This window comes from Pongo pygmaeus, chromosome 9 (assembly GCF_028885625.2).
Source record: "Pongo pygmaeus isolate AG05252 chromosome 9, NHGRI_mPonPyg2-v2.0_pri, whole genome shotgun sequence".
NCBI lineage: Eukaryota > Metazoa > Chordata > Mammalia > Primates > Hominidae > Pongo > Pongo pygmaeus.
The window spans coordinates 3,256,601-3,376,909 of NC_072382.2; the positions used below are offsets into that span (position 1 = coordinate 3,256,601).

The window sequence follows — 120,309 nt, forward strand, 5'->3', positions numbered from 1 at the left end:
CTCTCTGGAGGTGGCTTCCAGACTGCAACACAGGCCAGAAGAGGCAAAGGGGCTCAGCAGGTTAAATGCCACATCAGGAGAAGGTTGAAAACAATACAGATAAGACTGGCAATCAAGACAACAGCAAACGGACAAGGCGTAGAGAAAAGCAATGACATCAAAGGTGTTTTATTTAAGATGATTAATAATATTGAATAACCTCGGCTGGACTCATTAAGAAAACAAAAAGTGCTTGAGCTCAGGAGTTTGAGACCAGCCTGGGTGACATAGCACAATCCCGACTCTACAAAAAATACAAAAAAAAAAAAAGTCTAGGTATGGTGGTGCATGCCTGTGGTCCCAGCTACTCAAGACAGGGAGGCTGAGGCAGGAGAATGGCGTGAACCCAGGAGGCGGAGCTGGCAGTGAGCCAAGTTCACGCCACTGCACTCTAGACTGGGCGACAGAGTGAGACTCCGCCTCAAAAAGAAAAAAAAAAAAGAGCAAGACCCTGTCTCAAGAAAAGAAAAGGAAAAAAAAAAGACAAGAAAAGAAAAGAAAAAATGCAAATCACCAAATCACCTATATATTGGTAACAAAAGAGGGGATACCACTACCCGTCCCAGATACTTAAATGGTAAAGGTGGAATATAAAAATAAACTGTGTGCCAATAAGCTTGACAATTTGGATGAAATGATCAAATTCTTTGAAAGACACAATGAAAACATGAATAGTTCTCAGTATGAAAACAATGAGTTCGTAATTTAACACTTTCTCTCAAATAAGTCTCTAGTTCCAAATTGCTTCACTAGCAAATCTATAAGATAGACAAAAAATAAATCATCCCAACCCTGCAAAACTCTTTTAGAAAATAGGAGTAAGGAACACGCCAATTCATTTTAGGAGGCCAGCATTAATCTAATAATCTAATATACAAACTGGACAAAGACATTCTAAGAACAAAAAACTACAGACCAATATTGTCATGAACATAGGCTCAAAACACTTCATATAATATAAGGAAGAATTGTAAGCCATTTGAGTTTATCTTAGAATGATAAAGGATTTATAAGGTGCAGCTGGGGTTTTGCTTTTTTTAAATGGGAGGGAATTTATATCAGTTGAATTGTTTGGACTTTTTCCTGCTTTTTCTTCCAGAACTTTTGTATAGATGAAGACTATGTCTCTGCATTTTTGTGTGTAAGGATGGCAAGACAGAGTGGTTTAAAAGATGCCAGTTTATGAGCTGCTTTTTTGGTCAGTCTTGGAAAACATGATTTTTTTTTTAGAGCAGGGTGGGGGGGCGCACAGTGAGAGAAGAGACTTTTTTGTCCTGCAAACTTTTGATTTTTTTGTCTTGCAAAATACTAGCCCCCCCACTTTCCTCTACTGTATTGTTTCCAAAGAAGACTTCTCTCTTCCTCTTGAGCCTTTTCAAAAGCTTCCTAGAGTTCCCCCTCATTATTTAGCCATTGCGCTGATCTACCAATTATTGAGAAAAAGAGTCAAACTCTAAAATATTTGAAGGGATTTATTCTGAATCAATTATGAATAACCAATGGCCTGTGACAGCCCCAGGGGATCCTGAGAACATGTGCCCAGGTATTTGGGGTGCAGCTTGGTTTTACACATTTTAGAGGGACATAAGACATCAGTCAATACATGGAAGATGTACATTGGTTCAATCTGGAAAGGCGGGACAACTCCAACAGGGGCTTCCAGATCATAGGTGGATTCAAAGATTTTCTGATTGGCAACTGGTTAAAAGAGTTATTATCTAAAAGACCTGGAATCAATAGCAAGGGATGCCTGGGTTAAGATAAGGGGTAAAATACTTTGATTTCTATCAGGGCCTGCTATCTGACATTGCATTGGTATCTTATGGCTATGAAGGGTCTGTTTTGTCAGCCTTAAGTTCTCGTTTTAATGTGAATGCTGGTCAGCTGTGCCTGAATTCTAAAGGGAGGAAGGTATGAGGCATGTCTGACCACCCATTCTCATCATGGCTGGAACTAATGTTTCAAGTTTACTTTAGAATGAATGCCCTTCCATTCAGTTGGTTGGGGAACTTGGAATTTTATTTTTGGTTTATATTCTCCTCCTCTGGCCAAGACTTGCCAGAGGCAACATCAATGGCCACCAAACTTTTATTTTGTCCCATAGCATTACTGGGGTGTTTTGCCTGCCTGTCCTGGGTCCATTGTGATCCTCAGCGGGACCCCTATGGCCAAGGGGCTTAGAGTCAAAAGACTTACAGCCAATTTAAATATTCTAGGCCAGAAGGGAATGGAGGTAGATAGGAACTCATCAACCCTTAAAATTCCACCAAACTTTTTTTGTATGTATAAATATGTACACACACACACACACACAAATACATATATATGTATATATATAAATTTATGCAGATATATCTAACTGCATAAATCTCATAACTGGGAGTATTATACCCAAGAGGCTTTGTCATGAGGTGTCTTTATATCTTCTCAGTAATTTTCTTTGAATTCTATGGAAAACAGTAAATTCTTTATGGTTGAGATGGATGAAAACAGGCCACATAATAACTCAGGAGGCAAAGTCCCTTTTTTTGCCACTGACTCAGGCATCTCTGTGCCCATCCTTGATTTGGAGGATCTGAACGAATTCTATCTCCCCAAATTGGCCCTTACAATCTCACATGCCTGCCTCATCTGTGACAGTTGTGGGCCTAGAGGAAGAGGGCTGGTATAATTTTAGCAGCAGGTATTTGCAGTGAAAAACAGCTCGGGCCCAGTGAGATGCCAATGAGGGAGAGTTGCATCTCTGTTTTTCAGAATACCATATTCTGGTTTCCTCGGAAGTAAAACAAAGAGAGATAAACAACATTAATAATTTGACAATCAAAAGAGAATGTGTGTGTGTCAGAAGAGAAAAAGGAATCTATTCCATTAGGGCACCGACTAAAAGTATCATGAAGAAAATGATAACCTGGCTCATCTTTAGAGGATTATTATAGCCAAGAAATAATTCATGATTCAATCCACACTAACAAACAAAAGTCAGGGCTGGAATCTGTTAACGGGTGTATTATAGTTTTCCTTTGAAAAAATTTCCCTCTCTCTAGCCTTCCTTTTCTACTAAAGAGAAATTATAGTAAGACCAATTTGTGTGCAAAACAAGTTTTGGCTTATTATACTTCCCTGATTATAAAGTGCAGCAAGAACCAATTGGCCATACTGGCCCCTTTCAAGTTGACTTTGCTGGAACTTTACCTAAAAATATATTATTCTAGTCAAAGCCTTGGTAAAATAACCAGGGTCTCCAATTGTGTCCCATTTCAAAAGAAAACATTCTTACTAAACCTATATAAACAACTAAATGCCATAAAATCAGAATATTCACTAATAGTGTCTGAATTTTGAAGAATTCAGATAGAGAGAAAGGTACATTTACTCACAAAAACTTACTTTACCCGATTGCTCTAAACTATAAATAACTCAAAAGAAAAAGCTTTCTGGCCGGGTGTGGTGGCTCACGCCTGTAATCCCAGCACTTTGGGAGGCTGAGGTGGGTGGATCACGAGGTTAGGAGTTCGAGACCTGCCTGGCCAATATGGTGAAACTCCGTCTCTACTGAAAATGCAAAAATTAGCTGGGCATGGTGGTGTGTGCCTGTAGTCCCAGCTGCTCGGGAGGCTGAGGCAGAAGAATCGCTTGAACCTGGGAGGCGGAGGTTGCCGTGAGCCGAGATTGTGCCACTGCACTCCAGCCTGGGCGACAGAGTGAGACTCCATCTCAAAAAACAATAAAAATAAAAATAAATTAAAAAAATAAAAAATTAAAAAAAAAAAAAAGAAAATAAAAAGCTTTCCTTGAGTCTTCCTGAACCAGAGCAGCAGCTTCCAAACAAGATGTGGTGTGTTCGCCTTGGAGCTGTCATACGCTAAGCAGCTCTTGTCAGTCAGATGAGAGCTGTCAGGCATTGTAGAACCCAGCAGCTCCTCACATTGAGTCATTTCTAGGGGAAAAACAGGCTCCCTGCTCCTGAATATCTCCTCCTTGCATTCCCCAGCCAGCCAGATCCTATATAAACCATTTTTGTTTTACCATAGAACTCTTTTGGGCACCATTAATTCCATTAGCATGGGGTTAGCTTCACTTAACATCCCATAGCAAGCCAGAAAATGCCCCTCAGGTGGAAATTCTCGAGTCCAAAGTCCCAGCAGTTCATCGGGAAGTGCTCACAGCCTTTTGCCATTAGCCCCAATGAACACTCCACGGAAGACTATGAAGTGGAGGTTTTGTTCTGGCTCGCACTCCAGCTTCTACTTTATATTCTGTGGGCTCAGGCAATCTTACCAGTTCCCATTTAGCATGTCCAGTTAACATTTCTCCAAGGGCAGATTTACATACCTTCAGTTTTATAGTACTAGGTGGGAGAAACATTCCCCAGTCAGATATATAAATCAAAAAGTATCTGGAACAAATCTCAGTCAATTTAGAAGTTTATTTTGCCAAGGTTAAGGACATGCCCATGACAGCCTCAGGAGGTCTTGATGACATTTGGCCAAGGTGGTTGGGCTACAGCTTGGTTTCATACATTTTAGGGAGACAAAGACATCAATCAATACATGTAAGATATACATTTGGTCTGGAAAGGCGGCACAACTCAAAGTGGGGACTTACAGGTGATAGGCAGATGCAAAGATTGTCATATTGTCTATTGGTTGAAAGAGTTTATCTAAAGATCTGGATTCAATAGAAGGGACTGTCTGGGATAAGATAAGGGTTGTGGAGACCAGTGTTCTTTTTTTTCTTTCTTTCTTTTTTTTTTTTTTTGAGACAGAGTCTCACTCTGTCACCCAGGCTAGAGTACAATGGTGTGATCTTGGCTCACTGCAACTTCCACCTTCCAGGTTCAAGTGATTCTCCTGCCTCAGCCTCCCCAGTAGCTGGGATTACAGGGGCCTGCCACCACACCCAGCTAATTTTTTGTATTTTTAGTAGAGATGGGATTTCGCCATTTTGGTCAGGCTGGTCTCGAACTCCTGACCTCAGGCGATCTGCCTGCCTCAGCCTCCCAAAGTGCTGGGATTACAGGTGTGAGCCATCTCGCCAGGCCAAGACCAAGGTTCTTATTATGCAGCTGAAGCCTCCAGGTAGCAGGCTTCAGAGAGAATAGATTGTAAGTGTTTCTTATCAGCCTTAAAGGGTCTGTTTTTTCAATGTTAAGGTCTCTGGTTTTTTTTCTTTTTTTTTTTGGAGATAAGATCTCACTCTGCCACCCAGGCTGGAGTGCAGTGGCATGATCTTAGCTCACTGCAGCCTCAACCTCCCAGGCCCAAGTGATCCTCCCACCTCAGCCTCTTTAGTAGTTGGGACTACAGGCATGTGCCATCACAACTGGGTAATTTTTGTATTTTTTGTAGAGATGGAGTTTCACTATATTGCCCAGGCTGGTCTCGAACTCCTGAGCTCACGTAATATACCCACCTTGGCCTCCCAAAGTGCTGGGATTACAGACATGAGCCATCGTGGCTGGCCTAGAATTTTATTTTTTGTTTACAGAACAATACCCATTTTCATAAGACATTTAGGTAAAGGAGTCACAACTACTTTACATAAACCTGTTTAAACATCTCAAAATTCATAATTCTATCATCCCTCACATTCTTATGTTCTGGTCCCAGGAATTTTTTCTTGTCTACCAACAGACTATTTTACCTTTTCTGGTGAAAAAAGATTTGGGTTCCCAGCAGGGGATTGAGCCAAGGGACTCAGGCCCTTTTGTGAATCTTTATCTCATTTTTCCTCAGCATTGCTCCAGGCAATGTCAGCTTTCTCATTATCACCTTTGCCTTTTGATTTTTCTTAAATTTCTCTAATCTGGGGCAAATGCCGAACAATTGGTATGGGGACCTTTAATGTTGAGAGAGTGGCAGGAGCTCCCTTTGGTCCACTCAAGCTTTGATAGTGTTGTAAAGATCTTTGTTTTAACTCCATCAATTTTCATTTTGTTTATTTCATTTTTTAATAAACATTGGAAGATTTCCACTCTTCTGGGATAAGTCCCCTGACTCCCTTTTGCATTTTCCATTTTTTTTGTTAATTATCTTAATGTTTTTATTAGCATCTGTGAGGCCCATGAAGGATAGCAAATTTAAGAAGGCTTCTCAAGCCATTGTTCGATTCTGCAGAAGTAATGTCACCTGGGGTGCCCATGGAGAAGGGGTCCCCTTAACCACAGCATCTACTGTGACCTGAGTAATAGGCACATTCAGTGGGTGAATATCTGGTCATCACAAAGTCAGTCCCACATGACTTGTTTATGAAGCATATCAACTGCTTCCTCTGGGGTGATCCACTTGGTATTTTATAGGGAAAGTTGGGCAGTCCTCTCTGGGTAAACAGCCCTTACAGTGGCGTTTATCAGGTCCACTAGGCTGGTCATTCTCTGAGGAACAACCCCCTGTGCATTTGGATCACATATACTCTTCAGCAATTATTTAATAGTGAGCTGTGGGTCTACATCAACTCAAACATGCTCTTTCATTCTGTAGCATTTGAAATTAAGGGTACTATCCTTAAAGCAGTTACTCTTACAGTCCATTTTAGTAAAGGTTTCTTAGGAAGCTGATGATACCAATCTACAAAATGGAACAATTCCTTCACATTATACCATCTAGTTTTGTTACTTGATTTTGCCCTTCTCCAATGTTGACTCTCTTCTAGGTAACCACAGGTTCCAGAAGCACATTTTTCTGCCTGTAATTTTTCCTTTTGTGGGTAGCTTTGAGGCTAGTGGCCTGAGCTGAGACAAACCCACATCTGAGCTTGGTCCAGCCTTAAGGCCAAACCCAATACTCATTCACTGTCATTTTACCTATCACAGATAACAATAGCCATGGGATTGAATATTTTGCTTTTGCCTTATTAGTTTGCATTTCCTTATGCATCCATCCAGTGAACCAACTTCCTGGAATATGATCTATCTCTAAATTCCACTGGTGGCTTTCACCTTTAGTAACCGAATGCAGTCCAGCTGTAGCTCCTTAAGATGGGTAACCATGTGGCCACCCAGGAGTCAAAGGTTTCTCATTCCCCATCCTTTCCTTTTCTTTTCATCCATTCAGTTTTGTCTATATAATTTCTCCTTTTTAGGCAGAATGTGGGACTTGACTCTGGAGGTGGGCTTGGGCACCAGATCAAACTGAGGACTAGCTAAAACAGGGACAAGGCAAAAGCTGGTTTCCATAAGACATGCCTGCCACTGTGCCATGTCAGTTTACCATTGCAATGGGAACACCTGATGTTACCACCCCTTTTCATGGCAATGACCTGATGACCCAGAAGTTACCACCCTTTTCCTAGAAATTTCTACATAACTACTGCTTAACTCACATGTAATTAAAAGTGGGTATAAATGTGAGTTCAGAACTCTGAGCTCTGCTCTGGGCACACAGCCTATGGGTTGTCCCTGCTCTGCAAGGAGCAGCACCTTTTCTGCTGCTGTGCACTGCTGCTTCAATCAAAGTTGCTGTCTAACACCACCAGCTTGTCCTTGAATTCTTTCTAGGGTGAAGCCAAGAATGCTTCACCCTAGAAAGCCCCAGAACTGGGGCTCACCTGCCATGCATCACTTTATTTAAGGCAACCCTTAAATAGCCTCTAAACTAGGAAAAATTACATTTTCTTTAGGAAAAACTCTATCCTCATGTTTATATAAACCTCACCAAAAACACATCTTAGTCTTCTGCTGTTATACCTCTTGATAACCCAAATTCCCAGTGAAAAACCTAAGATTACTTAATTTAATGTAATATGACTACTGGAGAGAATTTTGAGATTAAATTTATCAAATTAATCTTACCAAAGACTACTAAAGTTATGTGAACTAAAAGGCATCTGAGCTAGTTTCTGTTAGTCTGATAAATACTTTTCTTTAATCCAACTGATTAGAGCTCTTTCGTATAAGTTGGTAGTGAAATATCACTTTCACATGTCACATATACACATATAGGCACACCAGGCACATAAACAGAGGCAGATCCTTTGTAATCACCCCTTAAGATTTTTTATTTACCTATTTTCAAAATTTCTCTCTAAATTTATGTAAATTACTTTAGACTACTACTAAAAAAAAAGTTACAGGAGCCAACAAAAGTTGAAGGAGAGTTACCAACCTAGGCATTCTCAAAGGGAGAAAGAGCTGAAGCAGCGGGATACAGGGATACAGTGGAAGTTGAACTTCTGAGACATCAATCTGAAGAAATTCAAAAAGACAGTTTATAGAATGTAAAAATGAAAAACTTGCAGTCTCATTAGGAGTAAATCAATGTTTTAAGAAAACCTTGTTCTAACCAATTCTTTAGTTTTATTATTAGTGTATTTTTAATATCAAAATCCAATTTCTAGAAAGACTATAATAATTTCCTTTTAATTATGGCCAACTCAATAACAGAACATTTAAAAAAATAAATTCATTTTTTTATGAGCCTTATTATGACTTATACAAACGCTTCATGACACGCTTGAACTTTCTGGTTTGTACTACACATCGCTCTTTCTTAAGCAATCACTCATTTTATTTCAGGACAAAAATTTACCATACAAGATTTTTTCTCATACAAAATTATTCTTCTTTAAATCTTTCTTAACAAAAAATACTTCTTTATATTTATAACTTTTTTCTTTTGAGACAGAATCTCACTCTGTCACCCAGGCTGTAGTGCAGTGGCACAATCTCGGCTCACTGCAACCTCCACCTCCCAGATTAAAGTGATTTTCATGCCTCACTCAGCCTCCCAAGTAGCTGGGATTACAGGTGCCCACCACCATGCCTGGCTAATTTTTTTTGTATTATTATTATTATTATTTTTTAGTAGAGAGGGGTTCTACCATGTTGGCCAGGCTGGTCTAAAACTCCTGGATTTAAGCCATCCACCCACCTACAAAGATAATTACACAAAGATAATTATGTTTGGGGCAGGGTTTATAGTTTTATAACCTTCATGCCCAATCTTGACACCTTATAATACCTAGCAGAAATAAATATAGGACTACTAGACCAATAAATCTAAATGATAATGTATATCAGTAATTCTGAAGACATTTCTAATTTTATTTTACCAATAATGTCAAAGTCGGCTTATTTATTAAATATTTTACTTAAGTCATGTGAACTTGAAAAGCATTTGCATTTATTTACTTAATTTATGAGTACTCCTTAACTTTAAGCCAATTTGTTACCTTATGGCCACAACACATAACAAAATACATGTACATACATATAAACACACACATACACACTCATACAAAGATCCTTTAACTTTTGCTTCAGAACTCTAACCAAGAGATATCAATACAAACTTATCAGTTTACCAAACAAAAACAAAAACAAAAAACAAACATGATTGGATCCAAACAGTGGTTTTTATCTTAGTAGAAAAGTAACAGTAGATTTAAAGCAGGCAGAAAATAAAACAGAGAAATAGAGACCTTAGGAACTCTTAGTTGCAGCTCAACCTTTGGGGTCTGAATTTTTCCTTGATGTACTTGTCCATCAGTTTAAAATGTGCATAACAGACCATAATATGTAACCAGTGGGAGTACTAGAAAACCTGGCATGCTCTCAAAATTTCCATTTACACAAACATTTGCAAGTAAAAGCAAGCACCATAAAACCAAAAGGAATGCCCAAAAGGGGGTTGTTTTCCTTGTCTTTCCTCATTCTTAGATGAGAAGACCCTTTAGAACAGGGGTCCCCAAACCCCGGGCCACAGACCATGGCCTGTTAGGAACCAGGCCATACCACAGAAGGTAAGTAGTGGGCAAGTGAGTGGAGCTTCATCTGTATTTACAACCACTCCCCATTGCTCACGTTACTGCCTGAGCACTGCCTCCTGTCAGATCAGCAATGACATTAAATTCTCATAGGAGCTCAAACCCTATTGTGAACTGTGCGTATGAGGGATCTAGGTTGCATGTTCCTTATGAGAATCTAATGCCTGATGATCTGTCACTGTCTCCCACCACTCCCAGATAGGACCATCTAGTTGCAGGAAAACAAGCTCAGGGCTCCCACTGAGTCTACATTATGGGTGAGTTGTATAATTATTTCATCATATATTACAATGTAATAATACTAGAAATAAAGTACACAATAAATGTAATGCACTTGAATCATCCTGAAACCATCCCCTTCCCCTGGTCCATGGAAAAATCGTCTTCCATGAAACCAGTCCCTGGGGACAAAAAAGTTGGGGACCACTGCTTTAGAATGCGCCTCTGAACTAGAATTAGGATCCTAAACAAAACCAAAATGTGGTGCCTGAAAGGGGGTTGTTCCCCTTGTCTTTAGAAGAAGGCAATGGAGAATACTCTTTAGAATGTACCTCTGAACCAAAATTAGGATCCTAAACAACAACTTCCTTGGATAATATAACAAAAATAAAAATAAAAAAACGCTAGCTCAGAATAAACCAAGGACCATCAAGCAAATGGGAGGTCTAGGGCTCAGGAGGACTAACCAGTTCCACTGGAGGAGAAGTTCAAGATTGGGGGAGATTTCAATGGGCCCCTGCTGGTACCTTAGCTCTGGGTTCGGACAACTCCTCTGGGATTCTGAGTAGTCTCTGAGACCCCACGGGTAGGGTGCCAATTACTGTCAATGAGAAGAGTCAAACTCTGTAAAATATTTTAACAGATTTATTCTGAGTCAAATATAAGTGACCAATGGCCCATGACACAGCCTCAGGAGATCCCATGAACATGTGCCTAGGGTGGCTGGGCTACAGCTTGATTTTATACATTTTAGGGAGACAGAAGACATCAATCAGTACATGTAAGATGTACATTGGTTCAATCCAGAAAGGCAGGACACCTTGAAGAAGGGGCTTCCAGGTCATAGGTGGATTCAAAGATTTTCTGATTGGCAATTGCTTAAAAGAGTTATTATCTAAAGACCTGGAATCAGTAGACAGGGATGCCTGGGTTAAGATAAGAGGTAAAATATTTTGATTTCTATCAGGGTCTGCTATCTTATGTTGGTATCTTATGGCTACAGAATCTGTTTTGTGGGCTGTAAGGTCTCTGTTTTAATGTGAATGCTGGTCAGCTGTGCCTGAATTCCAAAGGGAGGAAGGCATGAGGTATGTCTCACTATCCACTGTCATTATGGCCTCAACCTATGTTTCAGGTTTACTTTAGAATGAATGGCTTTGGCTGAGAGCAGGAGGTCTTAAGTTTTTATTTTGTTTTACACAGTGTATATTTTTTCAGCATTTTCATACTTACAATGGAAGTGCTAGTGGTGGTTTTAGATAAAGCTTAGGCTCATCGCTAGCTTGCTGTTTTCTTCCACACAGATTTTCCTGTCATGCCTTGCTGTTGACAAAGGCCAGGAACCCAGAGGAGAGAGTGCTCCAGGACTCAGTGCTTGTCCTTCTACTCACATATACTTTGAAGTCTGGATGTTTGCCGTCTTCTAGTTACAGTGGGTGGGGTGGGCTCAGTAAGGTTTTATTTGTTCTCTATTCTTTATTTTTTTGGAGGATTTGTTAAGAATTTCAGGTTTGTGCTGCCTCCATGACCTCAGCTACCCCAAATTCTTTCTGATGTAATATTTATTATTTTCTTTTTCTGGGTGTTTTCCTTTGTTATTACTTTGTTATTCTTTTTCAGTTTTTTAGTTGAAAATGTGGTTCATTGGTTTTATTCTTTCTTTTTTTGCTTTTTAAAAACTGATGTAAATAGTAAAAGTGATAGAGTTTGAGTTATGTTAAACACACTCCATACGTTCTCACATGAAGTGCTTTCATTACCATTACTTTTTAGAAATTCTGAAATTTTGGTTTGCATTTACCCTTTCGCCCAAGAGTTGTTTAATAGAGTCTTAAATTTTCCATGGGAAGAACCCTGCTCTGTTTCCATTTATTACATTTATTATTAATTTCTAGCTCTATTGCCTCACAACTATGTATAAGGCTGTTTAGCTATAATTTTATAGGATCATCAGCAGAGTTTTGATGATATGCTGTTTTCACTTCATGTCTTGACTTTAAAATCTACCATACCCAGGCCGGGCATGGTGGCTCACGCCTGTAATCCCAGCACTTTGGGAGGCCGAGGTGGGTGGATCACGAGGTCAGGAGATAAGAGACCATCCTGGTTAACACGGTGAAACCCCGTCTCTACAAAAATACAAAAAATTAGCCGGGCGCGGTGGCAGGCGCCTGTAGTCCCAGCTACTTGGGAGGCTGAGGCAGGAGAATGGGGTGAACCCAGGAGGCCGAGCTTGCAGTGAGCCGAGATCACACCACTGCACTCTGGCCTGGGTGAAAGAGCGAGACTCCGTCTCAAAAAAAAAAAAAAAAAAAAGAAAAATCTACCTTACCCATGTAAGATGTGATTTCACTGGGTAATACAGCCTCACAGCACTCTACAGTTTCTAATGAGCTTTAGTTTATTTCCTGTTCATTATTTCAATGGTCCTAATAGCATTATCTTTCTCTTTGGATGACGAAGCTCAGAAAGGGGAAGCAACTCACTCAAAGTCACACAGGTTTGAGTGGCACAGCTACAGTTTGATCCAGGCTTGGCTCCCTCCAAGCCGGTGCTCCTTCAACTTGGTAAGACTCGTGCCTGGAGCCCACGACATGCATCCTACTTGTTGGTGAAATACTAAATCTTATCCCCTTAAGATTGGGAACAAAACAAGAATGTCTCCTTTAGCCACTTCTACTTAGCATGGTACCAGGGGTCCTAGCCAATGCAATAAGGCAAGAAAAATAAGTAAATGGCATACATATCAGAAAGGAAGAAAGAAAAGTGAATTTACTCACAGAGAATGTGATGGTCCATATAAAAAATCTCAGAAAACTGCAAAAAAGCTATGAGACCAGGATAAATGTCAACACACAAAATCAATCATATTTATACTAGCAATGAACAGGTAGAAATTGAAATAAAAATGTTCTTTACAAACATACTAAAACCACGAAATACTTAAGGATAAATTTCACAAAATGTGTACAACTTCTATCCATTGAAGACTGCAAAATATTGCTGAGGAAAATTAAAGATGAAATAAATATAGAGAGGTAGTATTTTATTTACAAGGCACTTTAAATGAAAATTCCACCAGGCTGTTTTTTTGGCACAAACTGTCAAACTGATTATAAATGCATATGGCAAAGCATATACAATGAGTTGTGGAGCCCTGCTAACCACAGTGTAATCCAGCCTATCCTGCCTGATATGGCATTAATTGCTTATGATTGATGACAGCTGCTGTTTTGTAAGCACTGTTTGTAAACCAAGGACTTGTGTTTTTACAAAATTATTAAGAGATAGATGTTCATTTCTCCACTTTACAGGTGAGGAAACAAGACCTATAGGGCTTCTATCAGCAATCCCCAACCTTCTTGGTACCAGTGACTGGTTTCATGGAAGACAATTTTTCCACCAACAGGGTCAGGGGGGACAGGGGGGATGGTTTCAGGATGAAACTGTTTCATCTCAGATTATCAGGCATTAGATTCTCATAAGGAGTATGCAGCATAGATCCCTCCCATGCATAGTTCACAAGAGGGTTTGCACTTCTATGAGAATGTAATGCTGCCACTGATCTGACAGGAGACAGAACTCAGGTGGTAATTCTCGCCTTCTGCTGTGTGGCCCAGTTCCTAACAGGCCATGGACTGCTACCAGTCCACAGCCTGGCGGTTGAATACCTCTGGGTTATATAACTTGACATCTGATGAGACCCAGCTATGAGACCTGGACCTGAGTCAGTTTAAGGCCTGAGGATGTTGCTCTTAAAACCATGACCACTTTAGAACACCCCTGAAGACACAGCCTAACTCCTGAGTATCCTCCAAAGCATTTATGTATCTTCCCTGAGTTCACAGAAGCGCTCAGCAAATGCTTATGACCACCTAACTGAAGGGCAGTGGCTGAAGGGCTGTGGCTGATGTGTGAATAGATAAAGGAATACAGCGGGTTCCTAACTTACAATGGTTCCACTTATTATTTTTTGACTTTATAATGGTGTGAAAGCAATATGCATTCAGTACAATCCTTGGCTTATGAAGATACGTCAGCTAAATCCATCAGAAGTTGAAAATATCATAACTTTTGACTTATGATATTTTCAGCTGATGGTGGGCTTATCCAGACATAAACTCATTGTAAATAAAGACGCATCTGTATTTATTGAATACTAATTAAAAACTGCATTACGTAAAGCTGTTTAGGATCTCTCACATAACACAAAAGAGACACAGAACACATCTTTAAAAACTAGATAATGAAGAAACAAAATGGACCAAATGTAAGGCTTAGAACTGGGGTTGGAAGCAGGCTGCACACTGAACAGGGCACTAGCCCAGGAGTCCAGAACCTGCCTTCGAGTCTCTCTTCCAGTGCGATGTTAGTAAGTGTTTTCACCTCTCTGAGTCTGTTTCATCATATACCAATATACTAATAAAACCAGTCCTGAATGTCAAATAAAATAATACCTGTGCCATGGTGTGAATGTCTCTGCAAAATTTGTGCACTGAAAGCTTAATCTCCAATGCAACAGTGTTGGGAGGTGGGGACTTTGGGAGGTGCTCAGGTCCCAAGGTCTCCACCCTCATGAGTGAATTAATGCCCTTATAAAATGGGCTTTTGGCAGTGGGTTCATTCTCTTTGGCTCTTCTGCCATGTGAGGACACAGCATTTCTATGCTTTGGAGGACACAGTGCAGATGCCATCTTGGAAGCAGAGCGCAGCCCCCACCAGAGGTTGCATCTTGATCTTGAATTTCCTAGCCTCCAGAACGGTGAGAAATATATTTATTTATGTTTTTAAATAGAGAGAGGATCTTGCTATCTTGCCTAGACTGGAGTGCAGTGGCTATTCACAGGCATAGTCCCACTACTGATCAGTATGGAAGTTTTGACCTGCTTCACTTCCGACACCTGGGCCAGTTCATCCCACCTTAGGCACCTGGTGGACCCCCACTCCTGGGAGGTCCCCATTTGATGCTGAACTTAGTGTGACACCCAATCGGTATAGCACATTACATCAATCCCCCCTCCTGGACTCAAGTGATCCTCCTGCCTCAGCCTTCCAAGTGGCTGAGACTACAGGTGTGTACCATTGCACCCAGCAAATTTCTGTTTTTTTATGGAGTACCCAGTCTCAGATGTTTTGTTACAGCAATGCAAAATGCCCTATGACAACGTGAAAATCACTTTAAATTCTACAGTGGGTTGAAACATACCAGAATGGGGCCTGTCTGGACAGGAAAGTGGGTAAGTGCAGAAGGGGACTGAAAAGATGCTTCATCTAGGGGTGTAACCCCCAGACTTTTGTGGCAGGACGCTTGGAGAAAATAGGAGTTTTGAGTTACTGAAGTGTTTCTTTTACAGGATATATAATACATATAATTTTTAAAAATTTGATGGAAACCTCCTGATTCAAAAAATATACCATAGCTCATGCCTGTAATCTCAGCACTTTGGGAGGCCAAGGCAGGTGGATCAGTAGTTCAAGACCAGCCTGACCAATATGGTGAAACCCCATCTCTACTAAAAATACAATAATTAGCTGATGTGGTAGCGCATTCCTATAGTCCCAGCTACTCAGGAGGCTGAGGCAGGAGAATCACTTGAACTTGGAAGGTGGAAGTTGCAGTGAGCAGAGATCACACCACTGCACTCCAGCCTGGGCAACACAGTGACACTTTGTCTCAAAAAAAAAAAAAACCATAAAGTGCTGTGAAGTGGACATTTGCAATCAGGGCAAAGTATATGCTAAGTTTGCTGAAACCAGTATATATATAATACACCTCTCAGTCTCTTCTTCAACCTCAAAGACTTCACTACAGAAAGGGACTCTGTGCTCTAGGTTACTGAATTCTGCTTCTGGAAATACCCTCAGGCAAAAAGAAAAGGAACTCGTGTTTATTGATTGCCCTCTGCATGTCAGACACTTTACCCAAGTTACTTCTAATAGCAGCTCTTCAAGATCTGAAGTTTAAGAGTGGTATATAACCTACCCTAAGTCACACAAGGTAGCAAGTGACAAAAGCAATTCAAATCTTCCTTTATCTGACCCCAAAATCCAGCCTTCTTCTACCAGACCAGGGGTTGGTAAACCACAGCCTGGTGGCTAAGTGCTGTCCGCCACCTTTATTTTGGGACCACCTGTGAGTCAAGAATGTTTTTTGCATTTTTTAAAAGTTGGGAAAAAAATAATAATTTGTAACATGTGAAAACAATATGAAATTCAAATTTCAGTGTCCATAAATAAAGCTTTATTGGAACACAGCCCTATTTATTTACATATCATCTATGGCTACTCTTGTGCAACAATGGTAGAGCTAAGTGACTGCATCAAAAACTATATGGCCGGCAAAGTCTAAAGTATTTACTTCCCTAGAATTTTTTTTTTTAAGATAGCTATAGGGGTCTCACTATATTGCCCAGGCTGATCTTGGACTCCTGGCTTCAAACAATCCATCTTCCACCTGAGCCTCCGAAGTAGCTGGAATTACAGGCATGAGCCACCATGCCTGACTACTTCTCTGGACCTTCACAGAAAAAGTTTGCCCCCTCCTACGCTAGACCCTGTAGTGCTAGAGGTGATCCTTTTACATGTGAGAAAACAGAAGCCAAAAGAGATGTAATAACCATGCCCCAAATTAAACAATATTGGAAGAGACAACGATCTGAAGAATGAGAACTCCTAAGTGGTAAACATGGCAGGTTTTGAAGGAGATCACAGATTGGTCAGCAAACCTGGCTGACCAGGATGGAGAGGGTGAGTGGGGTGGGGGATGGAGAGGGTGAGTGGGGTGGGTGGGCCCACCCAGAAGCTACAGAGGTCACATGAGAAATTCAGATCCTGGTAGAGAATGCTGGAGTCATTTTGGGAAAATGGAACGACAAAGAGTCAGAGTATCTCACTGGGAAGACACTCTCATCTGCAGCATGGAGGCTGGATTCAAGCTGGAAGTGTCACCTCCTAGGGCAGAGAAAATCTCTCTCAGAACTTAATCTTTGGTCTGGGCATGGTGGCTCATGCCTGTAATCCCAACACTTCAGGAGGCCATGGTGGGCAGATCACTTGAGATCAGGAGTTTGAGACCAGCCTGGCCAACATGGTGAAACCCTGTGTCTACAAAAATACAAAAATTAGCCGGGCATGGTGGCAGGCACCTGTACTCCCAGCTACTTGGGAGGCTGAGGCAGGAGAATCACTTGAACCCGGGAGGCAGAGATTACAGTGAGCCAAGCACCACTGCACTCCAGCCTGGGCAACAGAGCGAGGCTCTGACAAAAACAAACAAACAAACAAACAAACAAAACTGAATCCTTCACTCAGCGAAACAAAAATCAAATATTAATTAATGAAAACTGTGGTAATTAATGAAAACTGAGCAACAATTAAAATGTTCAAAACATACTAGTGAGAAAAAGGTTATAAAATATGATTGTTTTGTAAAAGAAATGACGTGTAACTCTCTATATATGTATACACAGGAGAAGGTAAAGAGATATTTACATCAAATTTTCAACAACAGCTACTTCCACAGCATGAGAGAGAAGAGTAAGGGAACTTTTTTCTTTTATTTCGTACACAATTATATCAATTGAATTTTTTATCTTGAGAATATAATATTTGCAAAAACTTAAAAATAAAATGAATGATCTCTTATCTGTTAAATAAATGCACCTTAAAAGATTGTTAAATGTGTCAGTGTGGAAGTAACTAGGAGGTAGCTCCCAAAAGCTGTTAGGTTGGTAACATCCAAGCAAGGCCTGTTTTTTAATTACTATACCATATTACATCAGATGCCACCATTGGGGGAAGCTGGGTAATGGGTACATGGACCTCTGTGTACTGTTTTTGCCACTTTTTGCTGGCCTAATTAATTTAAAATAGAAACTCCAAAAAAAAGCGATTAGGTTGAACTACATAAAATTGTCAATATTGGGCTGTTTGGGACCCACAATTATGGCAACTTCTTATAGTTAAGTATACAGTTAATCTAGAGGAAGGCTGTAACTGAATTGTATTTGACCTATCTGAAAGAGCTTTGCAATTAATTGAAGTGGTCTGCATGGAGTTCAACAACTGTAATTCAGCAAGTGTTCTGAGGACTTAATGGCTTTGAGAGACAGATGTGATCATGACATTCTCAGGGGTACGAGCTCCCTTGGTTCTAATTCCACCCTTACTAAGCCTGAGCAGCACCGTGCTAGGAACATGGGGACCCTGTTCCCTGGAAAGATACGCGTCTCTTGACGTGCAGCCTTACTATCCTTCTCTGAAGACGTTTGTTAGCAAGACACAACTGGAAGAGTTCTGGGTGAGTAGACAGCATTATGCTTCAGGCCCTACAAAGCCACAGATAACCCTTAAGTATGTGACGTCACATGCTAGCACTGCCTCTGTGGGGGCCTGAGGGGCAGCCAGGCTCTCCGTGACATGGTTCCTGAGTGGTCAGCACCAACTAAAGGCACAGTGAGGAGAGTGGACCTCAGAAAGACTCGCAACATGAAGTAGGACCCCTCAGCAGCAGCTGCACAGAACCAGCCAGCCTGGTGCTACAGGAGCCCTTCTGATGTGCTTAGGAAGTAGGGAATATTTAGGCAGAAGAAAAAGAGCATGTTCCCTGTGAGGTAGAGTTTGACACAAATCTAGAGGCAATAACAACTTCAGGACTGCATTGGGGAGTAAATAACCCTAGGTTATTCACCTCAATAGTAGAATGCCAATAAAGGCCCTGAGAAAAATTGTCCAACGCATTGCTTTGGAGAGAGTTTTTGTGTTTTCAGCATCTAAAAAAAATCCCGCTAAAATAAAACTAAAAGTCTGAAAATTAAATGGGGTGTTTACTTTTTCTTTCTTTCTTTCTTTTTTTTGCATTTTAGCAAGCTCTTTTCAGTATAAAAAAAATTAGAGAACATTAACTATTTGGATGAGAAAATAGCTGAAGAAAACAATATGGTAAACAACCAGTGAGGGGCGCCCCTGAGAAAAGCATGGAATAAGGGGAGTGCATTAGTTTGCCAGGGCCACTGTTACAAAGTACCAGAGTGCGAAGGCTTAAACAACAGACATTTATGGACTCACAGTTTTGGAGGCTGGAAGTCCAAAATATAAGTGTTGGTAGGGTTTCTTCTGTTAAAAGATAAACTTCAATTGCATTAAATTTAGCAGTTTGCTTGTGCAAAGAATGACTCACGAGTCCGGACATAGTAGCTCATGCCTGTAATCCCAGCACTTTGGGAGGCCGAGGCGGGTGGATCACGAGGTCAGGAGATTGAGACCATCCCGGCTAACACAGTGAAACCCTGTCTCTACTAAAATTACAATAAATTAGCTGGGCATGGTGGTGGGCGCCTGTAATCCCAGCTACTCGGGAGGCTGAGGCAGGCGAATGGTGTGAATCCAGGAGGTGGAGCCTGCAGTGAGCCAAGATCACGCCACTGCACTCCAGCCTGGGCAACAGAGTGAGACACTGTCTCAAAAAAAAAAAAAAAAAAAAAAAGGAATGACTCATGAATAGGGCAGCCATCAGAATGAGGTCAGACAGTCCCACCCAGTAGTGTGAACAGAGAGCTTTTATAGGCCAAAGAAAGTAAAGTAGAGAAATCAACTGATTGGCTGTAGCTAGGCATTTGCCTTATTTGGGCACAGTGTAATCCATTGGCTGCTTTTGATTGGCTGAAATGTGGCTCTTTTTTTTTTTTTTTTAACAAATATAATATACTCAAGTTAGGCTGTGTCTGTCTGCCTAGGAACCCTAAGTATGGAGAAAGCCTCAGGCCAACAGCCTCCTGCTATTTAAGTCAACACTTTCTTCTGAGGGCTGTGAGGGAGAATCTGTTCATGCTTTTCTCCCAGCATCTGGCGGTTTGCTGGCAATCTCTGAAGTCCTGTGGCTTGTGGAAGCATTATCCCAACCTCTGAATCTCTGCCTTAGTCTTCACATGGTCATCTTTCTGTGTGTGTGTGTTCTGTGTCCAAATTTCCCTTTTTATAAGGACACCAGTCATATCCAATTAGACCCCTACCCTACTCAACTATGACCTCATCTTAACTAACTCCATCGGCAATGACCCTGTTTCCAAAACAAGATTACCTTCTGAAGTACTAGGGGTCAGGACTTTGAGATATGAATTTGGAGGGCACAATTCAGCCCCCAACAAAGAGTGATGGTCATGATTCACGTCAAGGCTTCTGTGAACCCAGAAAATCTGAGACAGGTCTCCATTAATTTAGAAAGTTTATTTTTCCAAGGTTGAGGATGCGCACCTGTGACACAGCCTCAGGATATCCTGACAACACATCCCCAAGGTGGTCAAGGCACAGCTTGGTTTTATACATTTAGGGAGACATGAGACATCAATCAATATATGTAAGAAGTACATTGGTTTGGTCTGGAAAAGTGGGACAACTTGAAGCAAAGGCAGGAAGACTCGAAGGGAGAGAGCGTCCAGGTCACAGATAGGTGATACACAAACGGTTACATTCTTTTGAGTTTCTGATTAGCCTCTCCAAAGGAGGCAAATCAGATGCAATTCAGTGAGAAGAGGAGTGACTTTGACTAGAATGGGAGGCAGGTTTGCCCTCAGCAGTTTCCAGCTTGAGTTTTCCTTAGTGATTTTGGGGGCCCAAGATATTTTCCTTTCACAGCTCCCAAACTGCTCCTCTTGTATTAACTCTTATTATGGTTGTCCCCAGTAACACCAATTTAGTTAAATACAAAATGCATTAAAAGTAGACTCTCTGAAGCAATAGAAAAGCCTCCAAAGGGGTATAGAAAATCTGATGGAGAATCACTGAAATTAAACAATATCAGGTCCTAGGAGGTGTCCTGGCCTGCGTGTGAGAAAACGGGTTGTAGCCCTTGTTCTGACTATTCCACTAGATAAATTTGAGCAAGTCAGCTACAGTCTCCTGATCTGTAGGATGGAGGGGCTGGACAAGCTGGCTGTGCCACCCCCACTTACTGAATGCACTAACCATGGCTCAAAGAGATTAAGTGACCAAGTCCACTCACTGGCTGAGTTGAACCAGGACAGGAGCCCAGGAAGATCTCTTTTTGCCTATTACTTTATCTACTGCACCTACATCTGTTAGAAATGCAAAATGCTTGTTCTTCGGTGCTGCAAACAAATAGCACTTGAACATAAATTTAATTCTCTCAGCAAGGCCATTTTTACTTTCTGTAGAAAGGGTGCCCATCACAGATGGAACAATGGTGAGAGCACACCTGAACAAAGGAAAACAGACATATTTATCCCTTATGTGTTTGGGTCCTCCTTACTGCTATGTCTTGCATCCATTGGCTGGAGCTAGACTTCACAGTCTTAAACTGATACCCGATTTACTAATAACCTAAAACTTTCCTAAATAGGTAAGTGCAAGGGAGAACAAAGAAGGAGAGGAAGTTGCTTACGAAAGGTTTAAGGAAGCAATAACATTTCCAAATAAGGAAGGGGCATAAGCTATCAGCTAAGACTTGCCTAGGCCTGTCCATACATGCCTGAGTAAGCCAAAGTGACTAACTGGGCTAAAGTGTAAGAACTAACAGTTGATAGGAGGCTTTAGAGTAAGGAGCTATTATTCCTAGTGTCTATTATTTTATTTTTAAACCAAGATGAACTTTGAAGAGGAACTTTTCTGCTTTCTACAACATCTCTCTGAGATTCCAAGTCCAGTTGCCTGAGCTCTGAGATTCTAAGCCCAGCCTCTTCAATGCTACAAGCTTTACATATGACCTTCCCCCAAAACCCCTGACTCACTTCAAGATTGGCAAGTCACTCCATAATCTTTCTAGAAGGTCTGGTGGCTGGATAGCCTCTCATTTCCTTGACTGGCATTACTCAGCCCCAGAGAGCTCAGAACGACCCTGGGCAGGACAATTGCTAGTGTTTAGTAGACTCTGGGTTTGCACTTCTTAGCAGATGGTTTTTCACGTCCATGTGTTAAATATAGTGAACCCCAAGTTTCTTTTCAAAGAATCAGTATGCCAGTGTGTTTAGCTCTCTTATTCTTTGATCTCCACTTTAAAGTTTATCTTTCTGGTTCTCCTTGCCCTCTTGCCTCTAGTTTCAGTAAACAACATTTTCCACCACTTTTAATCAGTAGTTTACATCTGTTCCCCTGGTCACCTGCTCCATTCTGACTCATCCTGGTCACCTGCTTTGACCTGAGTCACCCCTGGTCACCTGCTCTGACCTAAGTCACCTTTAGTTACCTGTTCCTAACCGTCCTTCCTGCCAAACTACTCACCCCACTACTCTGGCTCGTACTCCTGCTCTTTTTAAAATAGCCAATTGGAATTAGTTCAGACTATGCAGTCCAACCCTAACCAACAGGGGAACGCCATAGCAGTAGGGGCTACCTGTGTCAGGAATAAGAACTCCTTCCCCTCCCCTGTCCAGGTGTGCTCTCACCATTGTTCCATCTGTGAGGAGCACCCTTTCCGCAGAAAGTAAAAATTGCCTTGCTGAGAAAATTAAATTTATGTTCTAGTGGTATTTCTTTGTGATATCGAGGAACAAGCATTTTGCATTTCTAACACATATCTGGACATCCCACGTCAAAGTCGAGTTTAGGCAATAAGATAAGTTTGTTTAAAGTCAGACCCAGCACTCCAAAGTGTAGTTACTCCCATTCTTGTGCCCAGCAAGAATTTCCATGAGGGTTCTGCATGTAGGATATAATAACTTCCTCTTCAAAGGTTTTAGCCTGTAAATTGTTAAGTACAATGAGTTCTGAGATCCTCTCCAAAGAACCAGTGCATCAGTGTGTTCAGCTTCCCTGTTCTTTGTTCTTCATTTTAAAATTTAACTTCCTCATTCTCTTTGTCTCCTTGCCCCTAGTTTCAGTAAACAACCCCCTCCTAGCCTCTATCACCTGCTCTGACCTTAGTCACCCCTGGTCACCTGCTTCATCCTGAGTCACCCCTGGTCACCTGCTCTGACCTGAGTCATCCTGAGTCACCTGTTCTGTAACTGTCCTTCCTGCCAAATTACTCACCCCACCACTCTGACTCGTACCCCCACTCTCTTTAAAATAGCCAATCGGAATTAGCTTAGACTGTGTGGTCCAACCCTAGCCAATAGGGGTATGACACAGCAGTAGGGGCTGCCTGCATCAGGGATAAGAACACCTTCTCCTCCCTTGTTCAGGTGTGCTCTTGCCATTGCTCCATCCGTGAGTCACACCTTTCTATAAAAGTAAAATTGCCTTGCTGAGAAAATTAAATTTATGTTTGAGTGCTATTTCTTTTTTGGCACTGAAAATTTATTTCTAACATGCACATCTGAAAATGAAAAAAGCCCTAAAACCTTAACTGTTTACCTTTCCTCCAACTTTCTGCCATTTTCATACTCACAAGAAGCATAAGAGGTCCTTTTTCTTCCTCCCTGTGAGAATGTCAGCAAATGGTTAATACAGATTGCTGGTTTAACAGTAGCCACAGGGAGGGAAAATGTAAGCTATTAATGTCACTTTTTTCTACAGGCAGTGTGAGCATTTGAAGATAAAACTCTTATTTGCAGGGTCACACACCTCAGTATATGTACATATTGCTAATGAGTGTTTGTAAAATAGGCAATAACGGCTCAAAATAAACTGTCTCAGAATGGCTAATAAGTAATAAGCCTTTGTCTTTAAAATTAATAACAAAAAAGAGGCATATTGTGTGTAGCCTACCCTGGGTGAAAAGGGGTGCAACAGAATGTGTCCAAGACTTAGCTCTTGTCCTCCCTTTTATTTCTGGCACAGCAGGAAGGCACGACCCTATAAAGCTCTGGCAAGAGCAAAATCTGCAAACACTACACCAGAGAAATTCAGAATTTTAGATCTGGAAAGAACTTCTGCATCCCTTGAACCCCGGCTTGCCTAGTCCTCAGCTTGCAGTGACTTGCCCAAGATCACTCAAGGTAAAGCAGCAAATGCCCACGGGAATCTTCCAGTCTGAGGAAGTTAAGGTTTGGGGGTTTGCCATAGAGGTCACCAGCCTGGAATTGGGGAGTCCTGCATTTGTCCCTAGCTCTGCTGCTGTGAGACCTTGGATACAACCTTAAACCTCATGGGCATCATGTTCCTCTGCAAACAGAAGTGGTGGCACCTCTTCACAGTGTTGCCATGGGGATTACATGAGATCACGTAGCTAATAGAATTTTGTAAATATAAAATTACATTAAATGAGACCCATCAAGCAATAAGCTGAGTGAGGAATGCTATATTTTTAAAAGTGATATAGTTACAATGATTATAAAATCTCAGAAAGCCAGTTGTGATCCAAGTTAATAAACATCTCCATCTTTGCAGCAGAAATAATTGCTTCTGGAGTCATAATAATAACAGATATTTATTTACACCTTTCCTGGTTACCAAATGCCTTGAATACAGCTGTCTGTGTTGATTCTCATTGAGGAAACCAATGGAGACCCAAGGCTAAGAGCAGCCAGCAACATCCCCAAGGTCGCCGAGTTAAAGAATGGCAGGGCTAGACTTCCCACGTTCAGTGAGGACAAAGCCACTTTGCCACTGGAAAGAAACTGCCTGGTCTGGGCAGCCCAATATCCCAAACAGGTTGCCTATTATTGATAAAGACTCTTCAGGACCCAGGACCACTGCTGGGCTGGTTTGAAACATCACATGGAGAGTCTCCAAGAGTGGGACTGAGCACCCAGACGATAGAGCAGCCATATCCCTGGGAGGCATGGCACTCCCACAGTCTCTGGAGTGGGAGACCCTGCTCAGGGCACCAGGAGGTGAGACTCCACACAGCTGTGTGGTGTCCCTGAACTTAGATCCTCCTTCTAGCTGTCAACACTTCTTATAAACCCGTGGAACCGTATACACCCCTGAGTCCTTTCCAGTCCCCAATCCCAAATTCCAACCTGCAACTGAGGCCCAGCGGTATTGACTCAGGATGATAGCCAAGCTGGGGAAGAGGTCAGAGTCCCCGGCGAGGAGTCCAGGCCATTCTCCACTGCTGCACTTAGCACCCAGCTCAGACCCTGCCAGGAGCCCAGAAGTGAGCACCAGCCACAGCTGCTCTCCAGTGGCTTCTGCCCCTCCGCACGGCCCCTTCTTTATAAATGACAGCTATTCCCACATCCTGGGCGGGAAGGTGACAACCGAGATGGCCTAATTTTACCTGATTACATAGAAATTCAGTGTTTTGGGGAAGCAACTACATTTTCCTGTGATTATCCCTCTGTTCCATCATGATGAGATGATTGTGAACTTGGACATCTCGTCTTGATTTTCTAATGTGTAACTTGGTGAAAAAGTCACATACTTTCTCTCATAATATCGTAAAACAGATAGATAATATAGCCAAGGACTGAGTTAGATTCATTAATTCGGCTAAGTTGAAATAACCTGGCATTTTGACTGCATAATATGGTCTCAGCCCAGTGATTAAAAAATGGACTTGAAGAGATTCTTCCCCAAGTGTTTCGTTTTAATTTCATGTTGATCAAGTTAGTAATTCTGGTCAAAGTGGGAAGAAGCAAAAAAAAAAAAAAAAAAAATACATTTCCTCAGTTCACGGTCAATAATTTTGTCCCCATGTGGACGTTAGTGCTCTCTGGCTTCTCACCAGGGGGCTGGAAGGCTTCCATCTGATAATGGGCCATAATGGATGGATGGCGGATTTGCACAGCGTGTGGTCCCCAGGGGAGATGGCCGGCTGGTGACTAAGAGGATGGGAGCCTCCCAGGGCAGCACAGCCCTCTCAGCTCCCGGAGCGTTTCCGCCTGAAAATAGGCAGCGACCGTGGTTTATAAACGCCCAGAAGGCAGCGTTTCAGCCATCTCCTCTGTTATTGTGTAAGGAACCAGGCAGAGATTTGTAATGACACGAGGGTGGGAAGCGAGTGGATGGGTCAGGCCTCCTCCCGGGCGTAGAGCACAAGTGTGGGGCCTTTCTTCCCATAAAAGTGGGGAGGTGCCTGCATCAGCCTGAATTTATCATTCTGTTCATTTCCCCGAAGCATTCATTAACATTAAGCCCTGAGATCGACAGTTTATAATCACTGTAAATAATCCAGATATAATAAATTATCAGATGTGACTGTGACCTTAGGTAAATATTAAAACAAACAGCAACAATAACAACCACCACCCAAGGACTGCGCTGTTGCTAGTGAGCCTAGGAAACTGTTTGTCTTTCTCAGGAGAGTCCATTTATCTGAGGGATAGAATTCAAATGAACTTCAAAAGCATCCAGAGTGTTTGTAAAAGCACGATTGAGCCGGGCGCTGTGGCTCACGCCTGTAATCCCAGCACTTTGGGAGGCTGAGGCAGGCGGATCACAAGGTCAGGAGATCGAGACCATCCTGGCTAAGACGGTGAAACCCCGTCTCTACTACAAATACAAAAAATTAGCCGGGCGTGGTGGCGGGCACTTGTAGTCCCAGCTACTCAGGAGGCTGAGCTAGGAGAATGGCGTGAACCCGGGAGGCGGAGCTTGCAGTGAGCCGAGACTGCACCACTGCACTCCAGCCTGGGCGACAGAGGGAGACTCCGTCTCAAAAAAAAAAAAAAAAAAAAAAAGCACGATTGAAAACCAGCGGCTATAATCCCTACAACGGTGTTAACATTTACGTTGGCTGGGGGCCCTGGGGGTCCTGGGAGCCCTGCTTCTTCAGGGCCATGAGGCCATGCTGACAGCAAGGAAGGCAAGCTCGGGAAGCCAGTCCCCCCCGGAGTGGAGCCTCCACCCACAACACTCCTCAACAGCGGCTGGGAGGATCCGCACGCCCCTCTGGTGAGTCAGCACGCAGCTCGGCCTCTTTCAAGGCCAAGCCCTGCACATTCTAGCCTCAATGGCATTAAATCTTTATTCACATTTTCATTTTTTATATTATCTATTTTCCACTCCTCTCTCCTCTAAAACTTAAAATCCTATCTCAACTGAAATTAGTGCTTTTTTGGTACAAAACACTTATCCTCATTCTCCTTCGGTCAGTTTTCAAGGATCATATTAATGCAACAGTCAGATAAGAAAGGCCCTTGTAACGCCAAAACCATTCATTTACTTTCCATTTCAAAGGAGGAAAGAAAACCCTGACCCATTTGGGGTAGGACTAAGAACCAAGTTATTCCTTTTTAAGATGTTTAGTTGTGAATAACAGCTGCCCTCCAAGCTTCTTGGCAGGAAGTTGAACAAGAGGAAGAGGGACCATTTGGCTTAAGACTGACCCCTTGAAGGGGCCACTAGGCAGCTGCTCCCGGTCCGCACCGCTGCAGGGTACAGTAGTGGCCGCGTCTCCATCCTGGACCCAGGCCCTCATGCATAGGCATCTTGCTGGGGAGGAGGAGGCTGCCTCTGGGTTTCCGGTGCTGCTGGGCAAGGTCAGGCCCAGTCCCTAGAGTCTGCTGGGCTGGCAGGATGGAGGTGTTGGGGGGCACAGTGCGGCCCCCCCTCCATGCTGAGGTGTCCTGAACATATCAAGGAGTGCAGGTGCTGCACTAGCAATGGGGGCTCAGAGCCCAGGTCCCAGTCTGGCCCCTTTCCCAGAGCTGGGCATGGCTGTGCGGCTCCCTGCTGCTGCAGGCCATGGACATGCTCGCTGCGAGGGTGCCAGATGCCAGGTGCCACACACTTACGTTTGCTTTGCCAGCATTTTCCTTCCTTTTGCTTTTCCTATCCCTTTCTTTCTGAGATTAGGAAGGAAAAGGAAGGGAAGGAAACCTAATCGGGTGACTCTAAGAACCAGAGCTTATTCAGTCATTCCAGGACCATCAAGGCAGGAATTATTATTGCACCGACACATTGCTTATAAGGACAGAACTAAGGCTCAGAGATTGAGGAAAGGGCACAAAGCTGCCCAACAGGCCAGTGAAGGAGCTGGGCTTTGGGCTCAAGGCTCAGTCTCTCCGACATCTACGTGGATTCATTCACGGTTACCCCGGTCCCCAGAGCGTGGCCTGCAGAGCTGCCTGTTCTTCCCTCCCAGGCCAGCTGGTGCAGGACACTAGGGGATTTTTCAGGCACACAGGCTAAGCACATGTGGACATTCGCGGTCTTCATTTGAACGCTACCCTCCCTCTGGGACCCATCGTATTCTGGCACTCCAGGCATGGTGCTAAGGTCCAGGGTGTGCTATGGACATAGCTGAGTACACACACCTGCACTCTGTCCGCCTGCATCCCACCTGAGTCCCACCTGCATCATCCCACCTGCATCCTACCTGAGACCTACTGAGTCCCACCTGCATCCCACCTACATCCTACCTGCATCCTGCCTGAGTCCCACCTACATCCCGCCTGAGTCCTACCTAAATCCCACCTGAATCCCACCTGCATCCTACCTGCATCCCACCTGCATCCCACCTGCATCCTACCTGCATCCCACCTGCATCCTACCTGCATCCCACCTACATCCTACCTACATCCTGCCTGAGTCCTACCTGAGTCCCACCTGAATCCCACCTGCATCCTACCTGCATCCCACCTACATCCTACCTACATCCCGCCTGAGTCCTGCCTGAGTCCCACCTGCATCCCACCTGAGTCCTACCTGCATCCTACCGGCATCCCGCCTGAGTCCTACCTGCATCCTGCCTGAGTCCTACCTGAGTCCCACCTGCATCCCACCTGAGTCCTACCTGAGTCCTACCTGCATCCCACCTGAGTCCTACCTGAGTCCCACCTGCATCCCGCCTGAGTCCTACGTGAGTCCTACCTGCATCCTACCTGAGTCCTACCTGAGTCCCACGTGAGTCCCACCTGAGTCCTACCTGAGTCCTACTTGCATCCTACCTGAGTCCTACCTGAGTCCCACGTGAGTCCCACCTGAGTCCCACCTGCATCCCACCTGAGTCCTACCTGAGTCCCACCTGCATCCTGCCTGAGTCCTACCTGAGTCCTACCTGCATCCCGCCTGAGTCCTACCTGAGTCCCACCTGCATCCCGCCTGAGTCCTACCTGAGTCCTACCTGCATCCCACCTGCATCCCACCTCAGTCCTACCTGCATCCCACCTGAGTCCTACCTGAGTCCCACCTGCATCCCACCTGAGTCCCACCTGCATCCCACCTGAGTCCTACCTGAGTCCCACCTGCATCCCACCTGAGTCCTACCTGAGTCCTACCTGCATCCCGCCTGAGTCCTGCCTGAGTCCCACCTGAATCCCACCTGCATCCTACCTGAGTCCTACCTGAGTCCCACCTGCATCCCACCTGAGTCCTACCTGAGTCCTACCTGCATCCTACCTGAGTCCTACCTGAGTCCCACCTGCATCCCACCTGAGTCCCACCTGAGTCCTACCTGAGTCCCACCTGCATCCCACCTGAGTCCTACCTGAGTCCCACCTGCATCCCGCCTGAGTCCCACCTGAGTCCCACCTGCATCCCACCTGAGTCCCACCTGAGTCCCACCTGCATCCCACCTGAGTCCTACCTGAGTCCCACGTGAGTCCCACCTGAGTCCCACCTGCATCCCACCTGAGTCCTACCTGAGTCCTACCTGCATCCTACCTGAGTCCTACCTGAGTCCCACCTGCATCCCGTCTGAGTCCTACCTGAGTCCTACCTGCATCCCACCTGAGTCCTACCTGAGTCCCACCTGCATCCCGCTGGAGTCCTGCCTGAGTCCCACCTGAATCCCACCTGCATCCTACCTGAGTCCTACCTGAGTCCCACCTGCATCCCACCTGAGTCCCACCTGAGTCCCACCTGAGTCCCACCTGCATCCCACCTGAGTCCCACCTGAGTCCCACCTGCATCCCACCTGAGTCCTACCTGAGTCCCATGTGAGTCCCACCTGAGGCCCACCTGAGTCCCACCTGAGTCCCACCTGCATCCCACCTGAGTCCTACCTGAGTCCCACGTGAGTCCCACCTGAGTCCTACCTGCATCCCACCTGAGTCCTACCTGAGTCCCACCTGCATCCCACCTGAGTCCTACCTGAGTCCCACCTGCATCCCACCTGAGTCCCACCTGAGTCCCACCTGCATGCCACCTGAGTCCTACCTGAGTCCCACGTGAGTCCCACCTGAGTCCCACCTGCATCCCACCTGAGTCCTACCTGAGTCCCACCTGAGTCCCACCTGCATCCCACCTGAGTCCTACCTGAGTCCCACGTGAGTCCCACCTGAGTCCCACCTGCATCCCACCTGAGTCCTACCTGAGTCCCACCTGCATCCCACCTGAGTCCTACCTGAGTCCCACCTGAGTCCCACCTGAGTCCTACCTGAGTCCCACCTGCCTCCCACCTGTATCATACCTGAGTCCTACTTGCATCCTACCTGTGGCTCTGTGCTGGGCTGTAGGACGCCATCCTGGCAGAGCAGTGCATAGCTCTGGGTAGAGCATGAGGGACGCTCCCCTCTGGTTCTCTCCTAGGATGCACACCGACCTCACCAGTCACATGGACCTTGCCAATCACACCAGTCACGCCAACTCCCTACAGACACCTCTACCTGGCTTGCATCTGGTAAGAGCTAAATGAAGAGCAAGATCTCAACGGTGCCTGAAGACTGGCAGTGACCACTGAAGAGAAACCTCTGTGAGTCTCAACTCACATTGTGCAGTCCTGGATGACAGTGCCGAGGAGCTGTGGCCCTTGTCTTGTGTGTGGGGCTCTGAGGAGCTGTGGCTTTCACGGCAGCATCAGTGTGATGCCCATCAATGCCTTGAGATGTTGTCCCCTCCTGTGCCAGGCAAGGTGGTGCCCATTAGGAACCAGATACCCTGTGTCCAGCTCACGGGAGTGTGGGTGGCTGAGGCCCACAGTGAGCCTCTGTGAAGTGCCTGGGGTGGCCCTGCAGGGGAGCCCCACCCAGGTACCACTGGGTCTGGGGGCACAAGCCCCACACCCCTGCTTCAGTGGGGTCGCTCTGAAGTGCCCACTCAGTCCTGAGCCCCCATGGGAGCTGTCAGGACCACTTGCAGGTACTGTCTTCCTCCCCAGGAGGGGTTCCCCAGAGCCTGCCCTGTAGCCTCTGCCTCAGTCTTTTTCCAGGAAACCCAACTGTAACAGTTCCAATCAAACCTCATTTATGTGGTCAACCTCTCAGCCCTTCCTGTCCCTTCCACAGCCAGAATAACCAGAGCCAGAAAAAGGAGAGGGTGATGGAGAGGCGGGGAGAGTGAGCTGCAGAATGGAGACCCTTCTCACCTCCAGGGGGACTGAAAACCTCAGCTCACCAGCTCCCCCTAAGCTTGGACGATGAGAAACATGGGCTAGGCACAGGTACATGGCTGCAGGCCACACTCAGCCCAGATAGGCAAAAATGTATAAGGCAATAAGGGAATTAATTATTTCTTATTAGCTAATGATCATTTATTTACCTTTATCTATCATCGATCTATTATCTATCTATAGCTATTATCTTTCCAAATCTCTCTTCTATATTATTTCTATTTATTATCTACCCATGTTTATTATCTTTATATCTATCATCCATATAATCCATTGTCTATTTATCCATAATCTACCTATCTATAACTATTTATTTTATCTATTATCTATGTATTCTCTATCTATAGCTATTATCTATCATCTACCAATCCATTATGTATCATCTTGCTACTATTTACACATAATACACACATACACAACACTTTTGCATTTGTGTAATAGCTTTATTTGTTACAAAAAATAGGACTATACAAAATATAGTATGGGTTTTGGATTCGATTAAAATTAAGGTCATGAGAACCAACTAAGAATTCTTGGCAAAATCTTTACAAGCATAATATGTCACTTGATGATTTTGGAAACTATATGATTGAGGTGATATATGCTGTGGATTTAATATTAGAAATTTAAAGTTGAACACATGGTCGTGCTGCTGCCTTAAGTGGCAGAGATAAGACTCAAACCCAGGTCTTCTGGCTCCAAGTGTCATTCTCCTTCCCCTACACAACTGCACTCTTTTTTCTTTTTCTTGTTTTTTTTTTTTTTTTTCCGAGACTGTGTCTCACTCTGTCACCCAGGCTGGAGTGCAGTGGTGCAATCTCGGCTGACTGCAGCCTCTGCCTCCTGGGTTCAAGCAATTCTCCTGCCTCAGCCTCCCAAGTGGCTGGGACTACAGGTGTGGGCCACCATGCCTGGCTAACTTTTTTGTTTTTTTTTAGTAGAGAGGGGGTTTTGCTATGTTGGCCAGGCTGGTCTTGAACTTGTGAGCTCAGGCAGTCTGCTCACCTCAGCCTCCCAAAGTGCTGGAATTACAGGCGTGAGCCACTGTGGCTGGACTGCACTCGAAATAGATTTGGATTTAATTAACTGGATGTGCCCAATTTGGTGGTGTACAGAATCAAGGAGCTGCCTCACCAGGGGCAGACCCCATCCAGTTACCGCTTGATGATGGTTGTAGGGGCACAAAACTAGCCCTGCCTCGGTGGGGAGGCTCTGAAGGGCTTCCCGGCCCCCCAGCCACCCCTGTAGGTTGTTACCCGAAGTGTTGCCCGAGGACCAGCAGCAAGGGTGGCATCTGTGAGCTCATTTGAAATGCAAACCTCAGGCCTCACTCCAGATCCACTGAATCAGGATCTGAATCTTAACAAGACATGGCTCAGGCCAAAAATAGTTTCAGATCTACTTTCCATTCCTGAAAGAGTGCCCAAAAATAGACAAAGTAAAGTATAATAATAATAGTACCAGGGTTTTTTGGCATCATTTTGAAGAATATTGTTTAGTGCAAAAAATAAAAATAAAAAAGTAAGGCAGAAAAATCAAATTACAAAGTTTGGCTTAATTTAAATGAAAATTATTTGACTCTTACCCACGTGCTCGTCATTCTGACCTGCCATAATTTTTGCTTGGCTGGAATGGTGTTCTTGCAGTAGGATAGACTGCAGAAGTAAATTATTAGCTTTTTAAGCTCTATGGAACAAGAAAGGAAAGCTTAAATATGATGAATACCTGTTGCCATCGTGCCTGAAGTATCCATGGAGTCTAATCTTGCTTTGGGTTTTGACTCTTAAAGCAACTGGCATATTCGACTGCTTTATAAGCTACCGAAAGTGGGCTGCGTAGATACGATTACAAGTTAAGGTCGTAAGAACAACCAGGACCTCAGAAGAGATTCCTTTTCCCAGTTACTCAGAATCTACATAGATGAAGTTTTAAAAAGCCTGTTAAATGTAGATATTCGCCCGGCTGCGGGAGAGGAGAGCAATTGACTTGCAATTTGTTTTATCACGATATTTCCACTCTGGCCTTCCATTCCCCAGAAACCGAACTCAGTGACGCTCTTGGAAGATGTGACCTCATCATGACAAAATCCAATCCCTTATGCACCACCAGCTCAAACCATAAACCCAGGAGTCATCCCTAATTCTCTTTTTTCCTTGCCCTTTGTGCCACAAAGCCATTTTGTCTCTACCTCTAAACTTCTCTCCAGCCCCCTTTTCCCTTCTGATGCACGGGCACCCATTTCTCCCTAGACTGCCTTCTTCGGTGTTCCTAAATAGCAGACACCTAGTTCACAGGCCTGCTTACACAATGGTCTCCTAATGTTATTCTTCACACAAATGTGTTTTTAAAGTCTATGAGAGAGGCCGGGCACAGAGGTTCATGCCTGTAATCCCAGCTCTTTGGGAGGCCAAGGCAGGTGGGTCCCCTGAGGTCAGGAGTTCGAGACCAGCTTGGCCAACATGGCGAAATCCCGTCTCTACTAAAAATACAAAACTTGGCTGGGAGTGGTGGCAGGCACCTCTCATCCCAGCTACTTGGGAGGCTAAGGCAGGAGAATTGCTTGAGCCCTGGAGACACAGGTTGCAGTGAGCCAAGATCGCACCATTGCACTCCAGCCTCGGTGACAAGAGCTAAACTCCATCTCAAAAATAAATAAATAAATAAATAAATAAATAAATAAATAAATAAATAAAGTCTATGAGAGAAATTTGATTAGCCACTCTTCACAAAGCATGAAGAAGAAACTGTGAGACAAACTAAATAAGAAAATGATGCTATTAAGAAATATTATTGGAGTGATTGACCAATTCCTTGTGTGTGTCAGGTTTTGTGTGTAAGGCATGTCTCTCCCTTTAAGGAGTCTGCAATCATGTTACTGGGGAAATGACTTATTCGAATGCAAACAAAACAGATTATAATATAAGATACTAAAAACCGAGTGTCAGTTATGTAAAAAATAACCTATATGTGGTGGTCCATTTTTAATTCTAAGTGTTTTAGTATAGGTTTCAGCAGGCTACGTGGAAATAAAGAGATAAAGAAGCAGAATGTACTGAGCCACCCCTGCCCCCATCCTGCTTTCTCCTTTCACTTGGCAGCCAGGTGTCTATCGGTCAGGGCCCCCTTAAATACCCCCTCCCCACCCCACCGAAGAATTTAGTTTAGGCTAGCTTGCAACATTGATAATTGTATCCTTTCTTATCAGCTAAGCACAGCCACTAGGGCCATACGTCAGATGTTCAAAGAGTCCTGAGACAGTCACAATGCATTATGGGATGCAATAAAATGCAGCAGAAAGACCCTAACGAACATACTGGAAAACTTAATCCAACTACCAATAGGCGATGTCCAGGAAGATTGTAACCCCATAGTACTCAGCCAATGAGGAACTGGGGGAGGGACTTGTGCACTAGGGAGTAAATTTCTTGTTGAAGCTCTTCTGGGTGTGCCTCATGCCAGACACCCAATCTTGCAAGACTGCCATTAAAGTCTCACTTCTTCTGTTCTCGGTGTCCCTGAGTCCATTCTTTGGGGTTGGATGGGTAAGGGTGTTTCTTACAAGTTAGAAAGAAATTTCTCAATAGGACTATGAGAGCTTCCTGCTATAGTACTGGAATGGGCATGAGGGTGATTTTGTTTTTTTATTTTAATTTATCTTAAATTAATTAATTTCTTTCTACGAGGGTGATTTCGAAGTCTCCTCACTGCCGATGGTTTTGTGGAACCTGCTCAGCGAGGAGGGTAGAGATCTTACTCCTGAAGAGCTGGGAGTCTGCGCTCTGAGGCAGATTCTGTGTTTCTTCAGTGTGTATGTCCTGAGGAATTAGCCACCCATCTGCCACAGGACCCTGGGAGAGAACGCTACCATGTCTGAAAATGCCAAGGTGGCTGTCCCGTGGAGTTAGCCGTTGTTATCGTCTGTGCTTCGTGATAGCAGGAAGATTTTTCCCCACTGTGCCCTGCAGCCTCTCCACCTCCTTCCCTTCTCCATTAGCCATGTGAAGAGACAGGGAGCAGGAGGGAAGTTGCCCCAGAGTCCAAGGCAAAGTGCATCAAACAGCCCCGGGCAGTCGTGCTCAGTTTAACTCTGCAGTATTCATGAAGTCGTAAGAACTGAATCCTGATACTGCTTTTCCCGTCTTCTTCAGATTCACTCTTGCCCCAGTTCTCTTTGTTGCTGAGAAAATGTCTTCCTGTGCTCTGTAGGATAATATAATACGTTTCTGAGAAAAGGAGCCGTGTCCTTCAGGAGAGGGGTAAATTACAAACATTATAAGAGATTCGTACATGTTTCATCTCCCCTTTCTTATGGTCACTCAGTAAAATCAGATAACAGTCATGAAAGTTCTGTTATGTGCTCTGCCTAAACCACTGGCCAATTCAGCCCCAACCAGCCCAACTTAAGCTATTGAAGTGGGAAGTTTGGGACACTGTTTCGGTATCCTTATTTGAGTCAGCCTGTTTTCCTGTGGGCTGGAATAGGAGATCACAGCATGAGATTCAGCTTCTAGACTGGCAGGACGTGTCCTCCATGGCTCCCAGCTCCCACAGCCAGGTCCTGTTCCCAGTGTGGCTTGGGAGGACGTCCCAGAAGCAGAGCCCACGTGGGCCTCCAGCACCCAGCAAACTGCAGGAGAAGCTTGGTTGTAGAGTCAGGCCTTCTTAAACCTCTGCTCTTCCTGACTTGGGCTTCAGGAGACAGGACATGGTTTTGGAACAGTCATGAAGAGCCACAGTACTGCTGAGTGGAAACAGCCTTCTTCTCTGGCTTAAGGGGAAACAAAGAAGCTTTTTGCTCTGACTGGCTGGGAGGGCAGGGGGTTGCTGATGCCTGGACACTTCACGGAGGGACACACCCTGGGGGCCTCAGCCCCACTGAGGAGCCGCCTCCATAGATGTGGCTGTAGACTGGGTCCTGGAGCCACCAGCTCCTGTCCACATGGCGTCTGCAAAGGGAAGCTCCAAGCCCAAGCTGATGGAGAGGCAGAGCCTCAGTCCATCTCAGGGTTTCCAGACCTTTGTGATGAAGCAAAGCTTTTCCCAAACATGATTTCACCCCAAACCCCAAAGTGTACAAGCAGATAAGCACAGAAAGCTATTTTAAAAGTCAGAAAAGGAGGAGGGCTGTGAGAGGGGCTGATGGTCCCCTCCAAATTCTGCCATTGCAGCCTCGACCCTTAGGCCCTCAGAACATGAGTGCATCTGAAGAGGCGATTCAAGGTAGAGGACACCATCAGGGGGCCCTCTGTGCCTGTCTCTGCCCTAACTTCCTCTTTTTAAAATTATTATTATTATACTTTAAGTTCTGGGATACATGTGCAGAATGTGCATGTTTGTTACATAGGTATACATGTGCCATGGTAGTTTGCTGCACCCATCAACCCATCATCTACATTAGGTATTTCTCCTAATGCTATCCCTCCCCTAGCCCCCCACCCTCCGACAGGGCCCAGTGTGTGATGTTTCCCTCCCTGTGTCCATGTGTTCTCATTGTTCGACTCCCACTTATGAGTGAGAACATGTGTTTAGTTTTCTGTTCCTGTGTTAGTCTGCTGAGAGTGATGGTTTCCAGCTTCATCCATGTCCCTGCAAAGGACACGAACTCATCCTTTTTTATGGCTGCATAGTATTTCATGGTGTAGATGTGTCACATTTTCTTTATCCAGTCTATCATTGATGGGTATTTTGGTTGGTCCCAAATCTTTGCTATTGTGAATAGTGCTACAATAAACATATGTGTGTATGTGTCTTTATAGTACAGTGATTTATAATTCTTTGGGTATATACCCAGTAATGGGATTGCTGGATCAAATGGTGTTTCTGGTTCTAAATCCTTGAGGAACAACCACACTGTCTTCCACAATGGTTTAACTAATTTACACTCCTACCAACAGTGTAAAAGCATTCTTCTATCTCCACATCCTCTCCAGCATCTGTTGTTTCCTGACTTTTTAATGATTGGCATTCTAACTGGCGTGAGATGGTATCTCATTGTGGCTTTGATTTGCATTTCTCTAATGACCTGTGATGATGAGATTTTTTTTCATATGTTTGTTGGCTGCATAAATGTGTTCTTTTCTTTTCTTTTTTTTTTTTAGACAGAGTCTTGCTCTGTCACCCAGGCTGGAGTGCAGTGGTGGGATCTCAGCTCACTGCAACCTACACCTCCTGGGTTCAAGAGATTCTCCTGCCTCAGCGTCCCGAGTAGCTGGGACTACAGGCATGTGCCACCACATCCAGCTAATTTTTTTTATTAATAGTAGAGATGGGGTTTCACCATGTTAGCCAGGATGTCTTGATCTCCTGACCTCATGATCTGCCCACCTCGGCCTCGGCCTCCCAAAGTGCTGGGATTACAGGCGTGAGCCACTGCTCCTGGCCATAAATGTCTTCTTTTGAGAAATTTCTGCTCATATCCTTCAAACACTTTTTGATTGGGTTGTTTTTTTCTTGTAAATTTGTTTAAATTCCTTGTAGATTCTGGATATTAGCCCTTTGTCAGATGGAGAGATTACAAAAACTTTCTCCCATTCTGTAGGTTGCCTGCTTACGCTGATGGTAGTTTCTTTTGCTGTGCAGAAGCTCTTTAGTTTAATTAGATGACATTTGTCAATTTTGGCTTTTGTTGCCATTGCTTTTGGTGTTTTAGTCATGAAGCCTTTGCCCATGCCTATGTCCTGAATGGTATTACCTAGGTTTTCTTCTACAGTTTTTATGGTTTTAGGCCTTACGTTTAAGTCTTTAATCCATCTTGAGTTAATTTTGGTATAAGGTGTAAGGAAGGGATCCAGTTTCAGTTTTCTGCATATGGCTAGCCAGTTTTCCCAACACCATTTATTAAATAGGAAATCCTTTCCCCATTGCTTATTTTTGTCAGGTTTGTCAAAGATCAGATGGTTGTAGATGTGTGGTGTTATTTCTGAGGCCTCTGTTCTGTTCCATTGGTCTATATATCAATTTTGGTTCCAGTACCATGCTGTTTTGGTTACTGTAGCCTTGTAGTATAGTTTGAAGTCAGGTAGTGGGATGCCTCCAGCTTTGTTCTTTTTGCTTAGGATTGTCTTGGCTATACGGGCTCTTTTTTGATTCCATATTAAATTTAATGGGATTTCTGGGTCAAAGGGAATGCTTCCAGCTTTTTCCCATTCAGTGTGATATTGGCTGTGGGTTTGTCATAAATAGCTCTTATTATTTTGAGATATATTCCATCAATACCTAGTTTATTGAGAATTTTTAGCATGAAGGGGTGTTGAATTTTATTGAAGGCTTTTTCTGCATCTATTGAAATAATTATGTGGTTTTTTTCATTGGTTCTGTTTATGTGATGGATTATGTTTATTGATTTGCATATGTTGAGCCAGCCTTGCATCCCAGGGATGAAGCCAACTTGATCGTGGTGGATAAACTTTTTGATGTGCTGCTGGATTTGGTTTGCCAGTATTTTATTGAGGATTTTTGCATCGATGTTCATCAGGGATATTGGCCTAAAATTTTTTCTTTTTTTTTTGTGTCTGTGCCAGGCTTTGTTATCAGGATGATGCTGGCCTCATAAAATGAGTTAGGGACGAGTTCTTCTTTTTCTATTGTTTGGAATGGTTTCAGAGGGACTGGTACCAGCTCCTCTTTGTGCCTCTGGTAGAATTTGGCTGTGAATCCATCTGGTCCTGGGCTTTTGTTGGTTGGTAGGCTATTAATTACTGCCTCAATTTCAGAACTTGTTATTGGTCTATTCAGGGATTCGACTTCTTCCTGGTTTAGTCTTGGGAGGGTGTTTGTATCCAGGAATTTATCCATTTCTTCTAGATTTTCTAGTTATCTGCATAGAGGTTTTTATAGTATTCTCTGACGGTAATTATATTTCTGTGGGATCAGTGGTGATATCCCCTTTATCATTTTTTATTGTGTCTATTTGATTCTTCTCTCTTTTCCTCTTTATTAGTGTGGCTAGCAGTCTATTTTGTTAATCTTTTCAAAAAACCAGCTCCTGGATTCATTGATTTTTTGAAAGGTTTTTCGTGTCTCTATCTCCTTCAGTTCTTCTCTGATCTTAGTTATTTCTTGTCTTCTGCTAGCTTTTGAATTTGTTTGCTCTTGCTTCTCTAGTTCTTTTAATTGTGATGTTAGGGTGTCGATTTTAGATCTTTCCCACTTTCTGCTGTGGGCATTTAGTGCTATAAATTTCCCTCTAAGCACTGCTTTAGCTGTGTGCCAGAGATTCTGGTATGTTGTTTCTTTGTTCTCCTTGGTTTCAAATAACTTATTTATTTCTGCCTTAATTTCGTTATTTACCCAGTAGTCATTCGGGAGCAGGTTGTTCAGTTTCCATGTAGTTGTGTGGTTTTGAGTGAGTTTCTTAATCCCAAGTTCTAATTTCATTGCACTGTGGTCTGAGAGACTGTTATGATTTCTGTTCTTTTGCATGTGCTGAGGAGTGTTTTACTTCCAATTATGTGGTCAATTTTAGAATAAGTGCAATGTGGTGCTGAGAAGAATGTATACTATGTTGATTTGGGGTGGAGAGTTCTGTAGATGTCCATTAGGTCTGCTTGGTCCAGAGCTGAGTTCAAGTCCTGAATATCCTTGTTAATTTTCTGTCTTGTTGAACTGTCTAATACTGACAGTGGAGTGTTAAAGTCTCCCACTACTATTGTGTAGGAGTCTAAGTCTCTTTGTAGGTCTCTAAGAACTTGCTTTATGAATCTGGGTGCTCCTGTATTGGGTGCATATATATTTAGTATAGTTAGCTCTTCTTGTTGCATTGATCCATTTACCATTATGTAATGCCCTTCTTTGTCTTTTTTGATCTTTGTTGGTTTAAAGTCTGTTTTATCAGAGACTAGGATTGCAACCCCTGCTTTTTTTTGCTTTCTGTTTGCTTGGTAAATATTCCTCCATTCCTTTATTTTGAGCCTAGGCGTGTCTTTGCACATGAGATGGGTCTCCTGAATACAGCACACTGATGGGTCTTGACTCTTTGTCCAATTTGCCAGGCTGTGTCTTTCAAATGGGGCATTGAGACCGTTTACATTTAAGGTTAATATTATTTTGTGTGAATTTGATCCTATCATGATGATGCTAGCTGGTTATTTTGCTCATTAGTTGATGCAGTTTCTTCATAGTGTCAATGGTCTTTACAATTTGGTATGTTTTTGCAGTGGCTGGTACTGGTTTTTCCTTTCCATATTTAGTGCTTCCTTCAGGAGCTCTTTTAAGGCAGGCCTGGTGGTGACAAAATCTCTCAGCATTTGCTTGTCTCTAAAGGATTTTATTTCTCCTTCGCTTATGAAGCTTAGTTTGGCTGGATATGAAATTCTGGGTTGAAAATTGTTTTCTTTAAGAATGTTTAATATTGGCCCCCCCTCTCTTCTGGCTTGTAGGGTTTCTGCAGAGAGATCTGCTGTTAGTCTGATGGGCTTCCCTTTGTGGGTAACCCAACCTTTCTCTCTGGCTGCCCTTAACATTTTTCCTTTATTTCAACCTTGGTGAATCTGACGATTGTGTGTCTTGGGGTTGCTCTTCTCAAGGAGTATCTGTGGTGTTCTCTGTATTTCCTGAATTTGAATGTTGGCCTATCTTGCTAGGGTGGGGAAGTTCTTCTGGATAATATCCTGAAGAGTGTTTTCCAACTTGGTTCCATTCTTCCCATCAGTTTCAGGTACACTACTCAAACATAGGTTTGGTCTTTTCACATAGTCCCATATTTCTTGGAGCTTTGTTCATTCCTTTTCATTCTTTTTTCTCTAATCCTGTCTTCATGCTTTATTTCATTAAGTTGATCTTCAATCTCTGATATCCTTTCTTCCGCTTGATCTATTCAACTATTGATACTTGTGTACACTTCACAAAGTTCTCATGCTGTGTTTTTCAGCTCCATCAGGTCATTTATGTTCTTCTCTAAACTGGTTATTCTAGTTAGCATTTCTTCTAACCTTTTTTCAAGGTTCTTAACTTCCTTGCATTGGATTAGAACATGATCCTTTAGCTCAGAGGAATTTGTTATTACCCATCTTCTGAAGCCTACTTCCGTCAATTTGTCAAACTCATTCTCTGCCCAGTTTTGTTCCCTTGCTGGTGAGGAGTTGTGATCCTTTGGAGAAGAGGAAGCATTCTAGTTTTGGGACTTTTCAGCCTTTTTGCACTGGTTTTTTCTCATCTTCATGGATTTATCTACCTTTGGTCTTTAATGTTGGTAACATTTGGATGGGGTTTTTGTGTGCACGTCGTTTTTGCTGATGTTGATGCTATTCCTTTCTGTTTGTTAGTTTTCCTTCTAACAGTCAGGCCCCTCTGCTGCAAGTCTGCTGGAGTTTGCTGGGGGTCCACTCCAGACCCTGTTTGCCTGGGTATCACCAGCGGAGGCTGCAGAACAGCAAAGATTGCTGCCTGCTCCTTCCTCTGGAAGCTTCATCCAGAGGGGAACCCACCAGACTCCAGCCAGAGCTCTCCTTTATGAGGTGTCTGTCGACCCCTGCTGGGAGGTGTCTTCCAGTCAGGAGGCATGGGGGTCAGGGACCCACTTGAGGAGGCAGTCTGTCCCTTAGCAGAGCTCGAGCACTGTGCTGGGAGATCCGCTGCTCTCTTCAGAGCTGGCAGACAGGAACATTTAAGTCTGCTGAAGCTGTGCCCACAGCTGCCCCTTCCCCCAGGGGCTCTGTCCCAAGGAGATGGGAGTCTTATCTATAAGGCCCTGACTAGGGCTGCTGAATTTTTTTCAGAGATGCCCTGCCCAGAGAGGAGGAATCTAGAGAGGCAGTCTGGCTACAGAGGCTTTGCTGAGCTGCAGTGGGCTCCACTCAGTTTGAACTTCCCCTGGGCTTTGTTTATACTGTGAGGGGGAAACTACCTACTCAAGCCTCAATAATAGTGGGTGCCCCTCCCCTCACCAAGCTTGAGCATTCCAGGTTGACTTCAGACTTCAGACTGCTGTGCTGGCAGTGAGAATTTCAAGCCAGTGGATCTTAGCTTTCTGGGCTCCATGGGGGTGGGATCCACTGAGCTAGAACACTTGGGTCCCTGGCTTCAGCCCCCTTTCCAGGGGAGTGAATGATTCTGTCTTGCTGGTGTTCCAGGCACCACCGGGGTATGAAAAAAAAAAAACTCCTGCAGCTAGCTCAGTGTCCACCCAAAGCAGCTAACTCAGTGTCTACCAAAACGGCCGCCCAGTTTTGTGCTTGAAACCCAGGTCCCTGGTGGTGTAGGCACGAGAAGGAATCTCCTGGTCTGTGGGTTGTGAAGACTGTGGGAAAAGTGTAGTATCTGGGCCAGAATGAACCATTCCTAAGGACACAGTCCCTCATGGCTTCCCTTGGCTAGGGGAGGGAGTTCCCCAATCCCCTTGCACTTCCCGGGTGAGGCGATGTCCCACCCTGCTTTGGCACACCCTCTGTGGGCTGCACCCACTGTCTAACCAGTCCCAGTGTGATGAGCCGGGTACCTAAATTGGAAATGCAGAAATGACCCACCTTCTGCATAGATCTCACTGGGAGCTGCAGACCGGAGCTGTTCCTATTCGGCCATCTTGCCCAGGTCCCCTAATTTCCTCTTAAGAAGAACTTCAGGCAGATTAGATTACGGCCTGCCCTGATGGCCTCCTCTATCTTTAATTACCCTTTAGATGCAGTCATTGACATGGTGACATCACGTTTTCCCTGGTGGCCTGAGCAGGGACACATGAGGGATGGACATTCTTCTTGTTCTGGCTGTGGGCCCCTCCCTCTCTCCCTCTCCTTCCTGCCTGTGGGCAGTGGTACGGAATCTAACCTGGCTGCCCTGCCCTCTGCCTCGTGACCTTGGTGGGGTTGGGGGTCCTCTTTTGCTCTCAGCAGGCGCCCCTTGCTCGTCTCCTATGGTTGTTGCCTTGTGGGTGCCCCCTCTCCCCCGCAGTGGGGGCCATCTCGTTGCCCTTCCCCAGTCGCGCCAGGGTGGGCTTTGCCTGGACCTTCACCATGCCCCTGGAGGCTCCAGGGTGTCCCTCAAGTGCCTGAGGCTGAGTGGCAGTGTCCTTCCTGTTCCCGGTGCCCCCTCCTACAGTCACCGCTGCAGTGTCTGTGTGTGGGTCCCTGGGGAGTTTTGAGGGGGCCGAGGTGGAAAGTGAGGCACCCCCTCCCACGTGGGCTGCTGTGTGCTCCAGGACTGATTGGGACACCCACCCCCTGCTCCCCTTTGCCAGTCAGCACAGGACATGTGAGGTCGTGGTAGGCTTGGTCCATGCACTGGCCGGCCACCAGGGGCTACCACTCTGACTTCAACTGGTCCTTCTGCGCATTTATTTAAAAAAAAAGTTTCAAAATATTTTATAAGTAAAAAAAAATAGATGCAGTCACATTCCACAGGGGATCTGCAATGGGGCGGGTAAGGGGAGGGGTCTCCACCTGCAGGGAGGAGGCGCCGTCTGCAGCCACAGCCTGTGGAGCGTGCAGAGCTGCTCAAGTCAATGCACACCCATGCTGGTCTGCTCTGCTGCATTCCCGACCCTTCAAGGAGGTGGCCTCTCGTAATCACCCACCCAACGGGAGGCAGCGGGAGAGTGAGAAGGACGAGGTAAGATCGCTTCTGCAGCTGTCAGTCTGAGGCATCACATAATAAATAGCACTCACCCACCTCTCTCCTCTCCTCCTGAGGTTCCGATGTGCATCCAGCTGACTGCTTCTGTACCACCCAGAGAGTGGGGCTGGCAGATGCCTGGTGTGGGCCCCTCGTTGCACCTCCATCTCCATAAAGTCGGCCTAGGACATGTGGGTAAGTCAGACATACTGTGAGCCCTCAGGTGAGATGGCCGCCTGATTCCAGCCAGAGAATGAACGCCCTCCTGGAGAGGCCTCAACCTGGGAAGATGCAACGCTTCTCCCTCCTGGACCCGGACCAGACGGCTGAGTCTTCACTGTGGTCCAGGAGTCCAAGTGTGTCCTTGCCTCCAGCCACAGAGCTGATGACGGGGTGTTCTGCAGGAAGCGTAGCCAACGCACAGGATGCTTCTTTCGACGCTGTCTTTGGGCTGAATGTGACAACCGAACATTTTTTTTGTCTTGTGTACAAATGCCAGAAACTCTTCCAGTAAAGCTGCCATACTAGACAGGTGCGATTGGAAATATCGTTTGGTGGAGTTTACAGCAGCCCACTGTCATCTGCAATAATCCACCTGGTCCTGAGAGGGGCTGGGCCAGTGACTAAATTGGGGGTGCGATGGGGACCTCCCTTGCTCAGAACTCTCACGGGCAGGTGCAGGTGCACGACACCAGACTGCTTTTGTTTGTTTGTTCCCTATCTTCATCCTCCCCAAGAGCTGCTCAGTGGACCACGCTCTGTGGGGTCTGCCGTCTCCCTGAACGTTCACCTGCCCCTAGGCCAAGAACCACGGACCTTTCCTGATTCCTTGCAGGAGTCTCAGAATCGCTGGTGCTGGTGCTGGTGCAGGTGCAGCTGTGGATTTACACAAGCAACAAAAGCACACCCGTGGGGAAATCAGGTCAAGATGAGAAGCACCTTTGAAGCATTCGCTAGATAAGCAGTTGATCACTCCTCAGTGGGAAATAGTAAAAGCAACCACAGTTCATCTTAACGTAGATGAAAAACCATACTTTTTAAATATTTCTGCCGTTCATGATATTTCTTTCTGAAAATGGTAACCTTTCTTCTTCTACGTAAAACAGCAGTGCCCAGCTTACAGTGGCTCTGGAAAGAAGGCCTGTGTACTTGGAGACACCCCAGCCGGTGGGGTGCACTCCAGGCTCTGAGGGCTTCTTTTTCCATCAGTGAGGAGAACCTGTGGAATGTCGTCTGCTCACAGGCCAGCCTGTGGGGGCAGCCGGCTGGTCCTCAGGAAGGCCAGGGTGCTCAGAACAGAGATTGCCATTCCCTGCTGCACTCCTGCCAGCCTCCCTGAGGCCAGGCACATCCTGACGACAGCCCATGCCCATCAGATGCCTCCTCCACAGGAGTCACCAAGGGAAATCCATTCTTTCCCTGGGAGCTCCGTATGTCTTGCCAAGGCTCCATGCACAGGTGCGGGACTGCCTGGATCGGAGCAGGTGTTCTCTGAAAGAACAGGTGCCAGGGCTTTCTGCTGACTGCAGTGAAATACCTCCATGCTTGGATGTCAGGAGGGCTCCAGCTCAAACCCCGTGATCCTCCAGTGCAGTGAAATCCCGGAGGACACAGTGACAGACCTCCCATGTGACCAGGTATCCCATAACGCATGTCCCTTGTGCAAACCGAGCTAAAGCCACACTACCAGCCTGCTCACACAACAAGCGTTTATTATTTCTCACCATCTTTGGAACCAGTACTTGGTGTCCGGAAGCAGGCTGATCACAGGGCGGTAACCTCTGGTTGGTGAAGTGGCCATAGCAGCTTTGATTTTCACGCAGCGGGCGCTGTACCAGTCTCACAGTGTGAGGCCCTGTATTCTGGCTGATAATAAGGAGAGTGTTGCTCAGGTGGGAAGCAGAGTCCGAAAGAGCTAGATAAGAATTCTGGCTCCTTCAGTCACGGACTTCCTAGCCCTGGGCACACTGATCCGTCTAAGGATCGATCTGCCTCCACTTTTTGGTTGATTCTTAAGCACCCATTTACCTCCCTGAGTCTAAGTTTCTTCATCCCAAACATGGGAAGAAGAAAACTCCCCTTTCTTTAGATCATAAGGTTGTTGTTAGGGTAAAATAAGATAATATGCACTGAAGTACTTAGGAAATGTAAAAACTAGGCAAATATAAGGTGTTTTTAAACTATATTTTTGTACCATAAGTATAAAGTATTGAGATGCAAGATATTTTAAATATTATACAAAATAAGCAAAGACCAGAACTTGAAATGTTGACACTTTCTCTCTTTTGTTACCCGATTACAAATAGCGTTAGTTCAAAAACCAACTTTCCTAATGAAGTACTATATCTGGCAATTACTTTTATAACTTTTCCTCTAGAGGATCATAAACCTCCACCTTCAGAAATGCCTAAAACAAATTCACTCTGTTGCTTCAGACTGATGTGACCTATGATAAGTTATAAGGCATTCAATTTCAAAATCTCCCTCATTAAAATCATTCATACCTTATTCACCAGTGTCTTTAGGTTTTTCCTTCTCTATGTGCTGAAAGAAATGGGAGCAGAAAGTAGCATTTATTGAATATTATTTGGTGCCAGATACCCTTCTGTGCATGTAACTTACGTATGTGACTACAGAGATAATGCTGTTACCTTTAGCCTAAAGCTGCCTCCTTACACATTTTAAATTCAGCCTAAAGGTTTCTCCATACATAGTGAAGCGTAACCTACCTGGGTACGTCCACAAGCTGTCACCTGCTCTTGTAACAAGTAGCCAAGTCTCAGCCAATTCCAGGAGCCATCTCTCAACCACTCACAGCGGCCACTGTTCAAGTTGTTCATAAAAGGCAAACGGGGCCGGGCCTGGTGGTGACTCCTGTAATCCCAGCACTTTGGGAGGCTGCGGTGGGCAGATCACTTGAGGTCAGGAGTTTGAGACCAGCCTGGCCAACATGGTGAAACCTTGTCTCTACTAAAAAATACAAAAATTAGCCGGGCGTGCTAGCATGTGCCTGTGATCTCAGTTACTCGGGAGGCTGAGGTGGGAGGATCTCTTGAACTTGGGAGCCAGAAGCTGCAGTGAGCTGAGACCGCACCATTGCACTCCAGCCTGGGCAACAGGGGGAGATCCTGTCAAAAAAAAAAAAGGCAAACGTCGAGCTGGAACCAATCCTGCCGTTTCTGTGCCTTACTTCCATTCCCCTTATGTCACTTTTCTCTGCAAACCCAAGACAGCCCCAGAATTGCTCAGAACCTATTCTGGTTCGAGGGAGCTCCCTAATTTGTGACCCATTCTTTGCTCAGATAAGCTCTGTTAAACTTAATTTGTCTAAAGTTTTTCTTTCAACAATGCAATGAGGAAACTGAGGCGTAGAGAGCTCCTGTCACTCGCCCGCCTTCTATCCTGGTGAGTGGCAGAGCACAGATCAGAAGCCAGAGGTGCTTTCCTTCAAGCACGCTGACTCCCGAGACTAGAAATAAGTAGGTATTTAATTTTTTATTTTTTTTATTTTTTGAAACAGAGACTCACTCTGTCACCCAGGCTGGAGTGCAGTGGCATGATCTCGGCTCACTGCAACCTCCACCTCCTGGGTTCAAGCGACTCTCTTGCCTCAGCCTCCCGAGTAGCTGGGACTACAGGCGCCCGCCACCACGCCCAGCTAATTTTTGTATTTTTAGTAGAGACGGGGTTGGCCAGGCTGGTCTCAAACTCCTGACGTCAAGTGATCCACCCACCTCGGCCTCCTAAAGTGCTGGGATTACAGATGTGAGTCACTGCACCTGGCCTAAGTGGGTATTTAAAATAGTGATTTTGAGGGTGTCCTGAAGAAGACCACTGCCCTTGTGGGATTGGCTATACTCAGAGTCCACATGAGAGGCTAAGAATATTGTACACAGAGATTCTCGATGTTCTTGAGCAAATCCCTAAAAATGCAGCATATAGAAAGTACATAGAACAGATTACAAATGAGAAGCTGGCTGTGGTTAAAGTGGAAACAGATGTTAAAAAATTAGAAGACCAACTTCAAGGTGGTCAAATAGAAGAGGTGATTCTTCAGGCTGAACATAAACTAAGTCTGGCAAGAAAAATGAGGCCATGGAAACCATGGGAGCCATTAGTGGAGAGCCTCTTACCAATCTGTGGAAATGGCTAACATAATTATTAAATGACCTTGGAAGATTGGTGGGAAACTGATGTAATTATTCTGTTAAATAAGAGCTTGTCCTTATTACTGACATTTTATAATCAAGAAAACTGATACAGAAAATATTGAGGGGACTATTAAAATTAGTGATTATGGTGATATGGTTTTGTGAATAAATTTTTGATTTGTAAAGCATTCACAAAAATTATTTCAAAGATGATATTTCTTTGAACAGCGAGGTCCTGGGAAGATTTGAAAATTAATTAGAAAAAATTCCTACAGATCTTCAATGTAGAGGCCATAATCAAAAAGGAAAGTTTCTTTGGTAGTATGTTCGATACATCATTTAATTTTAAAAATTATCCTGAAGAAGAAAAGATCCTTAATTATTACTGTCTAAACAAATTTATAGATCACTGTTTAAAGTAAATAAGAGCAAATATTTTCAAATGTGATAAAATAACACAAGTGACTGGTGATAAAATTTGAAATTATGCTTAATCTCCTTGGCTGTGATCCTACATATGTAAAGTTAAATTTAAATATATGATCACATATTGATTACAAAATCCAGAATAAATGTCATCTTATTTTAAAATAGCACCTTTGTGTACAATGCCATAGCATTTGTATTATTCAGATGGTTTGTCAGTTACCTTCATCTTTTTTTTCCCCCTCTAGGATTGTTTTATATATGGGACTATTTCCCCCTCCAAATAGTCCTAAATCTAAACATTTTGCTTCTTGTCCAAATAAATAAAAATAATCCAGAAATCCAATTTAAAAAATTGTTTCTTTCCTAGACTACCTTGTACAGGAAATATCACCAAGATTCTTTGTCACTCCATCTTCCAGATTTGGGTTAAAGAAAATGGGATGATTCACAATAGATGTGAGAATTATGAGCCTCAAAGTTTGCCCAATTCCTTCCCATTTCCCCCCAGTTCCTAAAATGACAGAGCGCTTCGATTTTCCCTGCATTTGGGTAACTGGCTGACTGGAGGCTGTGGACCTTGGCCAGATGGGAGGCTGTAGTGACACAGCCTGGATGAGAAGCCAGGTTCCCTCTAACACCCCCACCCCCCCACCCCGCTACTCCCCAGGTGCTCCATTGAAGAAACCAGAAAGAAGCCAGACATATCGCTATGGAACCAACTTGCTCCCTACATCAGAGAGGGATGGCTGCCGGTCTCCTAGCTGGAGGGATTGCATTTCCTGGTTCTGATCTTGGAGGTGAAACAGTAAGACCACCCTTTTTGTTTTACCAGACAACGAGCCTACTGGAAACATTCTTCTCGGTTAAAAAACAAATTTCTCCATTTAACAACTAGGCTTTAGCTAACATTATTACCACTAGCAATTTACCATCCTTTGAACTTAAATTAAAACTTTGACACCTCTTTATAAAAAGCCTCCACATCAAACATAATTATTGTAATGAAGATACTTTGCTTCTCATTGGGGATTTATGGCAACTATTTTATTCAATTTGCTGAGGAATGTCAGGATGAAATGACAGGGGTAAGCCCTGAAAAAATAACCACCAAAGATAATTCTTAAGGAGAACAGATGAAACAATGTAGGACAGCAGGCTATTATCTGTTGCAGTTAAATATCGTCCATTTCTGAGATGGACACACAAGGTCAATTGAACCAGACTTCGATCAAAGAGAGTATTTTACTTTCTGTCCTATTGATGGTGTCTCATAACAAAATAATAATTTGCATTTCTATGGTGCCTTTCATCTCATAGGATTTTACAGATGCTAAATTATTTAGCTTTATAACAATTCTGAGAGGTAAATTTCTTGAGACACTAACCTGAGGCATTCATAAACTAAATGACCTCCCCAAGGGCAGAGCTCTGAACAGGTCCTGAAGAACAGCTTAATCTTGTCTCCCGTGGGCATTTCTGTTTCCTCATTTTTTATGGTTAAGCTCATCTGAGCGCTTTTCTCACCAAAACAGATGTTTCTTTTTAAACTCCAATCAGAATCACCCCATTGTTCTGTGACATAAAGAATATAGCCAAGTAAATCCCTTCAGAACATAGCTTAGTTGCCATGCTTTTTTTTTTTTTTAAAATTATTAGTGAACAAATTATCTGACAAGGGTGAGGAACTGGCAGATAATCTGGGATCTCATTTCAGAGGGACACCTTTCAACACGCTGCACAAATATGTCACCCTCTTTTGCATGGTGCACAGTTGAGCTTTATTTATGAGAGCAGTTCAAGATTTGTGTGCTTAAATTTTATAGTCTCTGCATAGATTGACAGGATAATAATGGCAGAAAGAATGTAGTAGTCAACCTTCCTGATTCAGGTTCTCTCAATTGAGCCTGAGGTAGAATTTCTGAGGCCGGAGGTAGAAGAGGTTAGGATGGGGAGGGAGGGTAATTAATTATTTCCCAGGCTACAGAGGCTGAAGAAGAAGAAATAAAATCGGGTGGGCATAAGAACATAAAACTAAGGACTGAGGACATTTTCATATTGTTCAAATAATTAGTTGGTTAGCCATTGGGCTGAGACATTCCAGGGCCTTGGGTTCCTACACAAGCAAACTAAAACCCAACTCAAACAATAAAATGGAACTTAAGCTCAACCAATCAGAAACTGCCAAGTGCCCTCTAAGTGGAGACTTTACTAATTAGAAACCACTAACTAAGCTCCAGCTGGGGACTTTCCACTTCAACCAGTCACATGTTTTTTTTGTCTTACTTCAAGGATCACCTTGTAAAGGTTGTAAACGTTGTCTCTCCTGCCCTCTTGTGGAGCTCTCACTTGAGCTTTGTTGCTGCCAGATTCGTGAATTGCTGTCAGCCTCAAATAAACCCATTAAATTTTTAATGTGCCTAAATTTATCCTTTAACATCCCTCAAATATGTAAGCCTTTTTTGCATTAAGGATGAGAAACAGCATCTTCTAGCTATTCTTCCTGATGCTCCTCCTCCTCCCCACTCACCCTCTGACAGGCCCCAGTGTGTGTTGTTCCCCCAACTCCATGTGTCCATGCGTTCTCATCATTCAGCTCCCACTTACAAGTGAGAACATGCAGTGTTTGGTTTTCTGTTCCCGTGTTAGTTTGCTGAGGATAATGGCCTTTAGCTCCATCCATGTCCCTGTAAAGGAAATGATCTTGTTCCTTTTTATGGCTGCATAGTATTCCAGGGTGTATATATACCACATTTTCTTGATCCAATCTATCACTGATAGGCATTTAGGTTGATATGTCTTTGCTATTGTGAATAGTGCTGCAATGAACATATGTGTGCATGTATCTTTATAATAGAATGATTTATATTCCTTTGGGTATATACCCAGTAATGGGATTGCTGGGTCAAATGGTATTTTTTTGTTTAGGTCTTTGAGGAATTGCCACACTGTCTTTTCACAATAGTTGAAGTAATTTACATGCCCACCAAGGGTGTAAAAGCATTCCTTTTTCTCCACAATGTCATCAGCATCTGTTTTTTTTTTTTTTTTTTTTTTTTTTAGATGGAGTCTCCCTCTGTCACCCAGGCTGGAATGCAGTGGCGCAATCTGGGCTCACTGCAACCTCCGCCTTCTGGGTTCAAGTGATTCTCCTGCCTCAGCCTCCAGAGTAGCTGGGATTACAGGTGCACACTTTTGTATTTTTAGTAGAGACGGGGTTTCACCATGTTGGTCAGGCTGGTCTCGAACTCCTGACCTGGAGATGTGCCCACCTCAGCCTCCCAAAGTGCTGGGATTACAGGCGTGAGCCACTGCACCTGGCCGCATCTGTTGTTTTTTGGCTTTTTAATCATAGCCATTCTGACTGGTGTGAGATGGTATCTCATTGTGGTTTTGATTTGCATTTCTCTAATGATCAGTGATGTTGAGCTTCTTTTCATGTGGACAAACATTCACTATGAATTTCTCAGGCTGTATCTTTGTTTGGCAGATGTAAGGGTACGGCCGGTGAGCAGTGGCTGTCCACACACAGGCACTTCCCTTGACCCGCTGACTCAGACACCCGGGGCCGGGCTGGATGATCTCTGTCTTCCAAGCCTTGCAGGTGATGCTGGTGCATACTCAAGTTGAGAATGAAGGGACAGAAATTACTTTAAATGGAAAACTCCTGAACAGTCAGCAACTGCAGAAAGAAACACTGCCTCTACGTAAACAGCTGCCTCAGAACACAGAGGCAGCTGCCATTGACGCCCCCTGGGGGGACTTCCTGCTTGGAAGAGGGTTGAACCCTCACTGAGATGCGCAGTTCAGCTGCCTATTAGCATCAAGACTAGGAAACGACCTTCCACACTCTTCCGGAAGCCCTGAGCCCCTCCTGTTACCGTGTTCATTGGTATGTATGCCTTTTCCTCATTCCTGAGCCCTCACGTGGACCTTCCATACTTCTCCGGAAGCCTTGAGCCCCTCCTGTTACCGTGTTTATTGGTATGTATGCCTTTTCCTCATTCCTGAGTCCTCATGTGGACCTTCCACACTCTTCCGGAAGCCCTGAGCCCCTCCTGTTACCATGTTCGTTGGTATGTACGCCTTTTCCTCATTCCTGAGCCCTCACATGGACCTTCCACACTTCTCCGGAAGCCCTGAGCCCCTCCCGTTACCGTGTTCATTGGTATGTATGCCTTTTCCTCATTCCTGAGCCCTCACGTGGACCTTCCACACTCTTCCGGAAGCTCTGAGCCCCTCCTGTTACCATGTTCGTTGGTATGCATGCCTTTTCCTCATTCCTGAGCCCTCACAAGTGTGCATGAGCACAAGTAGATGGACCCGCTCTCTCCTGTCCACCTTTCTATTGTCAGTTCATTTGCAGACCCCAAACATTTGAAGCTGAGATGGTAGAGGAAAACGTTTCCCCCCAATAAGAACTGCTCTCAGGCTGCTCACCTGCGCCATGTTCTCCACCAGCACTCCTTTCACAAGTGACAGATGGAAGCTCATGCAGAAGCAGGCACCAGAGCCAACACTCCTGGAAGTAGGCGGCACTGGGGGCCGTGCAGAGAGCCTCACCCGGAATATCTTGTCTCATCCATGCACAGACCTGGCAGGGTAGAAATCCCTCGTCCAGAGCCAATTGATGGGGCCGGGTTTGGAGGAAGCAGAGCCGAGGCGCTGAGGGAAACATGTAAAAGGAACACCTAGCCTCACCTGCAGGGAAGAGGGTGAGTAAGTGCGGCACCTGGGGCACACCTGGGAAAACCCCAGGCTCATCAGGTGATGAGGGCACTGCAGACATGCCGCTGATCCTAGGACTTACTTTTGCGCTCCCAGAAGTGTTTACCAGAGGCTGAGGTCTGGGGCATGGGGTGAGAGGTTGAGGAAATGTCGGTCAACAGATATAAAATTTCAGTTGAACAGGAGGAGTAAATTCAACAGACTTATTGTACAACATGGTGACTCTAGTTAATAACAACATGTTGTATTTTCCAAAAAAAAGAGTGAAAGGGTGTATAATACAATGATAAGAAGGACAGAAAATCAACAAATCAAAATAAATCCTACTTGTGCTTTGTCCCTCTCTGATTCTCCTCCTCCCTCTCTTTCTCTTTTCCCAATCTTGATTTTGTGAAATCTGATTTTGTGAAATGGGAACATGATCTCCACTCCAGGTTTCTGTGCTAAGTAAAGCCATTCCCGCAGAGCCTGGCAAATGTGGGTGCTCCCTGCCTCAGAGCCCTTCTGCGCACCCCAGGGCCATTTCTCTCCTGCTCAGGCTGTCCAAGGTCAGGGGAGCCCAGGGGAAACTTCAGTCCAGGCCTGGCCTGCCCCTCACCTGCTGAGTGAGATCAGGTAAAGGATTTATCAGCTTTCTGTCTGGGCTTCCTCTAACTATAAAAAAGAAGCGTTGAGGGTGTTCAGGTGGAGGCCTCTGCATCACCCATTTCCCTTAGATCTCATCTCTCGATCAACAAAGATTTAGTAGAAGCACCTCCCATGTGCAAGGCACTGTGTGAGGAATGAGGACTCTAGTGCTGGACACGTGAAGACACCATCTCTGTCTTTATGTGGCTTACAGTTTATGGGGCAGAAAGATCATCCAAAAAATCACAAAGTCATGTTTGATTACAAACTGTGACAGATTTGCTCCAGTTGCCATAAAAATCTAGCACAGACTGTGGGGGTGGTTAGCATGGAAGCTCATAGGCGGAGGAGACAAAGAAACAGGGCATTGCCCTTTCATGGTCATTGCGGTGTCTGTGAGTGACAGGCCACTGGCCCAGCATCAGTGTAAGTGACAGACTCAGATCGGAGACAGACAGACAGACATGAATTAGATCCCAGCTCCATCTCTCACTGCTGGCAAGACTTCGAGAAAGTTCCCTAACTTATAAAATCTCTGCTTTCCATATCTACAGAAGGAGGTTAAGGCCAACGCCATGGGGTTGCTTTGAGAGTTAATTGAAGTAGCACAGGCAAGCCCTTGGCTTTGGGGCTGCTCCACCATGCAGCTGCCAACACATTCCAGTCACCTGTCTGGAGCTGGCCAGGGTGGCGCTCTGGGGTGCACTGTCCCCATGGAGTCTTCAACCAACAGCAGCTGGAATGGTCTCCATCCGTGAGACAGAGGACGGAGGCGGAGAGTTTGCAGTTCCAACCCTGACAGCTAAAGAGCAGAAGACCACAGGTCCCAGAGACCTGTCAGTACAGACCTGCCCCTTCCTGGGCTGTGGACTTTCTATTTTGGACAATCTAAGCGAACAATATTGGGCTTCCCCTAAGTGACTGATTTTCTGTAAAGGCAAAACCACCAAATTAGCACCTAACACATGAACTCATTCATCTGGCAACTAGGCCAAACCCAACCAAAGATTTTTGTCCGCAAGTTTCCAGGACAGTTTGTTTATGGTCAGAGTCTTAGAGAATGGAATGAACTGCAGGATCCACCTACAAAATTTACAATTTGAGGCCGGGCGCGGTGGTTCATGCCTGTAATCCCAGCACTTTGGGAGGCCGAGGCGGGCGGATCACAAGGTCAGGAGATCGAGACCATCCTGGCTAACACGGTGAAACCCTGTCTCTACTAAAAATGCAAAAAATTAGCCGGACTTGGTGGCTGGCTCCTGTAGTCCCAGCTACTCAGGAGGCTGAGGCAGGAGAATGGCGTGAACCTGGGAGGCGGAGTTTGCAGTGAGCCAAGATCGCGCCACTGCACTCCAGCCTGGGTGACAGAGCGAGACTCTGTCTCAAAAAAAAAAAAAAGAAAGAAAGAAAAATTTACAATTTGAGAAACCCTAGTTGCCTCAGCATCAGTTCTGCCTCTTCGCACCTGAACTGGGACCAAATGAACAGCAGCAACAGTGAATGAGTGTTGAAGAAGATATGGGATATGATGAGGTTTCTCTTCAAATAACCTGATCAATCTTTTATTCTTTAATTCATGGCAACCCCCTCCTCCTTTTTTCCCTTTTCTCTTTTTTTTCCTTTCTGCCTTTGTTAGATGCCCAGGCATGCCACAATACCAGGCATTATCAATACTGGCTCACATTCCTTTCCTTATTTAAAAAAAAACAAAAAACTAACTTTCTAGCTAATTACAGACCCCTTCCCCTTTCCTCTCTGCTTTCTTTTACGTGCCCACCTTATCTTAAAAAAAAAAATCAAATGTTTAGCCAACCGAGATTAGTTTAAATTGTACAACCCAACCCCAGCCAATAGAAAAAGAGTACAAAGGCAGGACTTGCGTCAAAAATGAAGACTTTCATGCCCCTTTGTTCAGGTGAGCTCTCATGGTGACTGGCCAATGAGGCACCCCTCTGTGCAAAAATAAAATTGCTTTGCTAAAAATCGTTTGTTCAAGTATTCAATTTCCTTAAAAGTTTAAGCGTCATTCCTAACAAGGGCATCCGGCTTCCACATGGCACATGGAATGGTACCTTCCGTGGCATGGCACAGGGATACCGTGGTTCCCAGAGCCAGCCGGTGAGCGGCAGAAACCCAGGGGCTGCAGACCTGCCCTGTGATTGGGAACATCCCCTGCACTGCGAGAGTGGTTTTCGTCACGCCACCTGGCTGGGCCATGTGGGCTGCAACCCACCAGCATCATCGGCTTTCCATGTACTTTCCCCGCAATGTGTTCTGACACAGCCGGGAAGGAAGGCTCACCTTGAGCACGACATTGAACTCAGAGGTGCCTTGCCTCTATCAGTGACCAGACAAACCATTTCCCATGTTTGTTTTGCTTTGTTTGTTTTGTTTTTGGCCAGGGAGCGCATGAAAAAAGGCTTATCAGGATTTAAGCGTGCAGGGACCTGACATGACATTGCTCAGGATGGTCACATTTGTCCCTTCCCATATAGGACTTATCCCCTGATGAGCACGTAGGACAACAGACCAAGTGGAATGGAACCAGCAGGGAGAAGCTGTGGCACATTCCCTCCAGAAACAGCGACGCCCTCCCATGCCTGACTGACTACCTGGTGCAGTGTGTGCAACTCCTCTGAGTGGTGTGACCCTTCTGACTTAGATCATCTCCACAAGGCCCAGGTGAAGGTGAATATGATAACACCACCACTTAGTTACAGCCAGCTTCCTGTCCAATAAGATAAGAACAAAACTCCAGGAAGGCAGGACGGGTGATGGCAGGTTTGAGTCACTCCCTCCAGACACGTGGCAGCCACAGCCCAGCTTCTCCAGGTCCATCTTCCTCAGGCAGAATCCATCTGAAGCCATATTCTCCCTGTCCTGCACACACTACACACCAAAACATCCAGGTAGATTCATGGCCGGGCACAGTGGCTCACGCCTGTAATCCCAGCACTTTGGGAGGCCAAGGCAGGTGCATCACCTTAGGTCAAGAGCTTGAGACCAGCCCGGCCAACATGTGAAACCCCGTGTCTACTAAAAATACAAAAATTAGCCAGGCATGGTAGTGGGTGCCTGTAATCCCAGCTACTCAGGAGCCTGAGGCAGGAGAATTGCTTGAACATGGGAGGCGGAGGTTGCAGTGAGCCGAAATTGCACCACTGCACTCCAGCCTGGATAGTAGCGTGAGACTCCGTCTCAAAAATAATAATAATAAAAAACAACATTCAGGTAGATTTAAAGCATTTGGAATAAGGCCTCGGTAGCCTTATTCACAGTAGCCTTCTATGCCACAGTTAAAGCTAAGCTCTATTTAATAACCTGGGGCAGTAGGGTGCTGTGCAGCGGCTTGTGTCTACCTGAGGTCTGCCCAGGGGAAATGGATTCTAGCCTTTCTTGCAAAATGAGTTCTAGCCTTTCTTTGTATGTGGAAAGGCTGGGACAAGGCAAAGCAGGACCATAGCTTTTCCAGAAGGGCTGGAGAGACAGTAAGGCTTATGTAGATCTCCATGTGATAGCAACATTTCCTAAAGCTCTTTCACTTCTGTATCCCAGAAAACTACAAATATGTTCCACAGCCTCCACGGGGCATTGTGACTGTTTCCACAAGGAAGGCAGAATAACCTTCTTGTATCCTCCCTCCTAGTTTAGCCAAACTCAGTTAATTTGCTCTTCAATCCGAACCTCTAAAAGATCTGGAGTTGTGTCCTAATGCTCTGCTGAAGCCAGTCAAGTGGGGCCATTTAGGGTTTGGTCAAAGATGATTCAGTAAGATACGCACACATGTATTTAAAGGGATGGATTACGGAGAACTGAGATTAGGCCAGGATGCAAACTGGCTAAATAATTGGTGTGGGCTGTAGTTTCTGCATCTGGTGCTGAAGCCTGGAAGGTCTGGGGCAAATATTTGGGCCCCCAGTGATCCCCACCTCTGGGTGTTTATGGCCTTGTGTCATCCCCTCCTTTTAAGTAACTTGCTTCTAATCACTGGAATACAGCAACAGTGAGGGGAGGCCACTTCAGAGAAGAGGTTATAAAAGACTGTGACTTCTCTCTTGCACACTTTCTCTCCCTGGCTTTTCTCATGCGTTTGCTCTGATGGAGGGGCCATTTAGAGGCAAACAGAGCAGGCTCAGCCAAAAACCAGCAAGGAACTGAGGACTCAACCCACCAACCTGCGAGCAATGGAGTTCTGTCAGTGCATTCATAGGGGACCTCAGAAGCAGTCCCTTCCCCTGCTGAGCCTTCAGATGAGCCCTCACCCCTGGCCAATACCTGCGTGAGGACCAGTGAGTGACCCAAGCCAACTAAGCCACACAAAGATCCCCGATCCACAAAAACTGTGAGATAATAAATGTGCCTTGTTTGTTTTTTTTTTGAGACAAAGTCTCACTCTGTCACCCAGGCTGGAGTGCAGTGGCAAGACCTTGGCTCACTGCAACCCCTGCCTCCTGGGTTCAAGCAATTCTCGTGCCTCGGACTCCCGAGTAGCTAGGATTACAGGTGCCCACCACCATGCCCAGCTAATTTTCGTATTTTTAGTAGAGACAGGGTTTCACCATGTTGGCCAGGCTGGTCTCAAACTCCTGACCTCAGGTGATCCTCCTGCCTCGGCCTCCCAAAGTGTTGGGATTACAGGCGTGAGCCACAGCGCCTGGCCTAAATGTGCCTTGTTTTAAGCTGCCAAGCTTGGGGCAGCTACCACACCACCACCGTGATCTGTTTTCTGGCCTTTGAACACATCTCATTTATTCTCTTTTTCCTTTTTTTTTTTTTTGACAGAGTCTTGCTCTGTCACCCAGGCTGGAGTGCAGTGGCACGACCTCAGCTCACTGTAAGCTCCGCCTCCTGGGTTCATGCCATTCTCCTGTCTCAGCCTCCCGAGTAGCTGGGACTACAGGCACCCACTACCACGCCCAGTTAATTTTTTTTGTATTTTTCAGTAGAGATGGAGTTTCACCATGTTAGCCAGGATGGTCTCGATCCCCTGACCTCATGATCCACCCACCTTGGCTTCCCAAAGTGCTGGTATTACAGGCGTGAGCCACCACGCCAGGCCTATTTATTCTCTTTTTTCTTATCTTGTTTTCTTCACCAAGATTGTCACCGACCTTGCTCAGTGTCTCAGTGTCTGTCCAATTCTTCACCACCCAGGTCAGTTTCCACTTTCCCTCTGAGCCTTTCTGATTATTTCAACTCACGATGGTTTTTCTCTTCCACAAGACACAGAATTTGTTGTCTCAACCAGGCCAGGGTTTCTTTGGGCATTCCCCCTGTCCTTGGAATAGCACAGCCCAAATCATGGCACAAGTAGGATTTATTTTTATTTGTTTATTTTCTGTCCTCCTTATCATTGTATTATATATCCTTTCACTCTTTTTTTATTTTTGAAAATATAGTATGTTGTTATTAACTACAGTCACCATGCTGTGCAATGTGTTTGTTGAATTTATTCCTCCTGTTCAACTGAAATTTTGTATCTTTTCACCAACATTTCCCCAGCCTCTTACCCCACTCCCCATACCTCAGCCTCTGGTAACCACTATTCTTCTCTCTGCTTCTATGAGTTCAACTTTAAAAATTTTCCACAGATGAGTGAGGTTAGGTGATATTTGTCTTTCTGTGCCTGGCTTATTTCACTTAATATCATGTCCTCCAGGCTCATCCATGTTGTTGTGAATTACAGGATTTTCTTCTTTTTAAAAGCTGAATAGTCTTCCATTGTGCATATGTACCACATTTTCTTCATTTGTTCATGCCTTGATGGATACTTAGGTTGACTCCATGTCTTGGCGATCGTGGATAGTGCTGCAGTGAGCATGGGAGTCTAGTGACGTCTTTGGTATGCTAATTTCAAATCCTTTAGATGTATATCAAGAAGTGGAATTAATGGATCCAAGTGGGATTGAATACCAGACAGATGAATCATCAATGCGAGTAGGATTTGCATTTCTTTAGAAGCAAAACTGGAGAAGATTGGAGGTTAAACATTGGATAAACATTGGTTGTCAGCATGAGCATGAGAGTTGGGTGAGAGGCAGGTGCAGCACGGGGAAGTGTTGATGAGAGAGAAGCGCCTGAGTGAGGGGTTCTATTTGTCTGTTCTCACATTGCTGTAAAGAACTGCCTGAGACTGGGCCATTTATAGAGAAATGAGGTTTAATTGACTTACAGTTCCATAGGCTGTACAGGAAGCATGGCTGGGGAGGCTTCAGGAAACTTACAATCATGGCAGAAGGTGATGGGGAAGCAGGCAAGTCTTACAAGCCAGAGAAGGAGGAAGAGAGAGTGAAGGGGAAGAGCCACATGCCTTTAAACAACCAGATCTTGTGAGAACTCATCACTGTCACAAGAACAGCAAGGGGGAAATCCACCCCCATGATCTAGTCACCTCCCATCAGGCTACTCCTCCAACACTGGGGATTATAATTTAACGTGAGATTTGGACGGGGACACAAATCCAACCATATCATCAGGGGAGAGCTGGCAACCGTGCTGAAAACTTCTGAGGGTCCCATAAGCTGAGAACAAGAAAGTGATCATCAGCTGTGGTGATGTGGGTGTAAGTCCTGATTGTGACAAGAGGCATCTCAGAAGAACTACAGGAAAAAAGGGGAACATCAAATTATCCATGTGATGGGAATTGAAGATGTAGACAGTTCTGGCATTATGGCTGAGAATGTGACAAAATAGATGGCATGTTAAAAAGAGAGAGGAAGGTGGAATTGAGGAGGGGCCTGAAACAAATCTTGATAATTAAACGGACACTTTGACAAATTACTCAGATTCTTTGGGCCTCGCTCTTTCCATCTGTAAAACAGAAGTAATCATAACAGGTGATCTATTTTGTTATTGAGAGTTAGATGAAGTAGAGATAGGAATAATATCCTAATGTGGGTGGTAACACAATTTATCTATAGTAGTTAACTGAGACAAGAGTAATGACAAGAATATGGCAATTATTGGAGTAGATGAATTAATATTAGGTTGATGCAAAAGTAATCGTGGTTTTGCAATTAAAAGTCATGGCAAAAGCAGAAATTACGTTTGCACAGACCTAATACTTCATTTAGTAGGGTCATCAAATTTTAATCCCACAACAAATTACGTTTATATCTTTGTGATTACTCTTTGTACAACTATTCAGTTGCTCTCCATCTTATAATTACTAAAACCTCCTAATTCTCAGTGAGTCCTTCCTGGAACTCCTTAAATCACAGTCTGTAACCACACTCCCCCTCGCCCTTTCATCTCTACCCCAACTTTTGGGGTTCGCACCACAGCTGGGCTCGGCTTGTTTGTTTCTTTATATGTGTTTGCATGAAGATACCTGCCTCCATGTGAATTCTACCTAATTAGAGCTATGAGATTTTCCTCAAATATGTAAATTCTGTAATTATTTCAGAATTGACATATGGGTGCACTTTCTCATATGTTTACCATATTGTTGATATTCATGGGATTAAACAATTTCAGTAACCCCTTAGATGAAAAATTTCAAAATGGATCTGACAAAGAAAAATTGTTAATAACAAATATGAAGCTACAGGTATCTAATGAGTATGAAGCGCTTGTGATTGGAGCCTCCAGCCCCAGCAATCATGCAGGCAGGTCATCCACATTTCGTTGAGGGCCTCTTCCTTCAGTTTGTTATTCCAGCTCAGAGGAAATCACTCACTGGGGTAACTGCCTCCATTCAAGTGGAGGCTGGAGGCTGGCAGACACTTTGTGTTGAGAGAGTGCATCTGCCTCAGGAGGCTGGTCAGGCTGGCCAAGGCGGGATCCTTTGGAAGAGACGGCAGCTTCCAGAGGGGCGTCTGTGTGGGTCTTCTGATGTGCAGAAAGAGGTCTCTGTAGCCATTCTGCCAATTCTTATTCTGAAAAAAGCTCTCATTGTCAAGATTCATCTTCAAGGTACCAAAAAGAGGTGGAAATTGGTGGCTATGCTCACGGCCGCTGGTGGCATTGAAGAGGTGGAAATTGGTGGCTATGCTCATGGCCGCTGGTGGCATTGAAGAGGTGGAAATTGGTGGCTATGCTCACGGCCACTGGTGGCATGGAAGAGGTGGAAATTGGTGGCTATGCTCACGGCCGCTGGTGGCATGGAAGAGGTGGATATTGGTGGCTATGCTCACAGCCGCTGGTGGCATTGAAGCATGGAGCCAGCGCAGGTGGCTTTGACACTGGCTGGTGCACTCTACATGGACCTGGGGGCAGCACAAGTGCGGGCCACAAGTGTGCAGGTGCTGTAATTAAAACATTCAGAAAGGTAGTCGGGGGTAGAGGACTTATTGAGAAATGTCTGCTCCCAGCTCAGCTTCCCTCAGAGCTGCCTAGAGTTGGTGCTCCTGAGAGCAGCTGGCTCAGTGGGGAAAAGGCTATGACAAACCCTGAGCCTCTGTGGGGCTCCTTGCTGGCTCCATGGCTGCTGCTGGGCCCCATTCTATTCCCTATCACGAGAAGTTGGCCAACTCATGGGGATCTCTTCCTGTCTGTCTGCTCACAAGGCACCACTGGCAGCCACTAGGCACACAGTGACTATATCTAGAATGAATGAGCATAACCTCCACCCATGGCTTGATGCAGGATGTTCCCCCACCCCAGAAGGCCCCCTCGGGCCCCTCCCACTCAACACTACCCAGTGGCTAACCCTGCTTCTGTGGCCAGCAAGGCAGTATCTGCCTGGGTTTGAACAGTGTATGAGGAGTCACAGCCGGTACACCCTGGGGTGTGGGCTGGTCCTCCAGGAAGCAGATGCCCAGACAGATAGGACTGCAAATGTGTATTAAGGGAAACACTATGGAAATGAGAGGGAGAGGAGGCAGCACCGGGCACGGAGCATAAAACATGTTGGACACTCTTCCAAGATATCACGGCTCAGGAGAGTCCTCCAACTGTCCTGTAAGGTAACAGGATTCTGGTTTATTTCCATGTGATCTTCTTTTATCCAACATACATTTTGTCTTCTATAAAATATCTGTGCCCCTGCTGAATATATCTGTGGGTGGCTGCATCCGTGTCTGTGTGTCATGGAGAATAATTATCTACAGATCACAGATACAGATCTCAGAAGTGAACTGTGTATGCATTCTTATAATTTCCTCATCTCGTAAGGACCTGAATTTTAATCTTGGATATAGGTGCTTTCCCTTATCTTTTATAACAGAGGTTGGAAATCCTGCGCCTGAGCTGTTATACCCTAAGGTTTATTTAACGAACTTTGGTGAATGTCTTTTGCTGATCTTCTGAGTGGGAATATTTTCATTTAACCAGCGAGAGGGGTGAGGGTCTAACACCTACCAGCTATTTTGCAAGATGCTTTCTTTATAGGCTTGGTCTCTTAGTCCTCACAATGACCTCATAACCACATCATTCCTGGCTCATTTATAAGGAAGCTGGGGCTCTGAGTCCACTGAGAGTTGGTGTCTGGGCTCAGGCAGCAGGGACACAGGGAAGGGCGAGGAGTTTGCACGCCAAGCGTGGGAGATGCAAAGCTGGGAGTCGCGAGTGGGAAGGAGAGGGTGCTGGGGATGAGATGATGCCAGAGCAGCTCAGGATGGGCCTTGACTTCCCCACCAGAGGTGGCCTCATTCCGAAGGCCAAGGCCACAGCTCCGCTGAACCCCACCCATCCTCATTGTTAGTCTCCTTGGGCCTAAAAACTCAGGGAGACAGGGCCCCATGACAACCCAGTGAAATTTCCCAGACCTCGAGGCATTTACTCACCCTGATTCAAAGCCTTCCCACATCCGGGGAAAGATTCATCTTTCCTACAGATAATGGACTAAAGGCTGTAGGGCAACAAGGAAGTGCTGGGGGCAGGTAATTTGCTGTGCGCACTGTGCATCTGAGCTCTCCCATGGCGGCGCTGTGTGGCACTCGTGCAGCATCCACACTCCTGTTCACAGTGCTTGCTCAGCCAGGAGCAGCCTTCCAGCTCCACCTGAGTTCAACAAAGCCCCAGGTGACACCTCCCTGCTTCATCCTTCTCTTCCACAGCCTCCTGTTTATTCCCAGGAGATTCCGTCTCCGCTTTCCGCACCCTGGGTCCCTTCACCTGTGCTTCCATTAGGAGTGGTCAGAGGCTCTGAGCCCTTCTGTGTGGGTCTCTCTGCTGCAGGACACAGGACGCCCTGCAAGTCAGGGACGGGTCTCATCCCTCACAGAGCTGGTCCTATGGCCCAGGTTCCATACACGCCTGCAGAACTGGTATTTCTGGGTTCTATGAACAATCTCTGGCTGGGCACAGTGGCTCATGCCCATAATCTCAGCACTTTGAGAGGCCAAAGTGGGCAGATGGCGTGAGTCTAGGAGTTCGAGACCAGCCTGAGCAACATGGTGAAGCATGGTCTCTACAAAAAGTAAAAAGAAAAAAATTAGCCAGTCATGGTGGTGCAGGCCTGTAGTCCCAGCTACTCCAGAAGCTTAGATGGGAGGATCACCAGAGCACTGGAGGTGGAGGTTGCAATGAATCAGGATTGCACCACTGCACTCCAGCCTGGGTGACAGAGCGAGACTTTGTCCCCCTAAAATAAAAAATACTATTTCCTCATCTACAGGAGAACCCTGCTGCCAAGTTCATGATGAGGAAATAATGCAACCGAGTGTGTACCCTCAGAAACTTGAGAAAAGTGACCACATCTTCAGCCAGTGTTACCATGGTGCTACAAAGCCCTGCAGTACCATCTGTGACATTTCCATTCACCTAAACAAAGGAAACAGGAATCCATTTCACAGGTCAGTTTCTACTGTTCAGAAAAACAAACCAAATGGTGCATGTGGAGGTGGTGGGCGAGGTCGCAGTGGCCACATGGGTATAGGAAGTGGCTGAGGTCCCAGAGGACACTCAGGTGAAGGACTCAGTTGAGATAGCAGAGGCCAGCCAAGTGGAGGAGGTGGCTGATGTACTAGAGGAGACCTGGGTGGAGAAGGTGGCTGAAGTCCCAGACGCCACGAGAGGAGACTATTGAAGTACCAGAGGAGACTCAGGTGAAAGTGGTAGTGGAGGGGCCAGAGGCCACCCAGGTAGAGGAGGTGGCTGAGGCTCCACAGCCTACTAAGTGGAGGAGTAAGCTGAGGTCCTACAGGCCACATAACAGAAGAAGGTTGATGAGGTCCCAGAGGACAAACAGCTGCAGGAGGTGGATGAGGTCCCAGAGGACAGGCAGCTGCAGGAGGTAGATGAGGTCCTGGGGGACAACCAGCTGCAGAAGGTGGATGAGGTCCCAGAGGACAGGCAGCTGCACGAGGTGGATGAGGTCTCAGAGGACAAAGAGCTTTGGGAAGTGGTTGAGGTCCCGGAGGACAGAGAGTTGTAAGAGACAGTTGAGGTCCCAGAGGACACTCCAGTGGAGGAGGTGGTTCAGTTCCCAGAGGGTACTTGAGTGGAGGAGGTTGGTGAGGTCTCAGAGGGCACTCGAGTGCAGTAGGTGGTTGAGGTCCCAATGGACCCTCTAGTACAGGAGGTTATTGATGTCCCAGAGGACACTCGAGTGGAGGAGATGATTGAAGTTGCAGGGGACACTCGAGTGGAGGACATTGCTGAGGTCCGTTAGGAAACTCGAGTGGAGGAGGTGTCTCAGTTCTAAGTAAACCTTCAGCTGGAAAAGGTGTTTCAGGTCCCAGAGGATGTTCAAGTGGAGGAGGTATCAGAGGTCCCAGAAAACCTTCAGTTGCAGAGAGTGGTTGAGGTCCCAGAGGACATGGAGGTGGAGGAGGTGGCTGGCAGCCCATCAGTGGTCTGGAAGGGCCAGCCATGAGGTAGGACAAGTAGGGCAATTCTGACAGAGAACGAGGCTCCAGTTCAGCCATGTTCACCTGCAAGGCAGAGGAAGAAATGTTTTGAAACATATTAATATGAGGGACAAAACACCGAGACCAACACAAGCTGCACCTCATGCTGCAAGTGATGGTCCCTTGCACCTTCCCCTTCTTCAGGTTCCTCAACAGCAGCATCAGTGCCATAAATTCTCCCTTCCACTGAGTCCTGCTAACAGCAGAGGAGTGAAAAAAAATCACTGTGTCTGTCTGCAAATGTAGGCAGGCTGGGGGCCTGTCCCAGGGAAGACAGAGTCATTCCGCAGTAATAAAGCAGCATGTTTCCAACATAGGGGTGTCTGCGTCTATCCTCATTCCTCCCTCACCACCATCACCGGAGCATGCTCCTTGCATCAGATAAACAGAAAGAGAGGAATGGAAAGCCCATTGCTCACACATGAGTCACAGCTATTCTTAAGAGAATGTTCTCCAGGCCTTTCATGTCCTATCACTGATTCTCAGAACTCTGCAAGGTCAGTGTGACCACCCTGCTCCAAATCTAAGAAAACGGAGGCTCCCAAAGGAAGGAGAAAATTCACCCAGGGTCACACAGCTTGCAAGAGGCAGACAGGAAGCCGATTCCAGCTCTGCCTGCAGGACCCTCTCATACCCCCTCTGCTTCCCTTCTTGACAAAGGGTCTTCTCCACTCCAGAGGTGCCACCTGTGGGCACAAAGGTCTTTGGGGATATGTGGATTCCTGAAGACCTGCAGGGGAATTGGGAGAGGGTTTTCTCACAGGACGATCCTATGTACAGATGTCAGTTTGGCACAACTATCATATTGCTTTTAACTCCCAGGTAATACCAAATTTTAAGTGCACTACGACATAAAAAATAAGTTTGTCCATGGAAAAATGAGGGGGGAATTCTAAACAGCAGAAGTTTTAAAAATGTGTTTGATTTCAAGTGTACAAGTCCCATCATGTGTGATCAGAGGACGCAGCAGGTGTCAAAACTACACAGGCCACAGGAGAACCAGCTTCACTGAGCATCACTGAAGGTCTTCATTGGGAATTGTCCTTGTAGGCAATGAGTGACGTTCACTCTTCACTACCTCACAGCCAGGGCACATTTTCCATTGCAAATATAGAACCTCTGACACCTAGAATATGAGATCAAGGGCACCACTGGGTGGGCGTGGGGGCAATTTTGCACAACACAGTTACCAACAGAGCTGGGACTATGATGAATTATGGAATTGGCTTTTTCGAAGAGTATTCAAAATTGCACATACTAATGTTGGATTAATGAGTTTTCCGTTTTTTTGCTTCTGGGATTACAGCAGATATTCTAAAGGTTAATCACCTACCTTATGGCAGAAGAGAAATAAAATCACACAAAAAAGAACACCCTACATATTTTGGAAAGCGGACCCTAGCATATTTGGAGTAAAATGGGTCAGTCAGGGTCCCTTGGGTCATGAGACCTACAGCAGTGGAGCTCAGTGGCATCTCCTCGTGTTATTTCTGCAAACAGAACAGTGAAAGCCCTTCAGCCCTCGGCCCCTGAGCATTCATGGCTTCTGTAGCTGCCACCAAAGATGACTAGCTGGGAATGGAGAAGCCCGGAAGCTCATAAGGACGATTTTGCTTTTGAAAAACAGAAAAGGCACCCCAGAACCCACAGAGCAGAGGCCAGGCCAGGAGAGGGAGCTGTCGGAAAAGACAAAAGTGTCCTGAAATAGGCAGAGTGAAAATGACTCCAGCATTTACCTTTTTTCCATTTCTGATAAAGAGCACAAAGGTAAAAAAAGGATTTTTGACCAAAAGCTCTGTTGACATCCTATTAAACAAACACCAATCTATTTAATTTTCATAATGTAAATGGTAGATATTTTCATAATTCTTATGCTAATAAATCATTTCCCTGATTTTTTTGTAAAACCCAATATTCCTAATGAAGTCCAGAACAATGAATTGTTCTAAATAATTTCTTCTTATTTCTGATTACAAGCATACCTCTACAGGAAGTTAGTATACTCACACCAAGGCTAGTTTTCCAGAAGAAAATGGCAAGTGAACAAATTCCCAGGGAAACAACAATAATAACAAGCATCCGGGGAATTCCAGGAAAGTCAGGCCCAGGATGAAAATGGTCAGGCACAACATCGATGACCTGGAATAATAATAGTTGAAATAATGAGAAGGCTCAATGACATTGACAATATTTCAGTCACAAAGACTCATCCTTAGAAACCCTCAACCTCCTCCGAGAAGTAAACACACCCCTCAGATATCACCAGCGAATTCCACTGCTTCAAGAAGGATTGGAAGTTGACAGTCTCATGTTTCTTGCATGGCTGGTAGTGGTTTTAAGCATTGCAAATTTGGGGTGTCTTTTTTCTTGGTCTAAAGCAGGGAGGTCCAATCTTTTGGCTTCCCTGGGCTATATTCAAAGAAGGAGAGTTGTCTTGAGCCGCACATAAAATACACTAACACTAGAACTAGCTGATGAGCTAAAAAAATTACAAAAAAATCTCATAGTGTTTTGAGAAAGTTTACAAATTTGTGTTGGGTCACATTCAAAGCTGTCCTGGGCTGCATGCAGCCTGTCACCTGCGGGTTGGACAAGCTAGGTATAAAGTAATTATCATTTTTTTAAAGTTACTTACTTTTTAAATTGACATACAACATTGGACGTATTTATCATGTATCACATGATAAAAGAATCCCTGTGAATCACACTTCTCTCTTGGATTATGAATGAATGAATCTCTGCCATTTAAAGATCACCATAAGTCAAAAAACTACAACAAAGAGATGACTTCATTCAGAAATAAGTTATCAAATTTTAGTGCTTGATAATAACCCAAGTGGAGATCACGAATGTGGCATGAATAGTGTGAGAATTCTCTAAGATTCTTGATATTAATTCTGTTAGATTCTTATGTGAATGAAGACAAAGACTTCCCTTGAGTAAGTTCAGATGGCTTCTGATAACATTCCTACATAGATTCCTCAGGATTTAACTGTATGCTCTTGAAAACATCTTCATTTTAAGTGCTTCTTTCAAGATGGTGAATTAAATAGAGACAGGCATTCAACAGGCTGGACTCAGCATATGTTGAGTCCAAACTGGAAAGGACTGAGTTAGAGATCTGTGCAACAATGGGAATGATTTCAAAAACATCGTGCTGAGCAGAATCAGGCAGACACAAAGGAGTATCTATGGCATGGCATGCATCTATATATGTGAAATTCCAGAAGAAGCAAAATCAACCTATGATGAGAAAGGGATTGGCTGGGAAGAGGGAAAGTTCACTTTCTGGGGTGATGTAATATTGTAGATCTTGAAAGGGGCTTTGGATATGCAGTGTGTGTACTTTCCAAAGTTAGCAATGTTAGACTTAAGATTTGTATAGTTCATTCTGTGTAATTCTTGTTTAGAAGAAAATTTTATAAAGCAATACTGAATTCTAGTTAATGTTAGTTTTGCTAAACTATTCATCGGAAGTATGTTGATGTCTCCAATTCAGTTGGAAATACATCTAAAATAAGATGGGCTGATGGATGCATAGAGGGATGGAAAGATGGCTACATATGTGTTAAGTCATGTTCATTAAAATGTTAACACATCAATGCTGTATTTATAAACATTTTTATAATAAAATTTTGATGGTAATTGCCAGAACCACTTGTGTCATGTCAGTAATTTTTCCCTTTAAACGAGAGTTCCAAAATAATTATTATTCATGTTCTATATGTTTGAACAATTTTACACACAATATCAATTGGACTTTTTTATGTCAATTGATCTTGGCATTGTAAAATGCAAGGATACACAGGGAAAGCTTGCAGAGGTGCTGCTTTATGGGTTTTTGTTTTCAGGACAAAGACCAAATGGGAAAAACAAGCCTTCTATCTCTTTCCTAGGGAGAGGATAGACACACTGTCATATGTCCATACAAAGGAATTTTACTCAGCACAATAAAACAAAGACAAACTATTAATATTTAAAACAATATGAACCAATGTGAACGTGATTCTGCTGACTTTACAGAATTGAGAACAACAAGAATACGTCTCTTGTATGACTCCATTACATGAAATGGCAGTGCAGGGGGAGGGGAGGATAGTAGGATGGAGGGACAAGGACAGATGGATTCAAGAAGAGGAGGAGAAAACTTTGAAGAAGGAGGAATGTGTTTATTATCTTGAATCTGGAATGTGGTGATGCTTTCATTGCTGTATCCATATATAAAAGTCAGCAGATTGTATTCTTTACAAAGAGGCTATTAATACACAGGACTTTACATCACTTAAAGAGTAGGAAGGAAATTTGAGACACAAACTATTAGTTTTTATTTATCTGACAAAACATTGCAAATATTTTTAAAAATTATAGAACTTTACCTAGAAATTTATAATTCAATTTAAAATGGAGATAAGAAAATACAAACTCACAATGGTCAGGAAGCCAAGGTCTTCTTTTATATGTTTAAAAATTTTTATTATATTCTTTGAAATATATCCAAAAACATGTCCACACTGTATGGAAGAATAAGAAAAAATATAAGAAAAAAGTCTTAAAGTTATAGATGAAAATATTACATAAACATATGTTTACATATACATAAAACTGAGAGTGGACAGCTGTTATAATAAGAATACCTAGGTTATATTCCAACAAAAATAATCACAGATTGTTGTTTAGCCCAAGTTTCTATAAACATTAACTTTTGAAAACCAATATTCACCTCTGCTGAAACGGGGCACTTCATGTCAGATTTTCAAAGTCCATACAGATTTGCATAACATAGTCTCCTTGGAATTATGATTGAAACTGTGAGAATTGAGGTCAGTTAAAAACACGATACCAAGTAACCACTAACAAGAGTTCACCTTCATATTTTAGAGCATTGCACCTGAAGCACTCAGGAGCACCCTTGGAAATCCACATGGAAGGCAATACAAACTTCCTGCAATGTATGGCCACCACCACACAAGGCACACATATTATTTTACGAACACTGGATTTACAAGTATTGGGGGAGAAAATAAATTCAAAATGCAACTAAGACCAATCCACATACCAAGACTCAGTTTTGTGCAAATCAAACCTCGCTAGAAAGCAGCCTCTGAGCTCCGTGGCACTTTTGTCTTCAGCCTCACAGTGGAGGTGAGTGCAGCCTGGGCTCCTGGGAGAGATGCACTGTCGCTGAGCAGCCTCCATCTGAAAGGAAGCAGGAGCTCTGGGCACAATGGTTAATTAAAGATGTGGATCAAATGCACAAGAAGGACAAAGGTCATCTTGTCACTGACCAGGAAAATATCCCCCCATCTTGGGCACTCTTGTCACATCTGACAATTATCTGGATGCAGGTTATCAGTAGTGGGCTCCTACCCAGATTAGGTCCAATGGGGCCAGGAAAAGCTTAGGTTCTGATAGTCGACGGCCATGAGCAAGGGTGGATGTGGAAAATGCAAAGAGGAAAATGTATCCAAGTCTTCAAAGGTGAGGTAGGGAAAGAGAGTGTAACTGATCTATGAAAATGCAGCCAGATAAAGGGAAGAACATTCCAACCAAGATTATCAAGACATTTCCTCCTTCATAGACTCAAAAGAATCAAGAGACTCTTCTTTGATTGGAATTGGAGGCGCTCATGGGGGCGATTCTGCCTCGATGCAGCGGTTGCTCCCATCACTGGACTTTTCCAGCTCCCTCTCTGAGAATCTGGTGCATGCCACTCAGAACAAATACCCTCATCTCTATAAGGTGCCCTCTCCTGTGCGTAGTGGAGAGGTTTTATAATGTGAGGCTGAAACCTTTCAAAGGAGAAATCTGTGATTTCTTTCTATTTGGACAAACAAAAGGACTATAAGACCCTTTCTGCTTTGGGTAAATCAACGATCTGCACAGGACACATTTTACAGAACAAAGGACAATAGAGTCCTCATTCACATCCTGATCATGTCACTCCTGGTGACTCCGCATTGCAAACATCCCAGCAGGGTGCAGCCCTTTTCTCTCCCATCTGATGGGCTTCTGGGGCTCCCATCACTCTGATTGGAAAGGGACTCCCTGGAGGCAGCTCCTAAGAGCAGAAGACACGGATGACTCAGAAGTTCCTAGAAAGTCATCAAACCAGATGACACAGAACTCAAATGACATTTCACTTTGTTTTGTATGAGACAAGGTCTTACTCTGTCGACAAGGCTGGAGTGCAGTGGGGGCGATCCTGGCTCACTGCAACCCTCACCTCCTGGGGCCAAGCGATTGTCCCACCTCAGCCTCTCCAGTAGCTAGGACTACAGGCGCTTGCTGCCAGGTCTAATTGTTTGATTTTTTTGTAGAGATGAGGTTTTGCTATGATGCCCAGGCTGGTCTCGAATTCCTGGACTCAAGCGATCTGCCCACGTTAGGCCCCAAAATGCTGGGATTACAGGTGTGAGCTGTGTCATTTCACGCCCCGTGACAGCCCAGTGAAAAGGAAGGAACCCCGCAGGTCCACTGTCTACTCATGTGGCTGGACTAATGGCTGCAAAACCCCAGCACGAGGAGCCAAAAGAGCAGCCACTGCAGCCGCATGTCCTGGTCTTCTCAGGGCGCCCTGAGGTGGCCAGGACACAGGTGGGGGTGGCTTAGGGCTGGGGGAGGGAAGGGGATTGGGATGGGGATGGGGAGGGGGAAGGGATCTCAGTTGGGGAAGGGAAGGCAGAGGAGAGGAGGGAAGGGGACGGAAGGGGGGCTGTTGGGCACCTGGAGGAGGAGGAGGAGGAGGAGAGACTGGTCTGGGAAAGGAACCAGTTCAAACTAAGTCCTGAAGCCCTGGTGGGAGGTTCAGCTACAGGTCAGTGGGAAAGTCGATCAGCAGAGCAGCAGGACGCATGGGGTAGGGCAGCGGGAGGCTCCGGAGCAGTTGGAGGGAGACCAGGGCTCTGGTTTCCACCAAACTAGCTCCTGTCTGGGAGCTGCGTCAGCAACCCTGGGGCTTTGTCCTCCCTCTCCACCAGTCCCTGGCCCCGGTGGGTGGTGCCTCACAGTGGACATTCCAGGAGGTGCCCGTTTTCTTCCAACATCCCTCCCCGACCTGGGCTGGGCAACATAGAGACCTCATCTCTACAAAATTTTAAAAGTTAGCCAGGCATGGTGGCTTGCAGCTCTGGTCCCAGCTACTCAGAAGGCTGAGGTAGGAGGATTACGTCAGCCTCACAAAGGAAGACTCTGCTTGAAATAAAATAAATTAACCTAAGTAAAACACAAATAAAAAGAAAGATATTCTTTATTCACAAATTGGTAGAATTAATATTGTGAAAATGTCTATCTTACATAAAATGATCTACGGGTGTAATGCAATCCCTATCAAACTACCAGTGACATTCTCCACATGCAAAAGGAATACCCCAATTCATCTTGTCCCACAAAAGAAAACCATCAATAGTCAAAATAATTGAGTATAAAAAAAGGGCAAAGCTGAAGGCATCACAGAATCTGCCTTTGAAATATACTACAAAGCAACAACAAGCAAAACTGTATGGTACTGGCATAAAAACAGACACATAGGCCAATAGAGCAGAATAGAGATCCCAGAAATAAATCCATGCATTTACAGCTAACTGAGGTGACAAAAACATACAATGGTTAAAGGACAAACTCTTCAATACACGGTGTTAGGGAAAAAAATGGACATCTACATACAGAACAAAGAAATGGGACCCACATCTCACACCACATATAAAAAGCAACTTGAAATAAAGACTTGAATGTAATATCTGAAAGCCTGAAACTACTACAAGACAACATAAGGGAAAAGAAAATACGGTATTGGTTTGGGCAATTATTTTTTGAATGTAACCTCAAAATGCCAGGAAATAGAAGTAAATATAGACAAATGAGATTACTTCAAACTAAAAAGCTTCTGCACAGCACCACATACAATCAATGGAATGATAACCTAGGAATGGAAAAATATTTTTAAATTATAAATCTGACAAGGGGTTAATATCCAAAATATTTAAGAGACTCAGCTATACAACAAAAACAAGTAAGTATTAAAAATGAGAAAAAAACTTAGACATTTCTCAGAAGACATACATATAACAAATAGATAAATTTGAAAATACTAAACATAAATAATTATCCAGGAAAAGCAAATCAAAGCCACTGTGAGATACCAACTCACTCCTTTCAGAATGACTATTAATAAAAAGACAAAACAACAACAACAAAAAACCAAGGGTTGATAAAGGTGTGAAGAAAGAGAAGGCTTGCACATTGTTGGTGGGAATGTATATCGGTACAGCCATTCTGGAAAACAGAATGAAGATTTCAAAAAAATTAAAAATGGAACCACCATTTGTTACAGCAATCACACTACTGGTTATACATATATTTTTAAGGACATCAGTGTGTTGAAGAGACATTTGCATGCCCACGTTTACTGCAGTACTATTTACTATAGCCATGATATAAAAATCACCCCAAATGTGCCGAAATCATGAATCCTGTGACGAATCCCTTCATTTCCAATCACACGGATGAACCTGAAACACATTATGTTAATTTACAGAAACCAGGTGCAGAAAGAAATATACCATATGTTCTCACATGTGACATCTAAACAAGTTCACCTGTTTAAGTAGAGAGTAGAATTGCGGTTACCAGAGGCAGGGGTTTTTAGGAGGGCAGAGGGTTTGGGGAGCTGACTGTCAAATTAAGACACGATTACAGTAAGATAGGATGACTAAATTTGAGAGATTTATTGTACAGTCTGTTGACTATACTTAACGAGGATGTATTGTGTTTTTAAAAATGAGAAGACAGTCAAATGTTTAGTTCTTACCACGTAAATAATTATATGGGGTAAAGCATATGATAATTAACTAGAATAAAGCATTTGACACGTATATACCTCAAAACATCATATTTTACATGATATATACACTTGTATGTCAATTAAAAGAATAAATAAACATTATAGAATTTTAGCAATGTTCCAAATAATGAATCTCTTTCTTAGTCATAAGCTTAGCTAAACAGTATCAAAAATATATAGTTTTTGTGAAGGTTTGGGTTTGTTCTTTTGTTTGTTTTGTTTTTGTCACCCAGGCTGGAGTGCAGTGGCACAATCTCATCTCACTGCAACCTCTGCCTCTCAGGTTCAAGCGATTCTCCTGGCTCAGCCTCCTGAGTAGCTGGGCGTATAAGCACGCACCACCACACCTGGCTAATTTTTGTATTTTTAGTAGAGATGGGGGTTTTGCCACCTTGGCCAGGCTGGTCTCGAACTCCCAATCTCAAATGATCCACCCTCCTCGGCCTCCCAAAGTGCTGGGATTACAGGCATGAGCCACCGCGCCCGGGCTTGTGAAGTGTTTGTTCTACCATTTGTCAGCCATAAGCATAGGAACTCTATATTCTTACAGCACGTGCAGGACCCAGCACAGAGTGCAGGAAAGGACAGGTGCCTTTAACCCAAGGGCTCCTAGAGTTTCTGGTACTCATGTTGATGGAATGGAAAATACTAAAGATGCAGGTGGCATTAGCAGTCCCACCACTAGCTACGCTGTGAACACAGAAAACAGGTTTACATTCCAACTCACAGAGAAATATTTAAATTCAGAAGCTGTCATGACTCCAGAGATTTATCTAGAAACAATGACCAACGAGTTAGATACAGCTAGGTAACTAAGACTGAGGACTGTAAACTGTGAACTACACAGATTACAATATAGGAAAATATTATGACATGAAAATGAAAAATCCTCCATGATTCCAATATCTGGAAAGGAAAGATCATTCAAAATTTCATTCTTTATTTTTTATTTTTGAGACAGAGTCTTGCTCTGTCACCCAGGCTGGAGTGCAGTGGTGCGATCTCAGCTCCCTGCAACCTCTACCTCCCAGGTTCAAGTGATTCTCATGACTCAGCCTCCCAAGTAGCTGGGAGTACAGGCGCCCCTCCCCCAGCACACCTAGCTAATTTCTGTATTTTTAGTAAAGATGGGGTTTCACCATGTTGGCCAGGCTGGTCTCAAACTCCTGACCTCAGGTGATCTGCTTGCCTTGGCCTCCCAAAGTGCTAGGATTACAGGCATGAGCCACCGCGCCCCACCCATTCAAAATCTTAAATCCACAGAGGTCATTCTCTTATTGCTCCACTTACATTCAAAAATACATTCTGCGTGACAACATACATTGTGCTATAAGTATTTCACAGAAAATGTAAAACTTTTTAGTTACCATAAACTCCCCTAAAAATTATTTCAAAATATATTTTCTCTTAAGACATTTCAAATTTTGAAGTTTCTTAATACAGTGCTTACCATATACAACCCACTGGTATTAATGCTTTTACTATTCAAACTAATGTTATAGTAACCACACTGTGTTAGGACTTAATAACATCTACCTTTTACAAATAAACCCAGTCAATGCTAACTGACCGATTGAATTTTCTGGCCTGCAGACAGTGCACGCCTCTTGTCCCAATTAAGTGATCCAAATGTTGTATTCATGGCTATAAATGGCCTCAAACACTCCAGTGAAAAGCAATTTCTCACCACATTAGAAAATCCCAAACCTCTCATCAGAATCTGCAAAGTGCTACGTGGAGTGATGTGGGGTGGGAAAACAGTGAGAAAGTTGTAGCCCTTAAGACAGCCATAGAAGGGCTGTGAACAAGGCATAGTTAGGGATGAACAAAAAGAGACAGCAGAAAGCTGAAGATTGTTAGAAAATAAAACAAGCGAATTCCTCTTCATACGTTTGGAGAAAGTCAGTTGTGTAGCCTGGGAACAGATGTCCTCTCTCCACATGCAAAATTAATACCATTTCTTCACCATGGATGTTTTCAGTCTCTAACTTGAAGACACAAACTTACTTCAACAGAATTATTTACTTCTAATTATGAAGTATGTTATTCACCTAGCACCATATTTGTTTACTTCATTTATACATCAAAGCCCAACAACGTATGAAGCATCCCCAGTGTTTACCTGAACAAGTGGGCCCGATAAAGTACATAAACTCAATTATGTCCATTATAAAAGCCAAAAGAATAACCAAAGAAAAATCGGCTTAAACTGGGTTCTCTAACTGAAAGAAAAAAGTACTAATTAAATAAAAATATAAATTAATATACTCATTGTGAAGTTACTCACACCTGGAAATGATTTGGGGAGCGTCACTAAGTTTTATGGAAATTCTTCTTCTCATCCCTGGGCAGGTCATGGAAACAATGATGCATGAACAATGGGATAGGAACATTCGATGTGACGTCCAGCATGAATAACAGGCAAGTGAAAACAGAGGGTTTGCACGAGGAGATTCTGAACAAGGAGCCAGAATATTTTACAGAAATGAATTCAATACCAAGGAGAGAATAGAGGTTTCTTTCTAAATCTTTGAAGTTTATACCTTTCTAGTAAATTATCAAGACTATTAAAATTGCTTTAATCCAATCTTATTTTTTTGTTGTGTGTACTTTCAAAACAGGTAGACACCCACACTCACACGAACACAATTACTTGCTCCATCTTTATTGTGTTTGTTCTTTTTTTTTTGAGACAAGGGCACGCTTTGCTGCCCTGGCTAGAGTGCAGTGGCACGATCATAGCTCACTGTGGCCTTGACTTCCCAGGCTCGCATGGTCCTTCCACCTCAGCCTCCTGAGGAGCTGGGACTGAAAGTGTGCACCACCACTCCCAGCTAATTTTTTAACAATCTATAGTGGAGACAAGGTCTTACTATGTTGCCCAGGCTGGTCCCAAACTTTTCAGCTCAAGTGATCCTCCCATCCTGGCCTCCCAAAGTGCTGGGATTACAGATGTGAGCCACCATGCCCAGCCTAGTTTATCTTTACAGTAATATATTTGTACATTTAACTCCATGTAAATCAAAGCTGAATCTATGTGTTCTGCAGGGCAGAGAAGTTGTACATCCGACAAAAACTATAGGAAAAAATTAAAAAATACTCAGAAATATATGTATTTTATTTATACACCTGTATAATATTTATTATAGCAATAATAAAGACTCTATAGTTACAAAAAGAAGGAAAGGATTTAAAAAAATCCCTGGGAGATGCTATTCCACTATGCCACCCAGTAGTACATTGTTACCATCTGTTATCAACATCTTTCACTAACATGGAATTGGTTTTTGGTAGGATAACACTTTATGAACCGCAGGCTTAACACATTTAACACAGTTGTGTTTAATTAAAAACCAATTAAGTTCACACAGAATCTTAAAAAGCATTTCAAAATTTATGGTATATTACTTTAATAAAATACTGGTAAAACTATTAATTTATAAAATTCAAAATGTTTCCCTCTTCCTATAATGCAGGTGTAAGGTCAGCCGAGAGAAAGGCTGAGGAGACCCAAAGTCAGGCAAGCAAGCTTTACTGAGCTGCTTGGCTGCTCACCACAGCTGGAGGAGGCAGCCCCGCTTACAGACAATAGCAGGGTTTTATAGGGCCAGAACCAGGTCGGGGTCGGGGAGCTGAGTTTGGGGTGCAGGAGAACTGGGTCAGGGTGGGGGAGCTGAGTCAGGGGTGCAGGTGACTTGTCCGCATCCTGGAGATGTTTTTTTGCCAGCTTTGTTATGTGAGGTGAACAGATATGTTAACTGCATCCTGTAACTGTCTGGATGAACAGTTACTGGAGGGGTCAGTGAAGGGGGGGTTTGTCTTTTGCCCTGGGGTAGCTGTGCAGAGAGTGCAAAGGACTGTATTGTAAGGCCTGTGGGAGGGGAAGGGAATGGTCTGGTCGGGGCGACCCTAACATTTTAGCCTTTTGATAGATGATAGGAAAGGGGCCATTTTTCGCCTGGCTACTTCAAGCTGAGAGGGGGCAGTGGTTAGGGGAAAGGCTGGAAGGTAGGGGTTGGTCCTGGTACTGGTTTTGAAATTGCCAGTATTCTTGTAGTAATGTCATGTCTTGTATGGTTCCGTGGGTGAAAGCTCGGACGCGGTTCCGTAAAAACTGGGTACAGAGATGTAAGGGGCAGGGCCCAAAGACTGGAAGGAGAGTGGTTATGACGGGTTCTAGGAGTGGGAGTAACCAGGAGGCCTAAGAGCTAAGAGACCAAGGGGGCCAAGAGGGCCAGGCAGAGGAGGTGATTTTTCTTTTCTTTTTTGTGAGTTGGGGGGGACGGGCTTGGTCTTTTAGTTTTTTGACTGCATCCTGAACCAGGCCTGACTGATTGAAATAGAAGCAGCATTCCTCATCTAGGAAGATCCAGAGACTTCCTTTTTCTGCAGTAAGTAAATCAAGGCCTTTGCGGTTTTGTAGGGTAACTGCTATTAGGGAGTCTAGTTGGTTTTGGAGGTGGGTAATAGTCTACAATATATATTTTTTTTTTTCCAGGAAAGCCTGTAAGTCTGTAGAGGGTGCCTGGAAATACAATAATGAGGTTCCTCTTAACTGGTGTGTAGGAATAGGTGGAGAGCAGAGGGTCCCTTGGGAGGAAGTGACAGAGCATATATGACAGTTTGAGTTATGTTTTTTAATAAGGTAAGTAGGTCGGGGGAAGAGAAATACAGGCAAAGGAGAAGGTACAGGGGGTGCATACCAACATGGAAAGATTGGTGAAGGGATGTTAGAATTTCTTTTTTTTGGTTTGTTTTTGGTGGAGGATGAGTTTTTTGATTATCTAGTTCCTTTGGAAGGAGGTTCCTTGTTGTAGCAGTGAGGCTTTTTTTTAGTGGGGGAATTCTGGTGTTGGATTGCAGGGGTAATGAGGAGGAGAGAGCCAGGGGTAGAAGAAAGGGAGACCTTTTTTGCTGCCTTATCAGCTTTTGTTTCTTTTTGAGATTTTATTTGATCCTGTTTGATGTCCTGCTTTGGTTGGAAGGTGTGCAGCCTGAAGTAGCTGGTAAATAAGGGGGGCTGTTAGTGATGAGGGTTCCTTTGGCAGTAAGGAATCCTCTTTTGCCAGATGGCAGCGTGGGAATGAAGGATGTGATAGGCATATTTGGAGTTTGTATAAATGTTGACTTGTTTGCCTTTGGAAAGGGTTAAGGCTCTGGTGAGAGCTGTAAGTTCTGCTTTTTTGGAGGAGGTTCCTGAAGGTAGGGGCCTGGCTTTAATTACTTGGTCAAGAGAAACAACTGCATATCCAGCAATTCTGGGGGAGCCAGTGGGCCTGGAAGAGGAGCCATCAACAGCTGGTCATTGGGGTTGGTGAGAGGCTTGGAAGAAATGTTTGGGAAGTGTGGCTGCAGGTGGTCTAGGATGTCAGTGCAAGAATGAGTAGGAAGGAAAGAGGGTATGAGGAGTAAGGATGCTGGGTTGAGGGGAGCACTTTTGGCAAGGCAGAATTTGGCATTTTTGATAAAGAGGGCGTGGAGTAATTGAATCTGGGAAGGAGGAGGAGAGCTTAATGCTTGGGAGGAGAGATCTCGTAGATTATGAGGACTGTAGATGGTGGTATTTGGGCTGAATGTTAGCTTCTTGCTTTCTAGAGCTAAAACAGCTGCTGCTGCTAGTACTCTAAGACAGGTTGGCCACCCTTTGACTGTGTTGTTGAGTTGTTTAGAGAGGCAGGCTACAGGAGCAAAGGAAGGAAGATTTTATTTTTGTTGTCTTAAGATACCAAGGGCTATTCCTTGGTTTTTGGCAGTATAGAGAGTGAAAGGTTGGGAGATATTAGGTAAGGACAAAGCTGGTGCAGTGATAAGAGTGGTTTGGAGTTTGCAGAAGTTGGGGAGTATGTTATGTGAGGAGTTCAGGAGTTTATTGAGGGGGCCTTTGGGTGCTTTATAAAGGGGGTGAGCTAGGAGGCAAAGTTGGGAATCCATATTTTTAAAAAGCCTGCTAGCCTGCTAGCCCTAGGAAGGAAAGGATTTAGTTTTCTGAGGAAGGTGGAGATAGGCTGTCTATTAAGGCTGCCCGTGACGGGGTAATGGCTCGAGACCCCGGGGAAGGTTGAACTCCTAAGTAGGTCCCGGTAGGGGTGGAAAGCTGTTCTTTGGAGGGGGAGACCCTATAGCCTTTATTAGTAAGGAAATTGAGAAGGGTGGCAGTGTGAGTTTGGGAGTTTTTAGGGAGGGGCTACAGAGAAGGAGGTCATCTACATATTGAAGAAGGCGGCTGGGGGAAAGATCCAAGGAGGCAAGGTCTTGGGTTAGGGCTTGCCCGAAGAAAAGAAGGCTATCCTGGAAGCCCTGAAGGAGGACAGTCCACGTGAGTTGCTGTGACTGGAGGGTGTCGGGGTCAGTCTGGGTGAAAGCAAAGAGGTTTTGGGAATCAGGGTGTAGAGGAATGGTGAAGAAGGCATCTTTCAGGTCAATTGTGGTGTAGTGGGTGGTGTTGGAAGGGATGAGAGAGAGAAGTATACAGGGGTTAGGGACTACAGGATGAATAGGGAGGACAGCCTGATTGATAACTCGGAGGTCCTGAACGAGTTGGTATGAGCTGTCAGATTTTTTAATAGGGAGGATGGGGTTGTTATATAGAGAGTGTGTTGGTCTAAGAAGACTGCGTGAGCAGAGCTTGTTTATGATGGGTTGTAAGCCCTTTGGTGTGTTAGGGAAATGGGGTATTAGGGAATGTTGGGAAATTTAGAGGGGTTTTTTAACTGGATTTTGATGGGGTCCTGGTGAGCAGCTATGGAAGGGGTGATGGTGTCCCACACTACTGGGTTAATGAGGGAGGCGGGTAGTGGATGCTGGGGAGTGGGGGTCAGGGGTCAGACTAGCAGAGAGGAGCAGGAGGGACTCTGGTTGAGGCGGACAGGAAAACGTGATAGAAACTTTGAATTTGGTTAAAATGTCTTGGCCTAGGATTGGGGTGGGGCAATGAGGCATGATAAGGAAGAAGTGTGAAAAAACAGTATTAAACAGGGAACAAATAAATAATTCAGTAGCACGTGGACATGAGACCAGTCTGTCAACCCCCACAACAGAGACCTGGGAAGGGTAAGTGGGTCCTAAAAATTCACGTAAAATTCGAGTAGGTGGCTCTATTATCAATTAAGAAAGAGATTGGCTTACCTGCCATTAGCAGAGTTACCCTGGGCTCCGATGCAGTGATGGCAGATGGGGCCGGGGGCCCTGGGCTCTGTCAATCTTCAGTGGCCAGGACGAGGAGCTGTGGGAGTGAGTGACTCTTCACTCTTCGTTTTGCCAGGGCCTTGAGGAACCAGGCTGTTAGTCTGCTTGTTAAGAGGACAATCAGATTTCCAGTGACCAGTTTGTTGGCAGGCTGGGCAAGGAGTTTTTGGCACTCGCGGGTTAGGGCATACTCGGGCCCAATGGCCTTCTTTGCAGCACTTAAAACAGGGCCCGGGAGGGTCACTGCTATGGGGTCTTTTGTGCCCCCGGGCAGCCTGAGTAGGCTGACGAATAGCTGCTGCTAGGAGCTGGTATTTGGCACAATCTCCTTGGGCTTTATCTAATTTGTTTTGCTCATCTCTGTTGCTGAAGACCTTAAAGGCCAGGTTAAGGAGCTCTCGTTGAAGGGTTTGAGGGCCATCTTCTACCTTTTTGAGCTTGCGCCGTATGTCAGGAGCAGACTGAGAGATGAAGTGGGTATTAAGGACAATAGTTCCTTCCCGGGAGGTGGGGTTAACATGGGTGTATTTTTGGAGGGCCTCTGTAAGGCGGGAAAGAAATTTGGTGGGATTTTTGTTGGCCATTTGGGAGATTTTTTTGAGTTTTTCAAAGTTACAGCCTTATGGGCAGCTTTATTAAGACCTGAGATAAGGCAAGTGATCATGTGGTTACGAGATGCCTGGCTGGGGTCTGTGGGTTGGTACTCCCAGGAGGGTTTTTCCCAGGGAACTGCAGCAGCCCCTATGGGCTTAGTACGGTCTTGCGGATGAAGATCATTGGCATGCCTGAGCTGCAAGCCACTCTTTTCTTTTTCTTTTTTTTCTGGGAGGAGAGTATAAGAGAGGATAATAGAGAGATCATGCCAAGTGAGTTTGTAAGATTGGGTGAGGTATTTGAGCTTTTTGATATAAGTGTCAGGATTGGAGGAAAAGGACCTGAGACGTTTCTTAATTTGGGAAAGGTTAGAGAGGGAGAAGGGAATGTGGACTCCTTTAGCCCCAGCCACCTCTCAGAGGGGAAGTAAGGGGGCCGAGTGTCGGGCATGCTGAGTCTGAGAGCGGGTATGAGGTGGAGATGGGGAGGAATCAGAATCAGAAGCTGGGTGGCTGGAGAGAGGAAGAGAACGAAGGCAGGAGCAGGATTGTATGGTGGAGGACTGTGATGATTTGGGGGAGGATTACGGTGCTGTTGGGGAAAAGTTGGCAGGATCAAAGGAGGAAGAATCGTTGGGAGGAGCGGTGATGGGGGTGGGGGGTCTGAGGATGGGTCAGGTTTGGAGCAGGTGAGGATTTGGAAAGTAGAGCAGGACTGACAGAGGGAGGGACGGCTATGGAGGGCAAATGAAAGCCGGAACATAAGGCATCTCTGACCACTTTCCATTGCGATGGCAGAAGTTGTCTAGGTACCTGAGAATGTTGAAATTTAAAGTGCCATTTTCAGGCCATTGGGAGCCATTGTTTAGTTTATATTGTGGCCAGGCAGTGTTACAATAAAAGATGAGGTTTTTTTTTGGCTGAATTTCGGAATGGAGGCTAAGGGCGTTAAGGTTATGGAGGAGACACCTGAAGCGGGGATGTCTTTGAGGGAGGGGATTGGGAGGCTCCCATAGTGGAATGAGAAAGGGAGGGGTAGAGATGGGAGACTTGGCCGGAGACTAGAATGGTGGGAGGTGTCCTTTGTCCCACAGTTCAAGTCGAGAAGTGTGATAATCCCTGGTTCAGGCATCCTTGATAGGGAGATATCGAGGGCCTCCTGGAGGCTGGGAGGAGGAAACCCTTGGCCCAGTGCTGGGTCTTTTGGGAAGGAAAGAGCAGACAAGGGTTCCAGACACAAGGCAAAAGTCTTCTTTACTCACCCCTGAGGTGGCCCTGGTGTTGGATGTGTTCGCCAGCAATGGAAAGTATGTATGAGATCCTTGGGTCTCTAGCAGGTTCTGGAAGGGGGAGTTCAGCCAGGGGAAGGAGGGAGCGAAAGAGAAAGGGAGAAAGGGAGGCCGAACTCTACCACCTTTCCGGGTTTTGGCACCAGAAATATAAGGTCAGCCGAGAGAAAGGATGAGGAGACCCAAAGTCAGGCAAGCAAGCTTTATTGAGCTGCTTGGCTGCTCCGCCAGTTAGAGGAGGCAGCCCCACTTACAGACTATAGCAGGTTTTTATAGGGCCAGAACTAGGTTGGGGTGGGGGAGCTGAGTTGGGGGTGCAGGAGAACTGGGTCAGGGTGGGGGAGCTGAGTCGGGGGTGCAGGTGTCTTTTCTGCATCCTGGAGATGTTTTTTGCCAGCTTTGTTAGGCGAGGTGAACAGACATGTTAACCGCATCCTGTAACTGGACAAAGTTACTGGAGGGGTCAGTGAAGGGGGGGTTTGTTTTTTGCCCTGGGGTAGCTGTGCGGAGAGCGCAAGGGACTGTATTGCAAGGCCTGTGGAAGGGGAAGTGAACGGTCTGATCAGGGTGACCCTAACAGAAGTGTATTATTCTAAACACCTATCTCATAAATCACTTACAAGTATATAAAACAACCACAAAGAGCCTCTCTACCAAGATTTTACTCACGCATCTTACATTTCAGTGTCTTTCACCTTTCATGGACAAGTATATCAGTGATGCACAGCTAAGAGAAAAGAATTTCTCGTATCTCTGATGCAGCAACAATTAACCATGTATTTTCACATCAGCACTAGAAATGAAGACACAGCATCAACTGATTTGAGAACTAAATGACATCAATATTTGCTTTTCAAAAATTTAACATTTTTTCAATGCAAAAAAAGTATATTTTGAATGTAATTATAACTCTACAAAAACTCAGTCTCATCCTCCTTTTAAACTTAAATGTAAATGATCTATTTTAAGTCGAGATGTCTCTGTAGACTCAACACAGGGATTCAGTGTCATTTCTGAACGTGTCCGTGCTCTATTCCTTTCTCCTTCAAATCCTCCAATGTTTACTTAAATTGGATTTTGCTTTTTTTTTCCCATTTACTGTATTTGCAAAATATCTTTTAGTAAGAACTCTAGTGTTTTCTAAGCTATCATTTTTGAACAAATGTTATTTCACATTTATGACATTTGTTGGGTTTCTCTACAAATTTTCTGAAAGTTTAAGCAACTGATGCAAGTCTTCCATCTAGTATAAAATATAATTGTAACTTTTTTTCAGAAGAAATACTCTTGTGTGCTCTGAATACTTATATTTCATGAAAGGTCTTTCAACGGTAATTACATTTATAATAATTTTATTAAGTCTGAACTTTGATGTAAAGCAGGATGCGAGTGGATACTAATGGCTTTGCCTATTTTTATATTTGTTTATTTTTTTCTCAAGTATGAATGCTTTCATGTACAGTCAGGTGTGAGAACTGAGTGAAGGCTTTGCCACACTTTTCACACTTGTAGGGTTTCTCTCCAGTATGAATTCTCTTATGTACAATAAGGTTTGAGGACTGGGTAAAGTTCTTTCCACATTCTTCACATTTGTAGGGTTTCTCTCCAGTATGGGTTTTCTTATGTTTGGTAATGTCTGAGAACCACATAAAGACTCTGCCACATTCTTCACACTTGTAGGGTTTCTCTCCAGTATGAATTCTCTTATGTACAATAAGGTTGGAGGACTGGGTAAAGTTTTTTCCACATTCGTCACATTTGTAGGGTTTCTCTCCAGTATGGGTTTTCTTATGCTTAGTGAGGTCTGATAACTGCTTAAAGATGTTGCCACATTCTTCACACGTGTAGGGTTTTTCTTCAGAATGAGTTCTCTTATGGTTAGAAAGGCTTGAGCAAGTTCTGAAGACTTTCCCACATTCTTCACATTGGTAGGGTTTCTCTCCAGTGTGAATCCTCCTGTGTTCACTGAGGTGTGAGGACTGCGTATAGGCTTTCCCACATTCGTCACATTTGTATGGTTTCTCACCAGTGTGAATTCTCTTATGTTTAGTAAGGTCTGAGAACCACTTGAAGATGCTGTCACATTCCTCACATTTGAAAGGTTTCCCTCCAATCTCATTTCTCTGGTGTTTGGAAGGATTTGGGCCGTGGTTAAAACCTTTGTACCATGTTTCACATTTGGAGAGTTTCTCTCCAGCAAGAATCATCTGTTGATTAGAAAGGCTTGAGCAAGAGATAAAGACACTGCTGCACTCTTCATATTTGCAGGGTTTTTCCTCAGTACCATGCTCATGTTCAGTAAGGTGGGAGCACTGGTTAAATACTCTGCCAAATTCTTCACATCTGTAATGTTCCCCTCCAGTGTAAATTCTATTTTTAGTAAGGACTGAGCAAGTTTTAATGACGTTGTCACATTCTTGACACTTGTAAGGCTTCTCTCCAGTGTCAATGTTCTCATGTTCAGTAAAGTGTGAGCACTGGATAAAGGTTTTGCCACATTCTCCACATTTTTGGAATTTTTTTCCAGTGTGAATTTTCTGATGTTCAGTTAGGAATGAGAACATTTGAAAGGATTTGCCACATTCTTGACATTTGAAAGGTTTCTCTCCAATATTACTTATATTACGTTTATGTAAATTTGAAAAGTTATCAAAGATTTTAACATATTTATTACATTGAAAGATTTTGCTATGGGTAGTTGATGAACATTGGTTAAGTCCATTATAATCTTTTTGCAACTTACACTCATCTAAACTTTCCCAGTCTTTCCTTAAATATAAATTATCAAGGCCACAATTTCCATATCCTCTCAGTATTGTTTTTGGGAATGCATCTTGTATGCCCTGCTCTGGCAGAAGGTCTTGGGTAAAATGAGAAGACACAGCTGAAAAAAAAAAAATAAATAAAAGTTATCCGACTTACTAGACACAGATGAATACACTTTATGAATCTAATCTATAAAATAATACTGAATACATTAGCAAAATGGCATAAAAATTACCACAGGCCCTAATTTTTGTATAAACATATAAATATAACAATACCTAGTGAGAAAATGCATCTGAACTCTAAAAACCACTTCAGAGTTTGCAGCACCCCAGGTGAGCACAATGCTAAGAGCCACATAAGAAAAAAAGTTTGTTACATTGACCCACTACAGCCCCTGCTCCTCCGCAGTATAGCATAATGCCTTTAAGAGTACACCCTCAACTTCTGGCTTCTCCTTCAAAAGAGAAAGCAAATACTGGCACAAGTGTTTTTACTTTTGGCCTTTTGAAGCTTTGGCAAAGACTGGCTTCTGCCCCCCATGACACGGAGTGCTGAGAGAAATGGTGGTACTCTGAGTGACAGGTTGGGTCTGCTGAGACTGAAAGGAAATACCCGTGACAGCAGTAGGAAGGCTGCAGCAGCAGCACCAGGCAACAAGTGTATTGTGTGATTCCAGGGCACTACGAAGAAAGCTGAGAAACCCTCTTTAACTGAAAAATACACACATAATTCCACACAAGACACATCCCAGAACAGGCTTAAGAGGCCTCTAGAATCTGGGCCAATTTGCTACAAGAATCAAGTAAAAAAAATACAATGGCTAAAGTACATCTTTTCATTTCAGTAAATTGCTTATTTAGGAACTAAACTACTCAATCAAAAGGCATATGCTAAATAATTTAAAACCAAACCAAGATCAAACTATAGCTGACCTACAAGAGATTCACTTGAGATCTTAGACGACCCCAGGAGAAAGCCACATTGTAAAGGTTGTGGCAGGAGGCTTTTTGTTAATGCCTGAATCTCAGTCAAAGATGACATGTACAAAGTATTAGGGTCACATGGCGCAATCAAAGAAATGAAAAAAGTTCAGAAATCAACCCTAAAATGATGGAGACCATAAATTGACTGAAAAAAATAAAATAACCATTTGAATAATGCTCAATAAGTAAAAATGGCAAAACAGCAAACTAAGTAAAATTAGGAAAATAAGGATACCAATAAAAAGACATAAAGTATGAAAAACAGACTGAGAAACTGAGGTATGAAAGGAAATAATTACTGAGAAATTCTCAAAAGAAAGAAAAAAATATAAAAAAATCAAGAAGCTCAACACATCAACTAGTATAAACAAAAAGGGACATAAGACACATTATAACCACAGTTTCCAAAGTCAAAGGAGAAAAGAATCCTGAAAGCAGCAAGTGAAAAGCAAGGTACATGCTCTTAGGAGATTACCAGTGAATTTGTCCACAGAAACATTGAGGCCAGGCTGGGCACGGTGGTTCACACCTGTAATCCCAGCACTTTGGGAGGCTGAGGCAGGCAGATCGCTTGAGCCCAGGAGTTCGAGACAAGCCTGAGTGGTATGGTGAAATCCCATCTCTACAAAAAATACAAAAAAATTAGCTGTGTATGCTGTTGTGCACTTGTAGTCCCAACTACTCAGAAGGCTGGGGTGGGAGAATCACCTGAGCCTAGGAAGTTGAGGCTGCAGTGAGCCGTGATCACACCACTGCACTCCAGCCTGAGTGACAGAATAAATCCCTGTCTCAAAAAAAGTACAACCTGAAGCAAGAAGGGAATCGGATGAGATAGTCTAATTGCTGAACACAAAACTTCCAAGCAAGAATAATATAACCAGTGTCCTACAAAATGATAAAAAATAAAGACTTTCTAACATAACCAAGGGCTACATTACCACTACACATGTCAAACAAGAAATGGTAAAAGGAGTCCTTTCCATTGAAAATAATGCGATGCTAGAAAATAATATATAATCATATCAAAATAAATATGTGGAAAAGATATGCATATACAGAAAAATAAAATTCTGTGGTACTATAATGATGGTGTGGAAATCACTTTTAATTATTATCTAAAATTTGAAAGATGAAAGTAGAAAAATAATCATAAATATCTGTTAATGGATATACAACATTAAATGATTTAGTGATATCAGTAACAAAGTTGAGGGCAGATTTAATAAGAAAGAATTTGTGTATACAACTAAAGTTAAGTATTTACCAGTGTAAAATATCTTGTAACTTTCAGATGTTTTATATAATTTCCATGGTAACCACAGAGAAAATATCTATAAGACACACAAAAGAAAATTAAAAAAGAGTCAAACCTTATTATACAAAGTACAAGACACAAAAGAGAAAGAGAGAAAGAAAAAGCTACAAGAATCAAGTAAAAAAAATACAATGGCTAAAGTACATCTTTTCATTTCAGTAAATTGCTTATTTAGGAACTAAACTACTCAATCAAAAGGCATACGCTAAATAATTTAAAACCAAACCAAGATCAAACTATAGCTGACCTACAAGAGATTCACTTGAGATCTAATGACAAAAATAGACTGAAAGTGGCAAGATGGAAATAGACATTTCATGCAAATGTTAATGAAATGAGAGCAGAAGAGGTTACAATTATATGATGCAAAACACATCTTAAGTCAAAAAATGTCATACTTCATAAAACATACTTTAAGTCAGAGCTCACAAAAAACAAGAACATAAAACAGTAACAGAAGGGAGAACGAACTGGGAACCTATGACAAGCGTGGGTGCACATTCGTATATATATTTAGGTATTGAAGTAACTTCCTATTATATTGCTATTTTTTGCTTCAATTTTGCAAGTTCTTTATAAACAAATAATTACAGCATCAAAGCAAGAAACAGACAGCAATATAATATTGGCATACTTCTACAACCCACTTTCAGCAATGAATAATAAAGCAAGACTTAATAATTGTAGAGAGGACTTGAAAGCACTACAAAACAATTTCACCTCACAGATATAGAGAGAACACTCCACACAACACAGCAGGAGACACACTCTTCCCAAGAGCTCAGAAAACATTCTCTAGGATAGGCCACCTGTTAAACAAATAAATAAGTCTTCACAAATTTCAAAAAACTGAAGTCTTCTGCATTACTATATATGACCAAAATGAAATGAAACTGGAAATAACGAAGAAAAACAAAAAAAATCACAAATATATGGAAATTAAACAACACATTTGAGCATGCTCTTGTTCAAAGGTTGAAATACTTAATATTGCAAAGATGTTCATGCTGTCCAATGCAATCTACAAACTCCATGCAATCTCTTTCAGATTTTGAATCCTCTTTTTGCAGAAATAAAAGCAACAACCTAAAAATCCTAAGACATCTCAAGGGACTGTAAAGCACCCAACAATTTTCAAACAGAAGAACAATGTTGGAGGTATCACACTGTCTGATTTCAAAACACATTACAAGGTGACCGTAATTAAGACAGTTTGGTGCTGGTATAAAGGCAGACAAATAGACCAATAAAACAGAATGTAGCACAGATTTAAAAATAAAACACAGAAAAAACTAAAACAAATATAATAGCTAAAATATGGGATTTATTGAACACCATGATCTAAACTAACATATTCATGAAAGAAGTCTTACAAAAAATACATAGCAGAAAAGCAGTAGAGGCATTATTTGAAGAAGAAAAGTTGTTACCTTTCCAAATTTCAGTATGATAAAAATGTTACTAACCAAGAACACTTGATCTAGAATAATTTCACTTCAAAAGAACAAGGGGAAAATAAAGACTTTCCAAAATAAATAAAAAGATGAGGGTGTTCACCACCACTAGTACAGTTCTACAAGAAATGCTAAAGGTTGGGTAGGCATGGTGGCTGATGCCCATAATGCCAGCTTTGGGTGGGCCAAGGCAGGAAGATTGCTTGAGGTCAGGAGTTAGGAATTAGCCTGGTCAACATAGCAAGACCCAATCTCTACAAAATACAGAAAAAATACTCAAAAGACTTCATTGCATTAAAAAAGTCAATGATGCTAGACAGCATTATAAAACCATATGAAAATATAAAACTCTCTGTTAAAGGTATATAAGCAGATATATAATACTTTACTATCATAATGATGGTGTAAAAAATTCAAAATTCTGCTAAAATATCTGAAAAAATATCTGCATAAATCTTTGCTACCAGACACAAAATATATAATAATTTGTTACATTAACAGCACACTGGAGGGTGTTACAGTTTTTGTATTCAATGAAGTTGTGAGATTAAAATCTATATTTATAACTTTAAGGTGTTTTATGTACTCTCCATTTTTCAAGGTGATCACAAAGAAAATACCTATACAAGGTCTGCAAATCACAATGAGAAAAGAATGAAAGCATGTCCACACAAAATCAACAAAACCAATGATGAAGACAGTCAAAGAGGAAATGAGGGATAACATATCTACAAGAAACACAGAAAACTGTAACAATCAAGATGGTAATAGTAACTTCATTTCCTTCAGAAATTATTTTAAATATAAATTAATGTACTTATTGAACAGAAATAAAATAGGTGAATTGATTAAGAACAATATGCTAGCTACAAAAGACTCTAGCCTTAAATAGTAAAATAGGCTGAAAGTAAGAATAAAAAAAATTCCATGCAATTAGTAACCACAATCAGGTGGGGTGGTTATCCTTATATTAGACACAATACACTGTAGGTCAAAACTGTCACAGGAGATAAAGATTAATAGCATGTAATGACAAAATGTGTCCACTAACCAGGAACCTGTAACTGTTTATCCATCTATATTTATAACTAACATCAGGACTCCCAGATATATAAAGCAAATATGGAGAGAAGTGAAGCAAGACGTACACAGCAATACAATAATTATTGACTCTAAGACTCCATTTTCAATACAGAATAGAAAATTACACAGAAGATCAATAAGAAAGCTTGGGCAACATTACAGACCAAATCAACTTAACAGACATGTACAGAACTCTCCAGTCCAAAGAAGCAGAATATACAATATTCTCAAATACACATAGTGCATTCTGTTACAACAAATAACAACTCTTAAAGATGAAAGTCTCATGACATGTTTTCTAACCAAAATGTAATAAAACTAGAAATCAAAAGCGAAAGTAAAACTGGCAATGCCAAAAATGTATGGAAATTAAAACCCTTGAACATACACATTCTTGCTCAATGGTCAGATAATTTAGTTTTTTAAAGATGTCAATACTGCCCACACTAATGTACACGTTCAATGTAATCTCTATCAAATTCCCAAAGCTACTTTTTGATTTTTTAATCCTAAAATTAGTTTAAGAACAATAACTAGTCAAAATTCTTTAAAAAGAACAAAGAGCCATTATACTTTCTGATTTTAAAACATATAAAAAGCTATGAAAATAAAAACAATGTGGTACCGACACAAAGACAGATAACTAAATGATGAAACAAAGCAGAGAGCCCAGAAATAAACCCTTGTGGATAAAATCAAGTAATTTTCCACAAGGTATCCATGACCACACAATGGAGAAAAGAGTCCTTTCAACAAATGATGTTAAAAACTATATATCTACACGGAAAAATGAAGTGATATCTTTTCCTTGCACCATATACAAAAATATTTTAAATGAAAAACATAAAAATAGAATAGGCTGGGCGTGGTGGCTCATGCCTGTAATCCCAGCACTTTGGGTGGCCGAGGCAGGTGGATCACGAGGTCAGGAGATCGAGACCATCCTGGCCAACATGGTGAAACCCCGTCTCTACTAAAAAAAAATACAAAAAATGAGCTGGGCGTGGTGGCAGGCGCCTGTAGTCCCAGCTACTCAGGAGGTTGAGGCAGGAGAATGGCGTGAACCTGGGAGGCGGAGCTCGCAGTGAGCAGAGATTGCACCACTGCACTCCAGCCTGGGCGACAGAGCGAGACTCCATCTCAAAACAAAAAAAGAATAAAACTCTTAGAAGAAAATATAGGAGAGCAAATGCATAAGCAACAAAAGAACAGAAAAACTGAACTACATCAAACTTCAAACTTTCCGCAAATCAAAGAAAACAATGAGTGAAGTGAAAATACCACCTAAGAAATGGGTAAAAATCACACATTTGATAGGACTTAATATTCAGAGTATATAAGGAACTTTTACAACTAAACAACAAAAACTAAATAATTTGATTTAAAAATAGATGAAGGACTAACTGAAATCTCTCCAAAAAAGATATGGAAACGCCCAACAAGGCTTGAATGAATGCTCAAATTACTAATCTGTAGAGAAATGCAAAACAAAATCACAATTAAGATATTTCCTCACATCTATTAGAATGGCCACTGTAAAAAAGAAATCCAGATCTGTCAAGGATGTGAAGACATTGAAAACCACATAACCTGCTGGTAGGAAAGAAAGGATGCAGCCATGATGAAAGATAGCATAGGCCGGGCACACTGGTTCACACCGGCTCACACCTGGAAACCCAGCACTTTGGGAGACCGAGGCGGGTGGATCACTTGAGCCCAGGAGTCCGAGACCAGCCTGGGCAACATGGCAAAACCCTGTCTCTATTAAAAATACAAAAGTTAGCTGGGTGTGGTGGTGTGCACCTGTAGTTCCAGGTCCTCAGGAGGCTGAAGTGGGAGGAAGGCTCGAGCCCAGGAGGCAGAGGTTGCAGTGAGCTGAGATGGCGCCACTGCACTACAGCCTGGGTGATAGAGTGAAACTCTGTTTAAAAAAAAAAAAAATAGCATAAATGTTCTTCAAAAAATTAAAAATGGAATTATATGATCCAGCAATCCCATTTCTGGATCTATATCAAAAGTATACAAAGCAACTCAGGACTTAGAAGAGATATTTGCACACCTATGTTTATTGTACCACTATTCAGAAAAGTCAAATGGGGGAAGCCTCAAGTGATGAACACACAGAAAAAATGTGGTATATACATACAAGGAATATTATTCAACCATAAAAACAGTAATATGGAATTACAAAACACTAAGAGATGTTAGTCATAAAATCTGCTATGAAACACTGATGTACCATTAAAAAAGAATTTGCCTAGATAACTACAATATTCAACTGTGACCGTGTAGTCATGAAAAATAGGTATTTTGAATCACTGGCATGCAGTGTACAGCAGGAAAATTTCACAGAAAATGCACTACAATCATTAATAAAAGACTCTACTGAGAACATTTTAATGACTAAGAGATACTAAAGATAATTTTTATTATATGTTTACTATACTGATGCTATTCTTACGCAAAATTAAAATGCTGCTATCCAACTTTTAGAAGCAAGGAATAGCCTTATATTTCTAAATAAAGAGAAAAATATAAATTATGTAAACTATGGTGAGAGTCACTGATATATAAAATAAACACCCGGGAATAAATCACATTACTATTTATATACAGGTTGAAGAAATAGGATAATTTAATAAATATGGAGTGCTTGCCGGATGTGCTGGTTCACATGTGTAATCCTAACACTTTGGGAGGCCAAGGCAGGCAGATCACCTGAGGTCGGGAGTCCGAGGCCAGCCTGACCAACATGGACAAGCCCCATCTCTACTAAAAATACAAAAAATTAGCCAGGCATGGTGGTGCATGCCTGTGTGTAAATCCTAGCTACTCAGAAGGCTGAGGCAGAAGAATTGCTTGAACCTGGGAGGTGGAGGTTGCAGTGAGCCGAGATCGCGCCATTGCACTCCAGCCTGGGTAACGAGCAAAACTCTATCTCAAAATAAATAAACAAACAAACAGTGCTTACTAAATAATTCAGACATAACACGTTAATTGTAGCATATTGTTCTGCATATTAGAATTTGAAATTAGAGATAAATTTGAAATGGAACAAAAGAGAAAGTGAAAATGTACAGGACAGTAACATAGAAAAATGGTGAAATAGGTGGACCCTGGGTTATATATTCCCCGACAGCAACAAAAATGTGTCAGTCTTCTGTGTACAGAAATGCCTTTCCAAGAGAATCAGGCACCACAGCTCATGCCTATAATCCCAACTATTCAGGACCTCAGGGTGAGAGGCTCACTTCAGGCCAGAAGTTCAGAACCAGCCTGGGTGACACAGAGACCTCATCTCACAAAAATGCCTTTAAGAGAGCTTAGTAATCCAGGGAGGGGCTTGTAAAATTCTGCTAAAGACCAAGACTATAGATTCAATAAGCTTCTTATCAAATTCCAGTGGCCCTTTTCACAGTAATGAAAATAGAATTCTAAAATTTATATGGAATTACAATAGACTTGGCATAGCCAAAGCAACCTATAGGAAAAAGAACAAGGCAAGAGGCATAATATTTTCTGTTTTCAAGCGACATTTAGGACTACAGTAGTAAGAACACGATGGTATGTGAACAGAGAGGAAAACTGCCACAGAGACCAATGGGACAGAACGGAGAGCCCAGAATTAAACTCATGCATATCCACTTAACTAATCTTTCACAAGTGCACGAAGAAGATACAATACAGACAGTATAGTCTCTTCAACACTTGGTCCTAGAGAAACAGAATACCAGCAACCAAAATAATGAAATAGCCCATTTTTCTTAGACCATACTCAAAAATTAACTTGAAATCAAGTCTTAAATGTAAAACATGTATCCTTAAAAACTCTGAGAGAAAACCTCTTTGAATTTGGTCTTGGCAATCATTTTTTAGATGCGACACCAAAAGTATAGCAACAAAAGTAAATATCAACAAGCTGGAGGACATTAAGCTAAAAAGCTTGTGATGCCAAAGACAATTTACAGTCAAACTTTTGGATACTAGGATGGCTAATTATCAAAAATATGTAATATATTAGGGCTGTGCAAAAGTAATTGTGGTTTTTGCCTTCTAAATAGTAAGAAATACTCTTACTTTTGCGCCAATCTACTAACAATGTTGATAAGGATGTAAAGAAAAAACAATTCTGAACGCTCAGAGTTCTCAACTGGTAGAGTCATTATGAAAACCAGGGTGGGGGGGGCGTTATTTAAAAGTTAAAAAAAGATAAACCTACCCTGCAATGCAGCAATCCCACTTCTGTGTATATAATAACTGAAGGGAATAAAAGCAGCATCTTGAAGAATTATCTGCTCCCTCATGTTCACTGCAGCATTATTCACAATTGTCAAGATATAAAGACAAGCTAAACGTTTGTGGATGCTGAATGGATAAAGAAAATGTGATATAAATAGACAATAGAATATTACTCAGCCATAAAAAAGGAATGAAATCCTGTCATTCAACAACATGGATGACCCTGAAGGACATGATGCTAAATAAACTCAGCCAGGCCCAAAAGACAGAGACTGCACGTTCCCCCCTCAGATGTGGAATCTGTCATGGCTGAACTCACAGGAGCAGAGGACAATGGCAGTTGCCAGGGGCTGGAGTTGGGGAAAATGAGCTGTTGTTCAAAAGGTACAAACTTTCAGTTGTAAGATGAGTAAGTTTGGGGAATCTAATGAGTAGCTTCATGAATACTATTAATAATCTTTTGTATGCTTAAAGTTTGCCAACAGTAGACATTAACTGTTCTCACCACAAGAAAAGGTAATTATGTGAAGTGATAGATTTGTTCCTTGATGTGATTGCACTAATTATTTCACAATGTATACGCATATCAAATTATTTCATTGTACACAATATATACATAATTTTTATTTCTAAAATAATCTGTTACACATATGCCCATATAGACACACTGTATATATGTGTGTGTATATATATGAATGGATAAAGAAAATATGATTTAAATAGACAACAGAATATTACTCCAGCATAAAAAAGAATGAAATCCTATCATTTCAAAAGGATATGTTGATATATGATATATACACACATATATACACACATATATACATATGCACACACACATACATACATATGAATGACACAGTCCTGATAAGCCTCATACTAAAAAAGAAGAAATTATAAAATGATAATATTATAACTATTACGGTTGGGAGTTAGGGACTATAAAGTTTAAATGACCAACCTCTCAGCTCATACTAAAAAAAAAAAATAAAATTTTGAAGTAAAATAACATTAGATTATCTCATATTTGGGCAGATGCCTAGTGTTCAGAGAAAATTGCTGAGTATATATTTCTGTAGACTCCCATTTGAAACCTCTGTAGGATACGAAATCATAAAGCAGAAAGCATACAACATCTGTTTACGGGACTTCTGGGATTTCTGAACCAAACACCATCACCACGCCTCTCGCACACTTCAGACATGATGCAAAGGAAATCAAAAAACATTTAACAGAGTTCCTCAAAAATAGGCAGGTACAGGCATGTTCCCAAAAGCAGTGGCGGAGCAAGCCATGAGACCACACAGGCCCTTACTCCCCAGGAGGAGGACTCTGATTTTTACTGTAACCTTTATAAAGGAAGATCACTAAACAGGAAGCAGAGTCTATAGAAAATTTAAGAGAATGAGACAGAAGATGCTCCTAGGGGACAGCAAGAGAAAGACACCCAGGCTCTCAGAAACCATCTCCACTAGAGCAGAGCTTCCCAAACCACATTTTAAGGTTTGGCTTCCTTCTCGACCTCTGGACCTCTCACCTGGGTTACCTGCTTCGTTCACTCCCACCCACCTGGATGTCCGTCTACTGCCTCCTGTCTCTTCACATTCCAGGGCTCTTTTCTTTGCTCCAGGCAGGTGATCAGGCCTGGCTTAGAGACAGTGAGACCTGTTTTATTAGAAAAAAGTGACATTACTCTTGCTGAAATTCTCCAATTACCAACCTTGTAGTTTGCTCAGTAGAGTGAACATTATAGAAGATTCTAGAAAATTAATCCCAAAATTATGCTTCCTGACATCACGTTTAGAATATTCAGTAAGTATTTTAAATCTGTGGGTTCTTAGTTTCACCACCCAGTACTGCTGAAATAAAAAATTGGCGGTGGAAATTTGACTTTAAGTTGTGGGCAACAATATTTCATGCCACTGAATTTCCGGAATTGTCACTAGAGTGAAAGATACAGATCAGCTGAAAAAAAAGGAAGGTTTATGTCAAGATGAACCACATTTTGAAGATTTTTTTTTTACATCAACAATTCCCCATGTTTTTCTTAAAAGCAGGGATCTGGAACTCATTCATGCAACGTAGAAACTCCCAAAAAACATTCTGCAAAGGAATGAAAGGAACCCTTTAGGGCATATGAGGAATTGTATTGAAGTTATCCTCACCAATGGAGAACAAGTTTCTGTAGTTCTCCAACATCACATCCCTGTACAAATTCTGCTGAGCAAGATCCAGGCATTTCCACTCCTCCAGGGAGAATTCTATGGCCACATCCCTGAACGTCAACAGTGTCTGAAGAAGAAACAACAACAATAACAAATAGTTACCAAGTGGCTTTGGGCAGAGTTCTTAACTTGATTCAAGGTGAAATGAGCGAGTGAAAAGAACTGGTTCTGACTTATACAAGTGACTGGAATTATACAATAAGGTAATTTTTAGCACAAGAATATTCTCTAACTCTGAGGAAAGAGAATTGCCTAAGATCCACATAAGCAGTGTACATACAATACTTTTCTGGATGATAAAGTATAAAATTAAGGGTATCAACAAAGGCATGTCCACTTTTGAGTGCTACATTTACATCACATGAATAAGGTATGTATATTTCTCAGGCGGAAAAGTCATAGTGAGTTAGAAGCTGCCTCTCCAATTTTCATGTGTCCAATAAACTAGAGCTCTTGTGCAGATTTTGCTTCAGGAAATCGGAGGTCAAGCCTGAGTTTTCGAATTTCTAACGCGCTCACCAGTGATGCCAGTCCTTTGGGCCCAAGGATGATATTTTGTCAAAAATCCTATAAGTGGCAGAGCCTGGGTTCATCCCAGTTTTTCTAAACCATAAACAGAGATGAGATTCTTCATCTTCTAAAGCAAGGCATATGCAAAAAGAATCTAAGAAGCAAAGACCTTTCAGATTAAATGTGATTATTTATGCACATTAATTAGTAAAGCTCCTCAAGGTACTTAAAGAGAAAAAAATAAACTCTACAATGGAAAATCTGTCAGAGAGCTCTTTAAACAACTGAATAAAACTAATATCAATGGTAATAGGACAGATTTTTATCATGTGCCAATGCACAGAGAAGGACATATTACTGGTGTGATATTGGCTAAAAGGTCAATTATAATCTGAATTGAATCATACTGAAACCTTAGTGTTATGCAAAGTTCAAAAGACAAATAAATATCTCCCAGGTTCTGACAAATATCTCCCAGGTATTGCGGGATCTGGCCAGCAGCCCACAATGCAATGGGGCTCTTTCTTTGTTCCCAGGCAGATCGGCAGGTCGAGAAATAATAGACACACACAAGATAGTGAAAGCTGGGTCCAGGGGGGTCATTGCCTTCTGGTCCTGTGATGCCGCCAATGCACTGGATATACCAGCATTTATTATTAAGTTTAGTGAGGGCGGGGGTAGGTTAGTGAGGGATTTAGTGTTGTTTGATTATGAGGTGAGATGGTCACATGGGAATGAAGTAATTCTTTAACATAACATCAGTATGTAGAAGTACAGTATACAGAGATAAGAATTTACAATATAGTGTGTGCATCAGCAATTTCTAACAGCGCCTTAAAACAGAAACACAGTCTATCCATAACCTATGATTAGCAAGATATTAATCAGCAGTAATAATTGCAGCAGAAGCTGGTTGCAAACAATCAATGGAAGCAGGACATGAAACTAGACAACTGGTTAGACCAGAAATTCTCAGAAGGGAGTATGTCTTAACCCTAAAGAGATCTAGAACAGCCATGGCAAGATAAGGGCGTTTATAGCCCTATCTTATCCATATGAACAGGCACCCCTCATGCGTCCGTTTATAGGCTCTCCACAAGGGTCACATTCCATTCCCAGAGCTATGAACATCTGCTTTTCTGGGATAGGAATCTTGGTGATGTGAAACCTCCCTGACTGCACATCCATTCATACGCTCTCTGCAAGGGGAGGCACATAATGTGCTGTTGGCTCATTCTGGCAGCCCAACCTGGCATTGTCTTTACACAATCCTGCATGCAATTTTGCATTTACAATAATTAGGAGCATTTCATCTTTTATTCCATAGCAATAGTTTCAGGGGGTCTCCCTACACCCAGGTTCTGACAAATATCTCTCAGGTTCTGACAAATATCTCCCAGGTTCTGACAAATACCTCCCAGGTTCTGACAAATAAATATCTCCCAGGTTCTGACAAATACCTACCAGGTTCTGACAAATATCTCCCAGGCTCTGACAAATACTTCCCAGTTTCTGACAAATATCTCCCAGGTTCTGTAATCTCTTTTCTTTTGTCTTGAGACAGAGTCTCACTCTGTAGCCCAGGCTGGAGTGCAGTGGCACGATCTCGGCTCACTGCCACCTCTGCCTCTCTGGTTCAGGCAATTCTCGTCCCTCAGCCTCCAGAGTAGCTGGAACTACCCACATGTGCCACCACGCTTGGCTAATTTTTGTATTTTTTTAGTAGAGATGGGGTTTCACCATGTTGGCCAGGGGGGTCTCGAACTCCTGGCCCCAAGTGATCTGCCCGCCTAGGCCTCCCAAAGTGTTGGGATTATAGGCGTGAGCCATCACGCCTGGCAGTAATCTCTAATAGTGTATTAAAAGAGTCTTCTTTAGCATTCTAAAAAGCAAGTGTCTTTTCATTTTTCTCTTTTCCAGAATGCTCTGAGTTATTCTGGGCAATAAATGTCATCTGGTTTAAATGTTTATTTTCTTAGTCCTGTTCTGCATGCAGCTTATGGAGCATCCAGATGAAACCTAAATAGTGCACGTTTCCCTTCTTCACTGATATCCAAAAACCGCACTCCATCCTCAAGAGGAATCCTGGGTATCCACACGTTCAGTGCCATGAAGTGAACATTTTTAATACTGCAGGTCATAAAGTCATGGTGAGAATTCTTCATGGCATATAAGAAGTCAAGATGAGGATAACAGAGAGACGGCTTTGGTATATAGAAAACAAATATTTTCAGAGACCCTTCATTATTATAAGAAAAAAAAAGTAGTTGAAACAAACTTAATATGCAGAAACACCACAAGTAGAGAAGTAAAGGTTTCCAAATTCTAAACACATGACATTTCAGGAGCAAAAGTGCAAAAGTGGACGCAACCCCTGACCTGAGATGCATTTACCTGAGCACCAGCCATTTCTTTCTCTTTCTCCTGCTTCTCTGGGATTTCCTCTTAGGAAAGATTCTCTGGACAAATCACACCTGCATCGTGAGAATATGCCTTTAAAGGTGCCAGCATAACCCCTTCACCTGCTACCACCACACCCATCAACAGAAAGACCTAGAAATACAGAAAAAGTCCACGCTTTTCTGTTCGTTGTAAAAGAGATTCAGGAAAAGTAAACTTCTACATAGAGATCAAAATGTGTTCTCTCTTCCTGCTCTCAGGTTCCCTCCCCTGCTAAACAACAGCAATTCTGCTTCGGCAATTGGAGTAAGCTGCACTGAGCTGGCCTCTGAAACCTAGGCAACGAAGGCCCTGTGACCTCCCTTTGGAACCAAGGCTGAGTTCAACTCGTACAAATGCATCTGAAACCCCCCATCACTGATTCTGGCCACATCTTAGAATTCCATGAGGCCTGTGATTTAAACAGCACTGGTGCTTCCACCCAAACCAATAGGCAGAATCTGTGAGGGCAAAGGTGAGGGCCTTTTTTTGAGTTGTCCATGTGATTTAATTAGAAGCCAGGCTGAGAACCATTTAGCTAAACCTTGCTTCTCGAGCTTCAATGTGCATATGAATCTTTTGGTAATTTTGGCCTCACTCTGAGTCATGATATTCTGAAGATTTCAAAGGGGTTCATGGGTTGGATTTTTTAACAGTTCTGCCATTAATGGTGATGCTGCTCCCCCAAGACTTGTGATCATTAACACTCAGCTAAAGAAAGCAGCCCCAGCACAGTCCCTTACACCCAACCCTCTGACCACAACACATATGTTCTTCTTGTGCAAATGGAGACAGCCAATCTCCATTCCGAAAGATTTCATTATTTTCTGGCTCTTTAAAGTTTTCCAGGGCTGGAGAAGGAAGCAATGGCTGAGTCTGTCTGCATTTGGAAAACAATGTGTACACATGTATGATTGCAGTGTTTATTAAGCAGGCACTGTGTGCTCGGACATATGTGACAGCACTGTGCTGGGCACCTCACGTCATGTGAGTTAATCCTCATCACACCCTGGGTGATGGAACCAAGTGTCCTGCAACTCTCAAGATATAGATGGAGGGACCAGGCTTTGTAGTTCTTCTATTTTCCTATCATCAACTTTTTAAAGTGTAGTGATAAAAGCTCCATATAGACCAATGGAAGGGATACAGGGAGGATGAAGTATAGTACAGAGGCACTTTCCATTGTTGTGTTTATCTTCACTTTCTTGTGGCTTGTGAAGCAACTATTAGACCCGCAGGACTGAGAAACAGGTTGCTGGATGCGACGTCTCTAAAAGCACTGGTGTTAGTAAAAAGAAAAAAAATAAGGTTCCAAAATAGAGAGTTCTTTGATCCCATTTATCCGCTTTCAGGTTTCCAAAAATTCTGTGTATCAGTTCCGGAGAGGCAGCAGGAGTCAAACTCTGATTTAACTCTGTAGTTAAACCCAAAACTCTGATTTAACTCTGTAGTTAAACCCGAAACTCTGATTTAACTCTGTAGTTAAACCCAAAACTCTGATTTAACTCTGTAGTGAACTCTCTCGGAGGAGAGTCCAGGGTGAGGCCAGACCTGGATGAGGCTCAGAGGAGGGGAGTCTGGGTATGTCTGGGCAGGGAGAGGGCCCTACACAGGATTCTGCTCTCTATGCTACTAGAGTATTTACAATTCTGTTTTTCCTAAAACTGCCCCCCCAGAAATTTAAATCCCAGGGTTGGTATAATTTTAATCTATGTTAGCCACTTCCCTGTCTATTTTATAATATAAAATAACAAGCAATTTAACCAAAACCTTTAGGGTTTTCTAGGACATATATGGTAGAAGCTAAATATTTATTTTTAGCCAGGCAAAAGCAACAGAAATAATACCACCACCACCTTTTCTGTCTGAATATCCCTTCAATGTGACATCAGAACTCACAACAACCACATCAGGAAAATGGCCCAAATGAAGCTGAAGTCCCTTTGACCACTCCCTTCTTCATGCTGACCCCAAGATGCTGAATTCAATGATTTATCCAGTTATTGGAAATGGAAAGTTTCTGGCTTGTAGGGACATGGCTGCCTTCTCTGTTTTCCTAATGGATACAAAAGATGGAATCAATTAGTTTATCAGTTTGAATCTCCAGATCTCATTTTTGTTTTTTTACTCAAGTACCATAAAACTGGAGTAATTCCCATGTGGATACCAAGGAGGTTTCTTCTCTGAGGGGAGGAACAAACCCTGGGTGACTCATTTCTCTCATTCTACGATAGAAGCACAGATACACCGTTTTGTCAGCCTGAGCTCCGTCTGCACAGTGCACTCCCAAATGTCCGAAAGACGCCAGGCGCTGGTTAGAGAGTTCCTGGTGACCCTGCACGGATGCCCTCTATGGCCACCCAGGCAGGAGAGACACAGGCTGATTGTGAGTAGAAAATGGAAAAATTTGGGAGTGAATTTTCTTTGGATATTAAATATAAATATGTCAGTATAAATAACTTTAATGTATTAGTCATGATGTATGTGGTATTTAAAAATTCTCTGTAATTTTAATTCAGTTAAAACACATATTTCAAAAGAATGAATAACACTGGTATTAAAATTACTGTTTAAGAGATTTTTCTAAAGTAAATACTGTGCCTTTATATTCACATTATTGTAGAAAATACTGTTCAATGTAAATGGATGCAAGTTGTCTACTAAAAACGACACAAAACTATGCTAGTTGTTCCTAAGCAAGAAATAGAAAGCAAGGTATAGCCGCAAACCCCACGGTCTAGCTGACACACTGAGCTGTCCTTGCTTTGGCAGTGTGCGTCCTTCAGCCTCTAGACCGGAAGCAATCACCCTGGATGACCGGCTTTCTGTCAAAGGCACTTGACATCCTTTACCCTCCATCCCTCTGTATCGCTGAGCTTAATCCTATGCTGTGTACTTTTAAAATGAGCTTCATTCTAAGCAAATCTGTCTACTTTAAAAGACTGAAAATGGAAAAAAATAAATATTTGCCAAATTAAAAACAAAAACTAAGCAATGGTTCTCAGGTCCTAAATGAAGACAATCCTGAATTAAAAAGAATGACAAAAGACTTATTTAGCTGTTTAAATGACTTACATGTATTTCAAAAAAGCAAAGAAAACATTTGCATGTTAAAGTGTCCTAAAGTAAATTCTTTCAGAAATGGGAGAAGAAAAAAATCTTTTTCCTTATTTTCAAGTCAGAGAATTAAGCCTCTTATTTCTAATTTGTATTTGTTCCTGCAAGAGCCAGGTCTAGGGCCATGGATCTGAAATTCTGAACATCTAAATTCCAGCAGGCAGTGGATTCAAGCACCGAAGAGGTGGCCTTGGGCATACCATGTGCACATAAAAGGGGTTTGTGGGCAAAAAAATTCAAGACAGAAAGGTGCTCTCAAGGATCCACAGGTGACAGAGTGCAAAGTTGGCGGCAAAACTGGGTGTGCTACAGACAGCGGCCCCGATGGGGCTGTGATCCGACTGACAGCGGCCCCGGTGGGGCTGTGATCCGACTGACAGCGGCCCCGGTGGGGCTGTGATCTGACTGATCCCTGTGTGCTGCAGGCGGAAGAGATTATAACTGGGTGATCCAGGGGCATGGGTTGGTGGCAGAAGCTGCTGCTGCAGATTCCATTTCTGGGGGTGAGGATACACCAGGAGTCCTGAAGGCACTTGTGTTGGTTTTGGGAGAGGAATTCTAAAACCAAAGGTGCTGTAGTGAATTCCTGAAGGGGACGCCTAGTCTTTGAAGGGACGCGGGCAAGTCAATGTTCCTAAGTGGGTGGGAATCACGTGCTGACAGCTGGGGAGGAGGGTGTCTGTTCTAAGAACTTTTCCCTCTAAGTTCTCAGTTTCCTCTCACCCTCAGGGACCTGGAATCACAGGACAATGTGCCATGTGACGGCCTGTGTGCAGAACACAGCCTTGCTTCCCCAGACATCCAGAGTCTCCCTCCAGCCCAGGCCCCTGTGATGTCTTTCTTTGGACTCCAAATGTGTGGTGTTTGCTAAACACCAAGCAATTCTTCAACACCAACTGGGTGTCTAACTTTTTTTTTTTTTCTTTTCTTTTCTTTTTTGAGACAGAGTCTTATTCTGTCGCCCAGGCTGGAGTGCAGTGTTGCAATCTTGGCTTACTGCAACCTCCGCCTCCTAGGCTCAAGCGATTCTCATGTCTCAGCCTCCCGGGTAGCTGGGATTACAGATGTGAGTAGCTGGATTACAGATATGTGCCACCACGCCCAGTGGTATATTTTCAGTAGAGACAGGGTTTCACCATGTTGGCCAGGCTGGTCTCCAACTCCTGGCCTCAAGTGATCCACCTGCCTCGGCCTCCCAAAGTGCTAGGATTATAGGTATGAGCCACTGTGCCCAGCCAAGTGTCTAATATTTTAATTCTGACACCACTTAGAGCCAGCCCAGACCCCACAAGTTCAGGGCTCAGTCCCACAACACTGCTCCACTACAGATGCCAGTCACAAGGCTTGGGCACCCATTTATACTTCTGATATTTATATTTCTGATATCTACTGCCTATGAACTGGGTACTGCCATAACCTCCTGTCAAGTTCAGTAATTTGATAAAACTACTCAAAGAACTCAGCAAAACACTGTACTTATATTTACTGGTTTCCTATAAAAGATACACATCAGCAACGGCCGAACTAAACGGAAGAGCCTCACAGAGCCAGGCAAAGGGTGTGGAAGGAGGAGTGCCTAAGGGATTCTGGTCAAAACCCCGAGCAGCAGAACTGCTCCCTCTTTGTGTTCTCCAGGAGCAGCTGAATGAAGAGAAACCCCTTTCTATTATGACCGGGATGATTCTCCCTTTGTTACCTACCACAGAGCCAGACACAGATTCTTGAAAATCCCCGTTTTTTCCTCACAAACAGCTGAACAATTCTGTGTTCAGTGGTCAGAACAAAATACTTCTCTATCGACATTTGCTAAACTCTCTCTCCTTGCCCCAAGTCCCTGAATTCTGAACTACCCTCAGTCTGAGCCAGCATACAACCCCTCTTCTTGCTCCTCCTAAGAACACACTGATTTCAGAGTAAAATATCCTGGGATCTAGAATCCGGTTTTCCCACCTTCTACCCTGTCTTCCCTCCTCCCTGTAAAAACACAAAAAAGCCCATGTCTGCCTAACTTTCGAGATCCTCAAAGGCATGATACTTGCTACCTTCTCCCTGTTGCAATCCTCCTTTAGAGTTCAAGAACTTCCTATCTAAAGCTAAATTTATTTTATTTGACGAAGTCTACAAACAGCCCCAGGATAATAACGATTCCATACCCAGGAAGTCCTCCCCAAGTCCCTTCCATCCCAACTCTAATTGCATCTGCCTGTGGGTCCCCAGTGTTCCCGGGCTCTGTAGCTTCTCTCCGTAGAAAGGCTCCTTCCATGGTTGCTGTGAGCAGGCTGGGGCACCCGCAAAGGAGGCTCTTCCGGAAGCACTAGCTAGGCCAGGGGTGTCCGATCTTGGCTTCCCTGGGCCACACTGGAAGAACTGTCTTGGGCCACACATAAAATACACTAACACTAACGATAGCTGATGAACTGGAAAAAAAAAAAATCACAAAAAAATCTCATAATATTTTAATAAAGTTTATGAATTTGTGTTGGACCACATTCAAAGCCCAAGACAGCATGTGGCCCAGGCCTGTGGGTTGGACAAGCTTGAGCCAGGCCTTTGATTGCTTTCTTTTGCAGGCTCAATATTGGCCTTAGCTTGGAATGACTGTTCTTGGGCTTCAACTTCCCAATCAGGGTTATCCACTTAGTTTTAAATAAGAAAATGCCCAGTGTTGGAAACATCCAACAAAATCACTCAAACAGTTTACAGAAGAAAAGGAAACTGTAAGGCACTTACACTTTTACCTCCACAGAAAAAGCAAAATTATTTATTGCTTTCAGACAACGAACTTGTCATTTAACTATTTCCATAACAAATCATATAGTAAACAATCATATGTGAACACTTTTAGAAGTGCTAAGTTCCATCTCCTACAACTTAGCATTAAGCTCAGACATCTAGAGAACAGGATATAAAACAGAGATATTCACAACAACAAATTCATCCTGCAAAAAGAGCTCATGTTCTGATGAATCTATGTAATTTACCAAGTAATCTACCATAGTTTTTTTTGTAGAAAATGTAAACATTCTCCACAGCCATCCAAGAAGCATTTTATTTTTCCTGGTAGCATTCCCAAAGCTAAGCCCTGGGATTCTGTTGGAAATCATCTTCCACAAAAGAATAGACCTAAGTAACTTTCTACCCTTAATCACTCTGGGGAAGAAAAAGGTATGTATGACTAGATATTTAACTTTTTTCCTGAAATGGACCTATTTCGTGTCCTTTGTAAGTATTTTCTTACCTTTCAAGCTCTACTGATAAAATGTAAATTTACAATTAAAAAACCAAAGTTGCAGTAAGTGAATAAATCATTTCAAGGAGACACAGAGAGTGGCAGTCCAACTGGAACACAGACACAGCTAATGACTTGTGTCAAGTCAGGCTATTCTATTCCTTGGGAGATTCTCCCACCTCCACCCTGTTCACTGAAGTGCTCACTGGCCACCCCACATGATACACTGCACTGTGCCCCACTGAGTGTCCCAGGTGAATTTTGCTTTACAGGTTTTTGCACCGTCTCATGGGGGAGGGTTTTTCTTGCCCTTTGAAACACTCTGTCTCCCTTCACAAATCTGAAAGAGTCCAAAGAGCAGAAATGATTTCGGTCTTTTCCCTCTGACAGCGGCATCTGACTGGCTAATCAGCCATGTGTCTCCAAGGATTGAAAGTTGGGTTGGGTGAAGACAATCTTAATGTCCTAACTGGTTACCTCTTTAGAGGAAGAGTAAACCAGGAGATTTTTCTCAGCCCAGGGCATCCAGCTGCTCCCTAGAGAGGCCACACTTCATACCTCAGGCTGTCCTCTGAGAAATAACCAGGGCCTGAAATTCACCAGATGCTCCAGCAGACATGGCCATGGTGGGCATCCTGTGTTATCCCTAGACAATACTGAAACTAAGGAAAAAGTCCAGACGGTGGCTGAGAGCAAATCACCCTGTCAAGTTTCCAAAGTGGAACCTCAAACCAAAGACATTCTGGTAAGGTGTCTGTGCCTAGGGAAAATAAAAAGGAGGAGAGGCACAAAGATTTTTTACAATAGCGTCAGGGGATGATTCTCTGCTTTCCTGTTGTGTAGAATGATTACAAACAGAAAACAAATCTCTTAAAAAGTGCCATCCAGGCTGGGCACGGTGGTTCATGACTGTAATCCCAGCACTTTGGGAGGCCGAGGCGGGTGGATCACATGAGGTCAGGAGTTCAAGACCAGCCTGGCCAACATGGCGAAACCCTGTCTCTACTAAAAATACAAAACTTAGCCGGGTGTGGTGGTGCAGGACTGTAATCCCAGCTACTCAGGAGGCTGAGGCAGGAGAATTGCTTGAACCCGGGAAGCAGAGGTTGCAGTGAGTGGAGAACACACCACTGCACTCCAGCCTGGGCGATAGAGCAAGACTCCATCTCAAAAAAAAAAAGAAAAAAAATGCCATCCAACGCATTGTGAAAAAATGATTCATTAAAATACTGTGTCTAAAATTACAGCCAAGGACGAATAGTTAATAGTGTTGTGAATCAGAAAGGGGAAGTTAGCATTTGGCAAAGTCTGGAAGGTACAGGAAATTTAGTATTTTACTGCAGGCTAGAGTTAGGCCTGAAGAACATGGTGGTGGTTTTGAGACCCTGCTTGAAATGCATTTGGAAAATGCAAGGGGAAAACCAGTTTTCTCTGGAGTGTTAAAATAATTAAATACGCCAGCGGAGTGGCTCACACCTGTAATCCCAGCCCTCTGGGAGGCCGAGGCGGGTGGATCACCTGAGGTCAAGGGTTCGGGACCAGCCTGACCAACATGGTGAAACCTTATCTCTACTAAAAATACAAAAATTAGCCGGGCGTGGTGGCGCACTTCTGTAATCCCAGCTACTCCGGAGGCTGAGGCAGGAGAATCGCTTGAACCCGGAGGCGGAGGTTGCACTGAGCCGAGATCGCGCCACTGCACTCTAGCCTGGGTGACAGAGCGAGACTCCATCTCAAAAATAATACTAATAACTAAATAGCAGGCAATCCGACTGAGGTGGCTCTAGTGCCCTGGGTTCTTACGTTAAAAAAAAAATCTAACTCAAATGCGTTTCTTGCAAATGACTATCTTGCAGAAACAAAATTCAGGCTTCGTCAACCACAAACCTCTACTTAACCTCTGATTACAGGACCAGAAAATTTAGCCTAGATAGCTCAAATCAGGAGATGACGTAACTGTACCGAACTAATTAATGAATGTGGTTTGCTTCCTCATGCACCTGATAAAAGCCTTTCCTTCAAGGCCGGCTGTTGGGACCGCCAAACCCAAAAAACATGGTTGGGTCCTCTGCCATTCATGAATCGCTGTTTGCTCAAATAAAACTCTTTCACATTTTTGCAAGGACTCCCTCGAGAAAAAGGAGGAACTGGGGCCCCCACGGGCTACAGATCATCCTCTTATGCACAAGCCACCCACGGAGTCGGGCTTCTCCCTTCCTGACTCGCGGAGACGCGGGTCTGCGGGCGAAGAGCTGCCGGAGGGAGATGGCTCTGCGCTTGGGCCAAAGCCGCTCTGCAAGGATGCGCCGGGGCGCGCGGGGCCCGGCCGCCATGGTGCAGCTGGAGGGGCCTCGGGTCCGCGGAGCCCGGAACCCACCCGGGCAGCCCGGTTCCTCCCCAGCCGGTACCGCGGGTTCCAGTCCGCCCCTCCCTGTCTCTCAGGAGGCCTGGCCCCTACACTCACCATCTCCTGGCCTCCAGAGAGCCTGGCGTTTCACTTCTGGATCTCCCGGTGCCTGCGGGTCACACGGCCAAAGGCTAGCAGGGGACACAGAGCCGCGGGGACAGGAAGTGGAGGTCTGTCCGGACAAAGGCCCCGCCAGATCCCGGAAGCCGTCCTCTCCTCTCCAGACATGTGCCTGATTGGACAGTCCCCGCCCCTACTCCTCTGATTGGATAGGGCCTCACGCCCCGCCCCCTCAGGCCCTGAGTGACAGGAGCCGTAATCAGACAATGGGCCGAATGAGAGAGCAAGGACAGGTGCTGGCCGCGGTCTTTTGGAGCAGGGCTTCCTGCCTGCGCTGTCGGGCCCCACCTAGAGGATATTTACATTTCATCTTGTGACTGCGGTTATGTTCATTTATAAATAATAAATATATGTTACTCACCAATGGAAAGAAAATAAGGACAATCATTTTGAATGTTTATATTTTACGGCCTTCCAGGCTTTTGGTCCTTTGAACAGACAGCCTGAAATTTCAAAAAGGAGTCAAGCCTCTAAGAATTAAAATGTGAGCCATGTGTGAATCTTAAATTTTCTAGTAGTCACATTTTAAAATGTACTAAGAAACAGGTGAAGTTGATTGTAATAATTTAACCCAGTATGTAACCATTTTCCTATATGGTCAATATATAATTGGTAAGGAAGTATATATTTTGGGGTACTAAATCTTCGAAGCTCGCTGTGTATTTTACCTTTTCAGCACATTTCAGTTCAGACCAGCTGTATTCCTGATATTCAATAGCCACACATGATCAATAGCTGCCACACTAAAGTGCAGCTCTGAGGTCTAACCTCCCTTACGTCAGGAAGTGGAGGGTCTGAATGTCCCTTTTCAGCCAGAGGTGAGGGAACAGCCTCTTGCTACAAACATCTCTCCTCCGGTCGAAGGGTGGACAAGATGGTGATCCTAGAGAGCATAGAGGACAGCAAAAGAAAATATCCACGGGTAGAGGACTGCTGCCCATCAATAATGGGGCCCCAAGAGGAGAGAACACATCTTCAGATCTGTCCACAGCCTTGACCTCCAACATTTAGATATGGAGGAAATAGACTAGAGGCAGACTTATCTTGCTATTTGGCCTTAGCCCTAATGATCAAGCTGTGATTGTCTGTTTCTTCCTGTGATTGGGGGGCTGTGTGAGTAAAAGCACCAATCACATATATACATGTGTACATGTATTCCCGTATGACGGAACATTATCTTACAAAAGATCCAACATTAAATAAGGGGGGAAAATTAGTACCTATAAAGTGCTTTCTTCTTGCAGGTAACTAGGAAACAATGTTTCATTGAATCCTGGCACCCTATCTTCCCTGGGTGCATGTATTAGTTAACTATTGCATAACAAATCACTGAAAACTTAATAGCTCATGATTGAGTTCATCAGCCATTTACGCTGAACTCAACTGAGCTATTCTTGTCACAACTGGACTCCTTCATGTATGTATGGCCAGCTGCTGGTTGACTAGGTGGCTCTGCTTCTGGGGATGAGATGGCTATCAACAGTGGCACCTTCCTTCTCCCCGCCATGGTATGTCACCCTCCAGCTGGCTAATCTCATAAAGATAGGAAGGTTCTGATAGCTTGATCTCATAAAGATAGCAAGGTTCTGAGAAAAACAGAAGCATTTAAGACCTTTTGAGCCTAGGCCCAAAACTAGCACAAAAGCTGTCATGTTCACAGTTGATACGGTCTGGCTGTGTCCCCAGCCAAATCTCAACTTGAATTGTATCTCCCAGAATTCCCATGCGTTGTGGGAGGGACCCGGGGAAGGGGGTAATTGAATCATGTGGGCGGGTCTTTCTCATGCTATTCTCATGTTATGAATAAGTCTCACGAGATCTGATGGGTTTATCAGGGGTTTCCACTTTTGCTTCCTCCTCATTTTCCTCTTGCCGCCACAATGGAAAAAGTGCTTTTTGCCTCCCGTCACGATTCTGAGGCCTCCCCAGCCATGTGGAACTGTAAGTCCAATTAAACCTCTTTTTGTTCGCATGTTCAGGAATGTCTTTATCAGCAGTGTGAAAACAAACTAATGCAACAGTTTTCTATAGCCAGAGCAAATAGTGCCAGCTTGATGCAAGGTTTGGGAAACACATTCCGCCTCTTGATGGGAGGAGCTGTAAGAGCACACAACAAAGAGCACAGGTACAGAGAGGAATGAAGAATTGCTGCTGTTTCTGCAATCAGTATTATTCTACCGTTTCTTGCAGAAGAGGTTTATATTACTGCTCCAAGTCAAGAACCTTGCCCAAAGCCCCACAGCTACTAAGCAGCTGGGCTGGTACTCAGAATCAACTCTGCCTGGCTCTGCAGCCCTTACTCCTGCATAGACCACACTGCTCATGCAGCTTCCCGAGGCCTGCGAGGTTCTGGAGAGTGACTCTTCTGCAACAGAGGCAGAATTCCTTTTAGATTTGGGCCCATATGGTGCTGTTTACCGTTGGGAATAATCAATCATCTCAAGAAATTGCAGAAGCTTCTTGGAAGGACATGGAATAATTTGGGGGAAATGGCTGATAGATGACTTTAGGAAATCAGAGCCCAGCAACAGAGGAGCAATTTTAAAACACAATGTATCCTATATGTCTGTAAATGCTTTCATTCCTTTTTGGTATTTGTAGGCTGTTTATAATTTTCAACACTGACTAAAAGTACTGTGACTGAAACAAGCTCTTACTCTGAAATCAAGTGACTTAAAGATACATCTGATGAGAAGACTTTTTTTTCTGCAGCAATTTATCCAAACAGCTAAGTACATCTTGGAGGTGTCCTTTGATTTTTAACAGAGAAGAGCTATTTTTCAAGCCCCTATGTGGCAAATCTCATCAGTATGCATGGAAAACAGCTACAGTGAATGCGTTCTTTACCCTGAATCAGGTGTTCTCACCCCTCCTGCATGTAAAATCACCTGGGGGGATGGCATTTAGAATTTCCCAAACCCAAGTTGCCACCGACCAGTTAAATGAGAATCCCTGGAGTGGGGCCTGGGCAACATTGTGACTTAAAGGTCTCCGGGGGATTAGAGTGTGGCCCAGACCCCAAACCACTGCTGTATTTTTTTTTAACTTTTAAGTTCAGGGACACAGTTGTAGGTTTGTTATATTGGTAAACTCACCTCATGGGGGTTTGTTGTACAGATTATTTCATACCCAGGTATTTGTTTTCTGCTATATCCCCAAGACCATGAATCATGTCTGGCAGATAATAAGCATTTCCTAATATTTGTTCAAAAAGGATTTGGCAGTCTTGGGGGGCAGAAGGAGGGGGTGGGGAAAATTTTTAAATAACAATTTTTTTAAAAGGCACAATGTTCTACAACGTCAAATTCTCTTGTATATTCAGGAAAATTGAGGGTTTTTCCTAAAACACGTTGACGTAATAGGAAATAAGATGCAAAATTTGCATGAATGTTTAAGACAAAATCTGAGGTTTCGAAGAGATGTTGTGCTGGGGAGGCTGCGTGCTACAAGCTCCCAAAGCTCTGGGAGGACAAAGCATTCATCCTCCCTCAGCAGAGGCCGTGAGGTGAGAAGCTCTGGGTTGCCCCCAAGCCTTGGACTTTTAATATAGAGTGTTCAGGTCCTTATAGTTTGGGCTCATGGCACAAGCAGGTCACAGGTCTCTGGCTCCCTCTGACCTCTACCCTCCTTACCAAGGGAAAATGTGACCCTCCAAAGCAAGGAACTTGAGGGTGTGGTTCATCCCAGCCCTGGCATCTGCCCAGAGCCTGAGGAGGAAGGAACAATGATCCTCCAGCTACCTCATAGGGCTGGCACAGGGGGTCACTGCCCTGTGGACTGCCCAGCTGTGTCGGGCAACCTGGACCCTATCTGTGGGGATGTAAAGAGGAAATACAAAAGTCTCCATGAGGGCACTGAGAAGGTAGAGGCAGGAGAAACCTCCAGGCCTTCACTACCCAGCCTTGGACCCATGGTGGAAAGAGAACATAGTTGGTGATCTTGTGTGCTTACACTCCAGGTGGCACTGTGACCTCGTTGTGGCTCTGAAAATGAAGATTTGGAAGGAGATCATCACAGCGAATGTTTAACCAGCCCCTACTATATGCCAAATAATTCACCCCTTGCAACAACTTAATAAGCTAGGGATTCATATTAGATATATTTTACAAAAAGGAAACAGAGACATAAAGAGGTGAATTAACTTGCCCAGATCGCACAGCCAATAAGTGGTGGAGGCAGAACAGAATCTACACAGCGTGGCTCTGGAGCCCACATTCATTGATTCAGCAAGTGTTTATTGAGCACCTGCCATGTACAAGGTCTGTGCAATTAAATAGGGCTATAATTAATAATATAAGCATTATAAACCACTAGCACTTTTTAGAGTTAACATTTTCTTTTTTTTTGTAGGTTTGAGGGACAGAACTGTATATACAATAATAGTGAAATTGATCCCACTGCTAATTATGACAGAAATGATCATCCACGTAAACAAGTTGGATGTTTTCTGGGTATTATCTCATGAAATCTTGACAGAAACTGAATGAGGAGGGGGCCAGGCGCGGTGGCTCACGCCTGTAATCCCAGCACTTTGGGAGGCCGAGGCAGGTGGATCACTTGAGGTCAGAAGTTTGAAACCAGCCTGGCCAACATGGAGAAACCCTGTCTCTACTAAAACTACAAAAATTAGCCAGATGTGGTGGCAGGCACCTGTTATCCCAGCTACTCAGGAGGCTGAGGCAGGAGAATCGCTTGAACCTGGGAGGCAGAGGTTGCAGTGAGCCAAGATCATACCATTGCACTTCAGCCTGGGCAACAGAGCAAGACTCCAACTCAAAAAAGAAAAAAAAAGAAAAAAAAAGGCCACACGCGGTGGCTCACACCTGTAATCTCAGCACTTTGGGAGGCTGAGGCAGGTGGATCACGAGGTCAGGAGATCGAGACCATCCTGGCCAACATGGTGAAACCCCGTCTCTACTAAAAATACAAAAAAAATTAGCCGGGCGTGGTGGCGGGCGTCTGTAGTCCCAGCTACTCGGGAGGCTGAGGCAGGAGAATGGCGTGAACCCAGGAGGCGGAGCTTGCAGTGAGCCGAGATCACGCCACTGCACTCCAGCCTGGGCGACAGAGCAAGACTCCGTCTCGAAAAAAAAGAAAGAAACTGAATGAGGAGGGAAAGTTGATTGTTCCCATTTCACACAGAAGGAAATTGAGGTTAGGAGGGGTAAAGTAATTTTGCATGGCATGAAGTAGAAATTCGAAGTGTAGGGATTTGAACTTGGTCCTGCCCTTTTCTGAAGCCCCCATGCTCTTGACCACTGTGGACTCAAACCTCATCACCTTGTTTCTCCACTCATTCAACCAATAGATTGGTTTAAATTATCAAATAGGTTGCCACTCATCATGAGCCTCTGTTCCCATTCTACAGGTAGTGAAGCTGCTTATGGTCCTGATCCTACAGTTCCTGTCCCATGACCAGGGCCAGATCACCAAGGAGCTGCAGCAGCTCGTAGTCAGTGGCAGCCCCATGTGAGCACCCGAGGAAGGTGAGTGAGCGCAGACAGATGGGGCCTGGTGCCCTGTAGCAGTTGCCGAGTCTCGGCTGCCCCACGTCTCATAGGGTGGCCATGCTGGGGGAAGCTTAAGTAGTCACAATACTGGCCTTTTCCTCCTTTTTCCTTCCATCAGAGGGGCTGAGGGATGGGGTGCAGTAGTTGACTTATTTGGATGAAAACCAGTATCTTGTTTCAGAAACCCAAAAGGAATCATTGCTGGCATGTTACCCTAAAGAAAAACAGCCAGACAAGTGCCCAGCGATACTTAGAAAGGTTATTTATAATCCTGCAAAACTTGAAAAGGAAATCCAAATCAGCAGCTTATCAACTATTTTTTTAACATGACTTATAATAAGAAATACATTCTATATTACATATATGTTCTTTATATATGAACAAAAGAATCAACAAAATAATATTTATTTTACAATGTGTAATAAAATCTTATTCTTCATTCGTTTTAAATGCTGTGTGCAATCTAGAAAAGTCCAACAGCAATAATTAAATTATTCATGAAATTGAACATTATCTTGTAATTTAAAATGATCTCAAAATGATCTCTTTATTTTTGAGATAAAAACATTTTAACAATATACTATTAGAAAAACACTGGCTATGAAAGAAATACACAGTTGTATCCTATCTGTTTGAAAATAGAGTTTGAAGGAATACATACGCAGAAAAATTAACGTTTCCTTCTTTGTAGTACTTTGCTGCATTGTCTGAATATTGACAGTCAATACATATTCTGAAGCTACATGGCTAACATTGATTGAGGACTCACTGTGTGTGCCAGGCCCTGGGCTCAATGTTCTACATGCATTTTTGTTTCATTTAATCCTCTCCACAACCCAAGATAATAGAGCCAACTCTCATTTTACAGAGATGAAACTGAGGCTCACAGACTGAAAGTTTAGTGCCTGAGGTTGCAGTTAGTAAGAGGCAGAGCTAGAACTGAAACCTACATGTGTTTGACACCCAGTTCATGTTCTGATAGTGGCTTGTCTGCTTCACAGAGCTTGGAGTAGATGGTGCGTGCCTGCTGGGATGGGCTAGATGCCACTGTAGGCAACAAACAGCCCCAGACAATGGAAAAGTACAACACCGAAGGCTCCTTTCCTGCTCATGCTGCACATCCACCAAGGCTCTCCTGGGCCCTGTGCTCCACACCCCCTCATCCTGTCACCAGGATAAAGGAGCAGCCTCCATGTGGAATCTGTCAGCTGCTCTAAGAGATGGGGGAGAGGGTGGCCAGTCTCAATGGCTCCCAACTCTTCTGCCTCGAGGCAACACACTTCACTTCCACTCACATCTCCTGGGTCAAAGCAAATCCCGTGGCTACATCCACCTTCAAGGAGTCGGGGGAGAACATGAATTCCTTGCTGGGCTCCATTAAGGCCACCATGTGGTGTCAGCCTGTGCAGGAGACTGTGGGGGGACAGAGGAGGAGAGTGGGGACTTGGTAAGATATGAAAGCAGGACTAAGTCACCATGATTTGCTTTATCCTCAACCAGGTGGAGTTTGTCCCAGAGCTGCACAAAATCATCACCAGCAAGATTAAACGTCATAAACTTCGGAAAAAGGAGTTTGGTCAGATGTAATCAGCAGTGAACTCAGAATTGACTGAGTGACATTGAACAAATCAATCCCTGGCTCCCTCAGTTACCCCCTGTGATAGCGGTGAGGATGGGAGCATTGGAAGAGTTGATCTGGAAAGATATCAGGAGTGTGCAAATTCCAACATTGTAGTTCCTTTAAGTTAAATCCAGGCACTATCTTTCCTGCAAGTCCCCTGTTCCTTTTTGATTGCATAGGTGAGAGTACTCAGATTATGGCTGGAGGTCGTCAAATATTGGCTCCCACACAAACAGGGCCCCTGTGTCATGCATGTGTTCTGTGCATTTGCCTGTGCTAAACACTTTCCCAAAACATCCTGGGGCCTGATTCTTCCTCCTTGTTCCAACGGCCCTAGGTGACTCAAGTGCCCATTCAATGACCAGGACACAGAGGTGTCAGAGGGATGCTCCATGAGGCCCCAGGTGCCAGCCTCTGCCCTGCTGGAGCGTGAGGCAAGGGACAGGCTATCATCTGTCGGGGGCATTGGTCAGCCAGAGTTGGTGACTCTACTTGCTCACCAGACCATCCCAAACCTGCCACCTCTGATGGATCCACTGCCTCTGTGCCTGCTTGTGCTGCTGAGGCTCCAGTGGCTGCCTCAGCATCCCAGCCTAGGCCCAATAACCCTGAACAGGGACCTGCCCCTGGGGACCCGCACGTCCTACAGGACTTACTCAGCTGTCCCAGAAGTGCCCAGACCCTCATTCCTATCCATGACCTAGAAGCCCTACCCTCCTGGCCTGCCCTCAGCAGCAGTAAATCATGATTTACTGCTGTCATCATCATCACTGTCTTTAGTGGCCAAGGACCTTCCAAGGTGCCAGCTCTGGAAGGAAAGATGCCTTTGGGAGGTGATGACACTCAGGTACACAGGTGCTTAACGGATCGCTTCCTCCTATCCTCAGACAGTCTTTGCATGCAGCCATTGGCACTCCCATTGTGTGGAAGGAGAGCAGCCCAGGGTCACACAGCAGGTCAGCAGCACAGCTGGTCTCAAATCCAAGGTGCCTGGCCCTGCCTCCACGAGGGACCTGCCTGCCAGGGAGGTTGACCCTGGCTTTGGGGAGCCTTTCCTGGGCTGCAGGAATCACCTCCCCTGTTTCAGGCCCCAAACTCTGCTCATGTCTCCTTCCGTTCCCTGTCTCTGTTTGGGCTATAACCAAGGTGACCCCAGGAACCCTTCATGGACATCATGGTCCTCTCTGCCATTCACTTGGAAGGTAATCTGACTTCAACCACCCCTTACTTGGTCTCTCCTTTTACAATGAAGACAACCCAAATCTGGAGCTCTGTGTGCAGGCGACAGCATACAAATAGAATTCAATTCCATTGTTTTGTGGTCCCTGTTTTGTTTTTCTTTTGCTTGTTTCTTAGGGTTTCTTCCTATTTATGGTAAAGGTATTGGCGTTCCATTGGTAGCATCAATAGAATATTTCCTGTTTACAGTAACTCTGTATCATAATAAATGGTAAAGGGATTTAAAGTAGTGGTTTTAAGCTGCCAGAGGCCTGAGTGAGTTTGAGCACAGTCTGTGTGATCAGGCAGAAGAAGGCCTTTGGGAAGTTCAGCTGAGGACAGGCCCAGGAAAGGTGATGGCCAGTGGGGGTCGGTCCTGTTCACTGGGCCACTGGGTCCTGCCCACCTGCTTGGCACTCCCCACCCATCACTCCTGGTGCTGCCAAGCCCTCTGGGTATTATGGCCCATCCCCCAGGAGAGAACTGATGAACCTTGTCTCTGGAAATGCACAGATTTCTTGGACATCCCTGGGAGGTCAACCATGAGAGTCAACTTGGTTTCCTTCCCCTCATAAGGGTTCAAAATTTAAAGTCCACTCTCACAGGCAGTAAGAGGACATAGATAAGTGACATCATCAGCCCATTTCAGATGTTAAAATGTCTAGTTGAGTTACGGCTGATTTGAGACCACACAACCTTGTGCTACAAAATAGAATTCCCAGGCCAGAGGGAGACATTTTATTGCCATATTATGATCCTATCAATGAGTGCAAAGGCAGTCATGTTTCATTTGGGATTCTTTCTTAGGTTTATATCTTACTTAGAAGGGCACTTTGAATTTCCAAGCATATAAGAATTTTTGGTTAGCTTTTTATCATTCACTTTTGGCACAACTATATGATCAGAAACATGCTACGTGATTTGAGTCCTATGAAATATATTGAGATGTGCTTGATGCACAAAATAAGTAGGGTTAATTTTTGTAAGTGTACCATGCGTGCTTAAAATGAATGTCTCTCCAACAGTTGTTCCCGAGATACAAGGATGATGGACAGATGGCTAGGTGGATGTGATGGAGACGGTTTACTGTTGGGACCTTCAGTATCCTACTGGTGTTTTGTCACTTAGGATATGAATGGCTGAGAGGGGGCGCTGTGGAGCCTCCCACTCTGCTTGTGTACGAGCTTCTTCCGCCATCCTGCCATCATTTGTTTTTTATGTTAAGCAGCCAGGACTGACCATGAGGAACTCTGGGAGCTCAGGAAGGAAGGAGAGGCCCAGAAGCAGGGACAGGGAGCTGGGTTGGGGAGGACCAGAAATCAGAAGGTCTGCAGACTTTCCAGAGAGGACCTGTCCTTGGGATGGCACGAGGGGGGCCAAGGTGGGGGAGGGGCGCTGGAAGAACATGGGCACCTTGTGGACTGTCCACTATGAGGCACAACCCACCGGGGCCCGGGATTGGTGGAGAGGGAGGACCAAGCCCCGGGGTTGCTGATGGAGCGCCCAGACAGGGGCAGGTTTGGTGGAAACCAGAGCCCTGGTCTCCCTCCAGCTGCTCCGGAGCCTCCCGCTGCCCTTCCCCGCACATCCTGCTGCTCCGCGGATGGACTTTCCCACTGCCCTGTAGCTGAACCTCCCACCAGCGCTTGAGGACTTAGTTTGAACCGCATCCTTTCCCAGACACCTTTCTCCTCCTCCTCCTCCTCCTCCTGCTGCTGCTGCTGCTCCTCCAGGTGCCCAACAGCCCCTCTTCCCTCGCCTTCCCTCGCCTTCCCTCGCCTCCTCTCCCTTCCCTTCCCCAATTGCGATCCCGCCACCGTCCCCATCCCCATCCCCTTCCCCCCCCCCCAGCCCTAAACCACCCCAACCTCTGTCCTGGCCGCCTCGGGGCGCCCTGAGAGGACCAGGACATGCGGCTGCCGTGGCTGCTCTTTTGGCTCCTCGTGCTGGGGTTTCCCAGCCATCAGTCCAGCCACATGAGTACACTATGGACCCGCGGGTTTCCTTCCTTTCCGTTGGGCTGTCACGGGGCATGAAATGACACAGCTCACGCCCGTAATCCCAGCACTTTGGGGGACCAAAGTGGGCAGATCGCTTGAGTCCAGGAATTCGAGACCAGCCTGGGCATCATAGTGAAAACCCAGCTCTACAAAAAATTCAAGCAATTAGATATGGTGGTGAGTGCCTGTAGTCCCAGCTACTGGAGAGGCTGAGGTGGGACGATCGCTTGGGCTGACTATAATTGCAGTGTATTATGGGCTGCAGCAAAATGCAGTAAATGCAGCGAGATAATCCTAAAGAAAACACCTAAAGCCCCAACCCAACAACCAGTAGGCAACCTCCGGGAAGATTGTGACCCCACAGTACTCAGCCTATGGGTTCAGGGGGAGGGACTGGCGCACTGGGTTCTTTTCTTTTCCTATCTTTTTTTTTTCTTTTGCTGTTATCCATCTCCCTTCAACATGTCTCAATCACTTTGTTTTAGGTGAGTTTCTGGGAAAACACATACCACTGAGTTTTGCATTCCACAGCCTCCGTCTTTACCAGAATCCAGTCTCCTTTTGAGGACTCCGAATTCTCTGTTTTCTTGTTAGACCATCTCCTCAAGGATTTCTGCAGGTGAGCACATTGGTGACATATTGCTGTATGCTTGGGTGAGTACACTGGTGACATGTTGCTGTATTCTTGGGCTAGTACACTGGTGACATGTCGCTGTATTCTTGGGTGAGTACACTGGTGATGTGTTGCTGTATTCTTGGGTGAGT

The 120,309-nt window shown here is 43.8% G+C and overlaps 1 protein-coding gene and 1 long non-coding RNA gene across 11 annotated transcripts; both read right to left on the reverse strand.

Moving 5' to 3' along the window:
* Window positions 1-67,405: 67,405 nt before the first annotated feature.
* On the reverse strand, window positions 67,406-72,028 carry LOC129008213 (uncharacterized). The gene is made up of 3 exons (XR_010127530.1): window positions 70,120-72,028; window positions 69,827-69,910; window positions 67,406-67,538 (listed from the first exon to the last, which is right to left on the reverse strand). It is a non-coding gene; the product is annotated as an uncharacterized LOC129008213 (long non-coding RNA).
* An 11,465-nt stretch (window positions 72,029-83,493) lies between these two features.
* ZNF195 (zinc finger protein 195) lies at window positions 83,494-109,317 on the reverse strand. Of its 10 annotated transcripts, none has more exons than XM_063670702.1 (7): window positions 109,133-109,290; window positions 102,222-102,378; window positions 100,278-100,357; window positions 97,314-97,440; window positions 96,718-96,813; window positions 87,533-87,679; window positions 83,494-86,189 (listed from the first exon to the last, which is right to left on the reverse strand). In XM_063670702.1, the coding sequence occupies exons 3-7, from the start codon at window positions 100,290-100,292 to the stop codon at window positions 84,742-84,744; spliced, it is 1,833 nt and encodes a 610-aa protein (XP_063526772.1). In that variant the 5' UTR covers window positions 100,293-100,357; window positions 102,222-102,378; window positions 109,133-109,290; the 3' UTR covers window positions 83,494-84,741. The 10 variants fall into 10 exon arrangements, with proteins under 10 accessions (XP_063526772.1, XP_054296145.1, XP_063526773.1 ...); XM_063670705.1 differs by lacking the exon at window positions 83,494-86,189 and adding an exon at window positions 88,322-88,388 and having other exon boundaries at window positions 87,550-87,679; window positions 109,133-109,297; XM_054440170.2 differs by lacking the exon at window positions 102,222-102,378.
* Between the last annotated feature and the right edge of the window lie 10,992 nt (window positions 109,318-120,309).

Bases quoted from the DNA above. Each gene is read 5' to 3' on its own strand.
- ZNF195 (XM_054440170.2), bottom strand. The intron at 96,814-97,313 runs GTGAGGATAACT...CTAATAAAACAG, and splicing joins CAGAAACTTGTTCTCCATTG to GTCTCACTGTCTCTAAGCCA. The intron at 86,190-87,532 runs GTAATCTCCTAA...TTTTTTTTTCAG, and splicing joins TTCTGTGGACAAATTCACTG to CTGTGTCTTCTCATTTTACC.